At 34.1% G+C, this 144179-nt stretch overlaps 8 protein-coding genes across 22 annotated transcripts; 6 read left to right on the top strand and 2 right to left on the bottom strand.

Moving 5' to 3' along the window:
• The first annotated feature begins 12856 nt into the window (after positions 1-12856).
• Positions 12857-23345, top strand: LOC109806642 (pfkB-like carbohydrate kinase family protein). 6 transcript variants are annotated; one of them, XM_083071090.1, is made up of 11 exons: positions 12884-13005; positions 18298-18392; positions 18670-18700; positions 18877-19002; positions 19605-19707; positions 20477-20524; positions 20615-20712; positions 20871-20985; positions 21094-21176; positions 21723-22284; positions 22995-23345. In XM_083071090.1, the coding sequence occupies exons 2-11, from the start codon at positions 18325-18327 to the stop codon at positions 23051-23053; spliced, it is 1293 nt and encodes a 430-aa protein (XP_082927216.1). In that variant the 5' UTR covers positions 12884-13005; positions 18298-18324; the 3' UTR covers positions 23054-23345. The 6 variants fall into 6 exon arrangements, with proteins under 6 accessions (XP_082927217.1, XP_082927220.1, XP_082927216.1 ...); XM_083071092.1 differs by lacking the exon at positions 18298-18392 and adding an exon at positions 13463-13718 and having other exon boundaries at positions 12906-13005; XM_083071091.1 differs by lacking the exon at positions 18298-18392 and having other exon boundaries at positions 12857-13005.
• A 9920-nt stretch (positions 23346-33265) lies between these two features.
• On the top strand, positions 33266-38145 carry LOC109806640 (uncharacterized). 2 transcript variants are annotated; one of them, XM_020369107.3, is made up of 4 exons: positions 33266-33406; positions 34049-34356; positions 34490-34606; positions 34683-38145. In XM_020369107.3, exons 2-4 carry the CDS (start codon positions 34066-34068, stop codon positions 37668-37670), a joined length of 3396 nt encoding a protein of 1131 aa, XP_020224696.2. In that variant the 5' UTR covers positions 33266-33406; positions 34049-34065; the 3' UTR covers positions 37671-38145. The 2 variants fall into 2 exon arrangements, with proteins under 2 accessions (XP_020224696.2, XP_020224697.2); XM_020369108.3 differs by having other exon boundaries at positions 33298-34356.
• An 8882-nt stretch (positions 38146-47027) lies between these two features.
• LOC109806641 (transferases, transferring hexosyl groups) lies at positions 47028-51148 on the top strand. The gene is made up of 6 exons (XM_020369112.3): positions 47028-47610; positions 47689-47884; positions 49063-49241; positions 49429-49673; positions 50047-50216; positions 50583-51148. Exons 1-6 carry the CDS (start codon positions 47084-47086, stop codon positions 50748-50750), a joined length of 1485 nt encoding a protein of 494 aa, XP_020224701.1. The 5' UTR covers positions 47028-47083; the 3' UTR covers positions 50751-51148.
• Positions 51149-58637: 7489 nt separating this feature from the next.
• On the top strand, positions 58638-62313 carry LOC109805737 (alpha 1,4-glycosyltransferase family protein). The gene is made up of 5 exons (XM_083071089.1): positions 58638-59926; positions 60045-60194; positions 60391-60525; positions 61455-61649; positions 61802-62313. The coding sequence occupies exons 1-5, from the start codon at positions 58770-58772 to the stop codon at positions 61986-61988; spliced, it is 1824 nt and encodes a 607-aa protein (XP_082927215.1). The 5' UTR covers positions 58638-58769; the 3' UTR covers positions 61989-62313.
• A 266-nt stretch (positions 62314-62579) lies between these two features.
• LOC109805736 (TMV resistance protein N) lies at positions 62580-73624 on the bottom strand. 6 transcript variants are annotated; one of them, XR_014432572.1, is made up of 5 exons: positions 72815-73624; positions 66057-67152; positions 65661-65957; positions 63415-65578; positions 62580-62989 (listed from the first exon to the last, which is right to left on the bottom strand). XR_014432572.1 is itself a non-coding variant. In XM_083071088.1 (5 exons), the coding sequence occupies exons 1-5, from the start codon at positions 73384-73386 to the stop codon at positions 63500-63502; spliced, it is 3321 nt and encodes a 1106-aa protein (XP_082927214.1). In that variant the 5' UTR covers positions 73387-73623; the 3' UTR covers positions 63225-63499. The 6 variants fall into 6 exon arrangements, 4 of the variants coding, with proteins under 4 accessions (XP_082927214.1, XP_020223506.3, XP_082927212.1 ...); XR_014432573.1 differs by having other exon boundaries at positions 62581-62925; XM_083071088.1 differs by lacking the exon at positions 62580-62989 and having other exon boundaries at positions 63225-65578; positions 66057-66244; positions 66968-67152; positions 72815-73623.
• A 9870-nt stretch (positions 73625-83494) lies between these two features.
• Positions 83495-86382, top strand: LOC109805829 (uncharacterized). 2 transcript variants are annotated; one of them, XM_020368054.3, is made up of 6 exons: positions 83495-83653; positions 83989-84213; positions 84310-84486; positions 84581-84805; positions 84922-85050; positions 85958-86382. In XM_020368054.3, the coding sequence occupies exons 1-6, from the start codon at positions 83573-83575 to the stop codon at positions 86189-86191; spliced, it is 1071 nt and encodes a 356-aa protein (XP_020223643.1). In that variant the 5' UTR covers positions 83495-83572; the 3' UTR covers positions 86192-86382. The 2 variants fall into 2 exon arrangements, with proteins under 2 accessions (XP_020223643.1, XP_020223644.1); XM_020368055.3 differs by having other exon boundaries at positions 83514-83653; positions 83996-84213.
• A 1253-nt stretch (positions 86383-87635) lies between these two features.
• LOC109805734 (uncharacterized) lies at positions 87636-90888 on the top strand. Of its 3 annotated transcripts, none has more exons than XM_020367915.3 (6): positions 87638-87880; positions 88485-88579; positions 88992-89065; positions 89144-89247; positions 89375-89440; positions 90446-90888. In XM_020367915.3, exons 2-6 carry the CDS (start codon positions 88515-88517, stop codon positions 90707-90709), a joined length of 573 nt encoding a protein of 190 aa, XP_020223504.2. In that variant the 5' UTR covers positions 87638-87880; positions 88485-88514; the 3' UTR covers positions 90710-90888. The 3 variants fall into 3 exon arrangements, with proteins under 3 accessions (XP_082927210.1, XP_020223504.2, XP_082927211.1); XM_083071085.1 differs by lacking the exon at positions 87638-87880 and adding an exon at positions 87929-88128; XM_083071084.1 differs by lacking the exon at positions 88485-88579 and having other exon boundaries at positions 87636-87880; positions 89008-89065.
• Positions 90889-106092: 15204 nt separating this feature from the next.
• Positions 106093-111642, bottom strand: LOC145956406 (uncharacterized). Its single transcript, XM_083071998.1, has 2 exons — positions 107007-111642; positions 106093-106910 (listed from the first exon to the last, which is right to left on the bottom strand). The coding sequence occupies exons 1-2, from the start codon at positions 111640-111642 to the stop codon at positions 106093-106095; spliced, it is 5454 nt and encodes a 1817-aa protein (XP_082928124.1).
• Between the last annotated feature and the right edge of the window lie 32537 nt (positions 111643-144179).

Below are 144179 nucleotides of genomic sequence, written 5' to 3'. Positions count from 1 at the left end.
AAGCATTAACTATATTAAAAAAATATATTAGAGTGATAATAAATATCATAAGGTAGAAGATGCACATTCGTAATTAACATTTATACCAAACTCAAGAAGTCATAATAAAACAAAGATTATAAATTAATCCCAGTAAAGGTGGCAGTGCCTCCTAGTTAGGAATCAATTTATAATTTTTTTTGATATCATACAAATATATTTAAATTTCAAAAGAAGGAAAATAAAACATTATTATCCCAGAAAGAAGCCTAGCTAAGCCCGATGTCACATCCTATCAGAGCATGCCCACTTAAGCCTCTAGACTTCATTACCAACATCTTCATGATTAAGATTACCTGCAACATAAATTTAAACATATACAAGAATAACAAGAGGAGTGAGAATCTTCTCACTTAGTTGCAGGTATAGAAATAAAAGTTAAATAGCACACACACACGCAATATAATTCACATATATAATCAATCTCACATATATGCTTATGTATAATGATTTTCTTGACTTGACTCACTAATGTATGCATGTGGCGCCATACGGAAGTTTCAGAATTTATCACTGGTGACCCAAAGGTACACCTATCACTGGTGTTCATACACCTCGTTAGTATGTTACATCACTGGTGTCCCGAAGGCACACCTATCACTGGTGATCATACACCTTGTTAGCATCACTGGTATGCGGCCTCAGCGGCACACCTGGAATAATATATGCATATGATGCATGTCATACATTCATAGACTCAACATTTAGTATATTACACATATAAGATTCATATTTCATAATTATGATTTATTTTATTAATCCAACTTTAATAGTCCAATAGTCCAACAGTCCAATAGTCCAACAGTCCAATAGTCCAACGGTCCAATAGTTCAACAGTTCAACGGTCCATTCATGGATCGTAGGTCACAAGTCATGAGTACATATTTCATACAGTCATATCCTCATAGGTCCGCATAGGTCTCATATATACTTCATATACTCAAGTCATAATAAGATCTTCATAAGTTCGCATAGGTATTTTTATTCTAAAACTTATTCTTTTTTTAACATCAATTACATATTTATTAATTAATAGGAGGCTTAGCCTTCCATATCTTTATTAATAAACAATTTATTCATTTTTTTTCTTTTATAAAAATAGTATAGTTATTATTTACTACGGACAAGAAATCAAGTAATGCAAAAAGCAAAGCACATTAATAACAATATTTCATACAAACAAACAACAGGCATAAGATCGGGAGCCAATCTAACAAACAACTATTTAACGATTACTCCAACACCCCCAAGCGAGGTTTCCCACTCCCCCCCTTACCTGGATAAAAAAAGAATTCGGCAGAATCTCCTCTTTTTCTTCTTAGATGATTATCGAAACAAGGGCAGAACCTTCTCTATTCTCCTCCTCTTTCAAAACCTAGGCAGAACCTTATTTTCTTTTTCCTTCTCTCTCTCTTACTTTCTCTCTCTATTTCTCCAGAATTTCTTTCTCTCTAGAATTCTGAATTTCCAAAACCTTAAGCCCCTATTTATAGAAATTTTGAAGTTACTATGCACTATGCACTATTCATTAAAATAATATTATAAATTACTATGCACTATGCACTATTCATTATTATATTCAAATTAATTAAAATTTTGAAACGGAAAGAATCCGCAGCCCACGTTTCAGCCGCCCCTTCACTGTGCAATTGCATAGTAAAATACTATTCATACATACGTATACGTAATTAATAAAATACGTATATATAAATAGTAAAATACGTATACATGAATAGTAAAATACGTATATAAATAGTAAAATATGTATATAAAAATATGATATATCTACTAAGAATCTCAATACATAAAAATAAAATTTTGGGATGTTACATTTCTCCCCTCCTTTTAGAAATTTCGTCCTCGAAATTTACCTGAAAATATGAATGGATATGCTTCACGCATCTTGCTTTCTAATTCCCAAGTAGCACTTTCTTCAAAATTTCCTCCCCAAACGACCTTAACCAAAGGAATTTCCTTTCCTCTTAGTTGTTTTACCCTCGTATCATCAATTCTTAGAGGAACTGTTTCATAGGTAAGATTATCTTTCAACTGAATGTTGTCAGACTCAATGATATGGGAAGGATCATGGACATACTTTCTGAGTTGGGAAACATGAAAGACATTATGAAGATTTGAAAGAGATGGGGGTAAGGCAATTTGATAGGCTACTTCACCAATTCTTTTAAGGATTTGATAAGGACCAATAAAACGTGGAGTAAGTTTACGGGACTTCAGTGCTCTGCCCACTCCTGTCCAAGGAGTAACTTTAAGGAATACATGATCACCTTCATTAAACTCAAGGTCCTTTCTCCTCTTATCACTGTAACTTTTCTGCCTACTCTGAGTTGCTCTCATTCTCTCCTGGATCATCTTAACTTGTTCAGTAGTTTGTTGAACTATCTCAGGTCCTAAGATAGCATTCTCTCCAGGTTCTACCCAACACAAAGGTGTTCTACATCTCCTACCATATAGAGCTTCATAAGGTGCCATCCCAATACTGGAATGGTAGCTATTGTTGTAGGTAAACTCTATCAAAGGTAGGAAACTATCCCAACTACCCCCATGTTCTAAGATGCAAGCTCTCAACAAGTCTTCCAAAGATTGAATAGTTCTTTCGGTTTGACCATCTGTTTGGGGATGGTAGGCTGAACTCAATCTAAGCTTAGTGCCTAAAGCCTTATGCAAACTCTCCCAAAATCTAGAAGTAAATCTAGGATCTCTATCAGACATTATACTAGTAGGAACCCCATGTAATCTTACAATCTCACTTATGTACAACTTGGTTAGTCTTTCCAAAGAATATTTAATGTTAATTGGAATAAAATGGGCAGACTTAGTCAATCTATCCACAATGACCCATATAGCATCTAAGTTTTTCGCAGCTTTAGGTAACCCCACTACGAAATCCATAGAGATACTATCCCATTTCCACACAGGCACATCCAAAGGTTGCAGGAAACCTGAAGGTTTTTGGTGTTTCTACCTTAGCTTTCTGACATACCAGGCAGGCATACACAAATTCCTCCACTTCCTTTTTCATCTTAGGCCACCAGAACATCTTCTTAAGGTCTTGGTACATCTTAGTGGCTCCTGGATGAATACTAAGGCTACTCCTATGTCCTTCTTCAAGTATTGCTTTCTTAAGTTCAGGCACCCTAGGAATACACAACCTATCCCTAAATCTCAATACTCCATCTATTCCAATTCTAAATTCATTTTCCACACCTTGATTCAATTTCTCAACTTGACTCAATAGGAAAGGGTCAATCTTCTGACCTTTTCTAATTTCATCTATCAAGTTATTAGTCACCTTCAAGGTTCCCAACCTAATACTCTTAGGGGTTAGTTCACACCCTAAACTCATATCCCTAAATTCTTCAATCATACGCAATTCCATAATCATCAAGGAAGACACTCTCAGAGATTTCCTACTCAAAGCGTCAGCCACAACATTAGCTTTGCCAGGGTGATAGTTCAATTGAAAGTCATAGTCCTTAAGAAATTCTAACCATCTTCTCTGTCTCATATTTAATTCTTTTTGGTCAAACAAGTACTTAAGGCTTTTGTGATCACTAAACACCTCAAATCTAGATCCAAACAAGTAGTGCCTCCACAACTTAAGCACGAATACTATTGCAGCTAACTCAAGGTCATGGGTAGGATAGTTTTGTTCATGGATCTTAAGTTGTCTAGACGCATAAGCTACTACCCTACCTTCCTGCATAAGTACTCCACCTAATCCCATTTTGGAAGCATCACAAAATACCTCAAAAGTCTTGCTAGGGTCAGGTAATACTAACACAGGTGCACTAGTTAGTCTCTTCTTAAGTTCTTGAAAACTCTCTTCACACTTAGAGTTCCACACAAAAGGTTGGTTCTTCCTAGTTAACTTGGTTAAAGGTAAAGCTAATCTAGAAAAACCCTCTATAAACCTCCTATAATACCCAGCTAATCCTAGAAAACTTCTAATCTCAAAAACTGACTTAGGTGCTTTCCATTCAAGAACCGCTTCTACCTTAGAGGGATCTACAGCTATTCCATCCTTGGATATCACATGCCCTAGAAAATTTACACTCTCCAACCAAAATTCACATTTTGCCAATTTAGCATACAACTGTTTCTCCTTAAGGGTTTGAAGGACAATCCTAAGGTGCTCAGCATGCTCCTCCCTGGTCTTGGAATACACTAGGATATCATCTATGAAGACTACTACAAATTTATCCAAGTAAGGATGAAAGATCCTATTCATATAATCCATGAATACTCCAGGTGCATTAGTTACACCAAAAGGCATAACTAAATACTCATAGTGCCCATAACGAGTCCTAAAAGCAGTCTTTGGGATATCCTCGGATTTCACTCGGATTTGATGGTAACCTGATCTCAAATCTATTTTACTAAACACACAAGCTCCAACTAGTTGATCCATAAGATCATCTATTCTAGGCAAGGGATACTTATTCTTAATGGTCACCTTATTCAATTGTCTATAATCTACACACAATCTCATACTTCCATCTTTCTTTTTGACCAATAAAACAGGCGCTCCCCAAGGTGAAACACTAGGCCTAATGAATTGTTTCTCTTGTAGTTCCTCTATTTGTTTCTTAAGCTCAACTAACTCTTTAGGAGACATCCTATAGGGTGCTATAGATATGGGTGCGGTACCTGGCACTAAGTCTATACTGAACTCAATCTCTCTCTCGGGTGGTAAACTAGACACATCCTTAGGAAATACTTCAGGAAATTCTCTCACTAAGGGAATCTCATCTAGCTTACTCTCAGTCTCAACTGTCAATGAAGATAAGATCATGTATACCCTTTCATTTTCCTTTAAACAAGTTTTAATCTCAGAAGCACTAAGAAATTCCGCACTCTTACATTCACCAAATGAAATGGATTTATCAAAGCAATTCAAAAGAACATGGTGAGAAGATAGCCAATCCATACCAAGGATTACATCTAATTGACTAAGAGGCAAACAAATTAAGTCAACTAGAAACTGTTTATCAGAAATTGTCAAAGGGCATTTTAAACACACTAGGGATGTAGTTACAGGACCATTAGTAGGAGTTTCAACAACTAAATCAAAATTTAACAAAGACACAGGCAATTTCAGTTTTTGGACACAAGAGATGGAAATAAAGGAATGAGTTGCACCAGAATCAAATAGTACAACAAAAGGAGTCTCAGCTATGAAACAAGTACCTTGTATCAAATTTTCTGACCGAGCAGCTTCAACACCACTAAGAGCAAATACTCTCCCTATAGTCTTTGGTCGTTCGATTTGCGATCCTGATCCAATGACACGTGTTCTTGGTGGTTCAGGACATTGAGTACTGATGTGTCCTTTACCATTGCAGTTGAAGCAAGTAACCTCCTTGTCACGACACTCTGATTTAATATGACCGATCCGTCCACACTTTCCACATCTTCCTGAAGAAATAGACACAGACCCTCCAACACTACCAGTAGTGTTCACAGTGGACGATTTAGTTCTATTGGCAGCAGCCATATTTCCCTGAGATCTGGTAGAAGCAGAATAAGGCTTACTCTTACCAGAAGTATTTGAATTCACTGCACGAATAGGACCTCCAGCTCCCTTGTAAAAGACAGAACGTGCACGATTATCACGGTCATAGATTCTACTCTTGTTGACAAGCGTTGGGTAGTGATAAATCTCTTGATAATTAATTGCGGTTTTTATCTCAGGACGAAGGCCATTCACAAACTTAATACATTTAGCCCGTTCGCCACCCTCACCATGATAATGGGTACAATAACGGACCAAGGCATCAAATTTTTCAGCATAGTGTGCCACCGTATCATTTCCTTGCTTTAACTCGAGAAATTCAGCTTCCTTCTGGCTTCTCACATCATCCGGGAAATACTTCTCAAGAAAAACTCTTTTGAAGTTTTCCCAATTTAATTGCATTCCTCCATCTATTATCCTTTGAAGTGCTCCTTCCCACCAAAAATGGGCATCAGCAGTAAACATAAAGGTAGCCAACCTCACTTTCTGAGGAAAAGGACATTCCATAGCATTGAAGATCTTTTCGATTTCCATTAGCCAATTTATTGCAACATCTGGGTCATATCCTCCTTTAAAGGTCGGCGGGTTATTCTTCTGAAATTGCTCCAACCAGTTAGGAACAACTCCAGCCATATTGTTGTTGTTCATAGCTTGGGCTAATGCTTGGAGAGCATCAGCAATCGCACGATCATTTCTACCAGCCATAATCTGGATATATAGAACTTTTAATAAACACAGACAACTATAACATAATATATTTACAATCAATAAACATAGTAGACACATAACTCACGGCCGATAGAATCGACCTGCTCTGATACCACTAAATGTAACAGCCCAAGCAACCCGCATGAGGATATTGTCCGCTTTGGCCCACGGCCTCACGGCTTTGTTCTCGGGAATGGCCAACACCACCCCAAAACGCGTCCTCAAGAGTAAGGTATCCACACCCATATATATGGCATGCTTCGTTCACCTTACTAGCCGATACCAAATGTAACAGCCCAAGCAACCCGCATGAGGATATTGTCCGCTTTGGCCCACGGCCTCACGGCTTTGTTCTCGGGAATGGCCAACACCACCCCAAAACGCGTCCTCAAGAGTAAGGTATCCACACCCATATATATGGCATGCTTCGTTCACCTTACTAGCCGATGTGGGACTTCACAATCCACCCCCCCTCGGGGAGCCCAGCGCCCTCGCTGGCACACCTGCCCGGGTCCCGGCTCTGATACCACTAAATGTGACACCCTCTACCCCAACATAATTACTTAATAAGCATTAACTATATTAAAAAAATATATTAGAGTGATAATAAATATCATAAGGTAGAAGATGCACATTCGTAATTAACATTTATACCAAACTCAAGAAGTCATAATAAAACAAAGATTATAAATTAATCCCAGTAAAGGTGGCAGTGCCTCCTAGTTAGGAATCAATTTATAATTTTTTTTGATATCATACAAATATATTTAAATTTCAAAAGAAGGAAAATAAAACATTATTATCCCAGAAAGAAGCCTAGCTAAGCCCGATGTCACATCCTATCAGAGCATGCCCACTTAAGCCTCTAGACTTCATTACCAACATCCTCATGATTAAGATTACCTGCAACATAAATTTAAACATATACAAGAATAACAAGAGGAGTGAGAATCTTCTCACTTAGTTGCAGGTATAGAAATAAAAGTTAAATAGCACACACACACGCAATATAATTCACATATATAATCAATCTCACATATATGCTTATGTATAATGATTTTCTTGACTTGACTCACTAATGTATGCATGTGGCGCCATACGGAAGTTTCAGAATTTATCACTGGTGACCCAAAGGTACACCTATCACTGGTGTTCATACACCTCGTTAGTATGTTACATCACTGGTGTCCCGAAGGCACACCTATCACTGGTGATCATACACCTTGTTAGCATCACTGGTATGCGGCCTCAGCGGCACACCTGGAATAATATATGCATATGATGCATGTCATACATTCATAGACTCAACATTTAGTATATTACACATATAAGATTCATATTTCATAATTATGATTTATTTTATTAATCCAACTTTAATAGTCCAATAGTCCAACAGTCCAATAGTCCAACAGTCCAATAGTCCAACGGTCCAATAGTTCAACAGTTCAACGGTCCATTCATGGATCGTAGGTCACAAGTCATGAGTACATATTTCATACAGTCATATCCTCATAGGTCCGCATAGGTCTCATATATACTTCATATACTCAAGTCATAATAAGATCTTCATAAGTTCGCATAGGTATTTTTATTCTAAAACTTATTCTTTTTTTAACATCAATTACATATTTATTAATTAATAGGAGGCTTAGCCTTCCATATCTTTATTAATAAACAATTTATTCATTTTTTTTCTTTTATAAAAATAGTATAGTTATTATTTACTACGGACAAGAAATCAAGTAATGCAAAAAGCAAAGCACATTAATAACAATATTTCATACAAACAAACAACAGGCATAAGATCGGGAGCCAATCTAACAAACAACTATTTAACGATTACTCCAACACCCCCAAGCGAGGTTTCCCACTCCCCCCCTTACCTGGATAAAAAAAGAATTCGGCAGAATCTCCTCTTTTTCTTCTTAGATGATTATCGAAACAAGGGCAGAACCTTCTCTATTCTCCTCCTCTTTCAAAACCTAGGCAGAACCTTATTTTCTTTTTCCTTCTCTCTCTCTTACTTTCTCTCTCTATTTCTCCAGAATTTCTTTCTCTCTAGAATTCTGAATTTCCAAAACCTTAAGCCCCTATTTATAGAAATTTTGAAGTTACTATGCACTATGCACTATTCATTAAAATAATATTATAAATTACTATGCACTATGCACTATTCATTATTATATTCAAATTAATTAAAATTTTGAAACGGAAAGAATCCGCAGCCCACGTTTCAGCCGCCCCTTCACTGTGCAATTGCATAGTAAAATACTATTCATACATACGTATACGTAATTAATAAAATACGTATATATAAATAGTAAAATACGTATACATGAATAGTAAAATACGTATATAAATAGTAAAATATGTATATAAAAATATGATATATCTACTAAGAATCTCAATACATAAAAATAAAATTTTGGGATGTTACAGAAAGTCTCTAGGGACCTCCAGCATGACATCCTCCTCCACAGTCCTGGTACTGGCCGCTATTCTGGCTTGCATCTCGTCCGCTCTCCTCCTGATCTCTTCATTCTCGCGCTGAATAGCCTCCTCTCTTTCCCTGGACCGCGCATTTTCCTCCCTTAAGCCATTGATCATGGCCATCATCTCCTCCATGGTAGGGGGTTGTGAGTTGTTGTTGTTATTGCTGCCTCTCGCCATGGTAAAGTGTAGGTCTTTCTGTATGACTTGGGGCGTAGGAAAAGTTTCACCGTAGCCCCACGGTGGGCGCCAAAATGTTCCAGCCAAAGGGTGGACTAGGGTTTTTTCCTAGATCGTGCCTTAGAGCCAGAACATTCAAAATGTGTAATCTGCCCTGTCTAGACTTAGGGTTTTAGGTTTTATACTTCGTCGCCCATGGGCCTCATGGGCCCCGAGAACGTAGGGATTTCCTCAACCGTTCTTGCTAAGTGTCCGCGCAATGCGTGAGGATTAATCTAGTCGGTCTTTAACCGACTAGGCCTGTGCCCTGGGTCCACTCGGGTAAACGCCGAGTGCCTCCTTATAAGCGAGTGGATCCGAGTTAGGGCCGAGTCGGCTTGCACACCAAGGATCTAGTCGGGTACGCGCCGAGTGACCCCCTTATAAGCGAGTGGATCCGAGTTAGGGCCGAGTCGGCTTGCACACCAAGGATCTAGTCGGGTACGCGCCGAGTGACCCCCTTATAAGCGAGTGGATCCGAGTTAGGGCCGAGTCGGCTTGTACACCAAGGATCTAGTCGGGTACGCGCCGAGTGACCCTCTTATAAGCGAGTGGAGTCGATGTAGGAGTAAATCGGCTCGCATAGAGATGTTAACCCGGTTGTAGGCCGAGTGGTTCTCAGTCAAGACAAGGGTCAAGTCGGATTCTGACCGGGACGGTACATATATATATATACAATATTTTAAAATTATACAATTATTTGTCTATTCAAGTTAACATATATTATAATTTTCATTAATGTATCAAATCAAATGATATATATTTATTATTACTAAATAAATAAAATTTATATATTATTTTTATAATACTACTAATAAATTAATATCAATAATATTATTAATATATTTATAGATAAACTAATAATTTGATAAATATAACTTATTATATATTACTATACTTTTACAAAAATATAAGTATATTAATTAGAAATATACATATCTTATCTAATATATTTATATTTTTGTAAAAGTATATTAATATATACTAAGTTATATTTATCAAATTATTAGTTTATCTATAAATATACTAAAAATATTATTGATATTAATTTATTAGCAATATTAAAATATTAATAATATAAAATTTTTATTTATTTAGTAATAATGAATATATATTATTTGCTACATTAACAAAAATTATAATATGCGTTAACTTAAATAAGCAAATAATTGTATAATTTTAAAATATTATATATATATATATATTAAAATTTTAAAATTATTAAATTTTTAATAAGAGAAATTAAAATCGCACAATTATGATATTTGAGGGACTAAATTTGTTCAATTAAAAATTGAAGGACTAAAATTGCACAACTTCAATCCTTTAGTGACTAAAATTACCCAATTAAAATCTTAGGGATCAAAATTGCACAATTGTAATACTTGAGGGATCAAAACTGCAATTAAGCCAAAATAAAAATAATTTTATACAATCTTCGATTACAAGTTATCATTTATGGTAAATTGTTAAATTTTATAATTAATAAGTAAAAAGTCATTTTAATGATTACATTTGAATGATTGAAAATGTAAAACTGTTTGGTGGTATTTGATTGATTGTGCGAAATTTATATACATGTCTCTATATTATTATAATATTGTTTATTTTGAAATTAAATTTTCATAATTTTTTATCATTTCTTTAAAGACCTCGTATCAATGAAAAATTATGTGTGTTTATAAATCTTTATTTCTTTCCATGATCTAAAGATATGTAATCTTATCTGTACTCCAACAAACTTTCTCTTAAATAAAAGATCATGATTTAACCCCTTCAATAATTTTTTTTCTAATAGTATAAACTTTCTCTTATTTGTAATCTTATTTGTACTCCAACAAACTTTCTCTTAAATATATTTATATTTAAATTCTAATAGTATAAACAAGTAGTTAGTCCAATTGGCATTGGAGCCAATCTCTTTGATAAGATCTAAAAAAAAAACATTATTTGGGAAAGGAAATTACATTAATGCTTTATTTGGATAACATCATATTACTCATAATTCTCCACTAACTCATGTTATAAATGATTATAACTTTCAAGAATTATACTCAAAAAACTCATATCACTAATATCATCATACCATAAAGGTATCAACATATATAATTAATATATCCAAAATTAGAGAAAAAATGTTCATCCTCACATAAAAATCATTAATTCACACTTAGATCAACATAATTATTTATCTATATTGTTCTAGGTTAGTTTCATCTCATAAAAATTATAATTTTTCTCACTATGAAGAGATTTTCAAAAATAATATTAATTATATACACTATTTTTCTCTAAATGATGCCCCACAATTATTTTCTTCACCTCTTCACCACAAACTTTCACACAATAAATGAATATTTAATTCTCCTCAAACACTTTTAATACAAACAATTAAATATATAAAGTCTTTCAATATAATGTGCTAATCATGATTGTGAATCATGTAACATGCACCACACATTTAATAAGTAGTTACAACCCAAAGTAATTTAATTATCAATTAACATATCATAGTTGAACATAATAATCCAATATAACAATATATTACAGACCATGATATCAAACACAAAATATTTAACATATATTGATCAATAAAATTTGGACAATTTCTTACCAAATTGGTTGGCAAATTAATTATGCTTATTGTTATTGATATGAATTTCTTCTTCCTACAAAACTCATTGCTTTACAGGAGACTCAACAATGGTAGAATCACATAGGACTGACCAATTGACACCTTGTTCTCCTCCACATGTGACCATCGCAGTAGCGCATAAGTTGCGTTCTCTTTGTTGTCATAGTCTCGTGCTCATCTCTCACATTCATCAAGAATTTTTGTAGACAACTTTAAGTCTTTTAGATTGTTGTCCATGAATGTTGAGAACACAAACTAATTTAAACTCTTGAGGTGTGTAATGCACTGTTCTAAATGACTTATCTACAGACACTCACGCAAGTCTTGTAGGATACAACATGATCTTTTCAATATTAGACATGCATTTTCAATTCCATCTATAACTACTCAATATTAAATAAATAAAAACTACAACAAATTTGGTTGAATGTCTCCAAAAATATTTTCATTGAATATATTTTATTCTAATTTATATACAAAGGAGATTGAATTATACATTTTTATTGAATATATTTATTCTAATTTATATGCAAAGGAGATTGATTATTGCATAATTTGTATATTTTAATGGTTTCTAGTCCTCAGAATTAAGGTAAATTTGTTTTTAATTCTTCAAATTTAAAATCACTCTTTTTAATCCCTGTAATTTTAAAAAATATTGTTTTAATTCTTATATTCAATTTTTTAAAGAAGTCAATATTGTCTTACACAATCTACTTACTAGTGTTTTTTTTACATTAAATTTCGTTGATATTACATAACTTTTTCAATTTGTTATTTTTAGATGTATTATTAATAGTTTGAGAGGTTAAAACAATATTTTAAAAATTACAAAGATAAAAAAATAATTTTAAATTTGAGTTATCAAAAACAAATTTACTTAAATTTAAAAGATTAAAAATATATTTAAATTTATTTTAATTTAAATTCTAATAGTATAAACAAGTAGTTAGTTCAATTGGCATTGGAGCCAATCTCTTTGATAAGATCTAAAAAAAAAACATTATTGGGAAAGGAAATTTCATTAATGCTTTATTTGGTTAAGAGCAAATGAGTAAGAATTAAGTTCAAAAGAGTGAAAATACGAGAGTGAAAATAAGTAAAATTATTTGACAAAAAAAAATAAGAGGGGAAAAAATTGAAAAATAATAAGTCCTATTTATTTATTTCTTTTCATCTTTCTTGTCTAGTATCTATTATAACACTGAGAAGTCGGCTGTATGAATAACAAGTTAAAAACGAAATTATAAAAGTATAAAAAAATAAATGGAGAGTCCTTGAAGTGAATGAATATGAACATTGAGTAACAAGTAATCCCAATATTCTTCTCCTCGCCCTCCGCTTCTCAACACCGAACCCTGCGCTTCTCCTTCGATCTCGAGTATGTTTCTGTCACACCTTATTTATCTCCTCTGCTCCCTTAGGATTTTATTTCCAAATTTTGCATCATATTTAACAATCCACATACGCAGAATTCGATCCAAATTGTTTACCATTTTCCCTTCCAACCTTGTTTTCATATCGTGTGTGACCGCGACTCAGAAGTGAAAACTTTAGATTAGAGTGCTCTAGGAAATCTGAAATCCCTCTTTGGAATCTGTCTTTGTAGTTTTTGAGTAGTGAACTGAGTATTGATTGACGTGAAAGGGTCTAATTCATTGAGTTATGTATTTTATAGAGTGATTTATGCTTTTTATTGAATGCGCAATCTCGAATAAATGTTTGTCATGTATTTTATTGAGTTTCAAATTCAGGCCTAATTACCTAATTCATTGATTCTAACATTCTCAATTAGTACATAGATTGAGGCAAGAAATTAAATGAGTTCTATTTCTCAGTGAGCAAAGCCCTAGCCAGTTAGGTTTGGCTCATGTCTAGCCAGGCCTGCCATAAGCATAACTGTTGCCAAGCATGGTTGCGATTTTCCCGCAATCCTTGATGTTGTACCAACTTGCAGACAAATGTGACCGCTTTGTGGACCTTTTTAAAAGCCTTGATTGTTGCTTAAGATGGTAGTTTTACATGATTAGCAGAGTTGTTGCTGTGGGCTACATTTAAATCACCCAAGTGTCTGGATTTCTTATATGGATGCTGGTATGTTTTCTTTACTTGCCAAGAAATAAAAGATAAAAAAAGTTAGGGCCTGCCCAGTAGTCTATTGTCCATTGCCTTTATATTGTTGTGTTGGCCTGTTGGGTTTGGTTATCAAGTACTGCCACTTGGTAATTCTGGCATAAGTTTTGGTGCTGTCGAGATTTGATTTTAGACCAGTGTCTTGAGTCTATGTTCTGAAGAGGAAAGCTATGGAGTTGGTTGGATGTTTATTACTTGTATGGTTGTGATAGCATGCCATAGTTGTGCTATAACGAGGTGATATGGGTGCCCTGTATCACTATGGGATTCAAATAGCGCAGCAGTTCCAATATGGACCATTGTAGCCAATAGCGGCACTTTTATTTTATTTTATTTTATTTTTTATCTTTTTCTTTTTCTGTTTCCATTCTTTGTTCTTTGTTCTTTGTCTAGACTTCTCAATTAACATTTTTCTAATTTTTATCTAATTTGTTATTTTTTCCTGTTTGATTTGGTCACTGTGTTCTTATTGCTCCTAGATTGATGATGATTGTGTGTGCAAACTGTGACTTTTTATTTACCATAAATCATAATTTTTTTTGTTGTTGAGTAGATATATGAATAGCATGAATTATTTAGTTTCTATTATAATATTTAAAATAGCGTTTATCCCACTTTGCACTATTCTTCCATAGTGTTTTCAAAGTAGGTCACTATTTGAGACTCATAACTATGGTTTGTGTTTCTTTTCATGATCTAATGTTTGCATAATAAGGAGAAAATTAAGGGAGGAAAAGCATTTTTGAGATTTATGAAAACCTAACCTAGGCAGTGTTAAGTTGGTACGTTCCATGGCATTTATAGTGTTTTGTTTGGTCATCAAATACTGCCCTAATTCCGGTGTAGGTTTTGATGCTGTCCAGATTTTATTTTATACCACTCCCATGAATAGATGTTTTGAAGTGGAATGCTAAAGATATTTAATACCATATGTTTGTGTTTCTTTTCATGATCAAATTTCTGCATAAGAAAGGATAAAATTAAAAGTGGAAAAATATTTTTAAAGATTTATGAAAACCTAACCTAGGTGGTGTTAAGTTAGTATGGCCGTATAGGTGTATGCATAGCAGGAGCTTCCTCGATCACTTCTGCAATTTTTTATCCTATCTGGTTGACAAAACTTACGTATTGCCTGTTAGAGTTGTGTTATATCTGCATTGCTTCACATCAATGCTCTGTGTGTTCTTTTTAAATTTTTTGTCATTCAATTATGACGCCATGATCATGGGTATGCTTATGTTTGAACATGATTTAGTGTCCTATATGGGTTTTTAAACATTAACATGTTTGTCTTTGCTTAGAGAACATAATTTTCTTTTCTAGTATATAAGAGTGAGGCTTTCTAATCTATGTGCTTGCATCAATGAAATAAACACTATTCAATTATTTATCCATTGGGTGTTGTAGCTTAACATTCTAGTTGAAATTCTTTGTTAAAGATAATTTGGTTTTCGTCATTAATTCATGGTCTGTCATGTGATGAGCCAACACGAATCTGTTTCCTTTGCTGCCTACTCATCTAGTGTGATTGGATAGATTATTCTCTCCATCCACGTAGTTAATAATTTTACATTAAATTTTTTCCCAACAAACCTTAATGTTGCCTCATGAGTAGTCCCTACATTCTACTCACATTGGCAGTAGCCTCACTACTGGGTTACCCTTTGTTCAAAATAACACCTGCCTCATACCTATCTGCCATTCTGTGATGACTTTTGTGGCTTTCCGGCTGAGATATGCCATTGAAATTTGAAAACAATATCTATTACTTTGACGAATTGAAATTCTAATAAGGTGGCAACTTTTGATTTGACACAATAACCTGACATGTCTGAAGCATGGAATCAAAGCAAATTGTGTGTTAACAGGTCCTTAGTTGTAGAAGTATAAATAAAATATTATTATACCCCATTCAGCACATTATTTTTTCATGCAACCTTTATCTTTCTCGAAATTTTTTTTTTCTCTCCACGTAATAATGATGGAAAATCTAGACTCTAGACTAAACCTGGCAACCACCATCATCTGGACTCTGCGAATGCATCTCTCCATTTTTCTCTTCACTTTGTGTTTTGAGTTGTCTAGGCTCATAATGACACATTGATATGATGTATGGTATAATTTGAACTTCATTGAGAAAAATTCAAGTCCCACGTTGACTAGAGATAAAGTTAAAACAAAGTATATAACTAGGGCTAACCCTCACATTTCAAAATGGTTTGTAAGGTTGAGTTAGACCCATAATTCACTTTCTTAAGATGTTATCAAAGTTATTTTAGATCTATTAAAAAGGGTTACCCACCATTTATACACATATCAAGCCTAATAGTATTGGGCATGAGGGAGTGTATTGAGAAAAATTCAAATTTTGTCTATCTTAGATCATTTAAAAAAATTCATCCACCATCTATTCATGCATTAAGTCTAATAGTGTTGTTGGGCATGAAATGTATTGGAAAAAATCCAAGTCGTACATCAATTAGAGATAAAGTCAAAACAAAGTATACAAGTGGAGATAATCTTCATCTTGAACTAGGGTCCATATTGTTTGGTGATCAGATTTTTGTGGATATCTGCAAGACCCTTGGAAAAGAAGCTAGATTGGGCTAGACCCATCTCGTCCCCGTACCCATACTTGTCGGGTGTATGATTTTTATCCCTGTCTCTGTTGGGTATCGGGTATACCCGTACCCGTACCCGTCAATTTTTATTTTTTATTTTTTTATAAAAAAATATGATATTTTTAAATTATTTTTTTATTATATTATAATTATAATTAGGTTATTTCTCTATCTCATATTATAATAAATAATTACACATAAAAAAATATTAAAATTCTTTAATATAATTAAATTAAAAGTGGTTATTAAATTAAAAATAGGAACGGGGATGGGTACAGGTACGAGGCGGTTAAGTACATATCCGTACCCGGTCAAACCGGGTATTCTCCGTCAAAGTCGGGACGGGTTCGGGTATTACCTGCAAGTACAGGTATATTTGTCATCCCTATTCTCAACAAGTGTTTATAAGAGAAAAAATTAAGATGAGTTTTTGTGTGCTGAATCATTGCATAACATGAGTTTAAGATTTTTTTTTATCTATAACAAAAAAAATCAATAATTTCTCATTGTTTGAATAGATATCATGGTCAACAAAAATCACTTGGTGATCATTCTCTAATCATAATGAGTTTCACAAAGTCAATTTTGAAGCACAAAAATATTGGGATTATTCACTATTTTTAATCTAAAAAAAGTATGATAATTATATTAATTAGAAAATTTTATTTTCTTAGATTTTATCTACAATAAAATATACTTTAGAAAATTAATATTTTATTATGTGTCTAATTAGAATCTGACCAAGACTTCATTATGAGTTATAAATACTCTTTAAATGCCTTATATTATTCACATTATTGATTAATTAGTAGGAAAAAAACATTTCTTGTCTTTGCTTGAATAGTTTAGTGAGATAGTGTGCGATTATTGTTATTCAATAATAGTTTTTAGAATAAAACTTCAGCATCAAAAGACCTTTGGGACTTTTATTAATTATTATCATGCATTGTTTTATTTTCATTAAAAGGTTAAAGTTATATAACAAAAAAAAAAGAAAAAGAATAACATGTATGTGAAAAATGGGGATTCCCTTTATATATAGGTATAAATAATGGTGAGGGACTTGCCTTTCATGGGTTGGAATAAGGTTAGTGTCAATTATGGGTTGATAAATTTAGAACATGCTTGGATACAAGTTTATAAGGATTTTTAAGAGCTTCTCTACTAGAAAGTACTCATTATTTTTAGTAGAAAAGCTTTCAAAAGTCCTTATAGATTGTATCCAAATAAGCTCATAGTCATGTTGTGCGCGATGGTGTTATAAGGGATTTTGGAGAGAAAAGAGTCACTAGAAGGGGGGTTGTATAGTATCAATTGGAAACTCAAGACATTTTTTGAAACAATGAAGTAGTATAAAGACTTTAAAGGTGTAGATGAAGAGTAAAAAGTAAAAAACACACAGTATTTTTATATTGTTTTGTCTCAACTACCGAGACTACTTGTAGTTCTTGATCAACCTAATCAAGTTTCACTATCTTTACAAAGATACAAGTATTTTTTTACAAGTCACTTCTGGTTTAACCTAAGTATTCTTTGACTTGCTTATTTAAGTAACTATCCAAGTTCTTTTTGAACAACAAAGTCTCCCTATACTTCAACAACTAAGTATTCTTTATAACAGAGTCTTTTCAGGCTTCAACAACCAAATATTCTTTACAACAACCTTTTTAGGCTTTACGCTATAATATAAAGTTAAAGTTGGGAAATCACTTATTATTTCATCTTACTCACAAGACATGATGCAACCAATTTAAGTATAGAGTTTTTATAGAAAGAATGAAATGCAGTTATTTTACAATAGTTCTTCTTCTTCTTTCTTTATAAGCCTTCAAGCTTCTTTATATAAGTATTTCACGAAGATGACTATTGCAAATCCTTGAGTTTTTCTCACATTCTTTCTTTGTCTTCGTTCTTTGTAGATAAAAGTGTTCGTTGGTGCGTTAAATATGAGCATTAAATGCATTTCACTAAATTGTCACTTAACTGATCAAGAAAGCTACTTATCACGTTTAAGGTGCAAAACTAGATGAATTGTTGTGTGTGTAGTTGAAAATGACTTTATAATATATATTAAACTTTATTTTTATTTAATTTAATATAAAGTAATTAAAAATTTTATCTTCCTCTCTGTTCTCTCTACCTATACAATTTCTCAAAGCTTATTCCTGAACAAACACCTAGACTTCATTGCTGTCTTGTTCCCTCCACGTTTTTTTTTATTTTTTTCTTTCTTTCTATCGTGCGATCGCATAGTTATATACTACTTGATTGGTTCTTTCACTCTTTGCCAGAATGGAGGGAAGCATTAGGGGAAGAACGCAGGTTCGTGAAATAATACTGTTATGCATCACGCGAGCTCTTATTATGTTGATATTTGTTTATTCCCCTACTTTTATTTTTCATGTTATTTTTTATTTATTTATCTCTCCTTTTTCTTTATTATTGCATTTTGTGCAATTTTAATTGATGGTAGTTTTGTTGTTGTTGTTGGTTGCAAGGTTGAACTAAGAGGTAGGAAATTGGAGCATGAGGATGGAGAAGCAGTAATAATTGGAGGTATGGTGTTGGACATTCATGCTACACCTTCAATGCGAGCAAATCCTGGAACCACTACCCCTGGCAAGGTTAGTAATAATACTAATCTATCTATATTCTATCAGAGAAACAAGAAAAGAAACCTACTTGGCACATCTTTATTTGTATGTATGCATTTATATTATTCTGTCATTTTTTTTTTGCTTTTCTGGGACTGTAATTTATTTATGCTTAGTTACTGTGATGTATCTGTAAATATAAAGTTGAAAATTGAAACCCCTTCAATAGAAGGGCTCAAGAGAACTACATACAACCCATGGTTCACTAGTCACTAGCAAATCTCAAGTTGATTACATTGATTAAGCAAAGATGATGCAGAATTGCATCAAAATCAATTCTAAAAGAGAGGATGATGCCTGCACAATTTTTTTTTCCAAGGGTCTGACACTTCTGAAATTTGGAAGTTTTTGAGCTCTTTTTAATCCAAGTTGAGAAAGATGGGAAAGACTGAACCCAAAACTCTGGTTAAGAGAAACCATGTTTCTTGCCCTTCAGACCAGCAGGCATTGGTTAGCTCAATTTTTTTAATGATGTGAAAAGCATAAGCAGTCATTGACCTGATTGAAAATTTTAATCATTCTTTTTTCTTACTCGTGTTTGTACCTATCTTCTTATATTGGAGAATTGTCAGGTCTATTATGTCCAAGGAGGTGTGGCAAGGAATATAGCAGAGTGTATGTCAAAACTAGGAGCTAAGCCATACATGATTAGTGCTCTTGGGTTTGACATGGCCGGTAAATTCTTACTGTCACAAGTTATTTTCTCTTGCAATGTTGTCATAATTTTTTACTTTGAGCATTTATTATGGTCAAGGGGTACCCTTTATGGCAACTTGAACTTATTTCTGTTGAAATTTGTCAGTTGTTCATCGTGGAGACATTTCTCTGATTTATTTATCTAAATTTGTGTATATTTCTGTCCTAATTAGACTTAAGCACAAAAGTAGTATTGATTTTCTTTAATTAACTCCAGTAATGTTCTAGATTTGACTGGAGCCCTTGGTGGCTTAATTAATAATATCTGATGCTTTGATTGACCTTTTAGACTACCTTTAATTACTTAGATCCCTGATTACAAATTAGACTTTCTTCACTTAATTAACTAGTTAAATACATAGAAAATTACCATTGAGTGACTGAAAACATCTAATAATCAAAATATTAAGAAAATAGTTTTCATTCTGTATCACATACCCATGACATGGACAGGTAAAATGATAATTGAGAAACCAATATATGCTTCATTATTATCTTTATTCTTCACTTATTCCAATAAATAACAAATTATAAAGTATCCCAAATCTATAATATTCTGAATAATATATCCTTCTAAGGATGTAAACTGATAAACATGTCATGCCAATCAATTAAGAATCTTCTATGATTGATTCTTAGTTAATAATTTGTGTGTGTATCAGAAGACACTATGATGAGACTGGCATCTGGAGAATAAATCTAGAGAAGAAACTTACAAAATTCTTCCTTTATTCTCTTTATTTTCTAGGAGATTTGCTGTTGAAGCAGTGGAAATCTGCTGGCCTAACCACAGAAGGTAAGCTATTTTGTCTTTGCAGCTTTTATCATAAGAGCTGTCATAACAATCTAAAATAATGTTTTTTGTACATTATTGAATTTGATGTAGGTATTTTGAAGCATAAAGATATTGAGACTCCAGTTGTATGCAATATATTTGATGTTAATGGTGAGGTAGCAGCTGGTGTTGCTAGTGTGGAAGCTCTTGTAAGTTGATCATTCAAGTATTAAGCTATCAAGTAATCTCCAAACTTAAGCAAGCTAAAAGATGTATTTTGCAACCTTACATATATTTATATAATGACAGTCGTTATGAAAGACCAAAGCTAGTAAAAAGAAAATATAATACAATCATGTTGTTGCAGGAAAAATATTTGACACCTGACTGGATCTTGCACTTCCAAAGCATTCTGCTTTCTGCTCCAGTGTTAATGGTTGATGCAAATCTGAGTCATCCTTCTCTTATAGCTGCTTGTAGAAGTACTTTGCATGCTAATATTTTGATTTTCTTTTTCCCTCTCTCTGTTAGATTATGAACTCACTACAAATGTTGTTTCTTCCCTTTGCATAAATATTTTCATTCCTTAGTGGCGGCTGACATGGAGTGTCCTGTATGGTTTGAGCCAGTATCAGTTACTAAATCTCGAAGAATTAGTTCTATTGCCGAGTATGTGAGTGCTATGCTTTACACAAACATGATATTCTTTATTAGATCTATTTCATGGTTGGTCAAAGGTGTTTGAGAGCAACTGGGGATTGCAATAGTCTGAAATAGTTGTTGACAAAGAGAGAGAATGAGAGACATAATATGAATTCCATGTGTCTAATTTACACAGTGGAGGCTCTTGTTTATAACATAAATCATAAATGCAATGGATAATGGTTTCCTTAATTTATATATACATACAGCTCACAATGTCTCATAATATCCCTAATTACAATATTTACATAATCTCTTAACAGTTGTTGACAATTTGTTTGGTATAACTGTGTCAGCAACTTTCCTTTCATTGTCTGGAACTCTTATTCATTATCTTCTTAATAATGTCGTTATTATATGTATAAAGTTAAACCTCTGCTAGCATCACTAATTTTTTAAAAATATATTACATTGTGCAATGTGCATATGATACTCATTAAATTTATCAACATCATAGGATACCATTCATACATTTTGTATCAAAATTGTTTTCTATGACGCTGCATACTTTGTTTAGGTAACTTTTGCTTCTCCAAATGAAGATGAACTTATTGCAATGGCAAATGCTTTATCTGGAAGTGATGTGTTTCATCCACTTAAAGAAAATCATAAGAAAAATATTTCAGTAATATCTTTGTTTCAAATGCTGAAACCAGCAATATGGGTTTTGCTAGAAAAAGGCATTAGAGTGGTCCTAGTGACCTTGGGCTCCAATGGAGTGTTTTTATGCAAGAAAGGAGGGCCTAGCCACTTTAAAATGCCTACAGAGAAAACAAATCGTTGTGGCTTTGATGGACAATTATACAGGACTATTATGGAAAAATGTCCACCTAGTCGTTATTCTGGTTTTTCAGAACTTGATAGAAGCTCTCTTCTCTTTGCTGTGCATTTTCCCACACTTCCTGCATCAGTTGTGAGGCTTACTGGCGCTGGTGATTGCTTAGTTGGTGGAACACTCACATCAATTTGTGTAGGATTAGATATTATGCAAAGTGTATCTGTTGGCATTGCAGTGGCTAAAGCTGCAGTTGAGGTTGAGGCTAATGTCCCATCTACTTTCAGTTTATCTGCTATCGCAGGTAAAGTTTTAGCTTTGCATTTAGTTATAGCCATGGTCATAATATGCTTCTGTAGTTGCTTCTTTTGTTGCATGTTTGAAGCTTACTGAACTGATTAGCATCCCTATTAACAACTAATTACTTTTTCTTACTTTCCATTGTTTTTATGATTGGAGATTTTGGCAGCCTGCATGTGGACTTGAATCAGTGTTTGAGAAATGAAAAATTGATATGAAACCTATCAAGTATTTATTTGAATTCTCATGCAAATTGCAAAAGTATGAATATTATGAAGTCTACGATGTTGCCATGTCTACCAAAGACTAACTTATTGATAACAAAGAATCACATGAATAGTGATATATATTATTGAGATCTGTCAGGAGAGTTAGTTCATGTTTGGAAGATATTAATTTCTCAGAAATAATCGCTTATTTTTTAAAAGGCTCTCTCAGGAGCTTACAAAAAACAGTTATTTCTCTAGAACAAGAACCAAACATGCACTTACATTAGAACTGCTAATAAACCAAGCATGTGGGAATACCCCACGGTCTAACCAAAAGGAAAAGAGTTTGATAAGGCAAAGTCCTATGTTGCACATATAGTGTATCCTCTTCAGTTATGAATTAATTTTGTAGCAAGGTTTCGTTTATTGATAGTTGAGTGCTTTACTGCTTCTACAACCATGATGATGCCATATGACCTTGTGTTTTCCCGTCTTTCTTGTGCAGATGATGTTAAATCTGTATACTCTGGTGCCAAAGTTCTCTTCCACCAGTCGATGTTATAAATTTTGAATGAGTATGGTGGTAGATAACTAGCTTGAGTTGTGATATAACAACCTCCTTTGACCAAAGAAAAATGGTAACATCATCATAAGGCTTATGGCATTGAAAAATGAATTAATAACTATTTTTGGAGTTTTTATTATGTTTTCACTTTTCACATTTGCATATAATTGTTATACTTTTTTCTTTAACATTGGTATACGCTTCTGCACTTAGATGTTAAACTTGATCATGTCATGATTTTTGTCTTTGTATTGAATCGTTTGTTTCCCTAAAATTTATATATTTACACCACTTTCGCGAAATCACTGAAGTAAATAAATGAAAGCATATTACTTTCATAACCGCAAAGTAAAGGGCTAGTTGCATGGCGAACAGCAGGGTATTATAGTACTTTTGCTCATTCTTGCATTGGAAAATAAAATAAAATTATCCGTAATCTGCCTTATACTCGGGAAGTTAGCAATGCTAATTCTTATCTATGTACTCGTTTGTTAACTATATACCTAAACCTGGACGTATAGGGCCATGACGAAAATTTCCAAGGTTGTAAGGAAAAAATTATTTTCAATATCTAGTATTTTAGTGCAGATATTTAGTTTAATATAAACACCAAATCTTATTTTATTTTTTATCAACTGCTAAATAATTGATCAATGCTTATATATTTCTAACATTTCACTATCAATAAATAAAGAAATATATATATATATATATATATAAGATAAATTCATTTAATCTATTTTGACATAGTTAATATCATATAAAATTTGAATAATTTTAATTCTAATAGAACTACATTGAACGATGATAATATTTACAAATATTGTCAAATATATGTTAAAAGCAATGTATTTAAAAAATACAATCTTTTGATATAATTTATTATTTTTAGTGGAATATGTTTTTAAAAACTTAATTTATATATATTGTCGGAGCTTCTTTATACATCTAATAAAATGTGATTATTTCATTACATCATCTTGTTCAATAAAATGATGTTGCAATATAGTGAACTTTTATTGGATATATGTGTAAAAACATTTCACACTAATAATTTATATATGTAAAGAAAATACATTTATTTGATTTCTATATTTTTTAAAAATTTATATTTTTTTATTATATTTTTTTCCCATCATATCTTTTAAGGATAAAATAAAAGAAGAGAAATATGCATAAAAAATTAATTATTCACTCTATCAATAATCCTATTTTATGATTATTTTTGGCCTTCATTTTTCTTTAAACTTATTTTATTCTTTTCTAATTATATATTATTTCACTTGATTTACAATTTGTAATTTCTATTATTTTTTATTTTATATTATTTTTAAACAAAATATATTGAGACACAAAATGCTTTGGCATTACTAATCTATATAAAAAAAAATTTACCTTTTGTTTGTACATTAACCAATATTTTTATTTTTGAATATAAATTAAGATATCTAATATTACAATAATTACTAAATTTATTATTTAAATATATATATATGGAGAAATTCACTTCAAAATGAAATTTTTGTACACTTACTTCACTCAATAACTCACGATTTACATTATATTTTAATAATCTAACTGATTAAATTAATAATTTTTAATTTATAGACCAAGTCTACAAATTTTTACAAAGTTTAAAAATTATATGATATTTTATTTTATTAATTCAAATTAACAGATATTCATAAAAATATGTTAATTTGAATTTATAACTGTTAATTTGAATTAATATAATGAAATATCAAATAGTTTCAAATTTTGGTAAAATCCTAGGTGGTTACCTTTCAACGGATAAGGAATTATCATCCCACCAATTACCTCTTAAGTTTCGGGATCACTGTAAATCAAATATCTTTATCTTTACCAAATTGATAAGAAAATCTTTCCATTAATTAGGTAATTGTTGATTCAAGTTGGTCTTCTATCACCCACAATGGGATCCCAAGTCATTGCAATGAGCCAAAGTCCTAGGTGGTTACCTCTCGATGGTAAACAAATTATCCTCCCACAGATTATCTCCTAATGTATGAGATCATTTTAAATCAAATATCTTATCTTTGCAAATTGATAAGAAAATCTCTCCATTAATTAGGCAACTATTAGTTCGATTTGGTCCTCTCTTGCCCATAATGAGACCCTAAGCCATTGCAACGAGGAAAAACCCTACCTAGGACTCATCTCGCTCAATTTGGGCATAGGATTGGTGGTACTGGGCATGAAATGAGAGACTCGTCTCTACCTGGATTCACATTGGGCACTAAAGTGTGTGGCATCGTGCATGAGTCTGGTTGATAGCTTTTTGCATGATAAGGGTTGGGCAAGGGTGTTGCCACGCTAGGCACGAGAATGTGGGACACTCTCCATGTCAATCACACTGAATGTGAGTGATACAACGCCAAACATGGGTGAGAGAGAGATCTCCTTATCTCAATGGCATCGAGTGCCTAGTGAGTGACGTCGGGCACAAATTGCATGATGAAAAGTTTTTCTTAAAGTTGTTTTTACAGTTGAGTGATGGTGAATAAGTTGTATAAGTGATGTTGTAAGATGATATATCTTAATATGCAATAAGTTGAACATGTTGCAAACTGAGTTGTTTAAGTTGTTTAAACCAATGTAGTTGTCATTCTATCAAAGTTACTCTTGTTATAAAGATGTATGATGGTATATTGTGGATGGTTAAATGTAAGTTGGATGATGTTTAAGTTATAATGATGAGTGAAGTTTAACTTGTTCAAACTGATAAGTTGTATGTTTTTAAACTTGTTAAGTTGAATGTTGCTAAAGTTGTTAAATTGTTAAGTTATAGATATGTGCGTTAGATACATGTATTAGCTATGATACATAAAAATTGGAGGGGAATAAAGTTATTTTTGAAAGTTGAATATCTCATTGTATGGATATGCATTGCGATGTTTTGAGAGCCCGATTGAAACCCTTTAATAGGTAAGTTGGCCTTTGGATGGGTAAGTTATTTTTAAGTTGTCCCCATTAGGTTTTTATGTGGTATCTATGTTTGGGTAAGGTTGAGGTACATGTGTATAAAGCCACAAACTGCGTAAAGTACCAGGTTTGGTACTTAGTCTCCAACCTACTATCAGAAGGTTGTGGTATTTGGAGGGTAGTGTGTGGATTAATCTCATAGGTGGCTTAGTGTTGCAGGCTAATCTTGTGGTAGGTTCATACCCAAATTGCTCTACCTTGACATAGTACCATACTTCCAAGCTTAAGTGGTGAAACCTGATAAATTAATCTAGCTTATGCTAGTTGTTGTTTATATCCTTGTGCTAATTGTTGTTTTTTAGCTTTAGTTCCAGTCGTTGCTTCTGGTTTTATACTAGTCATTATGGTTTAGTAGGATCTAGCCTCTTAAAATGTTTATCCTATGTTGTAGGAGATCTCTATAGCTAATATGTGTAACCACGCATTAGATGTAATTATTTGTGCTAAAATGTTGAACATGCTGAAGTTGATTAAGTGTTGTGCTAAAATTTATGGTTATGTTGTGAGTTGTTGTATTTTGATATGATGGTGTTGTTGATTATGTTGTAGTAGCTGAAAGGTGCTTAATGTTGGATTCTTTTCACAAGCTTACCTTGTGTCTTCCTTGTGGTTGGAATTGTGATAATCATACTTAGTATGGGAGTAGGACAGAATTAGCAAGATGACTTATACAGTTAGAGAATAGTCATGTTGGAGGTGACTAGATTTTTGTTGATGGTTACTTTGATGTAGTCATGTATTGTATAGATGTCGACCAATGTTTAGGTTTATTTTACTCTTAGTACCATATTTTGTATATAGCTTATATTTACATGATATTAGTTATTGACTATATGATAAACTCTATCTTCTAATGCATTTTGTTTAATCTTTCGTACTGAGATAATTGTTTAATATTAAATGTAGTGACTTATTAGATCGTTACAACCACTCACATTTTATACTTATTACTGTCTCTCATTTACTAATCTTATCATTTTGAATGAATTTGCTTTTACAATTTTGAGAAAAATATCACATGCTTTACGAAAGCAGAAAACTTTTTCAAATTGACCAATAAAACTTTTACCAACTAGTTATGAGTTTAATTTTTTTTATGTGTTTTTGCTACAATACTATTTATTTTAAAATTGTTGGCTTTTATAAACTATTCCTTTTTTTTAAAACATAACAATTATAAAAAAAATGTTAAACTTCTTAAAAAACAATGTATTAAACCACAAATAGTTAAAAATGATCATTATTTTAATTTTAAAATATTACATTATCCCACTACGATCTTCTTAATTTTTTTTTAAAAGAAACTACTATTATGTGATAATGTTAGTTTTTTTTTTCTTGAAATTTTTTTAAACTTTGCAAGACCATGTTTTTCATTTTAAAATTCTAAATTATCTCACTACCATCTTCTTGAGATTTTTTTATAAGAAACCATTATTATGTGATAATTGTATTTTCTTTAAAAAAATTTTTAGCAAAAGCTATTTTTTTTAAAATTTAAACTATTCTACTACAATCTTCTTGGATTTTTATTTTATTTTATTTTTAAAGAAACCAACATTATGTGATAACTTTTGCAACACTATACTTGTTAAGCTACCTTTTTTTTGTTGATTTAGTTTATGTTAAAGGACCCAAGGTGGGATAGGAAAATGCTAAAAAATCTTGTTTCCTCCTCCTAGTTTTGTAGAGTCACGGTTCCAAAGGTTGAGCATTTATTCAAGCTTTGGAGCTCATTTTGTTTCTTCGACCTTAGAGTTTTTGTCTTCTTTTTCTCTTAGATTTTTGAAAGCCTTAGAGTTGTGATTCTTGTAGCTAATGTTGATTCAGAGCCACTTGGAGCTGAGAATCACGTGGTATAGGTGTAGAACTTGTGTTGTTGGAGCTCAAAGTCCATTTCTTCCTTTTTCCTCTTCTTCTCATTTTGGCTCGAAGTCAAGGTAAGGGAAGCTAAACTCAACTTCTCATTGATCTATGTTGTGTATGTTGCTTGAAAATTTATCATTTTCATGGCTAAGGAGTTATGATATGGAAGATTGGACAATTTTGAGGTTTTTGGTGTTCTTGGTGAAAGATTGAGAATTTGACAATCTACATGATGTGTTGTTGATGCATGTTTCTTTTCATTCGATTTCTAAGTTGTATGTTGTTATAATTGGAAGATTTTGAGGTTGCATGCATGTATTATTGCATAAGTTGAGAGGAGTTTGGAGATTGGGTGGTGTTCCTAGCCGTTGGGATGTTCTTCAACTATGCAGAAGTTTATGGATTTATGAGGCTAAGCGTGAGAACTAAGATATGCCTTTGGAAAAGTGAGGCTAAGTGTGAGTTTTAACACTTAGCGTGAGGATTGGATGTGTCTCTAAAAGTTTGAGGTTAAGCATGAGTTTCACGCTTAATGCAAGAAATTTCAAAAATTTTATATGACTTTTTGGAAGCCTAATGCTTAGTGTGAGACTCCACGCTTAGCATGAAAACTTAGTCAAATAATTTTCTTCTGAAATTGAATTAGTTGGTTACTTGAGGAATAAGTTGTATGGACGATGTTGTATGATAATGAAATCTATATGTTGAACGTCGATATGTTGTATGCTAAAGATTATGTTGTGAGTTGCTAGTTGAGTTGAGTTGAGTTGTAGGTTATGTGGTTGTATAACTATGTTGAATATGTTATATGCATGACGTTGTTGTGTTATTGAGATGATGAATGCTTTACGCATTTAAGCATGTTTATTGTTGAGTTGTGATGACCAACCTAGGAGGACTAAAGGAGAGATTATTTTTAAAGTTGCATATCTCATTGTGTGGATATTGTGTTGTGGTGCTCTAAGAGCCTAATTTGTTAAAAATACTTTTTAAAAAGTTGACCCATGAAGAGGACAGTTGAGTCTCCTCTATAACTTTAGTTGGTATCATGTGCAGGAAATGGTCTAGGCACATGTCTATAAAACGACCATAGTATAGGGGCAAGGTCGAGCTATATTAATTACAAGTGGCCAATCGAGTAAAGCACAAAGTTGAGAACTTAATTTGTAATCGAGTATTGGAAGGGCATCGTATTTGGAAGGTAGCAGGTGGGCTAATTCTATTGGAGGCTTAGTTAAGATAGCTAATGTTGTGGTAGACTTATACCCAACTGTTCTACTCTAATAATAATACTAAACTTCCTTATTTAAGTGACGACATCCAAGATACCAAGTTGTTATGTTGTAGATTGATATCCAATTTGTTGTTGATCTAGTAAGTTGATAAAGATCACTCTGTATTGTTGGCTTGGTAAGGTCAAGCCATTGAAACTGTTCACCTTGTGTTATAGGAGATCTCCTAGTTGAGATGTGTAACGACGCATGTAGTTGTGTTATATATACAATGTTGTTGTGATGAAAAATTTGAGTTGTTAATGTATTGATGTTCAAGTTAATATTATATTGTAGTAGACTGAGTTGTTTATGTTGATATATGTTGTTGTATTGTGATACTATATGTTGATAGCGTTAAAGGTGCAACAAAGATGTGTTGATATATTAATGTTAATGATGTTTGGTGTTGTATACATGTTCCCTTTAAATTTCTAGTTTACTCTTGTGTGTTTCCATTTGGATGGACTGTGTTGATAATACTTGATATGGGAGCAATTTTGGAGGCTAGTTTGTGATTCGTGATGTTGATATTTTGTGCTACCTTGCAGTAACTAGTTGGTAGTATAAGTTGTATAATTTACTTTGTTTGGATTACTATATCTATATTGCATATATTTGTATAGTTTCACCTTTGTATGCAAGATATGTAATACACATTCACATATATGTAGATATACAATTTTGAGTTATTAGTTTTTTTTTTCATTGTTAGTTGTTTACCGTTAAGTGTAGTAGAAGTCATTGCAGGTCATTATAACTTTTATTTTAAAAAAAAAGAAAATTAAACCTAACAAGACCTTTTTTTATTCTAAAATTCTAAATTATCCCACCATGATATTTTTGTGTTTTTTTTAAGAATCATTAATATGTGTTAATAGTCATTTTTTTTAAAGCAAAACCTAGTATTTTAAAAATAAACTAATTTTATAAAATATTTTACATGTGTTTGATATTTTTAGTTGTTTGTTTGGATAAGTAGTTATCTTTTTTTTCATTGTTTGAAGGAAAAAATTGATAATATTTTTTTACAAAATATTGAAATCAACTCCGATATATTAAACTCGAATAATTATATCTTATATGAGAATATTTTTAAGAGTTATTTTTAGATGAGAGTATTTTGATGGATTTTTTTTTAACTTTCTATTTAATTCAATTTTTATTTATCATATTAATTGTGTTTTAAATTTTAATATTTTAAAAACAAATTATTAATAATTAAAAATATTTATTGTAATATAAATAATTTGTCCTAAATCTAACATACAATTTATACAAATTTTAAATATAATTTGTATATTCAAATATAATATTTATTTATCTATAATTTATTATAAATTTAATTATATATGATAAATATGTAGTCTATGAAATACATTTTAAAATACTACTTATATAATCTTGTGTTATAAAATTAATTATTTTATCATTATAAAAAAGAAGAAATGCACATTTTATAGAATAAATAATCTTGTGTTATAATATAAATAAATTATTTATTAAAAAAAATAAGATAATGAGTAGTTATTCAAATAGAGAGATTTGAAAATTGAATATCTTTGAAGTAAGAATAAATAAATAAATAAAAGATAATAAAAAAGAATGTAGTTTAGAGGTAATTATTGATCTAAATTAGTGTAAAATTTGTATACACCAAAAGAGAATATCTCTTTTATTAATACTAGTGAAAAATAAGGCACTTCATGCCTTAGTGACAACTTCTTTTAAACCATAATAACTTTTTTTAAATATATATGTTAGTAGGATAATATGTGATTATTGATAGTTTAAAAAAAAATACTCCTTTGTAAAAAATCCTTTCTATCTACTATCTAACAACTTATGTAATATTTATAAAGGGTTAAATTTGTTAGAAATAATGTATACACCAAAATAAGAATCAAATTTATATATGAGTATAGATTATAGATTATAGCTAAATTTAAAATACAATTTATATGTTTAAAACAAAAATTTATAAAAAGTTAAATATATTTCATATATTCAAATATAATAATTATTTATATTTATAATTTATTATAAGTTTTAGTTATATAGAATAGGTTAAAGTATTTTTTTAGTCTCTATAATTTAAGATAAACTTTTTTAATCCTTATAGTTTAAGATAGATTTTTTAGTCTCACATATACAATTTTTTAATCTTTTTAGTACCTATCATTTTTTAATATTTTTTTTTTGTGTTGACTTGACAAAAATATTAATTCAACTTTGTATATGTTAAATTTATTTTATTGGAATTACTTTAAATTAAATCTTAGACATTACGTACCTCTTTTTACCCTCATAACTATTGTTGAGAAACTTTTTTTATTCTTACAAAATTGAATACCTCTATCATGTCAACATAATATAGACATGTTATAAAAAAAAATAACAATAAGGACTAAAAGGATTAAAAACTTGCAAAGTGTAGAGACTAAAACATCTTTGTAATTTAAATTTAAAAACATAAATTCGTTTTTAGTTCCTTAATTTTAAAATTGATATTTTTAGTCTTTATAATTTCAAAAAATATTATTTTAGTCCTTATATTCAAATTTTGTTAGAGAATCTATTAAATATTATTACATAAAATCTAACTACTAATATACATTAAATATTTGTCACTTTGAGGTGTATTATTGGTAAGTTAAGAGACTAAAACATTTTTTTTAAAAATATTAAAAGGATTCGTTCCAAAAAAAAAAAAAAAAATTAAAAGAATGTGTATAATTAATGGGCTTTTAATTTTATTTGCATTATTGTAAGTAATAAAGAATTATATTTATGAGTACCTTTCCTAAGATAATTCTACCATTATTTGGTTAGGAAAAATAGTTCAACCTGTCATAAAAAACAATAGTAATTAACAAAGTGAATACTATTTTTTTTTATATCAAAATTATGATGACACTACTAGAATTTAAATTTCGAATTTTAAATATACTATTTCAACTTCCACAATAGAATAACTCTAGGATTTAATGATTAATGTTTGATAATTAATTCAATTTTTAAAATATAAACGAGATATAAAATGTGTACATAAATTATCTCTATATGCATGAGCATAATTTAGAAACCAATTTTTGAGTTAGTGGTCAAATAAATCCATTTTTTTTTTTTAATTTCTAACCTTAAAAGGAAAGTTTATAAAATTATAAATTATTTTTATTAAATCCTAAACCATTAAAATTAATTTAATGACAATAATAATTAATATATAAAGTAAATCAATTTTATCAGAGCAATCAAAGAAATTGTAACAAAATTTTTAAACCAACTCTTTTTAGAGTATTTGTATCAACTTTATATATATATAAAAGCATTTATAGAGTATAAAATAGAAAAAAAAATTATAAATTAAAATTAATTTATGTATTAGTTAATGTTTTGAGAAGTTAAAATGAATTTTTAACAATTAATTTATACATAAGCTAATTTTGTTTATAAACAAGTTAATTTTATAAGTATTTATTAAAAAAATAATTATCCTTTTTAGCTTCAAAAGTTTTGTAAACTGTATTCTTTAACTTCTACGGTTAAAAGCTCCTACTTTGATCTTTATAGCTTTTATATTATTTTTTATTCTTTATTATCTGTTGTTATGAAAAATAAAAGACAAGTTACATGAAATTATAAACACTACCAGGAGAAAAAACAATTCGTGCCTTTATTAAAAAAATAAAATAATATTTTCATAAAAAGTGAATAATTATTATTTTAAAGAATATAATTATTTATATATGTATATATATATTATTTTATCCTTAGATATAAATTAATAAAAAAATAATATTAAAAAAGTGGATAACGAAAAAATATATCTTGTAGATTAAAAATCTAAAAACAACTGTTTTTAACTATAAGATTTAAAAAATATTATGAAACCGTTACAAAAAATAAAAAAAAAAGTTTATCTGTTTAGACACCATACCCTATTTATTGTATGCCAAGGCCCAAACGAGAGCCTCGTGGCAGCTGGATACACATGCCACGTGGAATCGAAAATCCAAAAAAGCGCGACCCTTATATTTTTCTTTTTTTATTTTCATTTTTTATATTATCCCACTTAGATTTGCACGGTTCCTTCCCTCTATAAGAACGGTTCGTTGATGCGTCACGCACGACTGTGTTGTGTATTGCAAATGAGAAAGACCCGTCACATTACTCTCTTCACAATCGCGTCTCACTCCCAAACCCTCTTCGGTACGCTTCCACTTTTCCATTCTCACTCCGCATCGATCCTTTTCCGTTATCGCCTACATGCATTCTCTTCTCTCTATTCTTTGCGTTTTTAATCCCTTGTCATCGTCGCCGCTCTAACCACGCTTCGCTCCACGGTTTGCGGATTGTTCTTTTTGCGTTCTTTATCGTATTTATGGAATCTTTTCGGTGGTTCTTTGTTTCTATTCCGATCAAACTATGCAGTCGTTGTTTGTATTGTGAGACGGGATTAAATCTTTTTTCTTTCGAAAATTTAAATTAGAAAGAAAGATGAATAATATTTTAGGTTAGGTTTGTTTGGACTGGATTAATAAAACTGGACTGAAAAAGTGAAAAGTGAAAAGTGAAAAGTGAAAACCTATGTTATGCTGTGATGGTAGCGAATGTGCCTTGTTTTCCTTTTTTTAAGTGTTTCTCAATCAATTGCTTGATGGTTGTTTGGGATGAGGTTATTGTGTAATGTTGATTATGATTTTGTTTTTTTAACTATGGGATTTAACTGTTAGGGTTAGCATTTAAAGTTGCTGAATACTGATTGATGTTTGACAGTTGAAAGCTGTTTGTTTTGTTGTGTGACTATATTTACACAATGCAAATCGTGTTGTCTATTTTCTAATGTGACAGCGTAGTGTAGTAAATATATGGCCATGGGATTCAGTGATAAGCACAATAATGCTGATGGAAAAGACCCGGATTTTGGTGCAATCTTTATTTCGAATAGTGACACAAAGAGAGAAAGCTTCCGGAGGGGATTATTTGGCCTTCTGTCAACTGAAATCCAGTTTGTAGAGAAGGTTAAAGCCGGAATGATTTTATTCTTATTTGAATATGAGAAGAGACAACTTCACGGTGTGTTTAAGGCTTCCTGTGATGGGGCTATAAATATTGTGCCTAATGCCTTTGCAGCAGTGGGGAAGCAATACCCTGCTCAGGTAAAAATCCACTCGCATCATTTTCTGAGTTTCTGTTCACATCAGTATTCAGCAAAGCCTTCTTTTGATTCTGAGTGTATTTTTCTTGCATTGATTAATTTTATGGTCACACTTTCACAACAATTTGCTGTAGGTAAAGTTCGATATTATTTGGTCCTGTAAGCCAATCCCAGAAAAATTATTCCGTGATGCAATCAGAGAAAATTACTTTTCAGCTAACAAGTTTAACTTTGGGCTATCTGAAAATCAGGTCTGCTCTTGGACATGATTATTTTATCAACAAAATGAGAACGCTTTGCTTAATTTTACATTCATCTGTTGTGTAGGTCTATAAGCTTCTATATTTGTTCAGCAAAAGAAAGTTAGAACCTGAGGCTCCTGGGAGACCGTTGTCCAGAACAGAAGACTTAAAGTCAGAGTGGTACTCTTTTGACAAAGTTGGAAGATTTAATGATCATGGAATACGTGTTGAAAGAGTTCAAAATGAGGAAGGTGTGGGTGGTAACATATCACCCAAGATAATGCATAAATGCCAAGGAGATTCTTTGCAGTACAATAGAGAAGTTGAATATACCGGATTAAATGCATGTGATATTAACCTAGGAAGTGCTGCTAAATTTGCAGTGGATACTACAGGTGGGTATGTTAGTGACTATTTGGGACAAAAAGATGAAAGTAGGTTTAGTGCATATGAGAATGAGGACTGTCTGGATATCTGTATTAGGCCAAACATCATAGGTGGATACTCCAAAAGTCCATCTGATAAAATTAGAATGCATGGTGAGGGAAGGTTATCTATTAGTGATAGGTTCATGAGTAAATCCCTACCAGAGACTGATCAGAGGATGTTATTTTCAAGTGATGTTCCTGGTTTGTATAATTCCAATGTTAACCCATCAAGCTTTTACAGCCAGCCTACTTTGGAGCATAATTCTTTGGTTCAAAATCAGTTTAGGTCAACATCTACTATGATTCACCCAATCCAGGCACAGTTCTTAAACAATGCAAGTGCAAGACAAGATGGTAATACTAAGAATACCTCCCTTCTATATGATCCGGATGTTCCTGGTTTAAATTTTAACCAGACATCATCTGTCAGAATTAATGAGGGTTCTCAGCCAATATTGGAAAGCTATTCTCCTTCAAGCAACTTTGGAAGGAATTCCTTGACTAGTCAACCATGCCTCAAATTCAATCATGCAGAACAGAATGACATGAGCAGGTGGAATGCTGTTGGTGGTGACTTTCGAAATTCGGTTTTGTATAGTAGCAACAGGGATTGCATGCCTCTCAACAGAATTCAAAACTCTGACCAGTTGGGAGCAGAATCTGTCATTTATGAGGCTTGCGACATTCCTTCCTTGAAGTCTTTATCAGCCCCTATCCATCCTCCAGATATTGGAAAGAGTAGAAGTCTACATGAGCCCTTTTCTTCCTTGTTCCATAATAACCAATCATGGCTTAACAACAATTTTCATTCCACAGCTGTGCAAGAAAACCTGAGTAATGAGATAACACTACAGAAGAAAAATGAAACATTTACTCCTGATGTTTCATGGGCAAATGAGGGTCATTCCAAGGATGGTGATCAATTAATCCCTGAATATGACATTGGATATTATAGTGGTTTTCAAAATGATAATTCTGGTTATCCAAAGAAAAAAAGTAGTGTTTTTTCTCGTTTATCTTTCATGCAGGATATTAAAAAACAAGAAAAAGGAAATCATGCAAGGAATGAAGAATATGATTTCCATACTTCAGTTAATGATGTGATGGAAAGGGTTCGGCAGAATCACATCAAGTGGATCAACAAAAGAAAGCCAAAGCCTAAGCACAACAAAGCTGAAAGTTTGAGGGATAAAACTCAAATCAGTGGCTCGAGGAAGGAGGGTGATTGCTTTGAAGATGCCTTGACCGATAAAATTGTGGATTTGAGTACTACAACTGGAGGCAATACTAATAAAACTGCTGAAGACAAATGTTTTGTGGATTTCAAGCGTCGTAGTAAAGTGAGGAAACTTGGTGATGAAAGTGAGACCAAAATCTCCAAACAGAGTGAAAAGAGTGAGAATTTGGTGCTTGTGCAACAAAAGAGAAGAAAGTTGGTCCGCCCAAATTTCAGCAAGAGTATAACATCTGATGACAAGGGCATTGACCTTGGTGCTTCTAAAAATTTCCATGTACCATCATCACTTGGAGGTTATAATGTTAAGGAAAGCTGCTGCACTAAGGTTCAAACTGAGGATATCATTAAAGCAGATGCTGAAATACGAAACATTATCAGTCCAACACATTTTGATGATAAGAATAGTAGTCAATCCAGGGAATATGCCTGCAGTGAAGGAGGAGAAAGAGCAACTGATAATGCTCTTGCTGCATTTGACGATAAATCAGAATGTCTGGATAGCATTAAAGCAGATGCTGAAGTACCAAACATTATTTGTCGAACACATTCTGAGGATAAGAATGGTCATGCCAGGGGATATTTCTGTGGCAAAGGAGGAGAAAAAGCAACTGATGGTGCTCTTACTGCATTTAATGATGAATCAAAATGTTTGGAGAACATAAACCCGATTGTTTCTTCTTGCAAAGACAAGAATTATCATCTCAATAAAGGTTTATATACGATGGATAGTATAAAATCAGTACCTCTGAACATAGAGTCATCACGTTCAATTTGTCAAGAGCATCATGTACATAATAAGATCATTCGTGCTGGCAGAGGTATTAATGCCGATGAAGAAATGCCAAAAGATTGTGGCTCCTCCTTTACCATTGAAGCTAAAGAAGGATCTGAATATCTTCAGAACTCTGGTACTGAAAAGGCTCCAATCGAAACTTGTCCTATGATCGAAAGTTCACATGTGATGGATAGTATAAAATCTGTATCTGCAGGTACAGACGCATTGCATTCAATTTGTCAAAAGCAGCACCTTACAGGCAAGATCATATTCACAGGCAGAGGAAGTAATACTAAAGAAGAAATGTCAAAAGATAGTGGCTCCTCCCTTGCTGTTGTTAAAGATGGAGTTGACTGTCTACAGAACTCTAATGATGACAATGCTTCAATTGCCACTTCTTATTTCAAGGAAGGTTTATGTATGGCTGATAATAAAAAGTCCGTATTCCCAGATTCAGAATCATTGCGTTCGATTTGTCAAGAATGTGATGTTGACAAGGCATGTGCTGGCAGCACTATTATTAAGACTGAAGGATTGTCAAAAGATGGTACACCCCCCTTTACCACTGGAGTTAAAGATGGATCTTACGGTTCACAGAAGTCTGGCAATGACAATGCTCCAGTCACTACTTGAACAAAAGAAGGCTTCAGCCTGATTCTCAAACAGATCGAAACCTCATTCCTAAGAGGTGTGGCTCCCTCTCATACGTGTTTCAATTTTGGGATGATTGCCGGTCATTGTTTTTAACTTTTTTGCAAATCATGCTTACCGATATTGCTGATCTTTTTGCAAATCATGGTTTGAACTTTTGCAAACCATAGATCTAAGTTTTTCCTGCTTTTGTAGAATTGGCTTTGTTAGCTGACAGTGCTGGGCTGGGTTAGTTTCTTTGGTTTTTTTTTGTTTTTGTTTTGTTTTTGTTTTTATTTCTTATTTTTCAGTCAACACGATGGCGCACAGTTAGGAAGTTCAGTAACATCTAAAGGATGTTCTGTGAAAGGCGGTAGACCTTATTTTGGGAAGGCTGCTTTTTTGTAGGACAAAAGTTGAAGGCAGTTCAATTGTTGAAAATATATAAATATGTTGGTAGAAAGTTCAAATGTTGAAACGATCGCAGTCTCTCGATTTTCCTTTCAAGCCCGAAGTCTTGAATACGATAAATACAACTTAAATTAAAAGGTATAATTTAAGTCTTGAATTCAATGAAACTTTTTTTTTTTTAATTTATTTTTTTGTAATTTTATAGAGAAACTAATTGAAATAAGTTTTAAAAAAGTATAAAAAGGTTATAAAATTATTTATTATTATAAATCTAAACTCTTTTGTAAGTGTAAATACTTGATATAATGAGTTAATGTTGGAATATCTTCAGAAATTGCTTTAATCATAGTCTTATAGTTATGAGTTTGGATAGTCTTATAGTTATGAGTTTGGATGAGAAATTTAAATAAATTAATTATAGTTATGAGTTTGGATGAGAAATTTAAATAAATTAATTATAATTATGAATTTGGATGAGAAATTTAAATTAATTAATTAATTTGTTTGAAGAATTTATATTTTTTAAGTTGAGATATCTTATTTGAATGAAAAATTTATAAAAAATTTGAAATTGATGTATTTGTGAAAATTTTTAAAATAAAAAATTTTAAATTCTTAAAAAAAAAGAAGTAAGAATTCAAAAATTTTCATATATTTTTTTTTGTTTCACTTATATATTTTATATAATCTTTTGTCTTTTCATGTTTTTAATTGTTAAATATTTAAATATATTTTTAAAATTATTAAATATTATCTAATATTAATTTTTAAATTATTAAATATTTATAATTTAAATATCAAGAATTTATAATTCTTAAATTTATAAAATTCTTTATTCAAACACATGATTTAAGGGTGATGTTTGTAGTCAAAGATGAGTTAAGAGTACCGAGTTTAGTGTAAACTTAAATTCTAAGAGGTTAGTTATTATAGAATAATTTTTGAATAATGTCTGTGTTGAAATGTAACAATGAGCATTTATACTTAATATGTTGACCTTTATGGCATTGGTGATAGGGATGACAAATATACCCGTACTTGCAGGTAATATCCGAACCCGTCCTGACTTTGACGGGAATACCCGGTTTGAAATCGGGTATGGGTACAGGTACGGGTAAAACTCGATATATTAAATCGGTTATGAGTACGGGTATGTACTTACCCGTCCCGACTCGTACCCGTTCTCATTTTTAATTTAATACTCACTTTTAATTTAATTATATTAAAAAATTTTAATATTTTTTATGCGTGATTATTTATTATAATATGAGATAAAAAATAACTTAATTATAATTATAATTAAATAAAAAATAATTTAAAAATATTATTTTTTTATAAAAAAAATTTGACGGGTATGAGTATGGATACGGGTATACTCGATACCCGACGGGGATGGAGATGATGATGAAAATCTATACCCGATGGGTATAGAAACGAGGACGAGAATGAGTTTAACTCGCGAAGACGGGAACAGATATCATGAAATCCGTACTCGACCCGTCCCGTTGCCATCCCCGTTGCCATCCCTCGTTGGTCATTCATCATATCATAATGCTATATTGCTGGTGAATATGAAAAGCGAGGAAGTTGATGACAAAGGAATGAAATTGAGAGCTGATATGGCAAACCCTTCACCCCTCCCCAGCCTCTCTTAATACTTTCTTGATTCGTGCCATCGGCTGCGCTTATATGCGGCCATCGCCCTTCGTAAATCAATATATAATTTATTATTTAATATTTTTTTTATAAAATATAAAAGCTCCGTAACAAATAAAATAAATTAATTTAATATGTGTTATGTTATATTGTATAATTATATTTATTGGATAGAAAACATATCAAATAATATAATTTATTTTTATTTCTTTTTGAAAACATAGTAATAATATAATATTAGCATGTATATTATATAAAAAAAATTATACAATAAGTAAGCTGAATTTTATGATATTAAAATTGATAATACAACATTATTAATGAGTTAAAAAAATTAAAATATAATTAAAAAAAGACAAAATGATTGTATGTTTTATTTATTGTAGAAAAACTTATTAAATAATAATTATATGTTCTTTCAATTTGTGTTTTTACTATATATTTTATCTAATAAATATAAATTTTATTATTTAATATGTTTTTACTATATGCATATATTTATTGTGTAAAATATATTAAATAATAGATTATACAATTAATTTAATTAAAGAGTATTATTTTTATTAAATAAATTTATTATTTATTAATTTTAAACTAGATTGACATTAAATAAGGAGTTTAAAACATAATTAACTTGAGTAATAATATTATATATAATATGTTGTTCAAATTATAATTAAAAAAATAAAGTAATCTAAATGGTGAGTTTTATAGTTAAGACCATGAGTTCTAATTGTTATAAAGTTATTTTTAATCATTTTTAAATAAATTTTATATTTTCTCATCATGTCAATATAACGTGATTGGTTTGCATTGTATCATTACTATAATATTATTTTATTAATTCATGTGAGTTGTCAATTCATCACTAAAGCAATAATTCATGTAAATTAAAATTGTATAATTTTAAAAAATGAGGAAAATAAAATTGTGCAATTAAAAACGAGACCTAAATTACTTATTAATATTTAAAAGAAACTAAAATTACAATTTAGTCTTTCTTTTTATATTACATAAGAGTAAATTAAAATAAATAAATGGAAGGACCAAGCCGTCCTCAACCATCCCCAAACGGCGCTCCGTGCCGCCGTTTTGTTCTGCTTAAATCCCGCCTCTGTATTATATTCCTTCATGTAAGGCTCCTTGTTCGAGCTTTCAACACAGACATTTTAACCTTAGTTTACATCAGCATAAAGGTTAACATATAAAATTGTTACGTTTCAACACATACATTTTTGAAAAATTATTGTATAAGTAAATTCTAAACCCTTAGAATTTAAGTTTACATTTAACTCGGCCCTGCAAAATTAATTTATAAATTCCAATTTTTATAAACTCTCAACTCATCTCTTTAGCATATGAATGTGAGACTAACCACCACCCTTTAGACTATAATTAAAGCAATTTCTAAAGATACAACTACTACAAGCTAAAAGTGACCGTAATTAATTTACAACCATTTTCGATTTTTTTTTAAACTTATTTCAATAAGTTTCTCAATAAAATTAATTTTTTTTTATTGAATTAAACCCTTAATTTAGGTTCTACTGGAAATGACGTTTCTTACAACCTTGTCAACATTACATTCTTGACAAATCAAACGCAATGATTCTGAATCTGGAGATACTGATTTTTTATTATCAGCCATACATAAACCTTCCTTGAAATAAGAAGTTGCAATTGAAGCATTGTCATCATTAAAGTTTTGTAAACAGTCAAAACCATTTTTAACTCCACCAAAGAATAAACAATCTGGTTTATGTTCTCCAAACATTTTGATTCATCATTAAATGCAGTAAGAGCACCATCAGTTGCTTTTTCTCCTCCTTTGCCACAGAAATATTCCCTGACATGACTATTCTCATCCTCAGAATGTGTTCGACAAATAATGTTTTGTACTTCAGCATCTGCTTTAATGCTATCCAGACATTCTGATTTATTGTCAAATGCAGCAAGAGTATTATCAGTTGCTCTTTCTCCTCCTTCACTGCAGGCATATTCCCTGGATTGACTACTATTCTTATCATCAAAATGTGTTTGACCGATAATGTTTCGTATTTCAGCATCTGCTTCAATGATATCCTCAGTTTGAACCGAAGTGCAGCAGCTTTCCTTAACATTATAACCTCCAAGTGATGATGATACATGGAAATTTTTAGAAGCACCAAGGTCAATGCCCTTGTCATCAGAAGTTATACTCTTTCTGAAATTTGGGCGGACCAACTTTCTTCTCTTTTGTTGCACAAGCACCAAATTCTCACTCTTTTCACTCTGTTTGGAGATTTTGGTCTCACTTTTATCACCAAGTTTCCTCACTTTACTACGACGCTTGAAATCCACAAAACATTTGTCTTCAGCAGTTTTATTAGTATTGCCTCCAGTTGTAGTACTCAAATCCACAATTTTATCGGTCAAGGCATCTTCAAAGCAATCACCCTCCTTCCTCGAGCCACTGATTTGAGTTTTATCCCTCAAACTTTCAGCTTTGTTGTGCTTAGGCTTTGGCTTTCTTTTGTTGATCCACTTGATGTGATTCTGCCGAACCCTTTCCATCACATCATTAACTGAAGTATGGAAATCATATTCTTCATTCCTTGCATGGTTTCCTTTTTCTTGTTTTTTAATATCCTGCATGAAAGATAAACGAGAAAAAAACACTACTTTTTTTCTTTGGATAACCAGAATTATTTTTTTGAAAACCACTATAATATCCAATGTCATATTCAGGGATTAATTGATCACCATCCTTGGAATGACCCTCATTTGCCCATGAAATATCAGGAGTAAATGTTTCATTTTTCTTCTGTAGTGTTATCTCATTACTCAGGTTTTCTTGCACAGCTGTGGAATGAAAATTGTTGTTAAGCCGTGATTGGTTATTATGGAACAAGGAAGAAAAGGGCTCTTGTAGACTGCTACTCTTTCCAATATCTGGAGGATGGATAGGGGTTGATAAAGACTTCAAGGAAGGAATGTCGCAAGCCTCATAAATGTCAGATTCTGCTCCCAACTGGTCAGAGTTTTGAATTCTGTTGAGAGGCATGCAATCCCTGTTGCTACTATACAAAACCGAATTTCGAAAGTCACCACCATCAGCATTCCACCTGCTCGTCTTTCTGTTCTGCATGATTGAATTTGAGGCATGGTTGACTAGTCCAGGAATTCCTTCCAAAGTTGCATGAAGGAGAATAGCTTTCCAATGTTGGCTTAGAACCCTCATTAATTCTGACAGATGATGTCTGGTTAAAATTTAAACCAGGAACATCCGGATCATATAGAAGGGAGGTATTCTTAGAATTACCATCTTGTCTTGCACATGCATTGTTTAAGAACTGTGCCTGGATTGGGTGAATCATAGTAGATGTTGACCTAAACTGATTTTGAACCAAAGAATTATGCTCCAAAGTAGGCTGGCTGTAAAAGCTTGATGGGTTGACATTAGAATTATACAAACCAGGAACATCACTTGAAAATAACATCCTCTGATCAGTCTCTGGTAGGGATTTACTCATGAACCTAACACTAATAGATAACCTTCCCTCACCATGCATTCTAATTTTATCAGATGGACTTTTGGAGTATCCACCTATGATGTTTGGCCTAATACAGATATCCAGACAGTCCTCATTCTCATATGCACTAAACCTACTTTCATCTTTTAGTCCCAAATAGTCACTAACATACCCACCTGTAGTATCCACTGCAAATTTAGCAGCACTTCCTAGCTTAATATCCCATGCATTGAATCCGGTATATTCAACTTCTCCATTGTACCGCAAAGAATCTCCTTGGCATTTATGCATTATGTTGGGTGGTATGTTACCACCCACACACCTTGCTCATTTTGAACTCTTTCAACATGCATTCCATGATCAACAAATCTTCCAACTTTGTCAAAAGAGTACCACTCTGATTTCAGGTCTTCTGCTCTGGACAACGGTCTCCCAGTAGCCTCAGGTTCTAGCTTTCTCTTGCTGAACAAATATAGAAGCTTATAGACCTGATTTTCAAATAGCCCAAAGTTAAACTTGTTAGCTGAAAAGTAATTTTCTTTGATTGCTTCACGGAATAATTTTTCTGGGATTGGCTTACAGGACCAAATAGGATCGAACTTAACCTACAGCAAATCGTTGTGGAGTAAAAATACGCGTACTTGGTAAAGCCCCAACAATAACAATCTGCAAAGCCAACTGGCAAAAAGACAAAGCATATGTAACATTGTCAATTCATTATCTTGTTTGATTTGATAATTGTTACTGAGAGGTCTAGAACAAAATTACCCTGAAGGCACACATGGATGGCTAGATGTTGGACTAAAGATAAGTGTAGTTGACTCAAGAAAGGTATAAAGAAAAATTTTCACAAAAGAAGCTCATAATTCAAGTTTTCAAGAACTCTAGAGAGAAGCTAGAGAGAGAATTTCCTCTTCCTTCTCCTTTCTTTCTTCTTAATTTCACTAAGAACCTTCATTTCCTACCATTTTCTCAGTCGACTCTAGTTCAAGGATGTGAAGATCCAAGTTTTCGAGGTTGGAGCTCAAGTGGTCCAAGTATAGAGTCACCCTTTTTCTTCTCTTCTTTGCGGATTTTCTCTGAGAGGTAAGGAATGCTTGTGTTTTTTGTGAATCTAGGCTAGATTGTCCTGTATGATTCATCTTGCTATTGTTGAGAAAGATGAGATGATGATTTTTATTATATTGGTAGTTTAAAGTTGTGGGTTGTGGTTCAAAAGGTGTTCATTGAGGTTAACGATTGAGTATGGTTTTAAAGCGGTTGCGTGTTGTTTTGGATGATGAAATGGTGTTGTATTTGATGTATAATTGTTGTATGTTGCATTGCATGTTGATGGATTGCTGATTTTTAGGTGAATTGGGCTGAAATCATGTTTTACATAAGTACATAACTTATATGGCGTCGAGCATCCAATGAGTAGCGTTGGGTACAAGTTGTATGATGAAAAGCTGGTTGTTAAAGTTGTTTTATAATTGATGAATGATGAATAAGTTGTGTAAGATAATATATTTGTTGATATGTGGTAAGTTGAATATGTTGCAAAGTTATAAGTTATTTTAGTTGCTTAAGTTGATTTTTAATGTTTAATTAAAGTTGTTAAGTTGATAAGCTATAAATATGTGGTTTAGATACATGTCTTAGTTATGATACATAAAAACTAGAGGATAGTTAAAGATGTTGTACCAACCACACCATGTCGGTAATATCGGACATATGACATTATATCGACCTTGGTCATCGAGATTCACCTCGGCCTTAAACTGCTCAATCACATCGGCCAAAAGATCAAGTCATTTCTCACCTGACAAGATAAAAAGATAAATGCTCAATCTCATCATATCCTAACCTACGAGATATTCGCGTAAGGGAAAAAAATCCTAATCATCATCAAGGTACGTGCATTATATATATGAGACATTCACACCTACAAAAACTAACTTAAGCATCAAAGTCTCTTTTGCAGGTACCACCCCCACCTTGGAGTATCCGATTGGCAGGAGCAAAAGAGACTCGTCTCGCCGAGGAGGTTGTCATCGGACAACTTTAGGTGAGAACATATGTTTTTGAACTAATATCCCATTATGAGATATACATTGTAGTGCTCTAAGAGCCCAATCGAAATCCTTCAACAGGTAAGCTAGCCTTTGATTGGGTAATTTTTTTTTAATTGTCTCCTCTAGGCTCTATGCGGTATCTATGTATGGGCAAGATCGAAACACATGTCAATAAAGCGACCAAATTGAGTAAAATATCAGATCAAGAACTTAGCCTCTAACCTAGTATTAGAAGGTAGTCACTAGGCTAATCTCATAGGTGACTTAGTGTTATAGGCTAATGTTGTGGTAGGTCCATACCTAAATTGTTCTACCTTGGCATAATATCATACTTCCTTGTTTAAGTGATGAAACTTGAGAAATCAATGTAGCTTATGCTAACTGTTATTTCTAATCATGTGCTAGCCATTGTTTTTTTAGATTTATAGTGTCAACCATTGTTTCTAGTATTATACCAATCATTGTGATTTGGTAGGATTAACCTACTTAAATTGCTCACTCTAAGATGTATGAGATCTACTTAGTTAACATGCGTGACAACGCATTAGGTGTGATGTATATGTTGAACATGTTGTGAGATGTTAAGTTATTGTGTTGATGATGTTGTTCCGTTGTAAATTGATTTATATATTACTATGATAACATTATTTCTAAGTTGTTATATCGAACTCTTTTCACAAGCTTGCCCTGTTTTTCTTGTAGTTGAAACTGTGATGATTATACTTGGTATGGAAGCAAGATAAGATTAGTGGAATGACTTGTGCATTTGGAGGCTAGTCATACTAGAGGTGACTAGATTTTGTTGTTATTGGTTACTCATATGTTGTCGAGTTTTATATAGACGTTGACCGATATTTAGATTTATATTGCAATTGGTACTATATTTTGCATATAACATCTATATATTTAATACTAGATATTAGTTGTATTATAAACTCTAATTCTGATGTATGTTGTTTAGTCTTCTCTTTTCGGTTGATAAGGAAATTGATCCTAAAACATCTACCTTGACTACTTGAGTTAGGTTTATACCTCAGTTTATAAATATTTCTATAACACATAATTAAGAAACCATGAAGCACGACATATCTACATAATGTCTTGTCATCGTTTTTGACACAACACATTTGAGACGCACCATGCCACATGTTCAACACATATACATTATGTCACAGTTAAATTATTTTTTTTTGTTAAAATACCTCCTACAATAATTTTAATATCTTTCTCACGTGACTAAAACATGAACTAAGAAAATGAGTCGACTCTTGCTCTTAACTAAATACTTATCTAATACTATTATTATAAATAAAATTAAAAGTTAACTTATTTATGTATATTACAAGACTCAATATTTTTTTGTAACTATTTGGAGACTTCTGTTCATAAAAATTACTTCCTATTCTAAAAAGGTATATTCATTTCCTAAGAATCATTATTATATAAAAGTTGTAAAACTTATATATAATATACATTTTGTATCTTTCTTAAATTTATTTTAGTGATTACATCACTGTCAAAGTGACACATCATTATTAACATCACCTTAATATTTTAGTTGACATAATTTGAAAAATTGATAGACTAAAATTATATAATTAAAAAATAATCAAAATTGTGAATCGATAATATTAAAAAATTAAAAGTAAAATTTTAAATTTTTATTTTTATGTTAGAGGAGTAAATTAAAATAAATAAATAAAAGGAAGGGGAAAGCATGGTTGCCTAAACATAAAGTGTTTTCCCAAGGAAGGAGATGAGTTGATTTGTTTTCCATTCCAAAATGGTGGAAAGTGAAACATCACCTCCTTCATCTTCTCCTCACCACAACAAGCACCAATCCTTGGTACTAAAATCAGCAATATGCTCGAGAGTCCTCCTCCTCGCCCTAACCACCCTCTTCCGCACTCTCCTCTCTCCCTACGACACCTCCGCCTCCATAAACCCTCCCTGCCTCTCCGCCCCCAACGCCACCCTCTCCTCCCACCCCTCCCCTCTTCAAAACGCCGTCGTATGGGACTCCGTCTACTTCCTCCGCATCGCCCAATGCGGCTACGAGTACGAGCAATCCTTCGCCTTCTTACCCCTCCTCCCTCTCTCCGCCCGCTCCCTCTTCTCCTTTCTCTCCCCCTTCCTCCCCCCCACCTCCCTCTTCGTCCTCTCCGCTTACGTCATCAACAACCTCGCCTTCGTCCTCGCCGCCCTCTACTTCCACAGACTCTCCCTAGCCCTCCTCAACCACCCCCAAACGGCGCTGCGTGCCGCCGTTTTGTTCTGCTTCAACCCCGCCTCCGTGTTCTATTCCTCCATGTAAGATTCCTTCTTCCGCCTTTCGATTTTTCTCATGTCTGTTGCGTGTCTTATTGGCTTGTGTGATGGCTCTGGCAGATACACCGAGAGCTTGTACGCTCTTGCGTGCTTTGCAGGGATGTACCACTTCGTCTCTGGGGGGAACAACTTGGCCGTCCTTTTCTTCGCGCTCTCTGCTTGCGCAAGGTCCAATGGAGTGCTTAATGCTGGCTATCTCTGCTTTCAGACCATGCATCGGGCTTATCACGCTCTCTTTCGCAGAAACCGTGTCTCTGTTAGTTCCTTCACTCGTTTTTCTCTTCTACATTTATACAAGTTCTCTCGTTTAGCTAAGCTCGTGTGCATGAGTTGAGTTTAAGCTTTTTACTTATCTGGTAAACTTGATCCATTTTACTTTCTTGTTTTTGTTAGTGCTTATGGAGTAACTTATCCAAACAGGACCATAGCTGTCTTCCGTGTTTAGGAATTAGAAGTGACTGTGTCGAGCACTTGCAAAATTTAATAATGTAGTTGTTGGTGTTTGATGGTGGACGAGAGGGTGAATTCAATGAATATGGCTGCTACATCTTACTTTTTGAAGAAATGTATTTGCTTCTTTGCTATTTGGAAAGCTTTGATGGCTAATTTTATTAACAAGGAGTACGGATGTTTATGATGTTACGGCTGTAGGTTGGGGGACGTGAGAGTGATGGGGGTGTAGTATTCTGTGCTAAAAAATAAGTTTGAACTGATGATAGGTCATAGCTAAGAGGCTAGAACAGATCATTTTTATTTTTCCAATTAATTTGTTTTTCACGAAGTACCAACTCTGACACGAACACCAGGACGAGGCTAATGTCCAAAATGTAGGACACGGGGACACAACATGTATATCATATATAAGCTTTACAATTTTATATGATTATGACTCTTAGAAAATGAATCATATCTCTTAAAAGTTAAAACATCAAGTAATTCTTATGAAAATAAATCTCACAATCGATAAAGAAAATGTTAAGAGTTTTGCAATAGTCATAAATAAATTACTTTTCAATTTTAGTTATAATAGTTGTGCTAGATAAGTGTTTAGTTAAGAGTAGGAGTAGACTCATTCTCTTAGTTCATGTCCAAATCATGTGAGAAAGGTGTTAAAGTTGTTAGAGAGGTATCTGAACAAAAATAATAATTTTTAATTGTGACATGATGTCGATGTGTTAATCATGTGTCATGACGTGTCTGACAAGTGTTATATCAGAAACGTGTTGAAAATGCCGACATGACATTATGTAGATATGTTGGTGCTTCATAGTTTCTTAACTATCTACTATAGAAATATTTCTAAAGTGAGGTATAGACCTAACTCAAGTAGTCAGGGTAGATGTTCTATGATCAATTTCCTTGTCAACTGAAAAGAGAAAGATTAGTTTGAATGATGAACTGGAATGCTTGATTGATTCTTTGTCATTTTTCCAGTTGGCTTTGCAGATTGTCATTGTTGGAGCTTTACGTAGTGCATGTATTTTTGCTCCATTTATAGCTTTCCAGGCTTATGGCTATTATAACATGTGTGTTGGACGTTCGCCTGAAGAAATAAGGCCCTGGTGCAAGGCAAGAATACCGTTACTTTACAATTACATTCAAAGTCATTATTGGTATGTTCATTTTAAAGTTCCAAAAGTCTTGTTGATTTATTTTGCTAGTGCCATGCTATTGGATGAATTACTATACTATAGTCTATGCATCCTATTATGATGATGTGTTCTCCTTGTAATCTATAAAGTTGGAACTTTTTAAATAGTCAGATTTTTCATTGAAGATTGTTAATTTCTGATTGTCCAGGGGTGTAGGTTTCTTGAGATATTTTCAGCTAAAACAGTTGCCTAACTTTCTTCTTGCATCCCCAATACTGTCTCTGGCGCTATGCTCAGTTGTGTATTATGCTAAGTCAAGGCCTGAGAACTTTTTCTCACTGGGGTTTCTAACACCCATGGAAGAAAAGAGCTGTGGACTTGTGTTTTTGTCAGATGATATCTCAAGGTCCAAAGAAGCTCGCAATGTGGAGAAATCCTCCGTTAGGGTAGAAGGTATGATTCTCAAACAGATAGTTGTGTTTTTCAATTATTTTGTGTACTTGTGTTGTAAATACATTGCTTTGTGAGAAGTGGTGACAAATAATTCACTGATTGGGTCACTTGGGTATAATAATTAAATCATCCACTTTGACAGCTTGTATGTGGTGGTGCTGTTGTCTGATTCTTTCACATGTGGTTTAGCCATTTTGTTGCATGCCTGGTCTTTCCTGTTTGGTGATATATGTAGAGAGTTACATGCCATGCTCAATTCCTTCATCCATTGTTCTATGCAGCATATGATCATGTATAATCTTGTGACTTTGGATATATAATTAGGGTTTATATTTTATCATTGCAACCATAACACTACTCACTCCTGCAACAGAACACTCCAATCTTAGGAGGAGAAAGAATGTGATCAAGGGAGACGTCGCAAATGTTGCCATAGAATCCGAGCCAGCATTGTGGTCAGGATACTTGTCTGCATCTGTTCTCCCATTCGTGTTACACTTGGGATTCATGGCATGCACTACTTTTTTTGTCATGCATGTGCAGGTATAGTGTCAATTGTCTCGTTTGCTTCTGCTTCAGTTTATCATGTTAAGAGAACTAACCAGTGCCGGTTTGAACTTTGCTAATCTTCATATTTCAAGACCTGTTCCTGAATATTGCTTAAATGTCCTATACTTGGTTACCGAGGGTGTATTTGGTGAAAAATGGTGGAATGAAAATTGACATTATTTGGCATTTTGGCCACAAGAAAAATATAGATGCACCTTTCGTTTACGAGCCTCCATTTTCTGTTATCCCACTTTGCTCTTGCACATTGTTCCTTTAATCAATTTCTATAATATCCGTTTGTTTTTTGAGAACGACTGAAGGGTTTACTAATGTAAACTGTTGGTAATTGCCATTTAACAGGTGGCTACTCGTTTCTTGTCTGCCAGTCCTCCTCTTTATTGGTTTGCTTCATATATAATGGCATATCATGCAAAAGGCTTTAGATGGGGTTTCATTATATGGGCATACTCTATAGCATATATTTTTCTTGGCAGTTTGCTGTTTTCAAACTTCTATCCTTTCACTTAATGAGAAAGAAAGACAGATGGTTATCCTTGAAAGCTGTAGGGCCTTTCTATTTCATGCAAGGCACAAGGGCATAGCTACCATGAAGCGTTGCTGCTGAATTTCAGATTTCTGTTGGCTTCTTCAGTGCTTTGCCCATTTGGTGGTTTCTGTTTGTCCTTACAAGCCTGTGATTTCATAATAGTGGGGAAAATGCGCCCGTCCCTCTCGCAGCGTGTATTCAGTATCATCTAGATGAGTAAACTAATAGAAGTTCTTTTTCATTTTTGTAAATTGCAGTTTTGTTTATTAATTGAATCAATACACCACTTTATTTCCAATGAGTGGTTGTATTTATGCGACTGAGTGGTTTATCTTGGAAACATGACCATAGATGAAATACATTTTCTAATGCTTCGGAATCTCGAAACTACCCGAAAGTCAAGTGCCAGAAAGAAAGAAAGAAAGAAAGAAAAAAAAAAAAAAAGGTTCACGTGGTAAGTTTTGCGATGACATTATTCAAGTTGCCTCTAAATATTTGAATTTGATTTTCTTTAAATGATCGTATTTTAATTCTATTTCTAGGTTTATTTTAAACATGAAGTTAATTCAAAGATATTTCTTTCGTTAACTAAAACTTTTGTATTCAACTTGGCCTAATAGCATTCACAACCTATCAACCCACTTTGAAATTCTTAAATGGACTTTATATTTAGACATCACTATTTCTTAGCTTTTTTTTAACTTAAGTTGTGAACCTCTTGAGAATGATGGGTGTATTTGGAAATCAGTTGAGTTGGTTAAAAATAAATTATACTCACAAGTTTTTGTTTTTTCTACATTGAAATGTGTATTTTTATGTTAAATGTAGTTTTAAACTGGTATTAAAAGATTACACAAGGAGGAAAGAACTCTAAATCAATGAAAATAAAATTGATGACAAGAATCAGAACATTTATGAATTAGGTGAGGAGAAAGGGAATATTGAAGTTTCATGAGGACAAACGAGTAAAATCAAATATCCACTTACCAAAATCAATTTCGTGAAAACGTAGAAGCAATCTTCATCGCGCTTCAGCCAAAATTGATTTTCGTTGATGGAATCGTGTGAAGAAGAAACATCCAAACATGCTTTTACAAAGATGAATTGCGTTTGCGGAAGGAAATACGCGCGTTGTATTAGGGCAACGCGCATCCAAACATGCACTATATCATTCCAATTTGGCAACTTCGAAAAAGTTACTAAATGGATGTTATCGATAATTTTACATCTTTACATTTTAATTTTAGTGACTGTGTAGAAGAGCTTGTAGCAAGTCACTAAGTGTGAGCCATAAAGGCTCAAGCTCAACTGCATGGAACAACTTACTAACAAGAGGATTCAGTTGGCAAGAGTTTCTATGTCAGTCAACTGTTTCAGGTCGGTCAAAGACCTTAAAGGTACATTTTCCTCTGAGCTCGAGCGTTAGGGTTGTAAAGAGGCTAGTTGTCTCGATCTTTCGGTTCCCCGGGAACCGAATTCTGAGCTTCAATATTTTTTTTTTACAACTCAGAATTCGGTTCCCGGGAAACCGAATTCTGAGTTGTTTTAAATATATTTTTTTTGCGTTTGTGGCCATTTTGTGCGAATGCTGGAAGTGGAACGGGCCGTTCCGGAAGCAGAACGGCCCGTTCTGCTTAAACACTTAGAGTGCTTTTTTTAAAATTAGAACGGGCCGTTCCAATTTTAAAAAAAGCACTCTAAGTGTTTAAGCAGAACGGGCCGTTCTGCTTCCGGAACGGCCCGTTCCACTTCCAAAACTTGCACACACTTGGCCACAAACGCAAAAAAAAAAAAAAATTAAAACAACTCAGAATTCGGTTTCCCGGGAACCGAATTCTGAGTTGTAAAAAAAAAATATTGAAGCTCAGAATTCGGTTCTCCGGGAACCGAATTCTGAGCATGAACAGTGATTGGTTCTAGTTGGGTAAATAATGTTGCACAGATGTTATTTTGGTAAATTTTTTTTTAAAAAAATTTATTTACGTAAAAAATTCTAGATGATATACACTTCAATATTTTTTTAGAAAAATTCTACAACCTTTGAAAACATATTCTGAAATACATTCCAAATCTTTAAAAAATTAATTTAAATTATAAAATATTAAATTAAATAATTATTTAATAATAAAATTATTTAAAAGTATTAATATTTTAAATTTTTAGCCATTGTTTCATATAGTTTTCGGAGGATATAGCACTTCTCTATTTTTTAATATCTTTTACTTTTTGAATATATGTTTTTCATGTTTATTATTTTCATATTTATTTCATTATTTTAATAAAAATATTATCAATAATTAAAATACTTTTGTATGACAATATAAATTAGTTATCATAAGTTTAAAATATAATTTATATGTTTGAAACTATTTATTTATTATAAATTTTAATTATAATATAATATATAATAAAAATATTTATTTATTAGCCATTTAGTCATGTAAATAAACATGTAAAAGCTAAAATATTAATTAATATTATATTGAAAAATTAAAATAATATGATATTTATTATAAGATTTTTTTTTAATATGATACTTGGAAATGAGAGAATAATATTTGTATTTTTTCCCTAAATTAATATATTTTAGTAAATTTAAATGCTAATTTAAAAGGATTTTAATATTTATATAATCAACTCTTATATATAAAATATAAGAACGTTTTTTAAAAAAATTAATTTAATTTAATTTATCATAATTATGTATGAATTAGATTTTAATATTTTAGTAATGTATTTAAATATCATCTCATGTGAAAGCGTTTTTAAAGATTTTATGAGAAGGTTTTTAAGAATTTTTTTTAACTTTATTTTTAATTTATCCTAATTATTTATGGATTAAATTTTAATATTTTTAAAATAAATTATCAATAAATAAAAGTAATATTATATTATAATATAAATTATTTATTATAAATATAAAATATAATTTATATATTTAAAAATATTTATTTACTCAAATTTTTAATATAATTTATATATTCAAATATATATTTATTTATATACATAATTTATTTTAAATTTTAGTTTTATGCAATAAGCACTTAATTCATGCTAAAATGTTATTTATTTAGTATAACTTTAAATATTTTAAAACCAGCTAAGCAGTTTGTATTTAAATCAAAAGAGCAATTGGTTTGGGATGAAATCGGCAATTTAGTACTATGTTTATCGGTGCAACGCACAAATTTTTTATTCAATATATATTTTATATAATAATAAATATACTAAAAATATAAATTATTTTCATTAGTTTCATGTTTTAAAGTATATTTTATTTATATTTTAAAATTACTATTATCTTTATTTTATAAGAGTTGAAAAAGTTGTTTATATAATACTAGTTGGAAAAGAAAAAAAAAAGTGATTATTGATTTGTTAAAAATTTATAAAAGGTAGAAGAAAAAAAATAGTGAAATAGAGATAGTGAGAGAGAGTAGTTTGAATGTTTTTATAAAGATAAAATTGTAAAAAAAAAAATCATGTACACAAATCAAGCTATCATTATATATATTATAATTTATAAATTAATGTATATAATAATAGGTTTAATATTTTTTTTACTTATTATAACTAATGTATTTGTTAATAATAATATTATTTTTATGAGATTTTATTATGAGATTACACTTACGCTTCATTCTTTGACACTTCACCCTATAATAATGAAAATATCATTTTGATTTCTAACCTCATAAATTTATTGAAAAAGATGAACACCAATAATAATCTCAAAAGGAATAACTACATGAAAAAAGTAAAATATATTCAGTTAAATTAAAGGTTAATGTTTTATTCCTTAATAGATAAAATTTGAAAATTATCTTGCAACTCACAAATTAATTAAAAAGAACAAAATCATGTTTTATGTCAAAATCAAGGCTAAAGATCTCTCAAATCATGGAGAAAGGCAAATAAAGGCACTACTGATGTTACTCTACGCTGAGATTGCTTCTACAAACTCTGTTTAGTATGAAAAGATGATAGATAGCTTTATTGATCAGATAAGATGCATGTTCCATCTAGTGAAATATATTTAATGTTTGTATTATATGAGTCAATGGTTACCTTCCATCACAATTAAAGGCAAGCGAAATAAACTTAAACTTGTGAATTGGACTCAAAATATAAGAAGATTCGAAATTTAAGAAAGAAGAAACACATTTTGTGAATCATACTTATGTACAAACTTCATTCTTTTTTGTAAAAACATATTGCTTTATATTAGTTATATATCGTCTAAGTGAGACGAAAATAACATCTCTACAACCTTCATAACCATTGTTATAAGGTTAAACTTAGAGAGGTTTATTTGTAAAATAATATTTGATTTAGCCTGAAGAGGCTTGTTGAAAAAAAAAATACTTAGTCGTTAAGTCTAAAGAGACTTGTTATGAAAAGAATATTTGAGTAATTGTTCGAAGGGGCAAGTCAAATAATACTTAGGGTTGAGTTAAAAGTGACTTGTTGAAATAATACTTGTATCTTTGTTGAAAGATATTAGAACTCAATTTGATTGAGTTGAGAATTGGACGTAGTTTTAGTGATTGAGACGAACTAATATTGTATTGTCCGTACTGCGAAGCCGAGCTCCGAGCTCGGCATCACAGCACAAGATGAGGTCGGGCACATGCTACGCGACGTCAGCTCGGCATTTAAGCAGATCATAACTGATCTCGAGGGATCTCACTTCGGACGAGGTCCACTATCTAATCTTATCATATCTTATCTCAGGCCCAAGGCCCAAAGCAACCCTAAATCACACCAAGGTACGTGCATTACATATACGAGATTCATACTCATACGAACCCCAACACGCTTTACACAAATTCGAGGTCGAGAACGAACCTTAGAAACGCCCGTCCGAAGTCGAGTCTGAACTTTGGCATGATTCATTTTACTCTGATGTAGGGTCTAATACGAACCCTAGCACGCTTTACACAAATTCGAGGTCGAGTGCGAACCCTAAAACATTAATCCAAGGTCAAGTTCAAACCTCGGTATGATTAAGGTCGAGTCCGAACCTCGCCAAAACTGATAAAAATGAAGGAAGACGGGAAGAGACACCTCTATCCCCAAAACTGTTCACAGGACTTGAAAAGCCCTCAAAAAACCCCCAACTATTGGGGTGCAACTGGCAAGGAGCCGAGTTGACGAAGTTCAAAAAATCACACTCAAACTGAGTGAAGGGAAGACAAACACCTAAATCTCTAAAAAAACAATGATACATATAGAAATGGGGAGAATCGGTAGACTTCCCCATGTACACACCCTCACCGGCCTGACAAGGTTCAAGCCGGATCATCCGGAAAATAGAAGGGTCACAAACCCCGGCGGGATCCCGTTAACCTCAAGAAAGGACCGAAAAACGCTCTGGACCCCCGCCATCTCACGCTTGACCCAGTCGTAGCCAGGGATGCCTGGCTTCGGGCCCCGGGGCGGAGGCGGATCCCTCTTCTCGGCGGCGGCTCTCCCAGTAGCCACCGCCTTACCGCGCGCCTTACCCCTAACACGCGCAAAAGAGCCGACACCACTCCCACCAGCCATTAAAGAAAGAGAAGATCTGGGGAAAAGAAAAAAGAGAACTATAGAAAGGAAGTACCTGGTACTCCTCCTCAGAAATTAACCCTAGTAGTGACGGGGTTACCGAAAATGGAGACGGAAAGCGAACGGAAACGAGAAGGCAAGGAACGAGAAGGCAAAGAGGACTATTGTACTCAAGAAGCCAAAGAGTGGAAGGAAGCAGAGTGAATGAGGAGAGATGCGGGAGAGAAAGAGAAAAGGGCTTTTTCCCCAAATTTCAAAACGGCCATGCCACGTGTCAACCTAAGGGCACGCCGACAACACATTAATTGCAAGACCATCATTGCATAACCGTCATTTCCCTTAACGCGCCACTTGCACGTTTTTCGAAAAATGAACAGTTACGACACATGGCATCTCAACAGGCAGACGTACGCGAAAGGTCACTTCCCCCCAACGAGCTCGGTCTTAACTCCTCGACCTACGGTCTAGTGTACTGTCCGTACTGCGAAGCCGAGGTCCGAGCTCGGCATCACAGCACAAGATGAGGTCGGGCACGCGCTACGCGATGTCAGCTCGGTATTTAAGCAGATCATAATTGATCTCGAGGGATCTCGCTTCGGACGAGATCCACTATCTAATCTTATCATATCTTATCTTAGGCCCAAGGCCCAAAGCAACCCTAAATCACACCAAGGTACGTGCATTACATATACGAGATTCATACTCATACAAACCCTAACTTTAGCATCGGAGTCTCTTTTGCAGGTACCACCCCCATCTTGGAGCACCAACGTACCAGCGAAGGAGGCTCACCGATCTTACCTGGCGGATCAGCTCTACAGCAGATTTCTGGTAAGAACAAATATAAAAATATCTATTGTTCCATTTAACCTCTCTTCACACTCCATATAACTAGCGCTACTATTTCACTATGAAAAAGTGCAATACACACTATACAATTCCCCATTAGTGTTTATCTTTTCACCACAACAATTGTAACTCATTAGTCACACCTATTATTACTTCATTACTTAAAAAAGTGAGTTTTCAATTGACACTATTCAACCTCCCTTCTAGTATCTATTTTTTCACCACAAAAAATAATTAATTGAAAAAATTAATTTTAAAAATATGATTTATGTGAAAAGAAAAATAGAAAACAAAAAAAAATCAAGGCGATTGAAAATATCTAAGTCTTTTAGTCATGTATAATTCTTCTATAAACAAATAAAGTATTTCAATATCAATGATATTACTAGTACATAATGTAAAATGTTCAATTTAGTATTAAAAAATTTTCTTTTCTTCATTTCTCCCGCAAAATCATGTATTTTTCTTTAACAAATAATCATAATTATTGTTCAACACAATCATAAATAATAATAATAATAATAATAATAATAATAATAATAATAATAATAATAATAATAATAATAATAATAATAATAATAAGAAGAAGAAGTTATTAAATTCTCATTCTTCATTTGACAATCTTATATGACACTAACATGAAACACCTAAAACTCAATTTCACAATATAAGTATATTGTTTATCAAATTTTCAATTATTCCTCTCATATAAAAGGTACTATTAAGTTTCAAAATATGTTTGAGAAAATAATGCGAGTAATGAAAATGAAAGAAAAAAAAAATATCTTCCATCTTCTTAAGGACGAATGCAATGTAGAATGAGAATTGGACATAAAGAAATTTTTTTAAAATATTTATTAATAACATAATTTACATAGAGTCGATATGAATAATATATTGAATCTTTAGAATAATAAAATAGTCTTTATGGTAAATATTTGAGAAAGGATAAAAATAAGAAGAGAATACTCAAATATTATTTCAAGTATGCACAACTTTTTAAGTTATTGTTAATTTTTTTTATTAATCCATCTTTTATAAAGAACACAAAAAAAAAATCGATACTAAAAACAAAAAATAAAAGGCAAAATAACTAACAAGATATATAACAAAGTGAAAAAGGAGAACACAGAGTGAAATATTATACACTAATAAATCCATAACAAAGGCTTATAATATCTATAAAAAAAATTAAATAAAAAAAATTTAAAAAACATAATTCACATTAAAAATACGATATCTTTAATTAATAAATAGAAAATATTTAAAAGGTAGAAGAATTTTAAAGCTCGGAATGTTTAATTTTGAGTGAAAAATTTTGAAGTTGACTATTGTATTTTTAATTATATATATTAATTAAAGATAGTTGGTGTGAATAGCAAATACATAGATGTAAAATATGAAGGGTCCCATTCCCTTTTTTCTTGAAGTGAAGTGGAAGGGTCCTACTATAAATACAATTCCTCACTTCAAGTGCCATCCAAGTAAACTTGATTTTATGGTTTTTCGCCTTTCAAGTTTCAACTGTCTGTCCACAGCTAAGCATGAAGAAGAGGAATTGAAGAGACAGAGACAACACACAAAGTAAACGTGATTTCACCAAAATGTTGCGATCACGCCGCCGCTCTCCTTACGGCGCCTACTTCTGCGCCGTCATCTCCGCCGTCCTCCTCCTCCTCTCCGTCTCCCTCCTCTACTCCCGCCTCTCCCGCACCCACCCCGACCCCCTCCCCCGCCAATCCCTCCTCTCCCGCCCCGCCGACCTCTCCGCCGCCGACGCCGACGCCGCCGCCGACCCCCTCGACGAGCTCGACTTCGTGGACGAAACCCACTCTCCCCCCGCCCTCCGCCTCAACCCCTCCCCCTACTTCTTCGACCCCCTCGCCGCCGCCATCCGCCGCTCCTTCCTCCCCTCCTCCTCCGGCCTCCACCACCCCCTCCCCTCCGCCCCCGACCTCGACCCCTCCAAGGCCGCCTTCGCCTCCGACGACGTCCCCCTCGACCCCGCCGTCCGCTCCGCCGCCGCAACCCTCGCCTCCGTCGAGGAAGCGCTTCTTCTCAAAGACTCCCCCCTCCGACAAGGCTGGGGCGAATGGTTCGACAAGAAAAGCGTTTTCCTCCGAAAGGATAGAATGTTCAGATCCAACTTCGACGCCCTCAACCCTCTCAACAACCCCTTGCTACAAGATCCCGACGCCGCCGCCGCCACCACTGGACTCACCAGAGCCGATAGAATCGTCCACAAGTGGTGGATCCACCACTTCAAGAAAGTCCCCTTCCCTACCAAGAAGGTTCCTCTTAACCTCAATGTATTACCCTCTCTGACCAAATTAGGAACAGAACGAAGAACTTTGAATCACAATACAATTAACAACCATAATCATGACCTCATTAAGGAAAGTACGAATTCTGATAGTAGTAGCAGCAGCGGTAGCAGTGACAATGGTGGTGAATTAAGTAATAAGAAAGATGTTAGGGTTGAGTCTATTAAGAATCATATATATGCTGATGGAGATACCTGGGGATACTATCCTGGCGTGGCGTTGCGTTTGTCGTTCAACAACTTCATGGATGAGTTTTTCAGGGTGGGGAAATGTGTGACCAGGGTGTTTATGGTGTGGAATTCGCCGCCTTGGATGTTCACGGTTCGGCATCAGCGTGGTCTCGAGAGTTTGCTCTTTCGTCACCCTGATGCTTGTGTTGTTGTGTTCTCTGAAACGGTTGAGCTTGATTTCTTCAGTGGTGGATTTGTTAAGGATGGGTACTTGTTTGTTGCCTCTCTTGGTTTAGCTTTTGCTTGCTTGCTTGTTGTGCAAGTTACTGTGTTTTATTTATTTATTTATTTTTTATTTTTTATTTTGAGGGCTTGCTTTTGTCAGTTACAAAGTTGCTGTTGCTATGCCGAATCTTGATGAGCTGCTGAAGGATACACCTGCTCATGTTTTTTCTAATGTTTGGTTTGAATGGAGGAAGACGGAGTTCTATTCTACTCATTACAGTGAGCTTATTCGCCTTGCTGCTCTGTACAAGTGAGTTTTCTCAGATGTCTTGGCTAGTAGGTGGTGATTGCTTAGCTATGTGATGTGATTATATTTGTATAATAATTTGGTGATGTATTTGACTTGTTGATGGTATTTAGTTCACTAATAAGCTGTGAGCTGACTATGACTGTTTATGATGTTTTCTTCTTGGCAAGGATCAATTGTTTTTCTTCTGTTTTGTCAGGTATGGTGGCATCTATCTAGACTCGGATATCATAGTGTTGAAGCCGATTTTGTTCCTTAACAATTCTGTTGGTACGGAGGACCAAGGTTCTGGAAGTGCTTTGAATGGTGCTGTGATGGCTTTTCAAAGGCACAGGTATTGTTACCTTTCTTTCTTTCTTTCTTGCTTTCCAGAATGATTTCATTTTGTGAACATGATTTTCAAGGAAGCTATTAAAATGAGGGTCATGAATGTCCTAATTCTATTTTTGTCATGGACTGAGTATGGTTTTTTTTCATTGAAAAGAGTTGTTTTGTTGATTTGATTGTTCTATCACATTTCTCTTTATGAAACCCAATGGTGACAGTTTGATCAGGTAGCTTCACCCATTAAATGGGATAGAACTTGGTGTTGTATTGTAGTTGGATACTCTTCCATAATATCCTTTTGTGTTTATGCTGGTTTTATAACTTAAATACGTGTCTCCTCCATTGCATAAGCATGGGGAACAAAATATTAGGAATCCCCAATTAAAATGGAGAAAAGAAAAGGATAATTTTATTGGTTGGGTTTCCCCTTTGCAAATTGTTTTCCTTTTTATAACTGAGCACTTGCTTGGTTGATTCACACAAAATGCATTGCCCTGGATGCCTCCTCTCTAACCTTATTTATCTGATCTTCCTTTAATTAGCTCCTTAATTGTTCCATACTACTTTAACTTCTTTTTACCCCTTGCTCTCCTTGCATCCTAATAGTAGCAGCAGCCCTGCAAGTAGGATTCTATATTCTAATTATCAGCATCAATGTGGGGTTGAATAAATGTTGCGTCTGGAATCCTAATTAAAGAGATCTTGACTTTCTAGATACAACCACAAATTTCATTACAATTATGCATATATTTGAAATATCATGACTAAATTTTTTAGATTAATTTATGGATATTCTAATTGAAATGTTGTGTGTTGCCATGCCATTTTGTGATCAATTTGAATGATAGAGGATAGCTAGGTGCAAATGCAATTAATTTGTTCTGCATAGTGCACAGTGTCAGACTTCCTTTGAGATTGACTATTTGTTCCATTCAGTTTGTTCATAAAGGAGTGCTTGGAAGAGTTCTACCAGACATATGATGATACCAGTTTGAGAGGGAATGGTGCTGATCTGTTGACAAGGGTTGCACGAAAGTATTTGGGGGATGAGAGTAAATCTGTCGAGCTCTTGGAGTTGAATGTAGAACCCTCTTATGTCTTCTTCCCTATTAGTTCTCAGAACATAGCAAGGTACATTAGCATTTGTTCAATTGATAGGGAATACATTTGTGATCTAGGGTTGATTAGAGGTACACGTGTTTAGGGTTTTTCCCTATTAATGCCTTGCTTTTTTGTTTACTTTTTTGTGCTTGTGTACCTGAACTGAACTAAACTGTAAACAGATACTTTATTGCACCGGCAACAGAGACTGAGAAAGCTCAACAAGATTTGCTGCTTGAAAAAATCCTGCACAATTCGTTGACATTTCATTTCTGGAACAGTTTGACATTTTCTCTTATCCCTGAACCAGATAGCCTTGTGTCTAGGCTTTTGAATTATGCATGTATCCGATGCTTGGAATTACTGTGAATGTCAACTTCCACCGGTTCTGTCTTGAGATTCCATTCAGATTTAAGTCCAGAAGAAATCGGCAGATTCTTGTCCATGTAGCTGTACAATTTTATTGTTAGTTAGTGAAATACTGGGTTGAAAGTCCCTACTAAAAGGTAAGATATACAGAAAACTTTATAGAGCAAAACTAGCGTTATCTAATGATGATAATGTGTTATGTTATAATTATAGTAGCATTAGAGATGCATTGTTCATCACTGCACGGTTTTGGTGTAAATGCGATGAGTGTCTGACATTTTTTATTAGTCAGCGAAGAAACAGCATGTTATTATTAATTTCTTCATTTGATATTGTGCATTATTATTCAAGACTTGAGCTATCGTTATCACTGTAGTTAGTTAGAAACAAAGCAATTGTTTGAAGAGAAAATCTATTTTTATGTGATTTCATATGGGTACCACTAAAAATAGAATGAACTAATTTTTTTTCTTTTCAAGTGAGACTCAAATGAAATTTATTTAATAATAAAGTATGTATTCCAATATTTTTTTTATTCATAGGAATTATAAAGAGAAATAAGTTCGACTTTAAGACCCATACTACTCCAACCCGTGTATGTATTCGATTGTCTTCGTTAGATCTGTTCGGCAATTAACTAAGTTGGTGGCGTAATGGTTAATGTTACTTGAATTAATTATTAGGTGTTAGGTTTGAATCAAGTCATCGGATCTTTGCGTTACAAACAATGATTGTGGGTTCGGCAATTTTTCATGTCCATCTTTATCTACAAACCTTCAAAATGTCATATTGCTCATTGCTGCAACATAGGAACCCAATGATATTTCAACTTTCCTAAAATAAATAAATAAGGTTCCTGCCTCATTAGGAGCGCTAAAATATCTGTCTTTTTACGACTGAATACATTGCTGTGTATCAGACCAAACATTTTGGACCTCTGCAAGGAATGAGACCAGGTTACTGGATTACCACTAATCCTAAATGTTCTCCTGAAAAATTACCTGTTCATTCAGTGTTACTCAACAGTTTTATAACGATATATATATGGCATGTAAAATGTCCTAGAAGTAAATTTTTTTTGTTCAGTTTAATTTAAAGAAATAATTACTTATTTACAGTTTCTGACAGTTTTTTTTAAAAGAAAAGTAATTATTTTTCAAAATTAAACTTTAAAAAGTTCATTAACTCGTCAGAAATGAATGAAAAAAAAATTTTCATGAGAAAGAATTATAGGTGTTGTCGGGCCATCATCATTCATTTTATTCGAGGCATAGTTGATGAAAGGTGATAATTATTGGAAAAAGTTTTAAGTGCTACTTTTTTTTTTCCTTCCCTCTATGACCAGGAGTTGCTATCAAATGGAAACCTTAGAGTACCAATGGATGCATGAATAATAAGGTTGCATGCAGATTTTAGAGTGAAGTACCTATTGTTTCAAGATTGTACTTCTTATTCAGCAACCACTAGACACAAATCCTTTTCCTGTGCTTCAGGTTGTTCCAGTTTCACTTTCATACTCCCTTCTCTTCAAGTTGTAGTTCACTTTCTATGTGAAGCCTTTCAGTATCAGCAATCAACAGAGGTCTGACCCCACACTTCTTTACAATGTCCAACCGTTGAGATGGACCCTTAAATTTAAAGATGACTCTAAGCCTTAAGTTGTTGGCATCATAGTACAAGCCTAAATCCTTGAAATCTTGCAGTATGGAGGCATTAAAAGCAGGATAGTAGCATATAAATATATGATCTGACTTAAAACTTTTTGGCACCTGCATTACAGTTGTGCAGTGACCAAGAAAGGGAACACTGGGGTCAGAACTAAGGGCTGACTTCACAAAGTGATAGCAATTGACATCTGGATCATAGCCTTCATAACTGTTTTGCTGGAAACCACCAATTACAAGGCACAGAGCGAAACCTAAGAACTTTGAATTAATGAAGCACTGTTGAGGAATTTCAATGTCCAGTGAAGAATTTGATGATCGGTGGCTAAACCAGTCTGGGATTTCAGTTCCTGGCAAACAAACAGAAATGAGAGGACCAAGAGGTGTTCCTTCTTGCAAAGAAGTATAAGCTGCCCCAAAGGGTGCATCTGCGATGATGTTGTTGCATGAATTTTGATCCAAGTTTATGCAATTGTAATAGAACACATATCTATCTTCTATTAAGACAGCCTTTGAACTTTGGACAATCTCAAGTGATTTGCAGTCAGCTGCACAAAACGATTTCAGGCATGCCGGGAGCTCTGGTACAGCCTGGAGCTTCTTGCACTCAATTAAGGTGATCTTTCTCAAATGCATAAGATGTTTTATGCTTATTGGCAAGCTTTCAATATTACATCTATATACACACAAATCTTCCAAAGATGGTGGAAGCTCTGGTAAACACTGAAGCCTCGTGCACTTTGTTAAGGTTAGTTTTCTCAGATGAAAAAGATTTTTTATGCTTTCAGGCATGCACTCAATATTGCTTTCACTTAGTGAAAATTCTTCCAAGAATGGTGGAAGCTCTGGCAGAGAATGAAACCTTTTCCACTTAACCAGATGAAAGTTTTGTTGACGAGAAAGATCTTTCATGCTCACAAGATGGGAAATAACTTTATTTTCATTTAGTAATGAAGTTTTCAAAGATGGTAGAAGATCCTGTGGAGACAAAAGCTTCTTGTAGTTAATCAGAGTAAGTTTCTTCAAATGAGAAAGATCTTCGATATTTACAGGTAAACTCTCAGTATCACTTTCATCTAAGGATAAGTCTTCCAAGGATGGTGGAAGGCTTGGTAAACACCGAAGCTTCTTGCACTCGGTCAAGGTAAGCTTTTTCAGACTAGGAAGATCTTTGATGCTTGCAGGTAAATTCTCAATACTGCTTCCTTTTAGAGATAAATCTGTTAAGGATGACAAAGTCCATGGTTCATCCATATTTGGCCTTTCAGAGGAAGATATTACACTGAAGATTGGAGGCAAATCCTCAGGTTTTGGCCTGTTAGGAAAATTCACAAGTTTTTTACAGGAATGAAGAACCAGAGTAAAAAGCTTGTTATTTCTCCAAACTGATGTCGGCAATTCTTGTATTGATGTTCCTCTCAAATTCAAATACTCCATGTTCTCCGAAGTCACAGAAAACACCTCAAGAGTTGAACAATCTCTAAGATTGAGTCTTTGAAGAGATTTTAAGTGTCTGTTGCTTGTAAGACTCTTGAGCTTGGTGCAGGATTCCAGATTCAAGTAAATAAGCTTGTTCAGATGCTGCCAAACTGATTCTGGGAAACTAGTTATTGATGTTCCTCTTAAGTCCAGGCGTGTCATGTTCACTGAAGTCACTGAAAACTCATCGAGACTTGAACAACGTCTGAGAATGAACATTTCAAGAGAAGACAAGTGAATGTTTCTTGGAAGACTCTTAAGACTCTTGCAGGATTCCAAGTTAAACAAAAGAAGCTTCTTGACATATTGGATTGATAAGGGAACACAAAGAAGACTTGTGCAATGAGAAACATCTATAGTTTCAAGATTTGGCGCTAGAGATAAATCTGGGAGATTAGTTAATTTCTTGCAGGCACAGAGGTTGATCTCTTTCAAGCTCGCAAGACTCTGCAGCAACAAAGGGTGACAAAACAAAGGTTTTAATAGCACAAACATACAACTTTTCCTGCTGTATAATAAAAGAAATTACCTTGGTTCCATCCCAAAGTTTTTCAACATGGCTTTCCATCATGGAAAGCACAACAAGGTTGTCAGGACAAAAAGTTGAGGGCAAAGACTTGGAAGGGTATCCATCCCACTGTAGGTACATTAATTTATTAGGCAATGATTCAAGACCTGAAGGAAGGCGCAAATTGCATGTCCTACTCCTCCCCATATAGAATTTGAGAAATCTTATGTTGATCATCCTTGAGAAGGTCTCATAGCTCAATGGCAAGACCCTTATTTGAGACACATCTAAGATTATGCCTTCAACTGCATCAGTTCCCTGACAAACAAAAAATACAATGTTAGATAATAAAAAGTATCAAACTAACCAGCTTTCTAGCGCGTGCTTAAAAGAAGGAATTTGGTAAATCTTTTTTACCTTGTTATTTTTCAATACTTCATAAATTTCGTATGGATCCCACAATCGGCTACGCCTTCCAGGATCTTTGATAGATTCCTGATGAACAATTTGCCAGCCCATTTCTTGTATCAAGTCATGCATACACACTTCATTGTCGTCAGAAAAAGTTATAAGACCTTTGTCTAGAAGGATTCTTATACCAATATCTGCATAGAAACCACAAATATCTAGTAGCCTCACAACATTTTCTTTATCCTCTCCTTGGAAAAAGCATGCAATGTCCAGGAACATATTTTTTTGTTCATCATCTAATCCATCATAACTCCATCTTAAGACATTCTGAATTTCCTCATTAGGAACCTTCATGAGTTTTCTCAGAGCACTGTTCCATTGCTGCTCATTTCTGGAATGGAGAACTGAACCTAAAACTTTTAAAGCCAATGGATTGCCATTTGCATGATCAACCACCTGTTTAGATAGCATTTCAAAGCCCATTTTCGGATAGGTTTTCCCAAAGGCATTTAAACTAAAAAGGTTAACTGCATGATGAAGGGACAATCCCTTGACCTCATATATTTCATCTACCCCTTTGCTAAGTACATGCTTGTCTCTGGTAGTGACAATGACTCTACTACCTGATCCCAAGCAATCATGTTGTGCAGCAAGATATTCTAGCTTCTTCGGATTGTCCACATCATCAAGCACAATCAAAACCTTCTTTTGTCTAAGCCTCCTCATAACAAAAGTGGATCTTACTCTAGGGGTGCTAATATGGAGATTCACATCCTCTAGTACCTCAGAAAAAAGTTTATCACGTAAATAACCAAGTCCTCGCTTATCAAATTCTTCCCTTACATTTGTCAAGAAGCAACTACCTTCATATTGAGATGATAATTTGGCAAATAAAGCATTGGCAATGGTTGTCTTACCTAATCCTCCCATGCCCCAAATTCCAATTATGCGAACTTCTTTTGACCTGATTTTCAATAACGATTCAATAGGAGCAAGATTTTGATCAATTCCAACCAGTCTTTCTTTTACTTCTGTGGGATATATATGATTCAGTTTTTGCATAACAACTTTGACAATTTCCTCAATGAGTTCATATTCCGTCCTAGCATGCATCAAAAGAAACGAAGGTGAAATAATCACAACTTAACAGGTAAAATCTTATCACATAGTTATTCACCTTAAATAAATAGACAAATATTTTACAAATTACCTTATATATAAGCTTACCCAAACATGCCTTATATCCAAATAATTTACCCTAACAGACCCTACTGTTGGGAAAACTCGGACTTTCCCGCTTCGTGAAGTTAAGATAGGTACTTAGAAATTAAAGGTAGTAATGGGAGCACACGAGTTAAATTCTCCAATATGGAGATTCTTCCACTATACAAAAGAATAGTAGGATTACAAGAATGTAATTACAAAATTGACTCACTCTATGGTGACACACTCAAACTTGAGACTATCTCTCTTCTCTCACAAAGAGGCTTTCTCACTTTCTCACTCTAAGAAGTGGATTCACTCTTGGCTTGGATTGATAGGAATGAAGCCTCCTACCCCTATTTATACTACTCCACCTTCAAAATGAATGGTGGGGATCAAGGGTTGAGATTGGTTCTCTAGAATGCTCCACACATTCCAGGAATCTCTACTCCTTTCTATACCCTTCTATACTCTTCCATAAGGTTCCGGAAGGCTCCACACATCTCTAGAATGTTCCAGAGGGTTCCACACTATTCCACAAGCTTCTAGAGAATTCTACAATTCTCTAGGATTCTCTAGAATGTTCTAGAAAATTCTGTACTTCTCTAGAAAGCTCTAGAATTTTCTAGAACCTCTCCAATTAAGGAGGGATCCTAACAAATCTCCCCCTCCCGACTTAATTGGGGGGCAGTAGTAGACCTGCACCTTGACAGCAATCTTCAAACTTCTTTGTCGGTATTACCTTGGTCATCATGTCTGACCAGTTCTCGTCTGTGTGAACCTTGTCAAGATGCAATTTCTTTTCCTCGAGGACTTCTCGGATCCAATGATATCTTGTGTCAATATGCTTCGTGCGGGAATGAAATGTTGAGTTCTTTGCTAAGTATATTGCGCTTTGATTATCACACTTTAACACATACCTTTCTTGATCTACTCCCAGCTCAAGAAGCACGTTCTTCATCCACAGCATCTCTTTGCAAGCTTCAGTAGCTGCAATGTACTCCGCCTCTGTGGTGGATAATGCGACACACTTTTGCAGTTTTGATTGCCAAGAAACGGCTCCCCCTACAAAAGTAGTTAGGTATCCAGATGTTGATTTCCTTGAATCAATATCATCAGCCAAGTCTGCATCTGTGTATCCCTCTAACACAGGTTTCCCTTTTCCAAAGCATAAGCATCTTTTGGAAGTTCCACGTAAGTATCGGAGGATCCATTTGACCGCTAGCCAATGTTCATTCCCGGGGTTGGCTAAGAAGCGGCTGACGACTCCAACTGCATAGGCGATATCTGGTCTTGTGCATATCATCGCATACATGAGACTGCCTACTACAGATGAATATGGAATCTTCTTCATCTCCTCCATTTCTCTCTCACTTGTGGGACTTTGCTTCGAACTCAACCTGAAGTGTCCAGCAAGTGGTGTGTTAACTGGCTTACATTTGTCCATGTTAAATTGTTCCAACACTTTCTCTATGTATCTCTCTTGGGATAGCCACAACAGTCTCTTTGATCTATCACGAGTTATTCTCATCCCAATGATTTGTTTAGCCGGTCCCAAATCTTTCATGGCAAAACTCTTGCTTAGATCTTTCTTCAAAGCAGCTATCTTTATGCGATCTTGTCCAATAATCAACATATCATCAACATAGAGTAGAAGTATGAGGAAGTCTCTACTTGCATACCTCTTTATGAAGACACAATGATCGGTTTCTGTCTTTTTGAATTCATGTTCTGCCATGAAGGATTCAAACTTCTTGTACCATTGCCTAGGTGCTTGCTTAAGGCCATATAAACTCTTCGTGAGGCGACACACCTAATTTTCTTTGCCCGGAACTTTGAATCCTTCGGGCTGCTCCATGTAGATCTCTTCCTCTAGGTCACCATGAAGGAACGCCGTCTTGACATCGAGTTGTTCAATCTCTAAATCTTGAGTTGCTGCTATGCCAAGGATAACTCGAATGGATGACATCTTTACCACGGGTGAGAATATTTCTTCAAAGTCAATACCTTTTTCTTGACCGAATCCTTTAACGACCAGCCGAGCTTTATAACGAGGCTTTGTGTTGTTATCTTCGGTTTTGATCCGGTACACCCACTTGTTCTTTAAGGCTCTTCTCCCCTTTGGCAGCTCTACGAGTTCATAAGTGTGATTCTCATGCAAGGATTGCATTTCTTCTTGCATGGCTTTCCTCCACTCTTCTTTATGAATATCCTTGATTGCTTCTTTATAGCTTTGAGGCTCCCCCTCATCAGTGAGCATAACATACTCCTCAGTGTTATACCAAGTGGATGGTCTTCTTTCCCTTGAGGAACGCTTCGGCTCTGGTGCTGGTAGAGAACTAGATTGAGGATCTTCCTGAGCTGGTTCATCATGAGTCTCCTGGTTGCTTTGCTCTAACACAGGCTCATCTTCTTCAGGATCATTGTCTTGATGTGTCTCATTATTCTCATGTTGAACTGGAGTGAGTTCGGTACTCTTATTACTTCTCAATCTTGGCTTCTCTGAGTTTTTAATGTCTTCGATTGTTTGGTCTTCGAAGAATACAATGTCTCTACTACGGACCACCTTCTTATTTATTGGATCCCATAGCCGATAGCCGAATTCATCCTTGGGTGAGCGGAGATAGATGCACTCCTTCGTCTTTGCATCAAGCTTTGCTCGCTCATCTTTGGGGATATGAACAAATGCCCTGCACCTGAACACTTTGAGATGATTGTATGATGTCCTTTTGCCCGTCCAAACTTCGTCTGGGATGGCACCACCCAAAGGGACTGATGGTGTGAGGTTGACAATGTCAACTACAACCATTATAGCTTCTCCCCAAAATAACTTGGGTAACTTAGCATGAGAGAGCACGCAACGAACTCTTTCTTCGATTGTTCTATTCATTCTCTCAGCTAGCCCATTTAATTGCGGTGTCTTGGGTGGAGTCTTCTCTAACCTAATGCCATGTTTCTTGCAATAGGTTTCAAATGGACCTCTATATTCACCTCCATTGTCAGATCGTACACACTTGATCTTTCGTCCAGTCTCACGTTCTACCAGAGCGTGGAATTCCTTGAAGGCATCAAGTACTTGATCCTTTGATTTTAGCAAATGCAACCATACCTTCCTTGAATGATCGTCAATGAAGGTCACAAAGTACAGTGCACCCCCAATGAATTTCTCAGACATTGAGCACACATCAGTGTGTACAAGGTTGAGAATGTTCTTTCTCCTTGCGGGCGGAGAAGATCTTTGAAATGCAACTCTATGTTGTTTTTCAGCTAAACAGTGAGCACAAGGATCAAGTGATTTACCTTTCACATTAGAGAGGAGTTGCTTACGAGCGAGTATGTGAAGACCCTTCTCACTGATGTGCCCAAGTCGTTTATGCCAAACCTCTATGTCATCAGTGGTTATGTTTACCTCTCCTTTGCAAAGCTTAGCTTGCATTACGTACAAGGATCCTTCTTTCTTTCCTCGAGCCATAACTAGACTACCTTTGGTGAGCTTCCACTTTCCTTCACCAAAGTAATTCATCAGACCAGCATCATCTAACTTTCCAGCAGAGATAAGATTGAGGCGCATGGCCGGGACATGCCTTACATCTTTCAAGACTAGCCTACATCCGGTGCTCGTTGTCAGGATGATGTCTCCTATCCCGACGATCTTGCTTCTATCTTGATTTCCCATTTGAACGGTGCCAAAGTCACCACTTTGGTAGGATGAGAAGAAACTTCCATGAGGAGTAACATGGAAGGAAGCACCAGAATCCACAATCCAAGAGCTATCATCATAAGCAATGTTTAGGATGTTACCTTCTCTAATGATATATAACATATCTTCTTTAGATGCTACGGCAGTGGTAGTCTTTTCTTCTTGCTTTTTCATTGGGATGACTTGGTCTGGCTTGACAGTACCTGCCTTCTGATCTTTCTTGAAAGACCGACACTCCATTTTCCTATGGCCCATTCTTCCACAGTAATAGCATGTAATCTTCGAGCGTGATTTGGATCTACCTCGAGATTGATACTGATCTCGGCTCTTACTACGTCCACGAGTCTCATTCTTTCCCCAGTTTTCAATGATATTAGCCTCGGGATGGATAGACTCACCTCGTTCCATTCTCCTCGATTCTTCTCCAAGAAGGCTATCACTAACAGCATCCATAGTGAGCTTTCCTTCAGGAGCAGAGTTACTAAGTGTAACTACTAGCGTATCCCAACTTTCCGGTAAGGAACTAAGGAGTAGAAGGGCTTGCAACTCATCATCAATCTTCATCTCAATTTTGGTTAATTGATTTACAAGCCCCTTGAAGTTATTCAAGTGCTCAATCATACTATGACCATCCTTATACTCCAACTTCACCAATCGACGAACTAAATTGGCTTTGTTACGAGGTGTTTTCTTTTGAATCATGGACTCAAGCTTTGCCCATAATTCATAAGCATTTGTGTATGTAGAAACATGCTCAAAGAGAGATTTGTTGATGTACTTACGGATCATAGCAACGGCCTTTCGATTCAATAGCTCCCATTAAGCATCGCTCTTGCCTTCCACCTTCTCTTTATAGATGATGGGCTCATGCAAATCCTTGCAGTATAAATGATCCTCCATCATTGGCTTCCAATATGAATAATTATTGGCAGTAAGCTTGAACATGTCTCCATCATGAGCAACGTTGTCCTCCATCTTGAACTGCATGAGCTAATGACAACTTTTGATGAACCAGGCTCTGATACCACTGTTGGGAAAACTCGGACTTTCCCGCTTCGTGAAGTTAAGATAGGCACTTAGAAATTAAAGGTAGTAATGGGAGCACACGAGTTAAATTCTCCAATATGGAGATTCTTCCACTATACAAAAGAATAGTAGGATTACAAGAATGTAATTACAAAATTGACTCACTCTATGGTGGCACACTCAAACTTGAGACTATCTCTCTTCTCTCACAAAGAGGCTTTCTCACTTTCTCACTTTAAGAAGTGGATTCACTCTTGGCTTGGATTGATAGGAATGAAGCCTCCTACCCCTATTTATACTACTCCACCTTCAAAATGAATGGTGGGGATCAAGGGTTGAGATTGGTTCTCTAGAATGCTCCACACATTCCAGGAATCTCTACTCCCTTCTATATCCTTCTATACTCTTCCATAAGGTTCCGGAAAGCTCCACACATCTCTAGAATGTTCCAAAGGGTTCCACACTATTCCACAAGCTTCTAGAGAATTCTACAATTCTCTAGGATTCTCTAGAATGTTCTAGAAAATTCTATACTTCTCTAGAAAGCTCTAGAATTTTCTAGAACCTCTCCAATTAAGGAGGGATCCTAACAATATATATAATATATAAGCTTATGGTTAAACTTATTTCATCTCTTCTTCCTGTTCTTTTTTTCCTCCTTAAAAGTATTTCTAAATCAGTTTATCCAAAAAAGTCTAATATCACAACTCAGAAGTGAAAGTATGCAACACAACTTCACTTGATGTTAATTGAACTCTGATATGAATCCCAATAACTCATATTTTCAAGTAAGAAAACAGGAGGGAGATTCCCAAAACAAAAAATGATTTGTTACCTGTAATTCCGCATGTTCCACCCAACTAAATTGGCAACTTCTGTGAGAGCAGCTTTCCATTTCTGCAACATGGCCATGCTGTGTTTGCCATCTCTCTCATATTTTTCAAAGGCTTTTCCATAAGTACCAGTCTGCTTCCTTACATGGGAAGGATCAACCTTGAAGAACACAGGTATCACAATGTGTCCACCACGTTTCTTGTGTTCGATTATTTTGGCGAGTTCACGCAAGCACCAAGTGGAGGAAGCATAGTGCTTGGAGAGAACAACCACAGATAGGTTGGAGTGTTCAATGGCTTTGAGAATTATGGGAGAGATCTCACCCCCTTTGGGAAGCTTGTAATCTATGAAGGTTTGGATTTTGTTGTGCTGAAAAGCAGCATAAAGATGGCTTGTGAAACTCTTGCGCGTGTCCTCACCTCTAAAGCTGATGAAAACATCATGTTTTTTAGCGGAAGAAAAAGAAGAAGAAGAAGAAGAAGCAGCCTCAGCTGAAACTTTAACCATTCTAGGTGGACACGAACATGATGATTGTACAAGTTTTGTGCTGCTTTTGCTACTGACAACAACCATAGTCACTAACTTTTAAGGTTGTAGTAACTATGTACACTTCTTGTGTGGATGTGCCTGTCTGCCAATATGCATGCCAACGTGAAAAGCAAAATTAACTTCTCGTCATTGTGATCTTTGCATAGGTTGTTTCCTGAAACAACATTAAGTATATGTTAAAACAAATTATGAGTTTTATGAATAAAGTCCAAAGAAGAGCTTCGTTGGGTCAACCAGCATTACAATAAGGAAATAAAACCACAATTTCTGAGTTACGACTTTCTAGTGCGCTGAGATAACAAATTATTGAATGGTCCAAAATTATCATGTATCCAACTCCAAGTCAATTTTTACGGGACATGCAACTCAGTTTTTTATATAGGTCTAATTCTACTTTTACTCTCTCTTTAATATCAAATATGCAATTTTGATTTTTTTATCTTTAAATCCCGTTTTAGTCTTTAAATTTTATAAAAGCTGGTCCTTTCTTTGAATTTTTACCCATTAGATCATTAAAATTGTAATATAAGTTATGATTTGATATTAAATAAAAAATAAAACATGCCAATTAACATTTAATAATATTCAAAAAAAATTAATTCTCATTTTTATTTAAAAAAAAATGGTAAAATGAGATGAAAATGAGAATTAAAATTACAGTTTAATTTAAATAAAATAAATATTAATCAGTGTATCATCTATATAATGTTAAGTTACAACAAAATGTTAGAATTTTAACAATCAATTAGATGAACATTTAAAAAATGGACCAAAATTGATAATTTTATAAAATTACATAATTAAAAATTAATGAAACAAAATTATGGATTTAATATTATTAAGGGATTAAAAGTGCAATTTAATCAATTTTTTTAATGAAAAAGAGATAATAAAGTTTTTAACTATCTATAACAATAGAGATAAAGGAGATATGTTCCCCCTCAATTACTTTTAATCTCTGTTTTTAATGGATCATTTTATCTTTTGAATAAAAACTTCTATTAAGCAAATTATATATTACATTTCCTTTACAAATAAAATTTTTCATTAAATAAGTATACATTTATACAATTGTTTTCAAAATTATTATTTTTTATTATAAAAAATAAATAAAGACACTTATATAATAAATAAATTCTCCTATTGAACACGTTATTAGGAGAAGGATGTTAGTCTCACGCGGAGCTTGACTTTCAGAGGTCTTCCAATGCGAAAGAACATAGAAGCCCGTTTACAAGTCACTATTGAATTTTATTTATGACGAAAACATGTCCAACTCTATCTAATACACGCGTATATATCTATCAAATCAGTTTTGACAAATTGTTTGTAGGACGAAAAGTGCTTGTAAATTGTTTACAACCTTCAGTGGCTTTTTTCTCTAGTAAAATATCATATTTTAATTAAATAACAAGAGAAAAGGAATTTAAATAATAGAAAAAAGTATATGGAGGGGTGAGAGTAACTTCGAGAGAATCATTACAGTCAAATCTACAAAAATGTTTTCTTAATAAATTTTAACTAATAAAAATTAAAAATAGTGTGTTAAAAGGTATCTTGTTAGAGTTTAAATTTTTAATATCTTCTTTAAATACGATATTAATAGAGTTCTCGAGTATTAAGGGGTACTTGGTCTAATAAAACAATTTTTGGTTTTGTTTTTTGTTTTAAGAAAAAAATATATTTTAGTTTATTTTAAAAAATTCATATAAGTAATGGTGAAAATAAAAATGTACTCAACATTTTGTATATAAATATTTAAGAACAAGCAACAAATTAAAAAAAGAAGATATTATATTTTGTAATTATTTATAAAAATTAAGAAGTAAAAAAAACTGAAATCAAACTAGCGATGGAGGAGAGTGCAACACAACAATAACAACTAATTGATAAAGAGGAATAACGTAGCAAAAATTAAATCTTCTTACTTGCAAGAATCTGCAAAAAAAAACACCAGAATAGAGAAAAAAATAATTTAAATACACAAGAGATACAAATATTTTTAATGTAGAAAGTCTCTCAATGCAAGGGTAAAAACCACAAGTCATCCAAACTAAAGAAAAACTTTACTATGATCAACAAAGGTTACAAGAGAGTCTCTAAAGAATGTACCAAATAATGTTTACAATCAGTTAGCAAAACTGAGCACAATTGCTTACAATTGACAAATAAGAAAATAAAAAGTCTCAAAACAAAGTTGTTATTATGAGAAATTTTCTTTCACTCCAGACTTTTTTTTGATGATCCAACTGTTGAATATAAAATACTGCGTCATATGAACTTGCTGTCCAAAAATCAGCCTAATTCAATGGTAAACGAATCTCCAATTGCAATTCAACAAATGTTATCCGGTGAAAATGCGACCTATAACTTTTTTTCTACTCTTCTTTTTATATTTTGTTGTTGTTTTCTCAAACTGAGTTACTCTATCCTAATTTGACCCATTTTCACTTGGTTAAGTGAGACATGATGGGTTACACAATTTTGGCCTATTTTTCACATGGGAAGGGAGTCCAAAACCCATCAAATCCCCCCTCACAACTATGTGGAGATGACCACCAAACCAACGATCTCACAACAAACTTCAAACTTTCCTCTTGGTAATGTCTTAGTCATCATATCACTACCATTATCATCGTGTGAATTTTGGCCAACTCCAACAACTTAGTATGCAAAACATCACGTATCCAATGATACCTCACATCAATATGTTTAGACCTTGAATGAAAAGTTGAATTCTTACCAAGATGAATAACACTATGATTATCCACAAATAGTAGATATTTATCTTGAATATAACCAAGCTCCTACGAGAATTTCTTCACCTATAGTAACTACTTGCATGCTTTAGTAATGATAATGAATTCTGCCTCTATAATAGACAAAGCTACACACCTCTGTAGTCTAGACTTTTAAGACACAACTCCCTAACAAATTTAATCAAATAGTTCAAAGTGGACTTCTTGGAATCAATGTCTCCTACCATATCAAAGCCTGAGTACCCCACCAAAGTAGGCTTATCACCACCAAAACAAAGCCTCATATTTGCAATACCATGAAGATACCTCAAAATCCATTTCACAACATTCCAATACTTTCTACTTAGATTTGACAGAAATCTACTAATAGTACCAATAACATGTGCTATATCTGGTTTTGTGCACACCATTACATACAACAAACTACCCACTACAGATGCATAAGGAACCCATTGCATGTCTAATTTTTCAACTTCATTTAATGGACTCTGTTTACAACTCAACTTAAAATGAGTAGCAAAAGGAGTGCTCACCACCTTAGCCTTTCCATCTAGAATCTCAGCAACATTATTTTAATATAGTGTTCCTATGAGAGCCAAAACTTCTTCTCCTTTCTGTCACACATGATTCTTATGCCAAGAATCTTTTTAGTAGCTCTCATGTCCTTCATGGAAAATGACTTGCTCAATTGCCTCTTCAACCTGTCAATTTTAGAAACATTTTTCCCAACAATAAGCATGTCATCAACTTAAAACAAACATCTAGAGCATGCTTAACTCCTTTAAGCAACAATTGCATCCCCATGTTAGTTTGCAAGAAAACGTCACCAACACCAATCACCTTGAACACGCCATCATTACCCATCTTCAATACTCCAAATTACCAAGAGTATAAGATGTGAAGAACTCCTTCTTAGCTGTAACATGTAGAGTGGCACCATTATCTATTATCTACATGCTCTTATTAGATACAAGATTAATTGCATCAAGATTATTGAGAAGAACAATATCATCACTAGAAATAGTAGTAACACAATCACTATCATCATGATATCTCTCTCTTTGCTTACCCTTCTTGTCTTTATTCTCCTTCTTCCATATAAAACAATTCCTCTGTATATGCTTGGTAAGTGCCAAAATTTAATGAATATTATCCTTATTAGGAACTCTCTTTGTTAATTGTGTGTGTGTGTCTATATATATATATATATATATATATATATTATTTTCTCTCTTTTGTTGATAATTTAAGAAAGAACATCAGGATAAGAGAATCTAGAATGATAATATCAATTTTTCTCTTAAGCCTTAAGCCATCGTCGCAATTGTGAATTTATGAAGCTTCAACAAATTCTTGGTGCCATGGCCCCAAACTAGTGTTGCAATGGTGAAGCAACAAAGGTTCAACAAATTCTTGGCGCCATGGCGCCTAACTAGTGCTCAAGTTGTGGAAGTCTGGAGTTGATTGGGAAATAGGGAATTCCACCACAGCAGCGATGAATTAGTGCTCAAGTTATGGAGCTTATTTCAATTTGAAGTACTCTCTAATGTCGTAGTGGTGGAAGAAAAAAGTTCAATTTTTCCTTTTTTTTTGAAGATCATATAAATACCTTTTAAGAACAATACAAAGGGAGAACAGAGAAGGAGAAAGTTGAGGAAAATAGAAAAAAAAAAAGGCATGAAGGAGATTTGAAGAACAAGATTGCTTAGGAATGAGGTTCATCAATTTTTCTTCTCTTCTTCTAATCTATGGGTTGTATATATGAATTTTCTTTGACTACGCATGGCTAAACTCTCATAGTTGGGATTGAGTTCATTTGTCAATCTTGACGTAAACTCTTCCGGGTTTATATATATGAAGTTCAGTTATTCATAGTGGTGCATGATTCTATGCTTAATGTTTCTTTTGTATGATTTTGATTTTAAATATAGTTGGAAAACATATTTGTGGTCTGAAGTGAATCTAAGCACTTGATTATTATTTGATGTCTAGGAATAGCTTCAAATTCATCAATCAACAAATCCATGAACTTAATGCAAGAACATTAAATTAATACATTCAGAATCGAGTGTTGATTTAAGGTTCTTAGAGTTTCAAGTTTGAAGAATCAATTTGAATGAATATATGTGGATTGAAACCATGAATGAGTGAGTAAATTCTAATAAGAAAGAATGACTTCAAGTTTTATAAAATGAATACTAATCCCAACACCTTTGAAATATGAATTTCTTCTCAATCCTACTATTTATGCTAATTGTAAATCTTTTTAAGGAATCATGATTCTTAATCCTTGTATCAAGTTCTTTTTACAAGTTGATGATAGCTTATTCACGTTTTAATTATTTATAAATCTCTAAGGATGATATTTGATCTATACTACTTCTGACTCAATACACTTGCTGAATCAAAAAGTTAACAATGCCTTATTTTGTGACAAAAATGACTCTTTACATTCTTGTACCAAGACCTAGATTTACTCCTGATTTTGTCTCTATCACCCTTCTATTCTCTCTTCTGGTTTCTCCCCCTATTCTCAATAACAAACACTTTTGAATGAGATGAAGTACTATGTGTCTTCCTTTTCATCTCCTCATTAAGCACACCACTCTTTGCCATTTGTAAAGAAACATCACCATTAGGAGCAACATTAATCATGGAAACCTAGAATGTCTCCCATGAATCAGGTTGAGAATTTAATAGGAATAGTCCCTATAAATCTTCATCAAATTTTATACTAACTCCAAATAGTTGATCAAAACATCCTTGAAATTCACTTAGGTGATCTCTAATGAAAGTCCTCTCCTTGTACTTCAAGTCCACAAAATTCTTCGGCCAGTACAATTTATTAGTCACTTATTTAGAAGTATATAAGGACTCAAGCTTATCTTAGAGGGTTCTTGCATGTTCTCATTAGCAATAAAAATTATAGACATTATCATCAACAAATTGTTTGATAAATTCACACACTTATTGATGCTCAAAATCCCATTCTTCATCAGACTTGGATTCTAGCTCATTGGAAGCAAATACAAGAAGATGCAAATTCTTCACAAATAACAAGTCCTTCATCTTTCCCTTGCACATGTGATAATTTTCTCCATTCAAAGAGATTATCTTCGTATGTGCCTCCATTATTCAAGCAAGTCAAACAACCCCTTAACCAAAGAGCTCTGATACCATTCTCATTGGGGAAAACCCAACACAATAACCACTACTAATTGAGAAAGATTAATAACGTAACATAAATTAAATCTCTCTACTTGCAAGAATCTGCAAAGAACACCAACAAAATAGAGCAAAAAAGATAACCCAAACATACAAGAGACACAAATATTTTTAACTTAGAAAACCTCTTAATGTAATGATAAAAACCACGAGTTGTCCAAACAAAAAAAAACTCCACTATGATCAACAAATGGTACAAGAGAGTCTCCAAATAATGCACCAAATAGTGCTTACAATAGGTCAAAGCAAAACTGAGCACAATTGTTTACAATTAAGAAATAAGATGAAAAGCCTTAAAATAGAGCTGTTACTAGAATAAGCTTTTCTCCCACTTCATAATTCCTTTCGAAAATCCAACCATTGAATATGAAACGTCGTGTCATATGAACCTACTACCCAAAAATCATATTTATCTAACGAAAAACGAATCTCTAATTGTAATTCAAAACATGTTGCCCGTGGATATGTAATATGAAATTTTCTTTCTTCTTTTTTCTTTATATTTTGTTTTTGTTTTCTCGAGTTGAGTCACACACACTCTCTCTCTCTCTCAATATATATATATATATATATATATATATATATATATATATATATATTCACTCATATTGAATATGAAATGTTGCATCGTATAAACCTACTGTCCAAAAATCAGCCTTATCCAATGATAAACGAATCTCTAGTTGCAATTCAACAAATGTTGCCCGTGGATATATATGCGATATGTAACTTTCTTTCTTCTCTTTTCTCTATATTTTGTTGTTGTTTTCTCAAATTAAGTCACTCTTTTTATATTCTCTCAAATTGAATATGAAACATCGCGTTATATGAACTTAGCATCCTAAAATCAGCCTTATCCAACGATAAACGAATCTCCAGTTGCAATTCAATAAATATTACCCATTTTGTTGTTATTTTCTCAAATTAAGTCACTCTCTCTCTATCCTAATCTTACTCTTCTCCATTTAGTTAAGTGAGACATAATGGGCTTATACAATCTATATCTATTCTCCATATAGAAAGAAAGTCCAAAACCCAACCATTAGCTCTAAAATTGTCACTTCTCTATCATTTTTTCTTGTTAGAATTTGTTAAATAATTTCCTTGCTAAATGAATGTTGTCAACTGTAAAATGTTGTAAAGAACATACGTATTTGTCAATGATAGAAAATGAGTTTGAATTAGTTTTTTCTTATATATATATATATATATATATATATAGAGAGAGAGAGAGAGAGAGAGTGAGAGAGAGAGAGAGAAAGAAAGAAAGAAATAGAGAGGAGGGATCCGTATACTGAAGGAGTAAGTCTACCTAAACTTACTTCTTTCAATAACTCATGTTTTATAACAAATTTCAATGATCCAACCGTTAAATTTAAAGTTCTTAATGAATATATCAAATTTGCAAATTTTTAAAAAATTTGAAAATCATTTGATACTTCGTTCCATTAATTCAAATCAATATATAAATTGATTTTAGGATTATCCGTCAATTTGAATTAATGAAATGAAGTATCAAATAATTTTCAATTTTTTTTAAAATTTACAGATTTAATCTATGAATTAAGTACTTTAAATTCAACGGTTGGATCGTTAAAATTTGATGTAGAACATAAGTTACTAAACGGAGTATATATATATATATATATATATATATATATATATATATATATATATATATATATATATATATATATATATATATATATATAAGGGGTTATAATAACACCGGTGTAACTTTTAATAAGTGTTACACCGCTCAATAACTTTATATTAAATGTGAATTTTGTAAATTCAACCGTTAGATTGAAAGTTCATATCTCTTAAATCATATATACAAAATTTTATATTAATCCAAGATGATTTGATACTTTATTTTTATAAAACAAAATAGACGTAACATATTCATTTCAAAATATACTAAAATATGAACACTCTGATCACCTTCAAATTTTTTTCAATTTTAACAAAATTTGATATACACATATAAAGTGATATGAACTTTCAATCTAACGGTTGGATTTACAAAATTCACATTTAATATAAAGTTATTGAGTGGTGTAACACTTGGTAAAAGTTACACCGGTGTAATTCTAACCCCCTTCATATATATATATATATATATATATATATATATGAGGAGGGTTCAAACGACACCGGTGTAACTTTTATTAAGTGTTACACCGCTCAATAACTTTATATTAATTGTGAATTTTATAAATCCAACCGTTAGATTGAAAGTTCTTTACTCTTAGATCATATATACAAAATTTTATATTAATCTAAGATGATTTGATACTTCATTCTTATAAAACAAAATTGACGTAATATATTCATTTTAAAATATACTAAAATATGAACACTTTGATTACCCTCAAGTTGTTGTTCAATTTTAACAAAATTTGATATACACATATAAAGTGATATGAACTTTCAATCTAACGGTTGAATTTACAAAATTCACATTTAATATAAAGTTATTGAGCGGTGTAACACTTAGTAAAAGTTACACCGGTGTCGTTTGAACTCTCCTATATATATATATATATATATATATATATATATATATATATATATATATATATATATATATATATATATATATATATATATATATATATATATATATATATATATATATATATTATATGGGGAAGGATCCTTTTACTCCAGGAGTAAGTCTATCGAGACTTACTCCGTTCAATAATAACTCATGTTCTATATTAAATTTTAACGATCCAACCATTCAATTTAAAGTTCTTAATTCATAGATCAAATCTACAAATTTTTAAAAAATTTGAAAATCATTTGATACTTTGTTTCATTAATTCGAATCAATGTTTAAAATGATTTTATGATTATCCGTCAATTTGAATTAATGAAATGAAGTATCAAATGATTTTCAAATTTTCTAAACATTTGCATATTTGATCTATGCATTAAGAACTTTAAATTGAACGGTTTGATCGTTGAAATTTGATGTAGAACATGAATTATTGAATAGAGTAAGTCTCGGTAGACTTACTCCCCTCCTCATATTATATATATATATATATATATATATATATATATATATATATATATATATATATATATAGAGAGAGAGAGAGAGAGAGAGAGAGAGAGAGAGGAAGGTTACAATAATACCAGTGTAACTTTTACTAAGTATTACACCGTTCAATAACTTCATATTAAATGTGAATTTTGTAAATCTAACTGTTAGATTGAAAGTTCTTTATTCTTATATCATATATACAAAATTTTATATTAATCCAAGATAATTTGATACTTCATTCTTATAAAACAAAATTGATGTAATTTATACATTTTAAAATATACTAAAATATTTCTTCAAAAAAAAAATATACTAAAATATAAATACTTGGATTACCTTCAAGTTGTTGTTCAATTTTAACAAAATTTAATATATACATATAAAGTAATATGAACTTTCAATCTAACGGTTGGATTTACAAAATTCATATTTAATATAAAGTTATTGAGTTGTGTAATATTTAGTAAAAATTACACCAGTATTATTATAACCATCATCATATATATATATATATATATCATAATTTTATGTTGATTTTCTTTTTAGGAAAGTCTAATTCAGAACACATTTTTAATTTTTAAAATTGGATATTCTACTGGATGCTTCAAAACATAATTTTAATATTTCGAAACAAAATTTTTTAACATTTCAAATCGATGTGTTCTGGATTGGAAAATGTTGAAGTGAGAGTGTTTATGAAATTCTAAAAAATGACGGGTGCAAGAAGCAAATGCTTGCTCATGTTCGATAAATTTGGGCCGCACATTAAGCCTGGTAGAGTGGGCTTTCTTCACTTCCCTTTTTGCCCATAGTTATATCATTCTTTCTTTCTTCTATATCACTTCTACAAATTTAGGTTTTGATTGTATTAAAACACTATGCTAAAATTAAATTTTAAAAGATTATTTATTTAATATATTTTATAATTAAAATTGAAAATATTTCCTAAAATTAAAATTCCAAAACATTTTACAATTAAGAAAAAAGAGTGGTGCGTAAACCATTGATTTAACTGTACAATATTTTGCAATGTCTGGCCTATAAGGTTGCTTTGGACCAAAGAAAAACAAAACAAAAAAAGAGTCAAACGTTGCTTCGTGACACTTGTTCAGTTTACATCTATTATTAGATTATTGATTTATGTCACCTAATATATGAATCCACTGAAATCATGTTGTGTCCCATTTCACTACTTCCACGCCCCAAAAGCACTTTTACTTTCTCTAACTTTCTCTGCAACTACAACTACAAGGTATGTTTCATCACCAAATATGCAATGGGCATGGTGAAAATTCGTGCATGTCAAAATCATTTAAGAAAATTATCTGCTTTTTGTTTGTTTTGACTAGAGAAAAACTTTCTTACATGCGATTAGGAAATCTATTCTTGAACAGAAGATGAAGGATCCTCACTTTTTTATTTGTTAGTGGTATATGATTATCTTGTGAACCCTGAATCCTTTAAGTATGTGGCATGATACATGAACTAGAGTGAATTTCTTGTTGAACTGAGTTTTAGTTTGTTCTATTCTTCACTTTGAAGATTTGGTTGTGTTTGTGATTGGTTCTTGGAATATCTTCTGCTTAGCATATAGTTGGAATGGCACGATCTTCACTGGATGAGATATCAGACACGGGTGCATTTGTGAGATCTGCTTCCACATTCAGAAATTGGATTTCAAGGGATTCGAATTCGCAATTTCCACCAGAATCAGGGAGGTATCATCTCTATGTATCATATGCTTGTCCTTGGGCTTCCAGGTGCCTTGCTTACTTGAATATCAAAGGACTTAACAAAGCCATCAGTTTCTCGGTTAGTTAGTAGCTTTCATGCAGAAAATTTTTCAATTAGAATAATTGTTTAGTTCTTCGCCTAATTTCATATCCTGCATGTTTGATGAATGATCAGGCAGTCAAACCCGTGTTTGAAAGAACAAAGGAATCAGATGAATATAAGGGGTGGGTTTTTCCTGATTCAGAAACTGAGGTGCCTGGAGCTGAACCTGATAGGTTGAATGGAGCAAAGAGTATTAGGGAACTTTATGAAATTGCAAGTGAAAACTACACTGGAAAGTACACAGTTCCTGTATGTGAATATACACTGCCTTCTCTCTTGGTTTTTATGAATTACTTTGTTGGATAGATGTTTATTGGCAACTGATGGATTTTGATCCACACAGGTTCTGTGGGATAAGAAACTCAAGACAATTGTTAACAACGAGAGCTCAGAGATAATACGAATGTTTAATACTGAATTCAACAATATTGCAGAAAACCCCTCCTTGGACTTGTATCCCGCTGATTTAAAAGCCCAAATTGATAATATCAATGAGTGGATATATGATAGTATAAATAATGGTGTTTATAAATGTGGGTTTGCAAAGAAGCAAGAACCATACAATGAGGTAGGTAGCTATTTTTAATATCTTCGGCAACATTAGTACTTTAATGTTTACATTTGTTTAAAAAAAAACTGTGCTCAGGTGATTGCAACTGTTAACTTGGCCCTACTTTTCTGCAGGCTGCGAGACAATTGTATGAAGCTTTGGACAAATGTGAAAATATATTAAGCAAGCAACGCTATATATGTGGCAACACACTTACTGAAGCAGACATTCGTTTGTTTGTCACTCTCATTAGATTTGATGAGGTAAAGTGTGTGTGTGTGTGTGTGTGTTATAGGGCATTTGTTATTGACATTTGAAAATATCTTTTGTGCTTTTCTGTTACTTATATTATGCAAACCATTCTTGATACAACACAAGAATGAAAGCAGAGAAACAAAGCAAATAAATAAATTTAGAATTATGTTTATTCACTGCATTGCTCCCTTTTATAGAGTTGAAACATGTTTGGAAGAACGAAAATATCTTGCTAAGAACGAGCCATATCTGACACATTTAAAGTATTTCCTAAGGACATCTAACAGATTCCTAATATCAAGCAATAATAAAATTAAGTATTTCCTAAAGATTTGGTCCAATGACCAATTATCCAGCAATCTTTCCAAAGCACTCCTAACTCTAAGACATGATTCCAACAACTATGTACTCAAAGAAGCATAACATTGAGTAAGAGCCTCCTTTTAGAGCTCAAATTTAAATCAAATCACAGGTAGACCTTAATTAGTGAGTACATAGCTGGAGTCTCCCTTGGTTTTAAGACTATCTTTCATGTAAAAATATGTAGTTTGTCCTGTCAAATTTCATTTATATCTTAAAATTAGAAACTCATTTTTCTATCCTGGGCCTGGAATTTTACAAAGTTATGCCAGAGTTCTAACAAATGAAAATCTCTAATATTTTCCATATCAATGCACCGGAGTCTTCCAAATGCAAACAGAAAAAGAAAAAATTAAATTTTCCATAGTTCAGAATAGTCGTTTTTCCCTTTTATGTTTTTGGTGTAAAATAAATCATCGCATGATTGGTGATCTTATTATTAAGGTAACTTCTGATGTCATGTTCTCTTTTGCTTTCCTATTTTGGGACTCATTTTGCAATATATCCATTCCAATGTTCTGACTGTTGAGTAATTGGCCTTTGTTATAATTTTAGGTTTATGCAGTTCACTTTAAGTGCAACAAGAAGCTGCTGCGTGAATACCCGAATCTTTTCAATTACACTAAAGACATTTTCCAAATCCCTGGCATTAGCAGCACAGTGAACATGGAACATATAAAATTGCATTACTATGGAAGTCATCCTTCTATCAATCCATTTGGGGTGGTTCCTGTGGGGCCAAATATTGATTATTCTGCTGCTCATGACAGAGAAAGGTTTTCAGCATAGATGGTTTATTTGTATAATTGTAAAAGATTTATGAGAAATTTTCTGTATCTTCCAAGTAAATTGTTTTGTTGAAAATTTCAGAAACTACAGTCCTTTGTTGACAAACATAATTTCAAAATAAACTGACAGGTGTGTGCGTCAGTTAATGTGTGTACTTATAATGTAAGAATTTCTTCTGTGATTGACCTTCATTGATTTTCATGTTTGTTAAAACTGCTTGAATTGTAGCTAGACACATCAAGATCACATCTATACGGTGTTGGAAGTTGAGATCAACATGTTAGCGTGTTGGATCTCGTGTAGGCTGATTGTTTTGGGTCTAACAGAAAATGATAAAAGTGAGAGAAAGTGAAAGTGATGGAAACTTTTAGGAGGGAACTCGGAACAGAGATTCATCTGAAAAGATTGTTATATTATCAAATGTTTCTTTTTTCATTATTATTATTTTTTATTATTATGCTAAATAAGGATGGCTAAAAACTCAAACTAGAAATCATGAAAGAAAAGTACAGCAGAAATATCTACAAGCATAGGAAAATAAATTTTAAAAGGAGGAGATTCATAAACATAAATGGTGATATAATGAAAAGTGTTATTTTGTTCCTTATTTTTTATCCCAATTCTTACTTTTCTTGTCTTTCTGCTATTTGTATAATTTTATGGTATGAAAATATTTTCTATGGTTATACTATCAAATGTTAAGATTATTGTAGACTATCACAGAACCTAAAAGTGGAAAGAATGTTTTAGTCAGACCATGTGCAAGATAATGAACATATTGGGCCAGTACATGGTGACATCGCTGAGTAGGAAACTAGTTTATTACATCGAACGAATTTTTGAATAAAATTATAATTTGAGTTGACGTATCTTGTATAATTCTTGTTGATTCTTAACTAAAACTCACTTTTTATTCCGACTCTAATATATTTTAAAAATTTATTTTTAATTAAAATAATGTTTAAATATGTTTTTAGTTTCTCAAATTGGGTAATTCAATTTTTGGTCCCTCAAATTTAAAATTGTTGTTTTTAGTCCCTGTAATGTCAAAAAATCTTATTTTAATCTTATATTTAAATTTTGTTAAGAAATTTATCAAATATTATTGCATAAAATCTACCTATTAACATTTCTATCAGTGAAAATATTACACTAAATCCGGTTGATGTTGCATAACTGTATTAATTAGTCACTTTCAAATATATTATTGGTGTCCTAAGGGACTAAAATAAGATTTTTGAAAATTACAGGGACTAAAAACAACAATTTTAAATTTGAGGGACTAAAAACAAATTTGTCTTAAATTTGAGGAACTAACACATATTTAAGCCTTAAAATAATTTTAAAGTGAAACATCTTGTAAAAAAATTTTCTTTAATTTTATTTTCTTACCAGCCATAAAAAAATTATTAGAAAGAATCATCTTCTTGCAAAAGATTTTTTTATTGCAGATTTACGTAAGAATACAAAATAAGCAAAAAAAAAAATATAATTTATTTTTGTTTTAACAAATTTTTTAGACAATAGAAACTAATGAAAAGTTTCTTTAATTCCATTGTAAAATATTTTCTTTTTCGTTCTTTCTCTGTTATAAGTGTTGTCAAAGCCTATATATATTTCTCTCTCCTGAAGAGAAAGCACGTCTCTCGTCACTGCCTTCTTTACATGTCGTTGCTAGCGATTTCTCAGGTTTTCTTTCATTAATTCCATAACTGATTTCTCTCTTTATTCCATTATTATTACATGCAAGATAACAAGGCGCATTATCTCTTCTTAACACCTTGCAAAATGTGTAAAACTTTATGATCCTAAGACCAATTATCTTGTTCTTCATGGAGGAGCCTTCAGGGCCTGGTGTTGCTACAAAAATATACCACTTCTTATGCAAGAAAATGCTTATGACGTAACTGCCTTCAAGAACTTCCTAAAGAAGAAAAGTGATAATTTTATTACTTTCCAATTTTTTAACTAATGGCTTGTTCTATTCTATCTTTATTATTAGAATATTAAATATGCTTTAGTATTCCTAGAATTTTTTAGATTTTCAATCTTGGTCCTTGAACAAATATTTTACTAGTTTTAGTTCATAAATTTTTGTTGATTTTTACTTGTAGTTCCTAAACTTTTCTTCCTGTTAATATCTTTGGTCAATGACAGTATGATTTTTTTGATGTACTTACTCTCCTTATTCTTCCATAGTTGAGGTCGTTTTACCTGTATTTATATATCTTGTTTGCACGAACGGTTCCATTGCACTTTAATATCCCACTTATTTTGATGATTTCATAAACAGAAAAGGTATATCTGATTTGTTGGTGGTGGAATGGTGAGCTCTAGTACCAATCCCTTCAATGAAGAGATAGCCATTAGGAGGAGGATCAATAGCATGTAAATATTTTTCTTTCCCATTTTATCTTCCTTGATTGCTTCGTATATATGATGTGAAATACTAGATATGCCATGTCTCTGTTGGTTTCATCTTATATGAAAACGATACAAATGCATTTAACTTGTAACAGTATAGTCCAGCAGAATTTTCAGGATAAATTATGTGTTATTTTTTGTTCTGGATGAAAACATTATTGAAGTTGCAATAGCTAGCGAAATTTATACATTACTACAGTGTAATTTTTGTTGGGTAGTTTTTATTTAGTTTCTTTTCTTTTTGGGTGTTTAGTGTCAATTGTGTGCTTATCATATGACTGTACTATTTCACTGCCAATTTTCTCACTTTGGGGGCCATGTTACATTAAACTCATTCAATTTTTGGTTTCTGCTTACTTGGACTGGAAATTTATAGATTCAATAAACGTCAGGATGATTTTCCATCTTTGAAAGTATACAATGATTACAAGGAGGAAGTAGAGGTCATGAGTAAGCCTATATGATTGTGATGACATGTGTTTCACTTGATAATTTTGCTTTCTATTTTGATAATTTCCCCCCTTGCAGTCCTTAACTTGACTGAAGGAATAGATGTTGCTGCTATTGAGGAAAAGATTGCTAAATACCAGGAAGAAAATGCTGAACAAATAAATATTAATCATGCCCGAGAGGTACTTTTGATATTGATCTTTTAGTTGGTTCAGTCTCTTCGATGAATCCATTCATAAAATTGTTATGCAACTACTGATTTCCTGCAATATATTTCAATGTGTTGTTATGCTGATAATAATTAAACAGGCTGAAGAATTAGCTGTAGCTTTAGCATCATGCAAGGGACAACCTGACCAAACTAATAATGACATGGTGAGCATCAGATTTCTGTTGCCTATTTTTATTATTTTATTAAGATTATTTTTACACTCAATCAGTTGAACATAATTGAGCTAGGCCTATTATTTGAGATGAATTTATTCAATTATGTCATGTTACTTCCTCTGGTAGAATTTAACTTTTACTAGCATGTAACTGATTATGGATATAACTACTTCCTCAGTTTCATATGTGAAAGTCAATATTTGTTTTTTCCTTAAATCAGAATTTGGTGGACTTTTTGTCTGCGTCTTGACAGATTGAAACCCAATAATAATAATAATAATAATATAAAAAAAAGATCCCAATCAGATTTTTTAAATCAACACTTGTAGTTGTAGTTGTTAGGCAAGATAGAGAAAATGAAGCAGCATTATCATTACTTAACAAGCTCTAGGACATTGAGAGTACATGTATATTGAATTTCTGATGGTACATTTGAGGAGGATTTTACAGCCGATGGAATGCCAGAATGAAATGGTCTTATTGAGGCTGCCAAGGTTGCAGCCTTTTGGGAAGCATATGGTTAAAGATTTTCATCCTGGAAGACTCTCATTGATTTGTATTTATAATTTGTTTGGATAAACTTTTTTTCAGAAGTACTTCTAGAAGAGAAAAATAGGAAACAAAATTGAAATAAACTTTTTCATAAACAAAGTTAACTTACACATAAGTTCAAAATAAGATTTTGAATAATATAATATGAAAAAACTTCTACAAATTAATTTATGAATAAGCTAATTTTAATTTATAAAAAACTTCATTTCATTTTTTCTATTTAATCTTCTCTTCTTAAAGTGCCTATGAAAAGTTTACCCTAAGAGGTCCTTAGTACCAACAAAACTTTTGGTTGAAGCCTTGTACTATGTGCTAAGTTGCTTGTTAAATGACTTCTCTGTGTTTTGTTTGAATATCTAGTTTGTGCTGCCTAGTGATGGAGTAGATTGCAGAATATTATGCAACTATGCAAAAGATTAACTTAGTCTACTCTCGTGACAGGGTGCAAGTGAAAAGTCTGAAGCAGGATTTGGTGTTGATCCTCAAGGACAAAATGCACGTACATTTCCAGGAGGAAATCCTAGACCCTCAAGCTCTGGCCCACAACCGATACCACTTGCATGGGACGACATCTTTATACACTCTGATGATGATGAGGAAACAAAGAGGTTGAAGAGGCTAAGAGCAAACGCTGCAGGATGGAGTACAGAAATCACAAGGAAGAGGGCACTTGAAGAAGCTTTTGGAAGCATGTGGGCTAGTTGACTTGAGAGGTGAGACACATTGTCATTCATGGATGGTGAATATTCTTGTTTCTAATGGTGCACATAATTTCTTAAATTCTAAGGGCATGCAAATTCCAGTGTTAGGTTATAAACATACATATGAATATTCTGGTGCAAAAGGTGTACAATGAAAGATTCCTTACATTTTTGTTTGCTCAACCTTACTCCATGTACTTTACACAATTTTAAGTTTTAGTTCTTGTATAAAAATTTTGTAAATTTTTGTTAGAGCAAGATAAAAAATTGTAAGTCTTAGTTGATTTTTTAAATAGAGGAGAGAATATTAAGAAAATTATCTCCTATTAAACACAAACAATTATCTTATACAAAAGTGAATTTAAAAACTTTTATTCGAAGAGAAATTTTTAGAAATATTTTTAACTTCTTATCTAATTGTCTTTTTATCATAATTAATTATGAATTAAATTTCAATATTTATTAAAAAAATTTAAATATAATTTATATATTTAAACATACTATTTATTTGTATATACAATTTATTATAAATTTTAGTTATATATAATAAATATTTGATTTTTGTATAATACAAGTTAAAATACTAATTAATAAATCATAAATAAACAAAATGAGATTACGGGAGAGTTTGAAGAAAAGTTAGATAAAGAAAAAGATTTAAAAAAAATCCTTTATTTTAAGCTCACACATTTAGTTAATAAATTTTTCCAATAAAAGTCAATGTCTTAAGTTGATTTTATAAATCTTTGTAGAAATCTAAAACAAGGAGTTTTGGGTGAGATTATATGATAGAGTATATCTTTTGACTTTTGAGAGAGATAAATTTAAGAGTTTATCCAATATATTTGGGAGATTATTGATAATGTATTTCATTATTATTATTACAGTAAAATGTTTTTTTTTTATCAATTCATTGTGATTTAAGTGTGAAAAAGTTAGATACAACCATTTTTGGTTTTGTATTACGCAATTTTATTTGTTATATTTCTTAACATTGGATCTTATACCCACATTTTACTTGATGATTAGTTTTTTAATTGATTTTGTTAATGATGTGACTAATTTGACTAACGATATAACAATAATGTGAATGGCATGTGAAGATTATGCGGCCAGAAATTAATCATTTAGTCCTTATAGATGATACTACTGTGGAAATTAGTTTTTATAGATGACATTATTTTATGAATTAGTAGTTAATCAAGAAATTGATATTTTAATATTGATTATGAAATAAATTATATTGAAAAGAGAATATTTATTTTAATAAATATTTCGTTCTAATATTATAATTATAAATTATAAATTAGTTTTATGAAAATAAAATGCAAGTTGTATTGTCTTTATTCCATTTCTTAATACAAAATGGTTCGTATTGTAACGACTTGTCGTGGCCGTCACATTACGAAATAACACTACACACTACTGGAATATATATATTAAAATAGTATAATAAAATATTTACAACACAAGTTGCTAATCAAGCAACCAACAACAATCAATTATATATAAAAAAGTATGCTACTATAAGGTAGCCTAAAAAAAATATTCATCTCCAGGCACCTCCTGTGATCTCTAGCAGTTATCTCCTAGTCTATCCATGCCCTGCTCCCATACAACGTATGATCATTGCAGTCCAAACCACATGGAAACATGCAAGGGTAAGCTAGAGACAATAAACAACTCATAAATATCAAATATGCAACATAAAAACTATATAATCATCTTCACATCCGACACAAAAGACAAACAACACATATATTACACATCTTTCAACAACACATGTTTAAAACAGCTTACAACATAACAACACTATCATCATTCTCAACAAGGTCAACATACAACACAATCACATTTTAACAACATAACAACATAGATACAACTTTTATCAACAACAAATCAATTCATCAACAACTTATGCATCGTCACGCATTTCAACTCGGAGATCTCCAACAACTGAGGTTGAGTAGTCTAGGTAGCATAAACCCTACCGAATCTAGCGTTTGACCTATCTTAACTAGGTCAGGTATAGAACAGCGTTAGGAACTCTGAAGAGAACCAGGTATAGACAACTATGGGCGATTGCTCAGGTGTGCCACTTAGACTCAGAGGTCTAGTACTACTGTCAGGACAGAAGGGTTTGGGTATGAGCCTACCACGGCCTTGGCTAGCATCACCAATCCACATATGGAGTTGGCCCACCCACTATCCTCCAAGTACCACGCACCCTTCAAGGCCTAGTCAAAGACTACATCTCTAACTAGATACCTTACTCAAATTGGTCATTCAACCATGACATGGATCGACTACTTCCATGTTGCCCACACAGTACTAAGGGATTCAACTTTAAAACAACTTTCAACTTATCTCCTTAGTACTATGTATCTCAACATAGGACATATATCTTCACCATATGTCCCCAACTTTTTAACTTTACAACAATAGACACCATAACAACTTTACAACAATAAACATCTGGCCGCTTGTAATCGGTATAGCTAGGCCTGACCCCTATACCGTGGTTGCTTTGTACACGTGTGCCTCGACCTTGCCCACACACGGGATCAACTAAGTCTTAGAGGAGAACAACACAACGTCCACTCCAAGGGATAACTTCCCAACGAGGGTTTTTCAACAAATTGGGCTCTTAGAGCACCACAACTATCTCAATCCACACAATGGGATGAGCAACTTCGAAAACATCTCCCCTAATCCTAGTGATCAACAACTCATCATCACAGCTTAATCAGCTTAACAACTTAAACAACATACAACTTTTCAACTCATCATATCAATCAACATTCAACTTGAACAACATAGTTTATCAGCACAACAACTCATCAACATTGTTTAACAACACATCTAAACAACTCAACAACTCATTTCAACTTTAAACAACACAATATTAGCTCAACTCATAATTTACAACTCAATCATCACAAGATAATCTCTTTTCAACACATGACACAACATACAACTTTATAGCAACATACAACTCTCCTCTAACAACTTAACAACACAGTCTACTAATAACATCTATATAAATTTCAACATATTTACACACTTCACGTCATGCTTCTCACAACTCACAATATTATCATCATGTACTTCACAACTTTCAACTATATCATTTCATTTACATCCCATCTCCATCATGAAAGCATCACCAACAACATCATTAATAAATATTTAATCATATATTAGCAACTCACAACATTTTCACCTTGTAACACAACTCATATACAACCAACAAATTTACAATCTAGCTTCCCTTACCTGAAGATTGGTTTTAAAAGCCAAGAATTTGAAAGGAAGAAGAAGAAGAAATATCCTCCAAAACTTGACTCTTGAACTTCAACTCTCCAAAAATAGTTTTCTAGTCCAGAGTCCTTCTCTCTAGAACTTCTCTCTAAACCTCCATTTTCCTCAACTGCCCACAACCTCTATTTATAGAAGTCTGAACTGGCCAGAATGGCCCGTTCCAAATTCGGAACGGCCTGTTCTAAGCTCCTTCATCATGTGTAAAATTCACATGCAGAATGACCCATTCTGAAACTAGAACGGCCCGTTCTGGCACGTCTTGTAACGACCCAACTAGTCACTACACGCGGCACAGCACACCAGAAACATCAGACAGATAGAACAAGTATATAATATAGGATCTAGAATATATATATATATATATATATATATATATATATATATATATATATATATATATACAAGGTCCCAATCCGACTAGAGTTAGTGTGTACATCAAAATACAACAAAGCTACTCTACTCGGTAACTAAAACAACAAAAAGATCCAAATCAGATCAGCTTCGTCTGTCAGCTACAGACTCACCATCAGCCACCAACCTATCCCTGCTCTGCTCCCATACATAGTATGATCATTGCACTCCAAACACCATGGAGACAACAAAGGGTAAGCTAATGTAAAGAAATCAACATACATATATAAATATGTGAATAGAAAACATCTACAGCTATCAGCACATCCGCACAGCTTATATTACACCACAACAATTCAGCAATATCAGCACCGCTCAGCGACTATAACAGCACCACAATAGTAGCTAACAGCAGCACCGACATAGCGGCTATAACAGCACCACAATAGTGGCTATAACAGCATCGACATAACGGCTATAACAGCACCACAATAGTGGCTATAACAGCACCGACATAGCGGCTATAACAGCACCACAATAGTGGCTATAACAGCACCGACTTAGCGGCTAAAACAGCACCACCATAGTGGCCATACACAGCATACATCTAAACAGCTCACAGCACAGCACATCAATATACAGCACAGCACAGCAAATCAGCATACAACACAGCTAAGTAGTATTCAACACAGCCTACTACTCACAACTTAGCTCATCATTCTAGAGCACAACAATATCATGTAATACAACATTTAAAATCATCCATAACAGCCCAGTTCAGCATAGCTATATTCATCTATTTCAGCTTAACAACAATTTTCAGCTTAACTCAGCATTAAACATCATCTATCTAAGATTTCAGCAAGGTTTAACAGCTATTGACATACAAATCATCATCATCATACGCGCCCAGCGCACTCATGGTCGCGCCTGGCATGGCACAACTAGAGAGCACCAGGGGCCAGCGCGCCCGGCGCAAGGGTACTCGCGCCCGGCGTGACCCAACCAGAGAGCTCAAGGCTCTCACACGCCTGGCGTAATATTAATTGCGCCCAGCGCAAGCCCAGGCAGAGACTCTAAGGAGTCTCACGCGCCTGGCGTGGCCTAACCCGCGCCCAGCGTGGGGAAGGCAGAGACCTACCAAGGTCTCGCGCCCAACGCAATTCGAATTGCGCCTGGCGCCCTCATGGTAGAGACTCCCAAGGAGCCTCCGCACCCAGCGAGTCTAAACATGCGCCTAGCGCGGCATCAGAAGTCCCAAAACATTCCACAACTGGTATCGTGCTCGGCGCAGCTCAAGTCACGCCCAGCGGGAGCCAACCAGAGGCTCTCGTTCTCAAACTCGCCCGGCGCACACACCCTTGCACCCGGCGGGCTTTCCTAAACAGAGCCTCCTGGTGGTCACGTGCCCGGTGCGAAGAATAGCGCCCAGCGCGAAACTCAGCAGTAACTTCCCCAAGTTCGAAAATTTGCCAAAACCTGCAAGAATCAACAGAAAATCCACATGCAATCCAGGCAAAAGTTACCATTTTCATCAAACCACAATAAAAATGCCTCATTTTTGACATGCAATCACAAACCATCAAAAAACCCCAAATTCCCTCAAAACTCCATTTTCAGCAACCTCAGCTCAAATGTATCAATCAAATCAAACCATCAAGGAGTTCCTAGAACTCGTTTTCAACCAAACACAGCAAAAGACTAACTTCCCTTACCTCGGTTCAAGAAATCCGAGCTTCGGGAAGAAAACAACGAGAGGAAGATGAAGAAGAGCTTGAGCAAACACGAAAGGAGAAGAGAGAACTCCGAACACCAGTGATGAGTCATTATTTTCCCTTATTTTCTTACCTTTCTGTGCTTATCTTAATCTCTGATTTGTGCTTAATTGTTTATATTCTGCACTGTTTTCTATTTGGGCTTTAATTGGACCGGTAATTCATATTTTAACTAAATTGAATTTTCTGGATCTTATTATCCCAATTTTTATTTTCAGGGCAATTTAATAATTATTTGGGCTTGGAATAAATTTTTGGACTTCAAGAAGATCTGCCACATCACATGCCATGTCACCATTGCACCACTTATGCCATATCAGCATTTTATTTTCTTTTTCGTTTATTTTTATTGTATTTTCGGGTCAGACCAGTGGGGGCCCATTTTTACACTCTATTAGGGTTTTTCTAGGAAAAGGAGCAGCTACCCACATGCAGACTTGATGTGACCACGTTGCTGTCGCTCTTCGAACTTTGTTTTTTTTTTCGTTTTCTGCTGGTGGCTCTTTGTTCTTCACGTTTTCTGGTTGATCTTCCTCTTGTATCTGAACATTCACGTTTTGCTATTGTTATTCACGTTTTGTATTCTGTTCCTGCTTCCATTTTCGTTTTCTTCTTCCTCTTCTCTGTTACGTTTTGCTTGCATTGCTGTTGCCACTTTCATGTTTTCTTCTATTTTCGTTTCTGTTGCTATTTTAATGGAGGGCTAAACCCCAGGGTTTGGGCCCTTGGACAGAATGCAATCCTCTGAAAGAGGTTCTCTGTGCGTTGCATTTCTGCTCCGCTTGATCCTCCCTTGTGGGATCTCTGTTCTGAGGCGTTCAACATCTGAGCCATGCTTAATGACTCTGGGTTGTTCACGTTCAGTATCTTAGGTTGCTTAATCCTGGGGAAGGAGGTCTTGCAAGGTTCACGTTTGCTTAATTCGTGTAGTGAGGTCTCATGTTAGTCTTCGCTTAGTTGATTAATCATGGACTGAACAGGATTATGTTTGGACAGATTATTTGTTGTGAACCAAGGAAATCAGAGGTGCATTATGTTCAGGGGTCTGACCTATTTTAATTACTGCAAGTAATCCATACTTCTGCTCGTTTTGTTTAACTCGATAATCTGAACCAACCCCCCCCCCCACTGTGTGTTTGAACCTTTGACTGAGACAATTGGTCCTTGGGAGACGACCTAGGAGTCACTTCCTAGTACTACATTAATTGTTTTTTATTTGACCGGGTACGGCCTCGATCAACCAGCTATGCACCCAACTTACTCAGCTCTACCACCTTGAATCAGCCAAAAAGAAAGGTCCCAAGCAAAGGAGTGAGTAAAGAGAAATGAGGGTTAGAGAGTAAGAGAGTTGGGGAAAGGAAAAAATCCGTTAGGGGGTTCTCACACGTCTAGAACGACCCGTTCTAAAATCAGAACGGCCCATTCTAGAGTGAAATTTAACTCACAATGACCATTTTGGAACGACCCGTTCCAGTCCAAGATTCATAGGCCTATTTAGTAGCTTGGAACGGCCCATTCTAGTTTGGGAACGGCCCGTTCTGGGTTACTAAATCATCATTATTTTAATAGTTTGGAACGGCCCGTTCCAATCTAAGAACACCCCGTTTCAGTCTACTAACTACGTTACACATATCATTATATTCTTTCTTAATTTTGTCAATCTGATACTCTCGTCAATAGAAATAGCCTAACCCATACGAACATTTTCCAAAGGTCTAAAGTTTATACCATGATATGAAGGTGAACTATAAACTTGTTGAAAATGGTGATGAAGACACGAGCAGGGTTGGATATAATCGATCAACTGAATCTAAACTAGCGTAACTTTCATTTTTTTTATTTTTTTTTAATGATCGTAACTTTCATTTGTTGCATGGAAAATTAAAAACACTTTAACTATATGCAAATTATAATATTTTTAAAATGAGTTAAATGATTATTGTAAAATAAACTCGATAAAAGGAGAGTTTAATAGTTATATATATTGATAGAATAAAATACTTTTACATTATCATTTTAGAAATTTCTATTAATAATTTTCACTTTTTATTATTAAAGTCAACGAATTTTATGATACATAAAAGTTTATGATTAGATAATTGTGTCAAATTACTTTATAATATGGAAATATAAGTTATTTTCTCATAAAAGAAAACTCAATGAAAATTATGTAGAATGGTGAAGTATATTTAAGGATTATTGGAAGTTGGCCAATAATTATTAAAAATAAAATGGGTCACTTAGACTTGTTAGTGGATGGACTAAATGAAATTATTTTTAGTATGAAAAACATGTATAATTGTAATAAACACTTTGTTATTATTTGACATGCAATTAGAGAGAGCAAAAGATATAAGAAAAAGAGATGCAAATAACATAATAAGAAGAAAAATATAAAATAAAAATAAAAATAAATGGATAAGTTTATGAGAAATTTATAATGTAAGAATAAAAGGATAAGTTTATGCTAATTGTGTAAAACGCAATCAATATGTCAAAGAGCACGACAGATGAGGCTAAACAACATAGTGACAGATGCCATGTAAACGATTTATGTTGTGCTGCACAAGTATGTATTGCTTCGTATTGGAATAATAATTCAAATTTTAAATTTTAAATTTCTAATATATTATTTAAATATAAAAAGATATTAACTCTTGTTATTTAGAATTAAAAATATTATATTTATTTTAAAGATTTATTTTATCTTTTAATGTTATAATGTAAAGTTAATAAATAGAAATTCTTGAAATGAGAAAAATTATTTAACCTATAGAAAGATCATCAACCTAAATAAGAGAAGTGATATAAAAGGAGATTTTTTCAAGTTTTGTGAAAAATTTCTGTAAAAAGAGTTTCTCAAGTTTCATCAAGAAACTTGTAATTAAAAAAGATTTTCCAAGTTTTACCACTTGTAAGGAGAGTTTTTTAAAATTTTCTAGAAAACTTGTAATGTATTTTAAGGCCATGAACATTTTGTAAATGTAGGCATAAAAAACTAAACTATACTAAATAATTTTTGTGTGATTCTTCCTTATTATTCCTTGTCCATTTTATAAGAAACAAATCTTAGTTTAAAATACACTATTACTTATTTCTAATAAAAACGACCACAAGAAGTAGAGTCAGTCTTGGGCCTTCATAGTTGGGATAATTGCCTAGAGTCTCTGGTAAAAAGGGTCCAATTTTTTTTTTTTTAAAGTTAGATAATTACGTTATAATTTTATATTATTTTTTAAAATAAATTAAAATTATTATTTCTTTATATATATATATATATATATATATATATATATATATATTATATCTAGTAATATATTACAATACCTTATTATTTTTATTTTTTTTATGTATTACATTCATAAAGAATAAAATATGTTTTTGTTCTCTTTAAATTTTTTTAAGTTTAATCCTTTTTTTTTTCAAAGTCTTATTTTGATTATTTTAATTTGGAAATGTATTACTTTTGGTCTTCAAAAGTAATATGCTTATGGGTCATAGCGGCGTCGTTTTTTTTTTTAATACTTTTATCCACATTTATTTTATCATTTTTATAAAAAATTATTTTATAATTTTTTATTTTAACAATTTTTGTTTACTGTTTTAAAATTTTTGTATTTTTGTATTTTTTATTTTTTTTATCTTCTGTGACTCAATTTTTTTTACCAGTTTTTTAAAAAAATTTCTTTATAAAACTGGCATTTTTTTATCTTAATTTTTTTATTTTAATTTGTCTTAAAATATACTATTAATTTATTTTTGAATGACTGAACTATTTTGGGTTATTTTTATGAAATCTTATTTTTTAAAAAAATTTATTAAAATATTTTAAAAGCTCAACTCTTAAAATAATATTTTAAATTATTTTTTTATTTCTATGAAAAAAAAATTATTTTTTACAAAATTGAGCCATTTTAAATGGTAAAGGAGCTGGTAACGACACTAGTAAAGTCGCTACAATCGGCAACGACTTCTACGTAACTAAATTCAAGTCGTTTTCGGTTAAAAAAAAATTACATGTGGCACTAGTGTCGTTATATATGGCCCATAGCGACACTGTAACAAACTACCCCAAAAACGTAAATAGATTCAAAACAGTCTTATTTACGTAATTAGTTTTAAAAAATACCCTACAATAGTCAATCAACCCAAAAAATTTCATGACCAAATAATATATTAAATTTTAATTAAATTATGAATCTATTTTTATATTATAAATATTTATATTTTAAAATATTTATATATAAGGATATATATTTATCTCTGTATTTAAAACATGTGAAATGTTAGGACGGCTCAAAAATGAGGTGATATTAATTTTATATTGGTTCTTTATGTTTTTTCATGTAAAGAGAAAAGTGAGATTTTGTTCCCAAACACTTAAAACTATTCCAAGCCCAGGGTCATTTCTGGGCTCTATAACCTCAACAAATATCATCGATAGTCTTTTTAATGAAATGTGTTTTGTTACGTTCATCTGACTAACGTGGGAATTTGATGTTGAGTTTTTATCATGGTTGGGTGCTTTTTATCTCCATGAAATATTTGTGTGAACTCAGGCATTTTTATTTTTGTACTATAAACATGACTGTAATGAATACAAGTATTTTCAAAATGATTTATTTATTTATTTAGTAGAAAGTCGTAAAGAAAATAAGCATATGCAATGAGTAGAATAAGACTAGCGAATTGGTGAAACACTGTGGCTATCATTGGGAAGCATTGACTAGCTTCTAATGGCATGGTCGATCGAGTGTAAGGGCTCTAGTATGAACACATATGTGCTAATAGTTAGTGAAAATATGACCATTAATAAATGTGTGGTAGATGAAAGGAGTTATGCCAGATGAAAATGATGGGGCTGCTGCTTATTTATTGAACTATTTAAAGGAATTTATTTATTTTTTGATAGAAGTATTTAAAGAAAGTTAAAGTTACTTATAGGGTGGCTAAGTAATAAAGACAATGAAGAATTAGTCATTGGTGTTATACAAAATATAAAACATGTTAAAGGTATTTGCTAAATGAATATTTTAGTACAGAACAAAATTTAGATATACTCCTTTGGGTGTAATATATGTTTTTCTTCGATAATAATTGAAAATTTTGCCGCAATAGTTAATAACTCGCATAATAAAAGTTTATATTAATAGATTATATAGATTATTAAGATGAAACTCTAATTTTAATTAGAAAATAGTATAAAGAATAATTAAGTAATTTTATTTAAGTTTTTTCTTTAACAAATTATACTTTTGGAGGAACTTTTAAAAAGTCAAAGTTATGATTTGTTAAAATATTATTAAAGTAGATTTAATGGTATGCTTGAATAACATCAGTGTACAATAGTAATTTTATGATTATCTTATTTGATGGTATCAATCTTAAATCCTTTTGGGTACCTAAATCTTTAATTATTTTCAAAAGCCTTCATAACACAAGAAAGAACTCATGTTTATTTGGATCACTAAATTCTTAATTATTCTCATGGCAAATTTGTTTAACTACTAGAAAAGCACATTGTCTAGTACCTGAATAATGATTGTTCATGTGTGAAAGATCTATGTTCTATGATCTTAAATCGAAAAACAATGAATGAGTTACCTTTGATGGTAATTATAGAGGAGTTAATCACCTATATACTGCTAATGTAAAAATTTTTTACACCAACAACCAATTATATTTTTTAATAATGTCATGTTAGTTACTTATTTAATAAAATAATAATAAAATAAGTAATTTTAAAATGTATGATTGGTTGCCAATGTAAAAAGTTTTACACTGATAATGTATGGATGATTAACTCATTATAGAGAGGCAAGATAGTTGGGATAGGAAATAGTAGTAAACTTTTTTTTTTCCTTCTATTGATAATATGTTGTTTGATGAAGGCCTAAAACACAATTTACTTAGCATTAATCAATTGGGTGATTGTATATAAGATATTCCTTTAATAAGAGTGAATGTATAATTAAGAACACTCATGGACCAATCTTATTTTTTTTATTAAGAAGCAAAATAACTTTTATACCAGGATTATTCTTTCAACATGTGTTGAAGATTGTGCTTTTTCTAAAGGCTGGTCTGGGAGGATTAGTGTTGTACTAGGCTAACTAGAAGAGTTATTGTTGCTAGTGTTGTGGTTTCATGCAAAGGCTTGGTAAATAATACTAGTACTGAAAAGCCTATGGATTCTTGTGAGAAAGAATATTTTTTGTAATTGGAGTGATTACAGTAAAGAATACGTAGTTAAGTATGAATTTAATGTATTTAAAGTAATTTGTGATTGAACCAATATAAAAATTCTCTATGTAGTATATATATGCATTTTATTATTCACTTTTAGCTTATGCCTGCATTTATATTATCCCCATTTAGCTTTGAGCTAATTATTTTCTTTTGAAAATATCACTTTATAGCAAAACATTATTTTAAACCTTGAAGAAAGTTTTACAAAACTTAATTATATATTAAAAAAATTGTTTAAAACTTATTTGTTTTTCACTTTAAAAGCATAATTAATGTTTCTTAATTTGTAGATGAAATCAACTTTTGATCACTTACAAAAATAATATTTTTTTATATATATTATTGATTGACTTCTAAGAAGGATGAAGATTAAAACATGTCACAATTGTGATTCGCGAGTCACACTTATGACATCGATCATACATGTAACCCCTTAATCACAGAGTCATAACTCACCGGTCATATCCACAATAGAATCTGACATATGCATTTTCAATTCTTTATACCTCGTAACTCATCCCATCATCAAAAGTCATCGAAATTGATCATTAATTGATAGAATCATAGATTAAAAACTTAAAATCACTTTATAAGCAATAAATTACATAAATTCAAATGTTCATATCAAATCAAATCAAATACCAAATTCAATACATATTCATATCAATAACATCAAGTAGAACATTGAAGAGTCACAAAGAAGACAAAGACATATTTTTGGGAAAATCCCTCACATACAAACAAACAAACAAACAACAAAGATAGGATTGAAGTCAATCCTATTATCCAACATACATTTCACGCCTAGAAAGAAACTACTCACTCTCCACTTACCTCAATGAAAGTTAGACAAAGGGTATTGTTCCGGTATTGGGGACCGCCGCCGAAGAACCCTTAGCAGTACCGAGCTAAAAGGATCCTGACAGCCGCCTTGACCTAGAACATTCGATGATTGTCCTTCCTAGACCTAATTCTTACCCTCTATATAGTACCTGGTTATGCCAACCAAATCCCCTGGATCACGCCTTCTTTCATAAATTCCCGATCCTTGAGATTATGGTCGTTATCCTTCTTTTGCGCGAGACGTGGGATCTTATTGATTGTCCGAATAAGCCACGTGGATCCCTTATGCTTGGATCCCTTCCTGCGCGGCTCTAAACGGGTCAATATGAGGCGAGCCAAAAAGGGGCTTCGGGGCGCTTCGGCTGAATCGTTCGGTTACTTGCCGACGTGACTTGGGTCGGATGATGGGTGATACTTTTGCCTTGGTTCCCCAGACCTATTGGGTTAGGCGTAGTGGGTCGGCATATTAGGTCGGCTCACCTTGAGCTCCCCCACGGTACATAGTCTCCCATGCTTAAGCACTAGAGTGCGAAGAGCATGTTGGGTCGGTCTACTCCGTGGAAGGTGCAGTGGGTCGGTGTCTAAGGTCGGCTCATCTTGAGCTCCCCCACGGTACATAGTCCCCCATGCTTAAGCACTAGAGTGCGAAGAGCATGTCGGGTCGGTCTACTCCGTGGAATCCGCATAGCCCAGTGTTGGAGCACTTGATTTTCGTGAAGGGCGTGTTGGGCCGGCGTGTTGGGCTCGTGTACTGGGTGGTCTTGAACTGATTGTGATCGCCTTGGGGTGTGGGTGGTGGCGTGTGGCACCGTATTCAAGGTGCAATTAATGTGTGACGCTTGGGATGCAGGAAACGTTTGAGTTGACGGCTTTTCAAGCCACGTGGCGTTTCGCGAGTGGTGGGGGGTTTGAAACGTAATTATGAGATTGGGGACATTTATTGCACTCGACTGTTCAAGTCTTGTGTGGATGTGGCGTTCAAAGTGGGTTTTCTCTGTTATATAAAAGGAAAAGTCACAAAGTGTCTCACGTATTTCGTTTCTGGCGTTGGTTTGGGTTTAAAAGGTGTTTAATATTTATGTTGTATGTGAGATGTGAATTGTAGTGTTGGTACACTTGCGATTTCCCTTACGCGCTAATGTTTAAATTGATAAGGTGTGTGATTATTCGTCGTTGCCGATCTCTGTTTAAATTGACAAAGCGTCGCCGTTTAATTATTCGTCGTTGCCGATCTCTGTTTAAATTGACAAAGTGTTACCGTTTAATTATTCGCCGTTGCCGATCTCTGTTTAAATTGACAAAGTGTCGCCGTTTAATTATTTGTCGTTGCCGATCTCTATTTAAATTGACAAAGTGTCGCCGTTTAAATATTCGTTGTTGTCAATCGTAAATCGCGAAACGTTCGTGTAGTGAATAATAGTTTTGAACTAGATTCGGAACACTCTTTGTGGCTGGAATGGGTTAAATGCCGACCATTAAAACGTTTTTCGACACCCAGATTCGGGTGGTTTGAGTGGCTATCTGGATTGTTAGAATGCCGACCTTGAAATGCTCGTCGTACCAAGGGATTGTTTATTAGAATGCCGACCTTCGGATGCTCTTCACATCAAGGTTTCGGTCATTCAAGCGTCGACCTTGAGATGCTCTTCGCACCAAGGGGTTGTTTACTAGAATGCCGACCTTCAGATGCTCTTCACACCAAGGTTTGGGTCATTCGAGGCGACCTTGAGATGCTCTTCGCACCAAAGGATTGTTTATTAGAATGCCGACCTTCAGATGCTTTTCACATCAAGGTTCGGGTCATTCAAGCATCGACCTTGAGATGCTCTTCGCACCAAGGGATTGTTTATTAGAATGCCGACCTTCAGATGCTCTTCACATCAAGGTTTGGGTCATTCGAGTCGACCTTGAGATGCTCTTCGCACCAAGGGATTGTTTATTAGAATGCCGACCTTCAGATGCTTTTCACATCAAGGTTCGGGTCATTCAAGCATCGACCTTGAGATGCTCTTCGCACCAAGGGATTGTTTATTAGAATGCCGACCTTCAGATGCTCTTCACATCAAGGTTTGGGTCATTCGAGTCGACCTTGAGATGCTCTTCGCACCAAGGGATTGTTTATTAGAATGCCGACCTTCAGATGCTCTTCACACCAAGGTTTGGGTCATTCGAGGCGACCTTGAGATGCTCTTCACACCAAAGGATTGTTTATTAGAATGCCGACCTTCAGATGCTCTTCACATCAAGGTTTGGGTCATTCGAGTCGACCTTGAGATGCTCTTCGCACCAAGGGATTGTTTATTAGAATGCCGACCTTCAGATGCTTTTCACATCAAGGTTCGGGTCATTCAAGCATCGACCTTGAGATGCTCTTCGCACCAAGGGATTGTTTATTAGAATGCCGACCTTCAGATGCTCTTCACATCAAGGTTTGGGTCATTCGAGTCGACCTTGAGATGCTCTTCGCACCAAGGGATTGTTTATTAGAATGCCGACCTTCAGATGCTCTTCACATCAAGGTTTGGGTCATTCAAGCATCGACCTTGAGATGCTCTTCGCATCAAGGGATTGTTTACTAGAATGCCGACCTTCAGATGCTCTTCACATCAAGGTTTGGGTCATTCGAGCGTCGACCTTGAGATGTTCTTCGCACCAAGGGATTGTAGAAATTGTAAAGGGGTTTTGCTTGATGTAGCTGTGTGTAAGACAATATTGAGAAATGAGAGGAGCTCTTTGTATTCAATTCAGGGGTGCCTCATTAAAAACCTTCTCGTCCTAAAAAACCCTCTAGCTTTTAAGGGAGAAAAAAGAACGAGTGAGGAAAAGAGTGCACCGAATACACAGGAAATTAGCTATAATAGCGTCGCAGATTTGTCGCGTTCCAAGTCCGTGGGATGGTGCCGCCATCCAGGGTTTGGAGTTTGTAAGCGCCATTGCCGATAGCTTGCCGGATTCTATAGGGGCCGACCCATCTGGGAGATAGTTTGTTGGAGATCTGGTGTGACTGTGCTTTTTTCAGTACCAAGTCGCCTTGGTTGAAGGTTCTCGGGAGTACATGTGAGTTATATTTCCTGGCCGCTCGGTTTTTTGCCGCCGCTTCCTTGATGTGTGCTGCCTGTTGGATTTCCCCCAGAGTATCCAGATCAGCTCTACGGCCTTCTTCAGATCCTGCTTCGGAGAAGGATGTTACCCGATAGCTGGGTTCACCGATCTCGACCGGGATTACAGCGTCGGTTCCATAGACCAAGCGAAATGGAGTTTCGTGAGTCGAGGAGTGAGGTGTGGTGTGATACGACCATAAGACTTGGCTGAGGTTGTCAACCCAGTTGGAGTTGGCATCTTGTAGTCGTTTCCTGAGGCCGGATAATATAACCTTGTTGGCCGCTTCTGCTTGTCCATTGGACCGAGGATACTCGACAGATGTGAACATCATCTTGATTCCCAGGTCATGACAGAATTGTTGTACTCGCGAGCTAGCAAATTGAGTTCCGTTGTCAGCTACGATGTAGTACGGGACTCCAAACCGACAGACGATTGATTTCCACAGGAATGATCTAACTCGCTCGGCTGAAATGGTTGCAATGGGTTCCGCCTCGACCCATTTGGTGAAGTAGTCCACGGCCACAATGAGAAATTTGAGCTGTCGAACGACAGTGGGAAAAGGGCCTAGTATATCGATACCCCATCAATTGAAGGGCCAAGGAGATAAGACAGAGTGCAAGGTCTCAGCCGGGGCTGTGTGTAAATTGGAGTGTCTCTGACATTGGTCACATTGTTTCACGAAGCTTGCGCAATCGGCCCTCAGGGATGGCCAAAAGTATCTGGCACGTAGAACCTTGCTTGCTAACGATCGGCCGCCTATGTGGCTGCCACACACTCCTTCGTGAACCTCGGCCATGACACGGCTCCATTGAGAAGGTGTTAGGCAACGCAGAAGTGGCATGCTGAAACCCCGTCGATATAATTTGCCGCCTAGGATCGTGAATTGCGCCGAGTCCCGAATAAGCTTTTTTGCTTGATCGGCCGCCGCAGGTAAGGAGCCGTGGTTAAGGTATGCAATGATGGGTCCCATCCAGGATTGGTGCTCTTCTTGCAAAAACAACACTTCAATCTCTTTTGCATGAATGCTCGGTCTTTTTAAGGTTTCCTGAATAACTGATCGGTTGGAACCCGGCTTCTTTGTGCTTGCTAGCTTGGACAGTAAGTCAGCACGCGAGTTTTGGTCCCTCGGGACGTGGGAGAGGGAAAAGTTGTTGAATGAGGATGAAATTTCCTTCACCTTTTCCAGGTATTTCGCCAGTTGGGGATCCTTGGTTTGGAACGTACCTACGACTTGCCCTGTGACCAATTGTGAGTCGCTGCGGGCCATGAGTGTCTGAACACCCATTTCTTGGGCTAAGCGCATACCTACTAGTAGGGCCTCGTATTCCGCTTGATTATTGCTGGCTTTGAAATCAAACCTCAGGGATTGCTCAATAAGGACTCCATCGGGACCCTCTAGTATGATACCCGCGCCGCTACCTTTGAGATTGGAAGAGCCATCCACTGACAGAATCCATGGTTTCTCCAGTTGCTGGGTGATGTTGGGAGAGGTAAGTTCTAGTACAAAATCCGCCAGGAGTTGACTTTTAATCGGTCCTCGGGGCTCGTAGCGCAACCCAAATTCTGACAGTTCGACCGACCACTTCATCATTCGGCCCGCTAAGTCTGGTTTGTGAAGAACTTGTCGTATCGGCTGATCGGTCTTAACGATCACTTGATAACTCTGGAAATAGTGACGAAGTTTCCTCGCGGTTGCTAATATGGCAAGTGCTACCTTCTCAATCTTATTGTAGCGTACTTCGGCCCTTTTAAAAACCTTGCTAATGAAATAGACAGGTCTTTGTTCCTTATCCTCCTGAACCAAGGCTGTGCTCATTGCTTGGTCCGAGACCGCCACGTATAACAGCAAAGGGAGACCGGCCATTGGTCTTGATAGGATGGGAGGGCTTCCCAGGCACTCTTTGAGCTGACCAAATGCTGCTTCACATTCGGCCGACCATGTGAATGTTTTCTTCCTCTTTAGACAGCCAAAGAGAGGGAGAGCTTTATCCGCAACCTTTGAGAGGAAGCGTGACAGGGATATTATCCGTCCTGTTAGCTGTTGGACTTCTTTGACGCTGCCTGGGCTTCTCATGTTAATGATGGCAGAGCATCGTTCTGGATTGGCTTCGATTCCCCTGTGCGTTAACATAAAACCCAAGAATTTGCTGGCCTGAATGCCGAATGAGCATTTCTCCGGGTTGAGCTTTAGGTTGTACTTGTCGATTGTATCAAAGAGCTCCTGTAAGTCCGATAGGTGAGAACCATTTTCGGATGATTTTACCACCATGTCATCCACATAGGCTTCCACGTTCCGGCCCATCATACGTACCAAGACTTTATCCATTAGCCGCTGATATGTGGCCCCTGCGTTTTTCAAACCGAAGGGCATGACTTTGTAGCAATAGTTAGCTGCGTCAGCTATGAAAGATGTCTTGTCTTCATCCTGTGGGTGCATCCGGATCTGATTGTATCCTGAATACGCATCAAGAAAGCTGAGTAGTTTGTAACCCGATGCTCCGTCTACCAAACAATCAATATTTGGAAGAGGGTACGAATCTTTGGGACAGGCTTTATTTAGATCTGTAAAGTCGACACACATTCTCCACTTACCACTGGACTTTTTGACCATTACAACGTTCGCAAGCCATACGGGATACTGGATTTCCCTGATGTGATGTGCTGACAATAGCTTTTCTACTTCTTGCCGAATTGCCTTCTTTTTATCGTCCCCGAATTTTCGTCGTCTTTGCATGACAGGCTTCGCCCGGGGATCGGTGGCCAACCTGTGGCACAAAAAGTCGGGGTCCACTCCTGGCATATCACTTGGGTGCCAAGCGAAAGCACCGACGTTCCGCTCAAGGACACGGACCAAAGCATCTTCTGTCTCGGCATCAAGCGACGTTCCGAGTCTGACCTGCTTTCCCGGCGCGATTGTGACATTTTTCAGATCCTCTACAGGTTGGGGTCGGTCCGTGGGGAAGTCTTCCCTCGGATCGAGGTCGAGGAATTGGACGTGGTATGGGGGTCTGATGAATTTCGATGATCGCCGCTGCCGCATACTGTCGTGGTAACATTTTCGTGATACTTGCTGATCGACCTCGATCGTACCTATGCCACCACCATCTAAGGGGTATTTCATTTTTAGGTGCGGGGTTGAGACTACTGCCTTTAACTTGTTCAGTGAAGGCCTACCGAGCAACACATTGTAGGATGATGGAGCATTGACGACCAAGTATTTTAGCAGGATGGTTTTCATTGATGTTGCGGTGCCGAAGGTTGTTTTCAGCTCGACGTACCCTCTAATTTCAATTTCGTCCCCGGTGAAACCCACGAGGACGCCGTCAAAGGGTTGGAGGCGATCAGTGGGGACTTCTAAACCCACAAAGGCGTCCCAGAACAGGACGTCTGCTGAGCTACCCTGATCTACCAAAACTCTTTTAACATTTCTGCTCAGCATGGTTATGCAGATGACTACAGGATCATCTTCGTGGGGCATGACCCCGGTATAATCATCGTCGGAAAATGTGATCGGCGTGGAAGGTCGGACTTCCGCAACCCGATCAATAGTAAAGACAGAACGCGCGTACCTTTTCCTTGCGGCTGATGAAGCTCCGCCTCCCGCGAACCCGCCCACAATCGTATTGAAGTCTCCAAGCACAGGCCGTTCATGGTCGTTGTTGTGACGAGTGGGTGCTGTACCCCTAGGGGTTGATTGATGTCGCGGCTCCCCAGAACTCGCCGCCTCTTCCTTTCGGCTTCGTCGCCTCACATAAGTCTTCAAGTGGCCATCCTTGATTAGTTGTTCCATTTGTTGGATGAGGCTATAGCATTCCTCCGTGTCGTGGCCGTATGCGTGGTGGAATTCGCACCAACTCCCTTTGTCCGATCCCAATACACGATTACCCTTTTGTGGGAAGTGCAGTAGACGCGTGACATTGATGTCCCTTAAAATTCGGCGTCGAGGTATGTTCAAGGGTGTCGGGTTTTTGACGTCAATTGAGTCAGCGTCGTCGTTGTGCCTGGTTTTATTCTGCGAATTGGCATGGGTTGACTGGTGGAGGTTTCTTTTGGCCCAATCGTTTCTTGCCTTCAAATGACGGCTGTTGATGGCCGTCGGGGTGTATGCACTCTCTCTCTTCTCTGCTTCTTTTTTCCTGGCTTCACTTTCTTCTGCTTCAATGTGACAAGCCGCCCTTGCACGGACCTCGGCCATGCTTTCGGCTGTCCTCTGGACAAGGGATTCCGAAAACGGCCCCGATCTGAGCCCCTTGCTGAAAGCGATCACAAACATCTGCTCGTCTGGATTGGCCACCTTGATTGCCACCTGATTGAACCGGTCTAGGTATTCCTTCAGAGACTCGCCTTGGTATTGGCGGACGTCCAACAGGTCCGCGATCGTCATGGACTTCCTCTTGTTTGCTGCAAATTGGGCCACGAAAAGTCGTGACAGAATGTCGTATCCAGTCACGGATCGGTCTTCTAGCTGGCTGAACCATTTCAACGCCGTTCCTGTGAGAGTACCTACAAAAAGTTTGCAATATATAGCATCAGATCCGCCATTAATTAACATGTGGGCCCGATAAATCATCAAGTGTTCATCGGGGTCTTGTGTGCCGTCAAATGGTGTGATGCGCGGGATGGCTAAGTGTGGAGGCACGATTTCACTTTCTATGGCTTCGGAGAAAGGTTGGAATGCTCTCGGGGGTTCTACGCCTCCTTGAAGTATCCTTGCCGGCTCTGGTCCTCCCCCTTCCATGTTGCTCCTACGCAGTTCAGCAATTTGGGCTTGCAATGCTGCTTGGACTTCCTCGGCTCTTCTCCGATGGTCTTCATTAAGACGTTGCATAAGTTCCTGATCTTCTCGTCGTAGACGCTCGGACTCTTCCACTCTTCGCCGCGCTTCTTCATTCTCCCGTCTCAACGCTTCAACTGTGGCTGTGATCTCCGTCAACGCTGGGTCATTGTTCAGCGCCTCAAGGTCACGCTGCCGCGGGCTCTCTGCTTCGGCCGCCTGCCGTCGCATCTCCTCATTCTCATGTCTGAGCATTTCTACAGTGGCTAGAATCTCTTGTAGCGTAGGGCCGTTGTTGGTTTCCGCGTGATGTTGCCGAAATAACCGCTCGGCTTCTTCCGCTCGCCTTCTTGCTTCTTCATTTTCACGCCGCATGGTTTCCATCGCCGCTAAGATTCCCTCCATGGTGTGACTGCCGGCGGGGGAAATGGGATTGTCGGCTCCGTTGGAGGTTCCGGCCATTACTCCTGTGACGTTGCTGTTGTTGACCGTCGTCGCGTTGCTTCTCAGCGGTCTTGTCATGGTGAACTTCTGCCTATCTCGGACGAAAATGGTGTGGGACGCAGTTTTACCTGCCCCACGGTGGGCGCCAAAATGTTCCGGTATTGGGGACCGCCGCCGAAGAACCCTTAGCAGTACCGAGCTAAAAGGATCCTGACAGCCGCCTTGACCTAGAACATTCGATGATTGTCCTTCCTAGACCTAATTCTTACCCTCTATATAGTACCTGGTTATGCCAACCAAATCCCCTGGATCACGCCTTCTTTCATAAATTCCCGATCCTTGAGATTATGGTCGTTATCCTTCTTTTGCGCGAGACGTGGGATCTTATTGATTGTCCGAATAAGCCACGTGGATCCCTTATGCTTGGATCCCTTCCTGCGCGGCTCTAAACGGGTCAATATGAGGCGAGCCAAAAAGGGGCTTCGGGGCGCTTCGGTTGAATCGTTCGGTTACTTGCCGACGTGACTTGGGTCGGATGATGGGTGACACTTTTGCCTTGGTTCCCCAGACCTATTGGGCCAGGCGTAGTGGGTCGGCATATTAGGTCGGCTCACCTTGAGCTCCCCCACGGTACAGGTATGGATCTCTAGAGTGATCTCCAACAATCTTTAGTTCTTCTCCCCGTTCTTTAGAGCATGAAGCCTAAACAAGAATTAAGAAGTGTAAAATGTAAAATAACTCTCCACTCAAAAAACTTCTTTCAAAAACTTCCCAACCCACATTTAACCTTTAATAAAAAACACTTTAATCATAGTCACACTTTCCTTCCCTTAAATATTAAAACTTATAACTAATATATAAAATAAATATATTTTTCCCATCAAAATTATAATTAAAATAAAATAGATAAAAAATTATAATAAAAACATATATTTTTATTCAAATATTTATTATAACAAAATATCATAAAATAATTATTTTTCTAATAAATATTATACAAAACAATTTTTTGTAAATATTTGTTATTTAATTAAAAACACTCATAATAATTAAAAGTCTCTAAAATATTTTATAAAGCCCCTTTAATTAATTAAAAAATTATAAGAAAATAACTTCAATAAATATAAAAATAAATAATAATTAAACTATCACATTAGTAGAAAATTTAGAGTGTTACAATTTTTTTTTGTATACTTTGTACATTCAATTTGTTATTTAAACATTGTAGACACTCAATTTCATCCGGAGTACCCAAACCAAGGACAAAGGTCTACTAGAATGAGATAAACAACCCTTGAGGAGCCCAACGCATTGGGCAACATTTTTGTTATGATAATATCTATCGTTATAGACCTAATTTTGACGATCCAACTGTTAAAATTAAATTTCAATGTATTGAGAAGATATCACCAAATTTTCAGCATGATCCAACGGTTAACGATTTCTCTAGAAGTCTCGCACTACAACTAGAAAAAGTAGTACATACGGTCTCGAAGGGCCCAATAGAGCACCTAAACAGGTGAAGATGGCTCCAGAATACCTAGAAAACTCAAACAAAACTGATCTTAGGCGCAGAATGGCCGTTCCCAAATTGGAACGGGTCGTTCCCAATGTTAGAACGACTCCTTCTGAAATCGGAATGGCCCGTTCCCTATTTCAGAAAATTTTGCATTGGGCAGCATTTTTGTTCTGATAATATCTCTCACTAAAGACTTAATTTTCACGATCTGACCGTTGAAGTTAAAGATCAATGTATCAAGAAGATATCATCAAATTTTTAGCATGATCCAACGATTAATGATTTCTCTAGAGGTCTCACATTACAGCTGGAAAATATGAATCTTGTACCAGATAATGTTTTTGTTATAATAATATCTCTTACTACAGACCTAATTTCAACGATCCAACCATTTAAATTGAAGATCAATATATTGTGAGGATACCATAAAAAACCAGCACGATCCGACGGTTAACGAGTTCTCTAGAGGTCTTGCATGGTGCTTGAAAAAAGATTGTATTTTTATAAAATTTAGTCTCACATCGGATAACTCTCTTATGTTTCTATCTCCTAATTGGTTATATAAGAAACCCTCTGGCCAAGGGATTAGGGGAACAAAAAGCTGCATAGCTTCCCCCTTATGTAGAAATCTCTAAGTGATGGTGAGAATTTTGTAGAGCGAAGGGCTGTCAAAACGTACCCTACACGTATTTGGGAAGATTCCCTTATAAAAGGCTTGCTTCGAAGGTTCTAAATTCTTCTCTCTTCTTTATTGTTTTTATTTATTTTATTTATTATTTTGTTTATTGTTTTATTTATTTCTTTATTTACTATTTTATTTACTTTATTTATAATTCTTATATGTCAATAAATAATCGTGTAGACGTCTTAGGGTAAATTGTGTAATTTAAGTTTCAAGCATGTAAATAATCATTAATAAAAGGGATCTAATATTTAAATTATTAATTCTTATTGCGTTAGTTTCATCATAATGTACCGATTTAGGGCGTTATGAGGGTGTCTAATACCTTCCATACACGTAACCGATCCCCGAATCCAATTTTGGTAATTGAAGCCATTATTGGATTTTCAAAACTCTTTTCTTTTTCCAATGTTTTGAGTAAAACATTGGTGGCAACTCCTTCGAACCTTTTTCAAAAATCGTTGGTTAGGGATTAGTCTGGTCTCCAGACATTCCCTAACCGATAAGATTTTCAAAATGAAAGTCCAAACTATTGGTAAGATCAGAATTTTTCGAGTCCCGACAAATATTTCAATATTTTCTTCCTAAAGTGATTACAACAATTGTTAGTGTATTCACTAAAAAAAAACACTTGATAGTGTTACTTTCTTCTTTTATCTTAGAATTTATATTCCTTTTGATTTGACCAAGAAAATTTATTAGAAAACTTTTTATAAATTAATCACATAAAAAATAATGTAAATACTACAACATCAACAATTACGTATTATTATTAATAATAATAATAGAAAATTATCACAATTGTTGTAACTTTATGAAAATATAAAGGATCGAAATAAAACATGATATTCATCTTCTAGTCACATAACTTAAACCACAATAAAATTAAAACAAAAAATAGATTATTAAAAATAAATAGAAAAAATGAAAATGAAACAATAAATGGACCTTGAGATGGATGTCATCAACAAGTTTCTAGTGATGGTTGATGTGTATTATTATTTATGTTTCCATTGTAATAAGTTCAAAAGAATATGAAGTTTCTCCAAAGCTATTTAAATTGCTCCAAACATAACTCACCTCAAATTCAAAGCCTTAAAATTTTTTAAGAAATATTTACTTGCTTGTCTATGAATTGGATTTTATAACAAGGAAACTTATTAGAAATAAAAATAATCCATAAAATTAATGTCATATATTCACAAACATTAAAAGAATTAGAGGATAAGGAAGAAGATAAAAAATATATTGACCTGTGCTAGAAGAAGATAAAAAAAAATTGATCAATGAAAATCCAATCAACTTTCTCTTTTAATTAAATAAGAAATCGTTTAGAGAAAATTCAATAAAATTTCTCTTTGAAATTGAAAATTGTTTAGGAGTTGTTAACATAGTTATATGACTCATACTACATTGTTGATCCATCCTACTATAATGTTTACAACTATAATAAAACACTAATGTATGAAAAATGGAAGCAATAACTTAATGAAAAATAAAATCTCATTAAATCTTCCAACATTTTGTATTTTAATATAATAAAACCTTAATTTATGGGAGATGAAAAGAGCAGTAGAAACGAAGAGTAAAGTCTGTGCACATCTTTTAATATTAAAGATATATTTATATTCAAAATTATAATTATTAATTTTATAAATAGTTTTAATACTTTATATAAATATTTTTTTTATTAATTATTAATATTACGTTATAAATTTTTATGGAGAACTTTTTATCGGTATTTTTACGTATTTAATTTTTTAATAATTTTAATATTTTATATAAATATTTGTTAATATTACCTTATAAAACTTTATGAAAATTATATATATTAAATTTTATGTGAATTTTTTGAAAAATATTTTTTACATTTACATTTTTATTTTTTATTTAAAATATTAATATTAATTAAAGTTGATGTGAAATATTAAGAATTAATATAAATATTTTGTAAAAAAACGAATTAATATAGATATTTTACATAATTAATATTTTCTTACATATTTTATGCAAAATATCAAGAATTAACATAAATATTATACATAAATTTTTATATTAATGTTAAATTTTAATATAATAATTAATATACTTTTATGTGATTTTTTTCACATATAATTTAAAATTGCATAATTAATAGTTTTATCAGGTCATTATAGTTTCTATTTTAAGGCTTTATATAAATATTTATTAATATTATGTTATAAAAGTTTATGGAGAATATATTATATATATATAATAATTAATATACTTTTATGTAATTTGTTTTAAAATTTTTACAAATATTAATAATTAATAGTTTTATATTGTTAAAACAAATATATTAAATAACATAAATTTAACATTAAATAAGATAAGAATTTCAGCGTCATCAAAATCAAAATTAACGATTTAATTTCATGTATAATATGTTTAACGTTATTAAATAACATAAATCATTTTAATGATAATTAATGTCGCTTTAATTTTATTTATCAAATAACAATAATATAAGAAGGAAAATGTGTATTTTATATTTTTTATGTATAAAATTTTTTGTAATTATTTTCAATAGCAATTTAATATCAAAATAAAAATTTGATATATCAGTATCCAAATTTATATATTTTAATAATTATTAAAATATTTTTATTCAATAATTTCCTTTTTATTTTCATGTATTTATTTTAGAGAGGTTTTGACAAAATATTAACTCGTTAAAACTATTATTTTTGTTCATTGACAATTTATATATATATATATATATATATATATATATGTGTGTATGTGTATTTTATTTTTTAATAAAGATTTTTATAGAAGTTTTCCATGGTATTATCCCAGTAGAGAAGGTGAGAAACTAACATTTTTAAATTAAAACGGATATTATAATATAGTAAAAGTCTTTAATTTTCAAATAATATTTATAAATATTTCTTAATGATTCGTGAAACTTATGATTTTCATAAATTATGCCTTTTGAAGATGAAAATTTTCCTTACATACCAAATACCTTCTAAATGTTAAATGTTAAAGTTAGTGTAGTTACATCTTCAATATATAATTTTTTAGAGTATAAATTTAATCATTGAACCATATAATATTATAGTTATGATCATATGTATTAAATTTTACATAATTTAAACTTTTTTTAAATGTGTTACTTAATAATGTGTATTTACAAATATTTTAAATATTATATTACTTGTTAGAATAAAATGATCCAATAAATTACTAAATAATTTTGTGATTATATAAAAATTTTATATTAAAATTATAAAATAAAGGTTAATTGGTTGAATTTGTATTAATAAAAAATATTTAAAATATAATTTCATCATTTTTTTGGTGAAATAAAAGAAAAGGTAAAGCTAATTTCATCAAGTTTGAAATCAATAGACCGTAATTTAATGAACGGCAATTATTTACAAACTACGTAAAAATATTAGACGCAAGTGACTGAGAACTGTGTCTAGAGCAACACCTTAGAGTGAGTGAGTCAAAGAAAAATTAGCAACGTGTGCGTGTAAGTTTCTGTGCCAATTTTTTAACAAAAAAACGATACTCAATTAATAATAGTTTTATAAATTATTACGAATTTTAACAAAATCATATTAACGTTCTAAATACTATCTTTCAATCAAAATTTTATATATTAACTAGTATTTTAGTATTTAAAATATATAAACTAAATGTTTATTATATATAACTAAAATTTATAATAAGTTTTATATATTAAGTCAGACGAAACAATTCTCAGCAAGGTTTTGAATGAGACAAATATAATACATGTTGTTATTTCTAACAAGTGTGTTAGTGTTTCAAAAAAATATAAGTACAGACAAGTTGAAGAATAGAGTATGTGCATGAGTCAAGAGAAAGGAAGAAAAGCTTCAAGCCAAACAAAAAGACAGCAAATACAAGACAAAGCGTATTATCAGTCGAAGTCTTGAAGCATCAAATGAAAAGGTTAAACGAAGTCAAGCCTAGCACAAAAAGGAAAATGATCAAGTTTCAAACGATACAGACCACAGACAAAAGCTTCAAGTATCAGATGAAGATGAGTCAGGACAAATCCTAGCATAAGGATTACACGAAGAGTAAACAAAACTGAATGATAGATGGAATATGAAATGTGCACCAGACGATGATAAATCAAATATCAGACGAAGGCTGGTTAAAGATCAAAAGAAAGTCAACAACATAGCAGACGAAGGACAACACAGACTGAAAAGTATTCTAGACGGAAACAAGTTTGTCCATCTACAATGTTGACCAGACCATATGTGAGACCCTTCCCTCTTTCTCTTTTCAACCCTCATTTTCACTTTTTCACTCTCACTCACTCTCATTTCCTTTTCTCTCCTTTCCTAGTGGCTGATTCCTTCTTCTTTGTGGTGGCTGTGGTAAGCTTGGTTGCTGAGTAGGTGGAAGAGCTTGTGGACGCACGGATTTCCTTCTTCCTCCTCCGTTCACCATCTTTTCCGATCTTCTTCTCCATTCTCCGGGATCCCGAAGCTCAGATTCTTCACCGAGGTAAGGGAAGCTAGTTTCTTCGCTGTTTTTGGATGCCACTAAGTTCAAGTAACTCAATAGTTGTTGAAGAGATTGATTCTTGGCTGTGATTGAAGGAAATTTTCGTTTTCGGGTTTCCAGGGTTTGGGTGCAAATCTTGGGGATTTCACTTGTTTGATGGTTGCATGTTAGAAATGAAGTGTTTTTCTTAATGCTTGATGAAAATGCTGGCTTTTGCTTGGGTTGCATGTTGGTTTCCTGGTGTTTTTCGCATATTTTGGTGAAATTTTCGAAGTAGGTAAGGGTTCCTGTTTGAATTTGCGCCGGGCGCAGTTCTTCGCGCCGGGCGCTATTTGAAATGGGGAATTCGTGGTTGAGAATTGCGCCGGGCTCTCTTTTAACGCGCCAGGCGTGAATTTGATTTTTAGAATTTGACTTTATAGTCTTCATGAAAGTTGTAGCCTTGGATGTTAGCTTTCCAATGGCGCTAGAATCACCCAAAAAGGAGTTTTAGAACTCTAGATATGGCTGTTTTTGTGAAGAGGGGTCGAGCTGCTAGCTTTGTTTATAGCTGTTGCGGCTTTATCATTTTTAACAAGGTAGATGAAGGAATTAGGACTTGGTGTCTTCATGAGAGTTGTAGTAAATCTTCTTATCTTTCATATGAGATGAGGATGAGTATGGTAGGAGTAGTATAACTCCTGATGTGCTATTTTCTGTGAAGGCTACCATTCCATTTTTAGTGATTTGGTTATGTTGAAAGTTGTTTTAGGTGCTTAGGTGTATTGGTGTTGTTTGGGTGAGTAATTTGACAAGATAAATGAGTTGTAAACAAGATGGTTGGGTCGTATTATGTGTTGAACATGTTGTACGTTGTGAAGTTGTTGATCATGCTGTTTTAAGCTGTTAATGTGAATATTATTGAGTTGAATGATGATATTGATGTGCTGCGCTGAGCGTGGCCCTTGTCGCGCTGGGCGTGAGACTCCTTGGGAGTCTCTGCCTCGAGGGCGCTGGGCGCAATTTGGTTTGCGCTGGGCGCGAGACCAAGGGAGGTCTCTGCCTTGACTGTGCTGGGCACGGGTTGGGGCACGCCGGGAGTGTGAGACTCCTTGGAATCTCTGTCTGGCCTGCGCTGGGCGCAATTGGGTATTGCTCCAGGCGCGAGAGAGCTTTGGAATCTTTGGCTAAGTCTCGCCGGGCGCAGACACGCTTGCACCGGGCGCACTGGCCCTGGAGCCCACTGGTTGTGCCACGCTGGGCGCGACCATGAGTGCGCCAGGCGCGTATGAGGGTGTGAATTTATATGCTGAATTTGCTGATAATATGGTTTTATGCTGATTAATGCTGCCAATGTCGTGTGATGAAAAGTTGTGTTGTGCTGTGTGATGCTAATGCTGAACCTTATTGTTTGAGTCGAACTGAATGATATGTTGATAGTTGTTGAATTATGTTGTAATTGCTGAGCTGAGATATAACTGATAAATATGTTGCGCTGACTAGGTGTAAATGCTAAAAAAAATAATGTTAAGCTGTAATAGATGTATATCGTTATGCTGAGCTGGGCTGTTATTGATGATTTTAAATGCTGATTTATAATATGGTTGTGCTCTAGAATGATGAGGTGAGTTGTGAGTAGTAAGCTGTGTTGAATACTACTTAGTTGTGCTGTATGCTGAATCGTTGTGCTGTGCTGTGCTGTGCTGTGAGCTGTTTTGCTGCGCTGTTTATTATTGAGTTGTATGGTATGTTATAGCCGCTATGTCGGTGTTGTTAGCCACTATTATGGTGCTGTTATAGCTGCTATGTCGGTGATGTTAGCCACTATTGTGGTGCTGTTATAGCCACTATGTCGGTGCTGTTAGCCACTATTGTGGTGCTGTTATAGCCGCTATGTCGGTGCTGTTAGCCACTATTGTGGTGCTGTTATAGCCTCTGAGCGGTGCTGATAATTGCTGAATTGTTGTTGTGTAGTATAAGCTGTGCGGATGTGCTGATAGTTGTAGATGTTTCTATTCATATATTTATATATGTATGTTGATTTCTTTACACTAGCTTACCCTTTGTTGTCTCCATTGATGTTTGGACTGCGATGATCATACTATGTATGGGAGCAGCGCAGGGATAGGTCGGTGGCTGGTAGTTGGGCTGTAGCTGGCAGTTGGAGTTGATCCTCTTGGGATGTTTGTTTTTGTTGTTTAGCTACTAGGTGTAGTAGCTTTTTGATGTATTTTTGTTGTACACTCTAACTCTAGTCGGATTTGGGACCTTGTATATACATATATTCTAGATCCTATATTATATACTTGTTCTATCTGCCTAGTGTTTCCAATGTGTTGTGCCGTGTGTATTGACCAGCTGGGTCGTTACACTTTAGTGGTATCAAAGTAGTTCGAGTCTAGTGGACACTCTGTGGGGGTGGTTCCTTTAGGCTTTTGTTGTGCTGAGCTCTGTGTTGTGCTGTCTTGCTGTGTTGTTTGTTGTGCTGATTGTTGTGATGTTTGCTGTGCTGTTTTTTTTTTTTTTTTTTAGGGGAATAAACTTAACTGATATCATTCAAAATAAGAGGTGCAATACATGTTGGGATAAAATCATAAACGTGGGAGCTAGCATAATATCTTGACGCCCTAGCTAAAGAGTGAGCGACATGATTTGCTTGTCTCCGGATGAACCTGACCAATAGGTTTGGATTAGAGTTGAGTAGAGAACGGCATCTATGTAGAGTGTGACCATATTCTGAATAATAGATGTTGGAGTTTTGGATGTCCTCCACAACTTGTTTGGAATCTGATTCTAGTATGACGTGGGTATAACCTTGATCACACACCCACCGGATGGATTCTAGGAGAGCCATGGCTTCTGCTTCGTGGGACGGGGCTACTCCGAAGAACCAGCCTGACTTGGCCTTGATGAGGGACCCAGTTGCATCACGTAAACAAATTCCAAAGCCCACTTTGTTGTCTTCCTTAAATATGGCTGCATCAACATTTCCTTTGATGAAGCCTACTTGTGGGCACGTCTAGCTAACAGGAGATGATGATTGTGTGGGAGGAGGGTGTTCCTTTGATCGTGCATGCTGCCATTCTGCAAACTTTTGCATGGCCTGGGAGATAGCAAGATGAGGAGGAGTGGTGGTGTTTGACCAGATCTTGTCATTGCGGCGCCGCCAGATACACCATAGGCTGATTACCATTTTGATTGTGCTTTCGTGGCTGAGGCTATTTAACAGATGGTTGAGCGTCTCCTTGAAACCATTGCCATTGTTTACAGCATGAGATATGAGAGTCCAAATGCCAGAAGCATTTCAGATGGCTTGGGCTTCAGCACAGTCAAAGAATAAGTGCCATTCGTTTTCCAGACCCATGTGACAGTGGGCACAGAGGGTAGTGCATGGCACACCTCGTTGTTGTAGCCGGGAGCGAGAGGGTAAACAATCTCTTAGTATTCTCCAGAGGAAGATCTTCATTGTTTGCGGGAGCTTAAGTTTCCATAGATGCAGCCAGTTACCCGGTTCCCTGAGGTGTGAGTTGGAGATAAGTGACTCCATGATATAGTAGTATGCTGATTTGACGGTATAACAACCCTTTCTAGAGAGGTTCCAAGTGATGGAGTCCCTTTCGTGGAGGTGGGTGAGAGGTATGGCAGTTATGGCAGAGACATCTGACTGGGAAAACAACAAAGAAAGGAGCTCATGGTTCCATGTACCTGAGTCTGTGTTAATGAGATGGGATACCCGTAGGTTCTCATGACCCAGTGGGCTAGGCGTGGTCACGTATGGTGTTGCAGTGGTTCGCAACCAAGGGTCCCTCCATACATGAATGTCTTGACCGTTACCTATACACCATCTCAAGCCGCCCTTAACCACCACCTGTGAAGCGTGGATGCTACGCCAAACATAACTTGGGTTGTGGCCCAGCTGAGCCCCCAAAAAGTCCCCTCTTGGGAAGTATTTTGCTTTGAAAACGCGAGTTAAGATAGCATCTTGGTTGGTTAGAAACTTCCAACCTTGCTTCCCTAGCATGGCTAAGTTGAAACTATGGATATGATGGAATCCCATTCCACCATGTTCTTTTCGCATAGATACTTTTTCCCAATTTAACCAATGTATTCCATGACCAGCATTTCTGTTTGAACCCCACCAAAAGGAGTTCATCATCCTTTGTATTTCATCACTGAGCGTGGTTGGGAGGAGAAAAGTGCTCATGCAATACGAAGGGATTGCTTGAGCGACAGATTTCAAGAGTATTTCCCGCCCTGCTTTGGATAAGTGCTTGCCTGGCCAGTGATTGATTTTCCTCCAAATTCTGTCCTTAATGTTGTTAAACATAGCTTTCTTCTTGCGACCAATCATGGATGGTAAGTCTAGGTATTTGCCTGTACCCATACATTCAGTGACACCCATAATGTTATTGATAGCCTCACGTATGCTCAAAGGTGTATTGCGGCTGTAATAGGCTTCTGATTTTTGGAGGTTAATAGCTTGTCCCGAAGCCCTCTCATATTGGTTCAGGATCTCCTTAAGTTTTGTGCTTTCTGATATTGAGGCTCGGCAGAAGAGGAAGCAATCATCGGCAAACAGCAAATGCGTTAGTTGAGGTGCGCCCCTGCAAATTTTGGTTCCGTGTAGATCCCCACGAGATTCTGCTTTTTTCAGAAGTGTAGATAAGCCTTCTGCACAGAGGATGAAAAGGTAAGGGGACAATGGGTCACCTTGCCTCAATCCGCGGGCTGGAGCGATTGGTTTGGATGCTTCACCATTCATGAGAATGCTAAAGTTGACCGAGGTCATACACATGCACATCCAATGGACCCATCTATTATGAAATCCCAGCTTTGTCATCACGGCTTGGAGATAGGCCCAGTTCACACGGTCAAACGCTTTGCTGATATCGATCTTAAGGGCAAGCTCACCTATTTTACCCTTTGTTTTGCATTTCATGTGATGCAGTAGCTCTATGGCAAGTAGCACGTTGTCTAGTATGGAGCGAGACTCGACAAAGGCTGACTGTTCAGCAGAGATACATTTGGGCAGCAGTGGTTTTAACCGGTTTGCAAGCACTTTTGAGATGATTTTGTATAAGACGTTGCACAGAGAGATCGGACGTAGGTCTTTCATCGTTGTGGGGTTGTCCACTTTTGGTATCAGAACAATGTTTGTGTTGTTGAGTTGCAATGGAAAAGAGCCTTGTTCAAGCCATTGGACTCCTGCATGGTAGATTTTCGGGCCAAGTAAGTCCCAAAAATGCTTGTAGAAACCCGGGTTTAAGCCATCAGGGCCTGGGGATTTATCAGAGTGCATTGAGAACAATGCCTTTCGAAACTCATCAATAGAGAAAGGGCTCAGCAGGGTATCATTATCTTCGTTTGTGATTCTAGGTGTGATATGGTCTACGACTTCTGCTATGTCAGTATCTTGTTGCTTGAATAGATCCTCAAAATAATGATGAGCCACAGAGCATAGACCCTGTTGGTCGGTGACGAGAATGCCTTCTGCATTGATGGTGGTTTGGTTTGGTTATTGTATACTGAAGATGTTGTTACTTCTGTAGAGAATGACTATAACCAATGAGCTGATAGCCCGTGCCATAAAGATGATGACTATGGCTATGCAGCAGCAAAATGTTTTTTTTTTGCTAGGGTGGATGCTGATAGAGCTGCAGCTGGTGCAGCAAGGCCCGTGGGGTCGCAGGAGAGCTGGGATCTAGCTGAGTTCTGGAGATGTCGTCCTCCACAGTTCAAGGGAGATGTAGACCCAGAGGTAGCTGACCACTGGATCTGTGAGCTGGAGAAGATCTTCACTGTGTTGGGATGTTCTCAGGAGGGGAGGCTGGCATATGCTGTCTACATGTTGGTTGGGGAGGCTGAGCTTTGGTGGAGAGGTACTCACCATATGCTTACTGCTAGAGGAGGAGTTGTTGATTCAGCTGGTCAAGCTGAATCGTTGTTGAGGGATGGAGCAGAGTGCTGTCTTCTGCTTGTTGCTATGAGTGTGGAGACCGAGAGGGTCATTGCTGAGATTGATGTGGCAAGGGATTTTGCTGAGGTGTTCCCTGATGAGGTGCCTGGGTTGCCTCCTGTTAGGGAGATGGAGTTTAGCATTGACTTGGTTCCAGGTGCGGGGCCAGTGTTGGTGGCTCCCTATAGGATGGCTCCTGCTGAGTTGGTTGAGCTGAAAGGTCAGTTGGAGGACCTGTTGGAGAAGCAGTTGATGCGGCCGAGTGTTTCGCCGTGGGATGCTCCTGTGTTGTTGGTGAGGAAGAGAGATGGAGGTAATCGACTGTGTGTTGATTACCGACAGTTGAACAAGTTGACCATTAAGAAAAAATATCCACTTCCCCGGATAAATGACTTAATGGATCAACTGAGGAGAGCATCTGTATTTTTCAAGATTGACTTGAGGTCAGATTATCACCAGATCAGGGTGAAAGAGGGTGACATACCGAAGACTGCTTTCAGGACTAGGTATGGGCACTACGAGTATGTTGTGATGTCGTTTGGTGTGACCAACGCCCCGGCAGTGTTCATGGATTACATGAACAGGTTCTTCCGGCCGTTCTTGGATAAATTCGTGATGGTGTTCATTGATGACATCTTGATTTATTCAAGGACCCGGGAAGAGCATGGAGAGCACTTGAGGGTGGTGCTGGAGATTTTGAAGGCAAAGCAGCTGTACGCTAAGCTTTCAAAATGTGAGTTTTGGTTGGATGAGGTGAAGTTCTTGGGACATGTGATCTCAGCTGAGGGGATTGTTGTTGATCCGGCTAAGATGGAGTCGGTGTTGCAGTGGGAGCACCCAAGAACTGTCACTGATATTAAGAGTTTTGTGGGTTTGGCGGGTTACTATAGGAGGTTCATTGAGGGATTCTCCAAGATGGTAGCGCCTTTAACCCAGCTGACAAGAAAGGAGTAACCGTTCTTTTGGACAGATGCCTGTGAGCGGAGTTTTGATGAGCTGAAGAGGAGGTTGACTACTTCTCTTGTGTTGGTGTTGCTGGATTCTGGTGATCCTTTTGATGTGTACTGCGATGCTTCTCACCAGGGTCTGGGGTGCGTGCTGATGCAAAACAGGAAGGTAGTGACATATACTTTGAGGCAATTGAAGAACCATGAGAGGAATTATCCCACTCATGACTTGGAGTTGGCAGCTGTTGTTTTTCCTTGAAGGTATGGAGACATTATTTGTATGGTGCTCTGTTCAGTGTCTTCAGTGATCACAAGAGTCTGAAGTACTTGTTTGATCAGAAGGAGCTGAACATGAGGCAGAGGCGGTGGATGGAGTTTCTGACAGATTATGATTTCCAGTTGATGTATCATCCTGGTAGGGCCAATGTTGTGGCGGATGCGCTGAGTAGGAAATCCATCCACATGTCTGGTATGATGGTGAAAGAGCTAGAGCTGGTTAAGGAGTTCAGAGACCTGAACCTCTGTGTGGAGTTAACTCAGGATCACATTAATTATGGGATGATTACTATAACTAGTGAGTTCTTGAGGCAGGTTGGACAGAAGCTGATGTAAATGTGGAGTTGGTGAGACTTCTCGATTTACTGGGAACTGAGAAGGTTGTTGGTTTTGAGTTGGGAGGAGGTCCTACCGCTGGTTGAGTTCATGTACAATAATAGCTTTCATGCTAGTATTGGGATGGCGTCGTTCGAAGCCTTGTATGGTAGGAGATGTAGGACTCCTCTGTGCTGGTATCAAGATGGTGAGACAGTGGTTGTGGGACCGGAGTTGATCCTATAGACTACTGAGAAAGTGAAGATGATTCAGGAGAAGATGAAGACTGCTCAGAGTAGGCAGAAATCATATGCTGATAAAAGGCATAAGCCTTTGGAGTTTGCCGAGGGGGAGCTTGTGTTTCTGAAGGTGACCCCGACTTCTGGTGTGGGCCGAGCACTGAAGGCAAGGAAGTTGACACCGAAGTTTGTTAGTCCCTATCAGATTATACAGCGTGTGGGTCCGGTTGCTTATCGGTTGGCTTTGCCACCGTCTCTTTCAAACCTACACGATGTATTTCATGTATCACAGCTGAGGAAGTATGTTCATGACCCGAGTCATGTGGTGGAGCTGGTTGATGTGCAGGTGAAGGAGAATCTGACTTTTGAGAAGTTGCCAATAGCTATGGTTGATCATAAGCTGAAAAAGCTGAGGGGCAAGTCCATTGCTCTGGTGAAGGTGTTGTGGGATGCAGCTACTGGTGAGGCTACTTGGGAGGTGGAGCAGCAGTGCTGGGAGCGGTACCCGTTTCTTTTCCCAAGTAAGTCTGTTTTCGGGGACGAAAACTCTTGTTGTTGGGGAGGTTGTGAGACCCTTCCCTCTTTCTCTTTTCTCCCCTCATTTTCACTTTTTCACTCTCACTCATTCTCATTTCCTTTTCTCTCCTTTCCTGGTGGCTGATTCCTTCTTCTTTGTGGTGGCTGTGGTAAGCTTGGTTGCTGAGTAGGTGGAAGAGCTTGTGGACGCACGAATTTCCTTCTTCCTCCTCCGTTCACCATCTTTTCCGATCTTCTTCTCCATTCTTCGCGATCCCGAAGCTCGGATTCTTCACCGAGATAAGGGAAGCTAGTTTCTTCGCTGTTTTTGGATGCCACTGAGTTCAAGTAACTCAATAGTTGTTGAAGAGATTGATTCTTGGCTGTGATTGAAGGAAATTTTCGTTTTCGGGTTTCCGGGGTTTGGGAGCAAATCTTGGGGATTTCACTTGTTTGATGGTTGCATGTTAGAAATGAAGTGTTTTTCTTAATGCTTGATGAAAATGTTGGCTTTTGCTTGGGTTGCATGTTGATTTCCTGGTGTTTTTCGCAGATTTCGGTGAAATTTTTTAGGGTTCCTGTTTGAATTTGCGCCGGGCGCAGTTCTTCGCGTCGGGCGCTATTTGAAATGGGGAATCCCTGGGTGAATCGCGCTGGGCTCGGGGAGAACCACGCCGGGCGCAATAGACCTTCGTAGGTCTCTGGTTGAGAATTGCGCCGGGAATGAATTTGATTTTCATAATTTGACTTTATAGTCTTCATGAAAATTGTAGCCTTGGATGTTAGCTTTCCAATGGTGCTGAAATCACCCAAAAAGGAGTTTTAGAACTCTAGATATGGCTGCTTTAGTGAAGAGGGGTCGAGCTGCTAGCTTTGTTTATAGTTGTTGCGGTTTTTATCATTTTTAACAAGGTAGATGAAGGAATTAGGACTTAGTGTCTTCATGAGAGTTGTAGTAAATATTCTTATCTTTCATATGAGATAAGGATGAGTATGGTAGGAGTAGTATAACTCCTGATGCGCTGTTTTCTGTGAAGGCTGCCATTCCACTTTTAGTGATTTGGTTAAGTTGAAAGTTGTTTTAGGTGCTTAGGTGTATTGGTGTTGTTTGGGTGAGTAATTTGACAAGATAGATGAGTTGTAAACAAGATGGTTGGGTCGTATTATGTGCTGAACATGTTGTACGTTGTGAAGTTGTTGATCATGCTGTTTTAAGCTGTTAATGATGAATATTATTGAGCTGAATGATGATATTGATGTGCTGCGCTGAGCACGGCCCTTGTCGCGCTGGGCGTGAGACTCCTTGGGAGTCTTTGCCTCGAGGGCGCTGGGCGCAATTTGGTTTGCGCTGGGCGCGAGACCAAGGGAGGTCTCTGCCTTGCCTGCACTGGGCGCGGGTTGGGGCACGCCGGGCGTGTGAGACTCCTTGGAGTCTCTAACTGGCCTGCGCTGGGTGCAATTGGGTATTGCGTCAGGCGCGAGAGAGCTTTGGACTCTCTGGCTAAGTCTCGCCGGGCGCAGACACGCTTGCGCCGGGCGCCCTGGCCCTGGAGCCCACTGGTTGTGCCACGCTGGGCGCGACCATGAGTGCGTCGGGCGCGTATGAGGGTGTGAAGTTATATGCTGAATTTGCTGATAATATGGTTTTATGTTGATTAATGCTGCCAATGTCGTGTGATGAAAAGTTGTTTTGTGCTGTGTGATGCTAATGCTGAACCTTATTATTTGAGTCGAACTGAATGATATGTTGATAGTTGTTGAATTATGTTGTAATTGCTGAGCTGAGATGTAACTGATAAATATGTTGTGCTGACTAGGTGTAAATGCTAAAAAAATAATGTTAAGCTGTAATAGATGTATATCGCTATGCTGAGCTGGGCTGTTATTGATGATTTTAAATGCTGATTTATAATATGGCTGTGCTCTAGAATGATGAGTTGAGTTGTGAGTAGTAAGCTGTGTTGAATACTACTTAGTTGTGCTATATGCTGAATCATTGTGCTGTGCTGTGTTGTGCTGTGAGCTGTTTTGTTGCGCTGTTTATTGCTGAGTTGTATGCTGTGTTATAGCCGCTATGTCGGTGCTGTTAGCCACTATTGTGGTGCTGTTATAGCCGCTATGTCGGTGCTGTTAGCCACTATTGTGGTGCTGTTATGGCCGCTATGTCGGTGCTGTTAGCCACTATTGTGGTGCTGTTATAGCCGCTGAGCGGTGCTGATAATTGCTAAATTGTTGTGGTGTAGTATAAGCTGTGCAGATGTGCTGATAGCTGTAGATGTTTCTATTCATATATTTATATATGTATGTTGATTTCTTTACACTAGCTTACCCTTTGTTGTCTCCATTGATGTTTGGACTGCGATGATCATACTATGTATGGGAGCAGCGTAGGGATAGGTCGGTGGCTGGTAGTTGGGCTGTAGCTGGCAGTTGGAGCTGATCCTCTTGGGATGTTTGTTTTTGTTGTTTAGCTACTGGGTGTAGTAGCTTTTTGATGTATTTTTGTTGTACTCTCTAACTTTAGTCGGATTTGGGACCTTGTATATACATATATTCTAGATCCTATATTATATACTTGTTCTATCTGCCTAGTGTTTCCAGTGTGCTGTGCCGTGTGTAGTGACCAGCTGGGTCGTTACACCATAGAATGTCAAAGCATTAATGACTAATGCTCAAATGAAGATCAAAACTTGAGATGCACATGGACTACCAGACGTAAACAAAGATTGCCATGCAAGTATTTGAGGAATCAAGTCTCAAGGGACAACTCAGGCATCGTCTACAATCATTTAAAAGCTCTCAATATGATCGCGTGATTACAGGAAGAGAAGAAGAAGAAGAAAAGCACGCCAAAAGTAAAAGCATGCATGTGTTAGAAAAGGTACATTATTTTTTCAGAAAATGACAATGCTCTGTAGCTACGTGACCGGAAAAAGACAAAAAGTTCCTAGGTCTCAGCTAAAGTCAGACACTGTTGCTAATAAAACAAAGAAGACTTCACGCAATGTCTATAAACAAGAAGCAACATTTAATGCAAGATCTTATGCATTAAATGAGAAGATCGAACTGGTCATGAACGACTATATCTACTTCAACGGACACTTGCAATGGGCAAATTTTACAAGGTTATATATATGTCATGAATTCAAACCTGGAAAGGTTGGCGAAAATGAGCGAAGAGTGATATCAAGCCCATGAAGCAATAAAACCAGAGATAGAGCGTTTAGAGTCAAATGTACCATAATGTATTTATCTCTCTAGACTAAGGAGTTCTAAGTGTAACTTAGGAATATGAACCTTAGTGAGTGTAGTTATCTTTGTATCCTCTTTGTGAGAGTAAACCACACACTCAATCTTTGTAAAACTAAGGTTGCATACCTTAGTGAGTGTAGAAACCTTTGTATCCTCTCTGTGAGAGTAAACCATACACTCAAACCAAATCATCTATCTATCATTTGTAAAGCCTGAAGAGGTTAGGGAAAGAATACTTGTAAAGCCTGGAGAGGCTTGTCAAAGAATACTCACTACGATCCAGAAGTGGCTGAATAAAAAATACTAGCGCTAATGAGTGAAGTTAGCGAGCCAGGAGTTGGTCGATAATACTCACTGAGAGCCAGAAATGGCTGAACAAAGAATACTAGTGCTGATAGCCAACTAAAAGTGGTTGAGAATACTTGGGACCAAGAGTGGTTGAGAATACTCACTGAGAGCCCGAAGAGGCTGAACAAAGAATACTAGAGCTAGTGAGTGAAGCTAGCCAACCAGGAGTGGTTGAGAATACTTGGGACCAGGAGTGGTCGAGAATACTCACTAAGAGCCTGAAGAGGCTGAACAAAGAATACTAGTGCTATTAGCCAACCAGGAGTGGTTAAGAATACTCGGGACCAGGGATGCTCGAGAATACTCACTGCGAGCCTGAAGAGGCTGAATAAAGAATACTAGCGCCAATGAGTGAAGTTGGCAAACCATGAGTGATTGATAATACTTGGGACCAATAGTGGTCGAGAATACTCACTGCGAGCCTAAAGAGACTGAACAAATAATACTTGTACTTCATTGAATATTTAGTGGAACCCTTCAATTGAAGGAGACTGGAAGTAGCTCAGTTTGAGTGAACCAGTATAAAAATCCTTGCACTGTTTGTTTATGTTTCAGACGCAATTTCACTTAACTGCTACATAATATTGAAAACTTCGTCCATTACTTAATCTTCATTGAAACCATCTTCAGACGAAAAATACATTTGTCTAATTTATCATTTTAAGAAACAGTTTTCTTTTAAGAAACATTTTCCTTGTGCAGATGATAAATTGTCAGATGCAAAATCTTTTGTTAAACTAACTCTGCACAATTTTCCTAAGCAATCAAAATAATATCTTTATTGGACGAAAAATGGCTTCTCTACGAAAACATTTTTAAAATTCCTTTGTTTAGACATACACATATTCAACTGTCTTTCTATGTGTTTTTCATCTAACTTCATTATATATATATATATATATTATATTTAAATATATAAATTATATTTAAAATTTTATATAAATAGATATTTTAAAATATATATTATATTTTAAATTTATGATAAATAATTTATATTACAATATTGAATTATTTTATTTATAGTTAATTTATTTTAAAAATATTAAAATTTAATTTATAAATAATTATGATAAATATAAAAATTCATAAAAACTCTTGCATAAAAAATTGTTAAAAATGCTTTTGTATAATATACTTGTTTGTATTTTATATATAGGATTAATTAATAATTGACTAGAAAACAACTAAACTTAATTAATAAAAATTAATAGTTTATTTTATACCATGAAGTCTTTAATAAGAAAATGTTAAATACATGTATTTTACATTATTAACTGTCCTCCAAATGTCCTTGGGAAGGTCCTAGAAGATGGCAATGTTTATGGTCCCAATTTAAAATCTAAGTATATATTTCTTTTTCTTTCTAAATTCGTAAATTTATTATAAATAAAAGGGGGAGGTGGGTGGCCTACAAAAAAAAAATATATATATATATATATATATATATATATATATAAATAAATAAACAAAAACAAAGTGTGTTTTTCTATTCTCACCAAACACTGCAATATGATCCAAAAAAGAAAGGATTGCGTATGAGCATTGGCCTTTCGATAGTGCACCCTTGAGCCGTTGGACGAGAGTGCGCTGACCATATTAGCATGCGTAAGAGACTTATTTTGTGGTGGGCCCCACACTATGGGGCACCCCTCTCCAATAATTGCTTTCTTGAAGTTTTTCTTTCACAAAATTACCTTCTTCTTTTTTTATCTCTTCCTTTTCCATTGACAAAATCCGTTTTAAATAATATAGAGGTTGATAAAGACAAGTGCATAAACATGTAGTACCCTGAAATATACATGGCAAATGCTAAAAATTAAAGGGCATATCCTAGAATATCTTATTTTGCTGCCACAAGGGTTTATACTTTTATACCATCTTTGTCATGGTCCCCTAGCTAGTAAAGTTCACTGAAAGATCAGTGACTTCTATTGTATTACACTCTCTCATTTGTCTAATGCCTCATCTTCATCTTCATTCTATGTTTCTTTGGAATTGGTTCTAATTCATAATGCAATTGCAATTGCAATTGCAATTGCAAGCGCACCACCATAGTATTGTATAATAAGACTTTGGGTTAATAATTTAATATGAGTTGAAAGAAATCATGATTTGATGATTGAAAATTAAGAACCATGATGTGACTAATAATAGTGAAGATAATGTGAGGATAATGGATGATTGGACTGGGAGAAAGAGAAAGCAAGATAGAGACAAATGGTAGTTGTTTGTTTGTTTGTTTTCTCCAAAAAAAATATTTCTGGCGAGATCTCAAGCTTGTGCAATTGCATGACCATTAATTTGTGGCTGTGTTAACACTTATTTTCAAAATTTTGACGATTTTATAACGTCACGTAATGCAATATTTAGCTTCCTTTCTTGAAACTAAATGGCATTTAGCTCATTTACAAGTTCCTTGATTGGCTAACATAATCAAAAACATTATATCTGTCCTCAATTTTCTTTGTGTACATTGTACAGTTCAATTTCTTTTGGATGTTTACAAGCATTTCAAAAATTTTAACCATGTGAAATCTTAGACTATCGAAGCATCCAGAGAGTTTTTAAGTTAAATTGTAAAATGAACTTGGGAGAGGATTAATGTGTGGGGATCCACTTGTTCAAAAGGAAATTTTTATAGATTTATTTTATTTAATAACTTATGTTTTATATTAAATTTTATTTATTTAATTAAATTAAAATTTTAATATACAAATTAAGTATATATTTTTTTAAAAATTAAAAAATTATACGATAGTTTTTATTATATTAATTGAAATTGACATATATGCATAATATCATATAATAGGTTAATTTTGAATTTATAAAACAAAGTATTATAGAATTTTTAAATTTGATAAAAATTTGTAAATTTAATTTATTTGTTAAATATTTTAATTTGACAATTAGATTGTTAAAATTTAATATAGATAATGAATTATTTAGGAAAATATCTCTATAACCTCCTCTTAGAGTAAATAGATCTCTTTCCATAATACTTTAAATTGGACAAACCATTAAATTTTAATCAATTTGGTTCCAAAATTTATGCTAATATATGTTTGTAACATAAGAAATGAGTGGAAAGAAAAATAAACATAATAATACATTTTCTTTAAAAAAATTTCCCTCATTTAATAGTGAAGAAAACAAGATGAAAAAGAAATTAAATAGTAAGACCTACGCAAATATTCCTTCTTCTCATTTTTTAAGAAAAAGAGAGTAAGACAATATTTAAGTAGATAAAAAATTAAAGATGTCTTTATTTAATATATATATATATATATATTAAAATATTTATGCCATTTCATATATACATTTCTTTTTTCTTTCATTCCACGTATTTGTATAATTAACCAAATAACCCGTAACAAAAGAAAAAAAAAAACAACCATAAAAATTATTTCATTGTTGTTGATTTTCCTTCTATTTATTTTGTTTCTTATATTTTTCTTTCTTAAATTAAACAAACATGAAGGTCCCTAAAAATAAATGAGTCGAAGTCCATTACAAGACACAATTACAAAATGAATTAAACATAACTTAGAAGATGGAAACAAATATTGACTAGAAGGAAACTAATAGTATATATTTCTCTCAAACTCGTAAAAACTTCTTAATAGGGGTTTTTGAGTCTTTCACAGTAGGGTTGGGCAAAGCATAAGGCAGAACAAGTCTTTGATTTAGACCCTCAAAAAAGTTGTTTCTATTTTTATTTTCTAGGGTTTTTATTTCCTTTTTTAAACCACTTTCACCCACTTAAAAATCAATTTGTCATTAAATTTTAATTAAATGAATTTTCTCTTAATATGTCAATTCTCACCAAATTAAAATCAATTAATAATTAATTTTAACTAAATAAACCATTTTTAATATATCATTTTTAACTAAATTTTGCTCATATTCTTAAATTAACAAAGTCTCTTATCCTATTATGTTGGTTTTGTGTATTTTTTTTTATGTTGAGGAAAGAATCTTGTTAGGAAGTAATCAGATAAGAATAAGATAAGTTTTCATTCTTCTTTGTATACATTATCTCATATATTACATTATGTAAAATAACAAAATATATATAATAAATATAATGTATATAATGTTAAATATTAATTTATAAACACATATTTGACATCCTTTATCTCGTTAGCTATTATTAAAAAAGTGGTAATAAGATCATAGAATAGTATATATAAAAATTTAAATATAAAGCAGAAAGGGTTCATAAAACACTTCTAAAAATAGAGGATTCACATTCATTCTCAAAATAAAAAGTTCCATAATGCGTAACTTAGTAAAATAAACAAATTAACTAAATTCAATGAATATCCAAAAACCACTACATAGACCATAATAAAGGTCTTAGACAAAAGTAAATAAATCCAAGAAGTCAAGAGCCTAAACTATGTACTATGATATCACATCCTATTAGAGTTTTATTTATACACACACTTTGAAGCTTAAGCCTTATTACTAGTGTCATCGTGATGATGATCCCCACTTGCAAAACATACAAGAAAATAATACAACCAATAAAGAGAAGGAGAGTGAGATATGTTTCACTTTAACTCCCAATGTGAAATAAAGTTAGGTAGTCATGCACATAAAATATAGCATATAACAATCATATAAGGTAAATATTCATCACAACATCAACATAAATAAGTAAGACAATGCCATATTAAGCATAATTATAAACAATCACAATTCATATACCTAATGCAATGGACACAAACTCAACTAGTTTTATATGCATGCAACACTAGTAAAACACATCACACATTGCCCAAAGGCTTGTAAGATAACCTTGGATGACATGTCGGTCGTCCCAGACACCAAACCAAGGTGCTTGGCACTTTCACATTCTCAACTAAGGGAAAGATACACTAGGACGCGTAAAGGCAACAATGTTGCATGAGGTACACCCATGCACACAATGGGTGAAAACTGGGGCTTCCAAACCTTATATGCCTCCAAGGTTCTTTCAAAATTTATTAAGCTAAAATTAAATAGAAACTTTGTTATATAAATTATAAATTTACATGTCGAGTTGATTCATGAATAAAATAAAGTCAAATTATATGCAACTCAAGTTCAGCTAATTTATTTATCAAGTTTAATCTTTAGCACAAGTTCAGCCCATTTAGTTCATGAATCAAGTTCAATGAGTTAATTATCAAATTGAGTTTCAAACTACTTTCAAGTTGGTTTGGTATATTGCCACACTTACCTATCATGTATTTCATAACAATATCCCGTTACAAAATATTGTTATGCACATGATGCATGTTACACACAATATCTAATGCAAGACTCACATCACATATCAATTTCATGTTCACAAGTGTTTACATTTCATCAAATCATGACTATGCCCGTATGCCTAGACTTTTCACGCGATTAAGTCCTCAACGTAGATTTCACATCATGTAATCATCACATGGTCTATACACAAGCACATCACCCATCCTTTTTACCTCAATTACCCATCAAAAATAATTAAATGTTAATCTTAACTAAGCACTTGATTCATCGCTTAATTATTATCATGTTGCCATTAAATACCAAGGATCATATTCCTAAGCAAAACACCATCAAAATACCTAAAAATCACAACATGTAAGTTCTCACCTATCCTCGAGATGGCACCTAGTGAAACTAACCTAGCACCTAACATTAGACCCATAGAGAACACTCATTATTCTCTAAAGGTTCAACACTTGACATGACCATGCTCTCACTCGACAAAATAACAATAGAGAGCCCTTGAAGCTCCTATACCTGATGTTGTCCAAGTGGCACCAAGCGCAATGTCAACTTCACACAACTTGCAAAACAGTGCAAAAATGGCACAAGTTAAAGTTTTCTTCTCCTCACTCACTTCAATTGGTATAAATCACAATTACGGCTTAGAACCACTCAAATTTAGTACTTATTATTGTAAACATATTTCAATTTCACTTTTACCATTTAATCACATCAATCTCTAATTTAATCTAAAACAAGGATTTCCTACAAAAACTTAAAAGTTTCCCACAAGTTCACAAATATACCAATTCATAATCAAACACATCACACAAAGGGTAATTAACATCAAACAAAAACAAATAGAGAAGTAATATTAAATAATCACTGAAAGTGAAAGCAAACCAGGGGATTCCCAAAGTCCCCCAATTGAAATACATAAACATAAACAATGGGATTGAAACTAGGGATGATAAAGTGGGTCAATTCGACCCATTTAGGCATGACTCGTCATTGACCCCTAAAAAATGAATAAGGTTGGACTGACCTACTAGAAGAAAACAAGCCACAAAGGTTGGTTTTCCTTACTTAAGGGCGAGCTAGCAGGCCAACCTACCGGCTTGCACAAAAAAGAGAAAAAAAAAAGGAAAAAAAACTTGTATATTCATTTTGAGTTATTCTTCCAAAATATTTTTTTTCTCATTATATAAACGACATACATAAATCAATGTACCTAAATAATAAAAAAAATCTCAAATTACATATAATAAAATAAATCAAATGCACTACATAATTGTTGTATAATAAATCACTGATTATATACAGAATAAATATAAAATGACTTAATTAAATTTACATTAAAAATAATAAATAAACAAAAAAAACTTAATAAAAAAAGCTAGCAAGGGTAGCCCATCCTAGTCTATCATTTGGTTTGGTAGGCTAGACGAGATGAACCAAGTGGGTTTGCGAGGCAACTCATCAATTTTTGACGAGCCAATGGACTAACCCACATGTTGTAATCTATTTTGTCACTCCTAATTGAAACAATATAATTATCCAAAATAACTTATATAAATAATACTTTATTTTCACAAAGACTTCCTTAATAAAAGAAACACTTAAATTATTGTAAAAGTCTCTATATTATTTTATAGAACACATTTAATTAATTAAAAACATTCTTTTATTATTTTTAGAAAACTTTGAGTGTTACAATATATAATAATATATTATATAATATTAATTTATATAAATATTATATTATTTATAATATATATATATATATATATATATATGTGTGTGTGTGTGTGTGTGAGAGAGAGAGAGTGAGTGTGTGTAAGATTATAGGAAAATAAAAAATATAATAAATAAATTAAATTTTAATTTTAAAAAATATATTATTAATACATATAATATTATATTATATATTATAAATAATATGTATATATATATATATTAATTTATATAATATGTATTATAAAATTTACTTTAAAAACTTTATTTTATATAATTATAATGATTTTGACATCTAAATTTAAAGTATATTATTAATTAAAATGTTAAAATGAAAAATTATTATTTAAGTAGTTTTAAAGAAAATATTTGAATAATAATTATAATTTTAAAAATGTTGTATAATTTAAGGAAAAGTAACTATATAAATAAAAAAAAAATTATATATAATATATTTAAACTATTTTTTTAATTTAGAAATTTTAAATAATGAAATTAAAACTAGTTTTTTTAAGAAATATGTAATTTTAATAAAATATCATTATTTTTTATTTTAACATAATTTATGTCGTATCTTATTGATTTATATTAAATATGAAATATACAATATAATAATGTTATCTAGTTTGTTATTATGAAATGCGTCAAACATTGAATATAGGATGACAATGGGCCCAATGGGAGCGGGTAATAGTAAACTCGTCCCCACTCCACTGGATGAAAATTGACACCATATCCGTCCCATACCCACGCAGGTATCCGTTAAGCGGGTATCCATAAATTTCTTGAATATCTGTAGATATCCATAGATATTTATAATTTTTTTAAGAAATTAAAAAAATTATATTACAAATAATTTTAAGTTTATATTTAATGTCATTGAAATAATAAAAATAAAAATTTAATGTTAATTTTGAACTTGTAATTAACATTAATTCTATTGAAATAATAATAAAAAAACAAGATAATCAATAACTTAAAATACATCAATCTCACAAGTAAGTGAAAGTCTCATATCACAAAGTTACAATAATTCAATCTCATAATGTTTGATGACTAATGTGTGGGCTGTGCGGCTATGGAAAGAAAAATAAGATGAGAGAGTGTAGTTTTAGGGTTATGTGTTACAAGGATAATTAGGATATTTAAGAAATATTATTAAACGGGTACCCGCAGGCATGGATACTATCATACCCGCCCTCACCCCGTTTATAAACGGGTAAAAAATTATCCATCTCCATTATCTGCTAGTACCCAATTAGCCTATCCATTTATTATCCGTAATGGATTTTACCTACAAATACTTGCGAGTACGAGCATTTTTGTCATCTCTAATTGGATAGTTTTAATGAATATATATTAAAACCTAATATAAATAGATAATGACATGAAAGGATAATCTAATATAATTTTTAGGATATAAATAATATTTTATAAAATTTCATAGATTATAAACCAAATTCTAACTCTATGAAAAAAATACAAAAATATAAAATAATATGAAAGATCTAATTGGAAAAAATTTCTAGTTTAAAGATCCAATTAAAAATTATTAAAAAATTTAGGATCAAATGATATATTCAACTTTAAAAAAAAATCTTTTAAATGAATTTTTAAAACTTATTTAATTATTTTTAAATCTTTTTGATTGATATTAAGTATAATGAGATGTTCATAATTATCAAGAATTTTTTATTAACTTAAATTGTAATATTTTAAAATAAAAAATATAATATTTTATTTTCCTTATAAAACATTTTTTATTACTTTATTAAAATTTCAAAATGTGTTTTTAATTTATACTTTTTTTACTTAGACCAGTAGAAATCATGCTGCAAAAGTGCATATTAATTTTTAATTGTCAGTTTTATGACATTGCGCAACTACATTTATGAAAAAAAAATCTTTTATAAACTACCTTCAGTACTTTGTCTATAACTCAATTAATTAATTCACTAAGATTTAAAAAATATAATTAATTTAATTTATAGTAATAAATTTATTATATTTGTATATCTTTTTCTAAAATCATTCTATAATACTTTTTTTTACTAATTAATACTTGTATATCGTATAACTGACTAAAATATATATTTTATTGTTTCTTTTTACTAATCAAGGTTTATCATTTTTCTAATCAATTAAAATGTATATTTTTTAAAGAGTTTAAAATTAATGTATTTTATTAAATTAAGATAATATATTTTAATTTAAAAATAATTAATATATAAAATAATATAAATTAAATTATATATAAAAATAATTAATTATTTTAAGTTAAGTTTTATAAATAAATAAAAAAGTAGTAATATTTATTCATAATTGCAACAGTTGATTTCGTCAGCTGAAATATGATATATTTTGAAGTTGGGTGTAGTTTTCGAAAACATTGAAGCAACCGTAACAGTTGATTCCCTTTGCATGTCTCTATCAAATTCTATTTCCGTGTCCCAAAAGGTTTCTTCTGACAACACTTGTTCCGTCGTGACTTGCTAGTTGCTTCGGGGGATCCCAAGTCAAGTTGAAAAAATTGGAAATCATAACACATTCAGCCTTCTTCATTTTTATTTTGCTGTTCGCCTCAATTTTTATTTAACGTTACATGAGAGTGATCACATATTTCCTAGTTATAAGAGAATGATTTTTTTTTATTATATAAAAGTGATTCATACAATATTTCAAAATCGATTGTCGATGACTAATTTATGTTTGTAAGATATGATTTTTATTGAATAAATATTATTTTAATATAAATAAGAATTGAACTTAGGTGTATCAAGTCAATCCTCTTGTATTCCAGAAAAGACTTTACAACTATTAGATCAAGAAACTTTTTAAGAGAATGAGCTTGTTTTTTATTGGTCGGTTAAAGTGTTCTTAATATATATATAGAGAGACATAAGGAGGAATTAAATTACATCGGTATAATTTTTATAATTATTACACTATTTAATAGTTTTATATAAAAAATAAATTTTGTCGATCTCACCGTTGAATTAAAAGTTCATTTTACCTTTATCTTATATACAAAATTTCATATTTATCTAAAACTATTTGATACTTCAATCATATAAATCAAAGTTGACGTAATATATACTTTACTAAAATATACTAAAATATGAATCATTTAATCATTTTTTCATTGTTGTCCAATTTTAACAAAATTTTACATACAAAGTAATATAAAATTAATTTGAATATATATATATATATATATGAAGAGGGATCAAATTACTTCAATTCAATAATTTGTTTTACATCAAATTTTAACCATACAATCCATGAATTAAAAGTTCTTAATGCATATCAAATTTACAAATTTTTTAACAATTTAAAAATTATTTGATACTTCGTTTCATGAATTCGGATTGACAAATAATCATACAAATATTTTATACATTAATTTGAATTTATATAATAAAGCATCATATGATTTTTAATTTTTTTAATAATTTGTAAACTTAATCTATGCATTAAAAAAAATTAATTTGACGATTGACTCATTAAAATTTAATGTAAAAAAATGGATTTATTGAGTGAAATAAGTCTATTACAACTTATTCTTGGAGTAAGTAGATTCCACACACACACACACACACACATATATATATATATATATATATATATATATATAGAGGAATCAAATTACATGAGTGTAACTTTAACCATTATTACACTATTCAATAATTTTATATAACTAGTAAATTTTTTTTATTCAACCATTGAATTTAAAATTTCTTTTACCTAGATCTTATGTGCAAAATTTTATCCAAATTTATTTGATACCTCATTCATAAAAATTAAAAATTGACATAATATATACATTTCAAAATATACTAAAATATGAACAATTTGATCACTATTTTGTTATTGTTCAATTTTAAGAAAATTTGACATACATGTTGAAGTTAATTTAAAGTTATAATTTGATGGTTGGATTGACAAAATTCATTTTTTTTTATATAAAGTTATTGAACAATGTAAATATTGTTAAAGTTACACTAATATAATTTGATCTCTTTCCTATATATGTGTGTGTGTGAAGGAATCTACTTACTCCAAGAATAGGTCTTGACTTATTTCACTTAATAATTCATGTTTTACATCAAATTTCAACAATTCAACAGTTTAATTAAATATTTTTAATGCATATATCAAGTGTGCAATTTTTTTTAAAAAAATAAAACCTATTTGATATTTCGTTTCATTAATTCAAATTATCTAATAATTATAAAAGTATTTTATACATTGATTTAAATCTATATAACAAAGTATCATATGATTTTTAATTTTTTTAAAAAATTATAGATTTGATTTATGCATTAAGAACTTTTAATTCAATGGTTTGATCATTGAAATTTGATGTAAAATATGAGTTATTGAGTGGAGTAAGTCTACCAAAACTTACTTTTTGAGTAAGTGGATCCCTTCTATATATATAAACATACACACACACACTTTTAACATAATTATGCCCCTAAACTTTTAGATTTTGACAATGTGTGTCCTTTTGTCAATTGTCAGTCAAAATATTAACAAAGATCTAACGTGACATGCCTCGTGTGGATGAACTTAATGATGTGGCATGTCTGATTGTAACATTGTAAATAAAAAATAAAAAAAAAAGAGAGAGGCTGATTCAGTAGCCCAGAACGGGCCGTTCCCAAACTGGAACGGGCCGTTCCACACTACTGAATTGAACTACATATTGTAGTTGAGAACGGGCCGTTCCGGCAAGGAGAACGGGCCGTTCTAGGAAGGAGAACGGGCCGTTCCGGAGGGAGAATGGGCCGTTCCGGAGGGAGAACGTGCTGTTCCTGAGGGAGAACGGGCCGTTTTGGATGAGTCCCGGAACGGGCCGTTCTGTTTTCAGAACGGGCCGTTCTGGGCGTGGATTTTGTGCGTGATCTGGGAGTTCAGAACGGGTCGTTCCGGTATCGGTACGGGCCGTTCTGGCCACTCCGGATTGCCTATAAATAGGGGTGAAGGGGGGGCCGTGAGGAGTTCTGGTTCTAGAGAGAAGTTTTAGAGAGAAGGTCTCTGGGTCAGTGAGCTCCTTTCTCTCCCAAATTTCTCTGTTTAACTCTTTTTCTCCTCTAGATCAATAACTCCTTCTGTCTTTTCTTGAATTTCAGATTAGAAAGCTTGTTTTGGGAGGACTGAAGTTTCGAGTTGAGCCTCGAGGGGAAATTATACTTTTGATTCAGTCTTTGGCTATCTGAGCCAATCTTCAGGTAAGGGAAGCTAGATTGTTTGCATGTGGCTGAATTTGTTAGTTTGGATGAGAATTTTGAACTCTCTGAATAGTTTTAGGCCGGGCGCAGGTTGAGCGTATCAGGCGTGGAAGAGCTTAGAGCTCTTGGGTTGGTGTTAGGCCAGGCGCGAGTTGACGGCACTGTGCTTGAATATATTTATGAATGAATTGATGCTTATGCATGTTTAAAGTTGAAGTTTTAGATCATGTATGTATGATATATGATGTATGGTGAGGTGTGATTCATATGTATGCTTTGTGATGATATATATGAATGTTTGAATATGATACGTTCATATGGTATGTATTGATCATAATGGTAGGTAGACCATTTATGATGTATGATGCATTATTGCATGTGATGTCTTATGACATGTGTATGGTTGTTGATCATGATGGTGGGCAGACCATTATGATGTATGATGCATGATTGCATGTGATGCCTATGGCATGAGTCTAGCCTAGGACTTGAGGAGAGGAAAAATATTTCAAACTGGAAGAGCTCACATAGAGTCTCTTGAGAGTGGTGCTTGGATAGGCCACTAATATATGAGAGTGGTGCTCTGGGAGGCCACTGGATTTGGGAGAGTGGTGCTCAGATAGGCCACTGGGTTGGGTGAGTCTCCTCTAAGTCCTTAGCTAGTGTTGGAGCGGGGTATGAGGTCGAGGGTTTTTCCCTTAACCAAGTACTCGGGAAGGTGCGTGGATCCTTGCGGATAGTCGGTGGGCGAACTCCACAATTGACTTGGTTAATGCATGCCAAGGTCGTGGTAAGCCCGTACCCAGCTGTGCTATACCTGACGGTGGATCTGGACTTCCAAGTGTGTAAGTGACATCATCCGAGTAAACCCGAGGGAGGATTATATCCTGTTTAGCTGTGACCGAGCGGGCGCTTTGGGCGTGAAAACGGTTGGGGTGGTTTCGGTAGGATGGAATGTCACTTATACAACTCTATTGTTATGGAGATCTCCTAGGTGTATGCGTGACGACGCATTAGATGATTGATATGTATGCATATCTGTCATGAGTTGCATTCATTGCATGATTATTAATATGATGAAGTGTGGTGTTTGACTTCATGTTTGGTGAATGAATGATTGATTGAGATGAAAGGTTCCTTAGGGACAGGATTTGGGATGCATGTGTAGTATAGAATTTTTATTCTGTACTTGTATTATTGATCTTTGAATTCTAGCTTACCCTTCTGTTTTCCATGTGGTGGAACTGCGATGATCATACTTGGTATGGGAGCAGGTCAGGGATAGCTTGGGAGTAGAGATGATCGTTGTGAGACGAGGAGCTGAGTCTCGTGTTTTGAGTTACTATTCTGGGTAACATTTTTTTTTGTCAGTGCTTGACCGGCACTAAGGAATATTTTGGGATGACTGTACATATATGGTGCTATATTTTATATACAGAAACTTAATTATTTCGATCTTTATATTTATGCCTGTATGTATGTGTTATCCAGTTTAATATTCTCTTAGTTAACTAGTTGTAGTGCGATTCCACTAAGTGTAGAGACCGTGGTGGGTCGTTACAGATGTTATTTCATTTTGTGTAATGAACTTTCACTTTTTGTCGAATTTTGCCCCCAAGTATATTTTCTCACAATTTATGTAACAATATGTGTTTTATGCTTCTATTGCATGATGAAGTGTTATGTTGATTTATGATGTTATTTGTTGTTATGTTGTGTTTTGGTGTTATTATTCATGTTTTAAGGGTTAAGGAATCCTTAAGAGTTAAGTTGTTTAAAGTTGGTTAAGTTGAGGTTAAAGTTCACCAAGAAATGAAGGAAAATATATAAGGTTTTCATAGAATATTGTTGAACGGTTTGGTAGG

This window comes from Cajanus cajan, chromosome 3 (genome assembly GCF_000230855.2).
Source record: "Cajanus cajan strain Asha chromosome 3, NIPB_CcT2T_4, whole genome shotgun sequence".
In the NCBI taxonomy this organism is placed as follows: domain Eukaryota; kingdom Viridiplantae; phylum Streptophyta; class Magnoliopsida; order Fabales; family Fabaceae; genus Cajanus; species Cajanus cajan.
The sequence above is the reverse complement of the archived record's forward strand: the minus strand, read 5'-3'. Positions and strand labels throughout refer to the sequence as shown.

Bases quoted from the DNA above. Each gene is read 5' to 3' on its own strand.
- LOC109806641 (XM_020369112.3), top strand. From the start codon at position 47,084: ATGGTGGAAAGTGAAACATCACCTCCTTCATCTTCTCCTCACCACAAC. The intron at 47,611-47,688 runs GTAAGATTCCTT...TGGCTCTGGCAG, and splicing joins TCCGTGTTCTATTCCTCCAT to ATACACCGAGAGCTTGTACG. The intron at 49,242-49,428 runs GTATGTTCATTT...CTGATTGTCCAG, and splicing joins TACATTCAAAGTCATTATTG to GGGTGTAGGTTTCTTGAGAT.
- LOC109806642 (XM_083071090.1), top strand. From the start codon at position 18,325: ATGAGCATTAAATGCATTTCACTAAATTGTCACTTAACTGATCAAGAA. The intron at 20,986-21,093 runs GTACTTTGCATG...TTCATTCCTTAG, and splicing joins TCTTATAGCTGCTTGTAGAA to TGGCGGCTGACATGGAGTGT. The intron at 22,285-22,994 runs GTAAAGTTTTAG...TTTCTTGTGCAG, and splicing joins CAGTTTATCTGCTATCGCAG to ATGATGTTAAATCTGTATAC.
- LOC109805829 (XM_020368054.3), top strand. From the start codon at position 83,573: ATGTTGTGTCCCATTTCACTACTTCCACGCCCCAAAAGCACTTTTACT. The intron at 83,654-83,988 runs GTATGTTTCATC...TCTTCTGCTTAG, and splicing joins TCTGCAACTACAACTACAAG to CATATAGTTGGAATGGCACG. The intron at 85,051-85,957 runs GTAAAGTGTGTG...TTATAATTTTAG, and splicing joins CTCTCATTAGATTTGATGAG to GTTTATGCAGTTCACTTTAA.
- LOC109805734 (XM_083071084.1), top strand. From the start codon at position 87,725: ATGAAAAGTTTCTTTAATTCCATTGTAAAATATTTTCTTTTTCGTTCT. The intron at 87,881-89,007 runs GTTTTCTTTCAT...AATAAACGTCAG, and splicing joins CGTTGCTAGCGATTTCTCAG to GATGATTTTCCATCTTTGAA. The intron at 89,441-90,445 runs GTGAGCATCAGA...CTCTCGTGACAG, and splicing joins ACCAAACTAATAATGACATG to GGTGCAAGTGAAAAGTCTGA.
- LOC109806640 (XM_020369107.3), top strand. From the start codon at position 34,066: ATGGCCATGGGATTCAGTGATAAGCACAATAATGCTGATGGAAAAGAC. The intron at 34,357-34,489 runs GTAAAAATCCAC...AATTTGCTGTAG, and splicing joins GGAAGCAATACCCTGCTCAG to GTAAAGTTCGATATTATTTG. The intron at 34,607-34,682 runs GTCTGCTCTTGG...TCTGTTGTGTAG, and splicing joins TTGGGCTATCTGAAAATCAG to GTCTATAAGCTTCTATATTT.
- LOC109805737 (XM_083071089.1), top strand. From the start codon at position 58,770: ATGTTGCGATCACGCCGCCGCTCTCCTTACGGCGCCTACTTCTGCGCC. The intron at 60,195-60,390 runs GTGAGTTTTCTC...CTGTTTTGTCAG, and splicing joins CGCCTTGCTGCTCTGTACAA to GTATGGTGGCATCTATCTAG. The intron at 60,526-61,454 runs GTATTGTTACCT...TGTTCCATTCAG, and splicing joins ATGGCTTTTCAAAGGCACAG to TTTGTTCATAAAGGAGTGCT.
- LOC109805736 (XM_020367917.3), bottom strand. From the start codon at position 73,386: ATGGTTGTTGTCAGTAGCAAAAGCAGCACAAAACTTGTACAATCATCA. The intron at 65,958-66,056 runs GTAAAAAAGATT...TTTGTTTGTCAG, and splicing joins AAGTATTGAAAAATAACAAG to GGAACTGATGCAGTTGAAGG. The intron at 65,579-65,660 runs GTAATTTCTTTT...TTGTTGCTGCAG, and splicing joins AACTTTGGGATGGAACCAAG to AGTCTTGCGAGCTTGAAAGA.
- LOC145956406 (XM_083071998.1), bottom strand. From the start codon at position 111,642: ATGACAAGACCGCTGAGAAGCAACGCGACGACGGTCAACAACAGCAAC. The intron at 106,911-107,006 runs GTCAGAGACACT...TCGATATACTAG, and splicing joins CGTGAAACAATGTGACCAAT to GCCCTTTTCCCACTGTCGTT.